This window comes from Eptesicus fuscus, chromosome 2 (genome assembly GCF_027574615.1).
Source record: "Eptesicus fuscus isolate TK198812 chromosome 2, DD_ASM_mEF_20220401, whole genome shotgun sequence".
Classification (NCBI taxonomy): Eukaryota; Metazoa; Chordata; class Mammalia; order Chiroptera; family Vespertilionidae; genus Eptesicus; species Eptesicus fuscus.
The window spans coordinates 12175184-12319362 of NC_072474.1; positions in this window are offsets into that span (position 1 = coordinate 12175184).

The window sequence follows — 144179 nt, forward strand, 5'->3', positions numbered from 1 at the left end:
ATATAGATTATCTTTGATATTTAATCTGAAGAGATTATAGTAGAGATGTGTAGTTATTTTAGAAAATAGCATATTTCCCAAGCTTGTGAGATAGGCCGTAATGCAATAATAAATTCAGAGCATATCCCATAAGTGGAGGGCAGGTTTCTCAGAAGTAAAAGAAAAAATGACAATTACCTAAGTTTCTAGAACTCCAAACTATGGAAACACAAATGTGATCAAATCTTTCCTGGAGTTTGGGATGAACACACAGCAATAGCTTCCAAATACACTTAGAATAAATGAGGACTTCCACATAGGAGCCATCTGGTCATTGTCTCAATGACAGCACCCCCTGTTGTGAGCTGTGTATACCAAGCATGTCAAACTCAAAGGCTAACATGGGCCAAATAAACAAGGTTTAAGTTTATGTGGGCTGCAAAAAACAAAAGCTTCAATTTTCATAGAAACATAGGTTTATTTAGATAGAGACATACTGAATACAAAGGGCTGAAATAAATGAGTCATCGTTATAAAATAATAGAACATTTTAATAACAATTAATATTTTTTCTTGAACATTAACTCACCAGACCCTGAATAACTGCACAAATTAATAAGTGTAACATAAATAAACCTATTTTTCTTCTTCTCTGAAAGCGAAATATTTCCTGTTGTGCACACCAAACAAGTCAGTCCAAGACTAATGACATGGCAATCGGTGCTAAAATATTCGCTGCTAGTATTAGTGGAGAGAAATGGTGCGCCTGTGTGTAAGGCGGGTAAGGGAAATGAATGCAACAGGATTATAGTAATCAGTCATTAGCGAACGTTGTAGTTTGTCACTAATAATGATATATAACAGGATATTGTAAAAATTAAGCTATGAAATTTTTATTAAAATGTTTCTTACATACCGTTATATTGGCTGGGCTGCAAAAATATTCGTTGTGGGCCGCATGCGGCTTGTGGGCCTTGAGTTTGACATGCTTGGTGTATACCAAACTCAGTTTGATAACATTAAACTTAAATATTTTCCTATTTTTCTTCTTTCTAAGCCCACACTCTCCAAGAAACTGAGCTAGATCTAGATATTTTTTCTCAAACTTATTTCACCACACTTTCAATTGTTAAAACACTGTAAATATGTTAAATTCTGAGTTTTGTTAGTACACAAATCAACATCCATAACATGGCAGTCTCATTTCACACTATGCTTTCTTAGCTCAGTGCACTCCAGCAACCACAGCCTTTTTTAGTTCCTCTAACTCCCTTGTGCCACAAAACTAGGCACCTATTTTCCTTTTGCCTAAAATAATTTCCCTCCCAACCTCTTTCTCTCCAGGTAGCTAACTAGATTCTCTTTGCATCTTAACTTTATCTTCACATCCTACTGAATGCCTTCTTTGGTTCCCCAGTTACTTTAATTTATTCAATTTTAAAACTTTTAATTGCCTACATTTATTATAGAGGTAATTTTATTTGTGTGTGTGTTTAAAATTAATATTTGTCTTCTTCACTTAAATATAAGCATCATGTAGATAGAGTTTGTCTTTGTTTCCTTGCCTCCTTAATGTGTCTCCTAGCACAGTACCTGATGCATGGCAATGCTAATATATACGTATTTGTTGGGAACATAAATGAAAAAGATGACATAATAATATTTGGGTTCCCATGCAGTTCAACCATAGAGAGAGAAAGTGCTCTTTCAGTTTCTGAGATTATCTAGTCTACTTGAGAATTGTTTTGGAAATGTTAGCTCTACTTCCAGTCAAAACTAAATTTCCTTTCTAACTCTGACTTTCCTATACAGAATCACTGTCAGTGAAGCACAAATCTGTTTCTGCTTGCAGAAGAGTAAGGGCAGCCATAAACAGGCAGGCTGGTTAGTGTTCCAGGAAGTGACCAATTATGCAGGACTATGTTTACTAGAGATGTTGGGGTGTTGCTCTTTCAGTAAGACAGTCAGGTTCTCTACCTCCTATATTTAAAATGCAAAAGACAGGAAGGAGGAAGAAATTATATGCTTAAAATTAATAGGTTAGACATTCCAAGAGAAAAGAGGATCAGTGGGAAGGACAATGTGCAATACATGATAATGCATATGGCTACCAATAAAAACAAAAATAACAGTTACTAAAAAAATATTGAGCATTCCTGAAGTACCACACACTGTGCCAAAGAAAGTAGCTAATCTCCAAATTTGAATAGAATCCTAGCAGATTTCCAGCTCCAACTTCAATTCATTCAGTCTGTTTAAGCACACTAGCGTCTATAAACCAAGCATGCAAATTTATAGATTTATAGACAGGATGAAAAATGAGGAAGCAATTATTTTTCTTCTAAGGAAGAGAGATTCATTTAGCATTTAACAATAAACTTACAGTTTATGTAAGGGGCTTGAATGGGTCTATTTCCTTTAGAAATAAAGGGTATTATTCTTATACTAGAGGCCCAGTGCATGATTGAATCATGCACGTGTAGGGCCCCTACACACTTTCGCTTTCCGTCACAGGGAGCTGGGTGCTTGTCCGCTGGTGCAGCAGGCCTTTCAGAAGCCTCCGGCGCGGCGAAGGCTTCTGAAGGGCCTGGTGCCTGAGCGGACAGGCACCCAGCTCCCACGCTTTTGCTTTTGATCGGTGCACCAGGCCTTTCAGAAGCCTCCAGCATGGCGGAGGCTTCTGAAAGGCCTGGTGCCTGAGCGGACAGGCACCCAGTTCCCACGCTTTTGATGGTCCGCAGTGAGACGTGAGCTCGCTGCCCCAGAGGCCCCTTCTGTGCCTCAGAACAGCCATGGCGCAGATGCTGAGCTCGAGCCGCCGCTGGCGACGCAAGCTCAGCATCCCGCCAGCCCAATCGGCCACCCCGGCCACCCCGAATCCCGCCCCCCCGCGCCTCCTGGCCAATCGTGGGCATAGCGAAGGTATGGTCAATTTGCATATCTGTCTATTATTAGGTAGGATAAATTTAAAAATGAGCTCTTTGTGAATCCAATTTCTTATGAAACTAGCTGAAACATAATTTAAATTAGATCAAATGTTATTAGGTTTCTAGACTATAGCCTCAAGTGAATTGTCAGCATTTAAGTATTTTTGGTAGCCAATAGTCTACCTTTATAATTCAACAAATGTTTATTGAGTGTCTTCCACTTTGTGTTGAAGTGCTTACAATAAACACTTATGAATTTCACATTTTTGATGCATTGGAACCTTAATATTCGCAGAATTTTTACTCATATTTTCCATATTAATTTAAAAAAAGACAATTGCTTAATTTTTCAAAGTGTGAATACTTGCACAACCAGCACGTACATAAAGGACTGGAACTTTACCAGCACCAAAAATAACCTTGTCACACCCCTCCCAAATAAGACACTTGCTTATTCCCAAAGTAATCACTATTCTGACTTCAAATCTCAGCAGGGTTTTGACAATTTTCAATATCATTGCATGTATCATAGGGTATATATGATTGTGCATTGTTTGCTGATCAATATTGTGTTTCAGTGATCCATCTACATCATTGCATATAGCTGTAGTTAATTTATTATTACTACTGTATAATATTCTATTGAGTGCATATTACACAATTTATAAATATATAAAAATAAAATATATTTTATTTTTGATGGATATTTGGGATGTTTACAAGTGTTTGACTATTAAGTAATACTGCTATAAATATGTTTGTAGATGATAAATCCATTCATTGAGTTTAGTTAGTTAAGCAAATATTATTTCTTCCCCATTCTCTTTACCCTCTGAGATGATAACTTTACATATGTTATTTTGACCATATTATGTCAGATAATACCATTATCGACTATAACTATTTCTATTGCCCTTTTCTTTTTATTTTTTTTAAGGTGAAGACATCATTTTTTATACTTTATTTTTATGGTTGACCCTATTACAGATGTCCCCATTTACCCCTCCTTTGTCCACCTTCACCTACCCCTCATCCCTGAAGTCATCATTTTTGTGGTGGGTCTTTTTTTTAATTTTAATTTCTTTATTGATTAAGGTGTCACATATTTGTCCTCATCCCCCCATTCCCATCCCACACCCCTCCCCACGGATGCCCCACTCCCCTGTTGAACTTAACCATTGTTTAGGCTCATATGCATGCACAAAAGTCCTTTGGTTGATCTCTCCCCTCTCCCCTCACCCTCCCCTATCCTCCCTCTGAGGCCCGATAGTCCGATCGATGCCTCCTTGTTTCTGGTTCTGTTCTTGTTCATCAGTCTATGTTGTTTATCATTTCCCCTAGATGAGCGAGATCATGTGTCACTAGAGATATACTTATAAGAACCGAATGTGAGACGAGCAATAATAGTTATGCTGACAGGCAAATGAATCAGTCTGTAGTGAGTTTCTTTCTGGACCAACAGTTCTTTTGAGACCCAATTTCAATGTCCACCAGTTCCTTATGTGTACATGTCAGCACTGATCCCTCAGCTCTGGGGTCAGTGCTGACATGTACACATATGGACAAATGGTGGTAATGCAGGTCCAACTCCCTCTGGTTTGGTCTCGGCCAGACCCAGGGGCACGGCTTCACCCAGACTCAGGGGCACGTGGCCTCACCCAGACCCAGAGGGCGCGCGGCCTCACCCGGACCCGGGACCCAGCCTCACCCGGATCCAGGGGCACACGGCCTCACCTGGACCCGGATCCAGCTTCACCCGGACCCAGGGGCGCGAGGCCTCACCCGGACCCAGGACCCAGCCTCACCCGGATCCAGGGGCACACGGCCTCACCCGGACATGGGATCCAGCTTCACCTGGACCCAGGGGCACACGGCCTCACCCGGAACCAGGTGTGCGTGGCCTCACCCGGACCCAGACCCAGCCTCACCCAGATCCAGGGGCACACGGCCTCACCCGGACCCGGGATCCAGCTTCACCCGGACCCAGGGGCGCGAGGCCTCACCCGGACCCAGGGGTTCGTGGCCTCACCCGGACCCAGGTGCGTGCGGCCTCACCCGGACCCAGGACCCAGCCTCACCCGGATCCAGGGGCACACGGCCTCACCCGGACACGGGATCCAGCTTCACCCGGACCCAGGGGCGCATGGCCTCACCCGGACCCAGGTGCGCGCGGCCTCACCCGGACCCAGACCCAGCCTCACCCGGATCCAGGGGCACACAGCCTCACCCGGACCCGGGATCCAGCTTCACCCAGACCCAGGGACGCGAGGCCTCACCCGGACCCGGGGTGCGTGGCCTCTCCCAGATCCAGGGGCGCGTCGCCTCACCCGGACCCAGGTGCGCACGGCCTCACCCGGACCCAGGGGTGCATGGCCTCTCCCAGATCCAGGGGCACGTGGCCTCACCTGGACCCAGGTGCGCGTGGCCTCACCCGGACCTGGGACCCAGCCTCACCTGGATCCAGCGGCACACGGCCTCACCCGGACCCGGAATCCAGCTTCACCCGGATCCAGGGGCGTGTGACCTCACCCAGACCCAGGGGCGCGTGGCCTCACCCGGGCCCGGGACCCTCTATTGCCCTTTTCTTTTTTTTTTTTTTTTCATGTTCTTATCTACTCATATACCTGGTTATTATTTTTAAAATACATTTATATTTATTTTAGAAAGAGAAGAAGGAAGAGGGAGAGAGAAACAGTGATGAGAGAGAAACATCAATAGGCTGCCTTCTGTATGCCCGCTACTGGGGATCAAGCCAGCAACCCCCAGCATGTGGGGGGTTCCTGTGCTGTGACCAGGAATTGAACCGGCAACTTCTTGATGCATGGGATGACAATGAACCAATTGAGTCACACCAGCCAGGCTACCTGATGTATTTTTAAAATTATTATTTATTTCATTGTATTGTATTGTTCACAGTATTACAAATGTCTCCCATTTTCTCCCTTTTTGCACTCCTACACCCAATCCCCACTCCAGCCCAGGCCTTCCCCATGCTATTGTCTGTGTCCATGGGTTATGCATACATGCATATATGTTCTTTGGTTAATCTCTTCCTGCTTTCCTCATTCTCCCCACTGAGATCTGTTGTTCTGTTTCATCCATACTGATGGATCTATTTTGTTAGTCAGTTTTTTTGTTGTTGTTCTTTAGATTTCACATACAAGTGAGGTAATATGATATTTGTCTTTCTCTAACTAGCTTAACATAATAGTCTCCAGGTCCATCCATGCAGTCTCAAAAGATAAGAGAGCCTTCTTTTTTATAGCTGCAAAGTGTTCCATTGTGTTCTGTACCTTTTTTATCCACTCATCTGATGGGCACTTGGGCTGTTTTCAAATCTTAGCTATTGTAAATATCACTGCTATTAGCTTAGGGGTGCATATCATCTTTCTGATTGGTTTCAGGTTTCTTAGGATATATTCTCAGAAGTGGGATTTCTGGGTAAAATGGCAGATCCATTTTTAATTTTTGAGGAACCTCCATATTATTCTCCACAGTGGCTGTACCAGTCTGCATTCCCACCAGCAGTGTATTAGGGTTCTCCTTATTTTTTATTTGGTGCCAGATTGGATTTATTTCTGCTCATGTCAGGCATTTAGACTATAAGCAAAAACAATAATACAAAACTTTAATTGTACAGGAGATATAAGGGAAGGTGGCATTTATGTTTTATCAATTCTGGCAATGTTTTTAATTAACGTATTTAATTTAGATTTACTAGAAATATAGATATATGAATTATTTAAGTCTATCATTTTACTTGTTATCAATGTGTTCATTCTTTTATATTACTTTATTTCCTCGATTTGCCTTTTTTTAGATTAATAAAGTACTTTGTACTATTATTTATTTTATCCCCTCTTTTAACTTGTGAGGTATAGACCTAATTTTAGTAATTGTACCAGAAATTATAGCTTGAATTCTTTATTTATTACATTAAATTAATAAATTTCCAATAAAGTATTTTGTACTATTATTTATTTTATCTCCTATGTACTAAATTTCCAATAAAGTACTTTGTACTATTAATAAATTTCCAATAATAGTACTTTGTACTATTATTTATTTTATCCCCTCTATTAATTTGTGAGGTATAGACCTAATTTTAGTAATTGTACCAGAAATTATAGCTTGAATTCTTTATTTATTACATTAAATTAATAAATTTCCAAGATAATAAAGGACCTTCAAATGTTCTAATTTAACTTATTCTTCATTTTTAATGTTGTTTAGATAATTCTATTTCTTCATTTATTTTAAACCACAAAACATATTATCATAACTATACTGTATGGTGAATATTTATTTTGATTTACCTAAAAATGAATGTTTTTGTGCTACATATCCTTTTAATATATTTTATTGATTTCTTACAACAGAGAGGAAGGGAGAGGGATAGAGAGTTAGAAGCATCTATCAGCTGCCTCCTGCACACCCCCTACTGGGGATGTGCCCGCAACCAAGGTACATGCCCTTGACCAGAATCGAACCTGGGAGCTTTCAGTCCGCAGGCCGACGCTCTATCCACTGAGCCAAACCAGTTAGGGCATGCTATGTATTTTTTGAAATTTTCTTTTCTATACATGATCATAATTCACATGCCTGAAAAACTACTTTTAGAATTATTTTAGTACCAGTCTGATAGCATTGAATTAACTCAAATTTTGTTCTGGAAGTCTCCTACTTCTCATATCAATTTGAAAGATAATTTTTTCGGTGGTATAAAGTTATATGTTCATGTTGCTATTCCTTTTTCACTTTAAAGACGGCATTCAATTGTTCTCAAGTATCCATAGTTTCCAATAGAAAAAATAGCTTAAAGTCTTAAGGCTATACCTTTGAAAGTTATTCTTTTTTTCCTGAAGTATCTTAAGATTGTCTAGTTGTCTTGTTTTCAACCTACAAATCAGGAGGTGAGTACCAAGTTTTACTCTGTTATGCCTAGGTGAGCTTTCTATTGTTGCTAGGTATTGATAGTTGTATGAGTTGTTTTTAGGCCTGCTTGAATTTAACTTTGTATTCTAAACCTGTAATTTTATGGCTGATCAGTTTTAGAAAGTTCTTAAGAATTATATCCTCAAGTATTATTTCTGGAAAATTGCCATTTTTTCCTATTAATGGACCCTATACTATATTTATAATAGAATTTTTCATTCTCATTTTACACAAACATTTTATTAGTCATCTTTGGTCCTGTCAAATATACTGTCAAACCCACATATTGAGCATATACTTTCAGTATTTTTAATCAGTTTTGGAAGTTTTGCTTGTATGTTCATATATGTTCTATGATAAATTGTATTTCACATTTTTTCTTAGTTATATTATCTATATGTAAAAGCCTAAGCAACCTTACACAGAACGACCAGAACAGCCAGTTGCTATGATGTGCACTGACCAGCAGGGGCAGACGCTCAACACAGGAGCTGCCCCTTGGTGATCATTGTGCTCCCACACGGGGAGCGCAGCTCAGCCAGAAGCTGGCTCCCAGCTATGAGCACAGTGGCGTTGGTGGGAGTCTCTCCCGCCTTCGTGGCAGTGCTAAAGAATAGCAAGTAGGCTGGCGGTAAGGAGCAAGGGGTCCTGAACTGCAGGAGGGTGCAGACCAGGTTGAGGGACCTCCCCCGACCCAGTGCATGAATTTCGTGCACCAGGCCTCTAGTTATCTTATAAAATCCAATATGTTGGTCAGTTTCCATTTAATTCTTTTCCCACTTATTCTTATTCATTCATTAATTATATAGATTGCCTTATTGTTCCAAACACTTCTACCCTGTCAACATCAAGACACTTTGCCATGTGACTTAGAAGTTTTTCCAGTAGAAATTGAGTATATTTAATCATTCTATTGATTTAGGGGTTACCATGTGTTTTACTTTGGCAAACAGAATGTCAACAGAGTGACAATGTGCATTCTGAGCCTAGGCCTTGAGACATTACACATATTCGCTTGCTCCTCTGGAAATTTTTGAACTCCATTATGCAAAAAACAAGCCCTATTCTAAGAGCATGAAGGACACATGAAGCTGTCACCCAATCTCCAGCTTAAAACCAAGCAGAGATCAATCTAGCCAAGATGATCTAAAACAGAGCTGAGGAATGAGGGAAATAAATGTTGTTTTAAACTACTTAAATCTTTAGATTGTTGGTTAAGCAGTGTTACTGTAATAACATTTACTGAGACAGAAATTAATACCTAGAAGTATAGTGTAACTGGAAAAATAAAAAAAATAAACTTAGACTATACGGCAGTGACTTTAGGACTAGAAGACAACAGTAAGGAAACTATTCTTAGAATTTGGAAAAGTGTACGTTATAAGGTAATTGTTACAGATGGTTGGAATATATGATTACCTCCATAATGTACTGTCAAATATTTGGTACAACTGCCACCTGTCAGAACCTGGAAGGCAGAAAATATACCTAATTAACTTGTCATATAGGTTGAGAAGATTTTGAGGTAGAATGTTGAATGTATGAGTTTGCTGTTGCTAGCTGCATTTTACAAGGAAACTACAAGAGACGAATGAGATAAGGGGAAAAAACTATCCAGTTTGCAAACAAAATTTAGAAGGAATAAATGGCACCCAGAAGAAGCATGGGGAAATTAATATGTTTCTCACCATATCAATGTACTGACAGCTTCAGTGTGTGTGTGTGTGTGTGTGTGTGTGTGTGTGTGTGTATGTGTGTGTGTGTGAGTGTGTGTGTGTGTGTGTGTGTGTGCGCGCACCCGCGTGCGTGCACTAGTATAGCAGGAGGGGGTTGTTTATAGGGCTCCCTCATTCAAAGATGTTCTCAGGTTAAATAGGTGAGTACCAAGTAAAGTGTATTTCTATAAACTTCTTTATTAATACCTTTAAGAGATTGAAAATTGTGCTTAGAACATTTAAGTAAACTTTCTAGAAATATAAAGATATGACCACATTCAAGTATTATTTACACAAAATATCCACAAATATATCTAGAGAGAAAGGCAGCTTGACAATAATTTTGCATGTGGCTTTGACACATCAATGTAACTGGAATCTCAAGAATTAAAAAAAAAATTTATATGGGTACTACATAACCTTTCAAAAAAAGAATATGACTGAAATATAAGGAAACCTTTAGGAGCCTTATTCAGATCTGATAACTAACAGTATTCTGGAATTGAAGCATGACATAATGATTGAATGAAATTTTTGAAGACTTGGGGATGGTTTTGGGTAAATTTTAATTGTGTAGGTATGGGAACAATTATAACTAGAACGATAGACTGTGGTAGATGGTATTGCTTTCCCAATTCTTTACCTTCCCTGACTCCATATCCTTAGTCACTAGACTTCACACTTCCCCACCCTTTAATAGTAGATTTGCTCTGTGGCTCTTTTTAACTAATACACTGTATTTTTGAGTAGAAGTGACAGTTTACAGTATTTCAGCCTAGATTTTAAAAGGCATCCTGGGTATCTGCTTGATCCTCTGGTAACGTTCTACCTCTGCCATGAGTAGATAATACTCCTTTACGTGGGACCCAGGATATCCTTCTATCCAAACTTCAGAATGAAGCACTTTAACCTGGCCGATATGGCTCAGTGGTTGAATCAGGAGGTCATGATTTGATTCCCAGTAGGGGCATATACCAGGGTTGCAGGCTTGATTCCCAGTGTGGAGCATGCAGGAGGTAGTCAATCGATGATTTTCTCTCATCATTGATGCTTCTATCTCTCTCTCCCTCTCCCTTTCTCTCTGAAATAACATTATATATATATATATATATATATATATATATATATATATGTATGTATATAGTCTTAAATTTTAAAAAAAGAATTAAGCCCTTTGCACCAGTTGAGCCACAGATCAATGAACAAGGGGTAAATTATTATTGTGGAATGCTACAGAGTTTGGGGTGGTTTATAATCTAGTATTTTGTGGGTTTATTATTGAATACTAGAAATTATATACAACAAATTGTAAGACCTCTGAATGATATTACCTTCTTCCAGAGTAAGATTACTAGTCCATTGGTAGGTTATAAAAGGGATGCCAGCCATCTTAATCTAATTAATAATAAGCTGCCTGATGATGGTTTGCAGTATTTGTAAGATTCCACGTGTCTTTGGTTTGCTCCCACTCCTCCAGGGAAACATACACAGAGTTTGGAGTGTATCATAGGGCCTTTCTGAGTTTCTAATTTCTGTTATTGTTTCTCTAAACCCATTTTTCTTCTCTAAAATAAAATAATACTTTACAAAATTCTACTCTGCTTTTCAGCCCTTTGTGTTTTTGTTTGGCTTTTTTTACACTGATATACGCTGCCTATGAATTCAGAAAATGCTTGAGGGAAAATTGAGTTCCATGCTCATTTCTTAGTATCTGCCTTTTTCTATAGGATCAAGGAACCCCAAGTCCTGGCAGCACTGTCAGTCACAAATTTCAATTTTTGTCTCCCTAGTGTCATATAATTGTTAAAATCTCTGTTGCTTTTTCTCTTCTTCAGCAGTGGTCCTCTTGCTCAGTACCAAGAATTAGCAGATTCTTCCCATGAAATGACACAAAGAGGAAAGTGACAAATCAGAATGTCGGCTTACTTTTCACAAGTTCCCTTCTCTCCATGGGGTCTGCCCATGAAGTTCTGCCTAACTTGGCAAGTCTCTGGTGCCCTGAAGCAAATATCTTTGATATTTCACCTAGCTTTTATAGTTGTTCTCAGAGCACTGGTCTAATACATGCAATTCTACTAAAGCCAGAGGTGATATCCCAAATATTGCTCATTTTTATAAGTTTGTTAGTTATAATTTTCTCAGAGTTTTCATAGGAAAATTGTACCTTTGATTTGAAACATATGAAATAATCATTTACATCTGATGGGGGAAATATTGTTTTTATTAAAATTAATGCTTTAAGAAATTTGGTTATACCATATTTGCATATTCAAGAGTAGGTACAAGATTTGTTTAGCTTTTTTTTAGCTCCTATATCTAAAAGCTGGCTTGTCACTAAACATAACCAAAGTTTGTAATATAAACTGAATTCTAGTCTTGCCAGATAGAAAGTGTTCCCACTCATTTAAAAACATATCTGCATATGTGTAATACTATCAACAATAAAAAATACATTAATAAAATAAAAATATCTACATCCATGGATTTTTTCCAACCTAAAGTACACTAACATCTCAAAAAGCTTCTATAATACAGTCCATTAATCTACTAAAAACTAAATTCCTTTTTTTGTATAATGTTAAAAATTTAGAAATGTTTTCATGTTATCTTAATATTTAAAGGAAGTGAAAATATGATGAGAGAGTATTACATAGCAACAGAGGTCTTAAGTCTTTCTTTGCCTGTTTCAGTGGCAAGGAAAATGGCACAACAGACAATAATTTTTATTTTTGCCCCAGAAAAATATGAATTGCTCATCTTATAAAGAATACTGATGGGTGTATGTACTATACGTGGTTCTACATGCTACTATTTATCAGAAAGAAGTTTTTTTCACTGTGTACTTTAGCATTATGTGCACAATAAGATTTCATTACAGAAATCTCTGTACCCATATTGCAAAGTATTATATTATCATAATGTTCATTTTCAATTTAATTTAAGGAGAAAATGCTTTCCTTATTTAACCTCATTTTCAAATGAAATTCATTTTTTTCTCAAATAAGATAAATTCAGAATTTGTTTTTATTATAAATGGTGACATAATTTTTGTTATTCATTATCTTTGATTTCTTTTTCAAATTCTATTCAAAAGACCTGAGAATAAAATTTTTATAACCTCAGTTTGAGATATCACTTAGTTACCTAATTTTATGTTTTACTCACAAACCAATGTAAAAAATATGCTTTTAGTCTAATACATATTTAGTTAAAATTGAAAGTGCAAGCTGTATTCATATGTAATGACTAAAATGTCATAATGGTTATTTCTTGGTTATTCAAATTATACACATAAAGAGGACATCGCCAGCTGACTTTATATGCAATTTTGTCTTTTTCATTAAAATAAATGTTAAGCATCCACAGGTATAAGAGTATTTGTAGATCCAAGAATAATGGATGTAAAGAGAAATCATGTTTTCATTGAGTTTATAATCTACCGGAGGCTCAGTGCACGACATTCCTGCACTTGGCGGGGAGGGGGGGGGGTCCCCTCAGCCCGGCCTGCACCCTCTCACAGTCCAGGACCCCTCAGGGGATGTACTCCTCCAGCTTAGGCCTGCTCCCCGCAGTCGGACATCCCCCTAGGGGTCCTTAGTGCTGCTGCAGAAACGGGAGAGGCTCTTGCCACCACTGCTGGACTGTGAGCCTGCTTCTGGCTGAGCGGTGCTCCCTCTGTGGGAGCGCACTGACCACCAGGGGGCAGCTCCTGTGTTGAGCGTCTGCCCCTTGGTGGTCAGTGTGCATCACAGCGACCAGTCGTTCTGTTGTTCGGTGAATTTGCATATTAGGGTTTTATTATATAAGATTATTTCTAACTGAGCATTTAAAATAAGTTTTCTCTTTTATAAGTACTGAAGTTACTGATAATCATTATTCATTAATACTTACCATCCACATTATTCTATTTAGCTGATTTTTACTTCTATTTTAAGTCTAGAGAAAACATGGAAAGATCTCTGAGCTTCCATAATCAATCTAAAATGTATGCATTTTACCCTAGCAAACCAACAGGAAATAGCCTACCCCGATGTGCTACATACATTGCAGTTCTATTACCACCTTTCTTTGTTCAGTTGTAACTAAAGAGATAGAATAGGATTATAATCCCATTAAAGTCTGATTTGTGAGAGATAAGACGGATATAATACCTGCTCCCAAATCTTCACAAGGTATTAGTAATTTTTAAAGTTAAGCATGTCTACTTAAAAGTTTCAGTTTTGGGGGAGTGATATCAGCAAGATGTCAAAATAGGAGGCCTAGATTCTTTCTCCTTACAGACACATCTATTCAACAATGTCTGGACAAGTTTCCTAAATTCCCTTTGTGAGTAATCCAGAACTCGTTGAGAGGACCCTGAATCCTGGGCAACCATGAAATCAGCCACATCAAAGCTAGTAGAAAAATTCAAAACACCTCTCTCCATAATTCCTTTCCCTCCACAGTGTCAAACAATTAGGAACAAATTGCTAGTTTTCATCTTCTCCTGGGATATGGAAACAATTAGACTACAGGTCAAATATTCCAATTGTTCTGAGGGCTGGCCAAGGGAATTGCTTCTATGTTTTCTATTTTGCTGTGCTGATGGGCCCCAACATAGCCTAGATGCCTAAGGATCACTGAGAACAAAGATGGCTGTTTCAACTGGCATTCAAGCAGTCACTATAGCTCCTTCACCACTTAGTGCAGAGTCAGTGGGTGTAAAACCACAGATCACAGCTCTGCTCTGGGAAGGGAAAGAGTTAGAGCACATGTTTAAAATTCCACTTTCCCAGGAGCTGGCCAAGAGACTGGCTTCTATCTTGCCTGACCCTGAGCATTGATGGGACATGGCATTCTCAAGATTCCTGATGAATGTTAGAAATAAAAACAATGATTTAGACTAGCATAAATGTTTGAGAGGCCTTTGCAATCTCTAAATAGGCTGATAAATGAGTGAAAGTATTCTCTATGGGGTCAGTTTGTAAAGACTAAGAGGAAACTGCTTTTTTTTTTTTTTAATGTGCAGATACCAAAACAAAGAATCCAGAAAAATAGAGACAAAGAAACATATTCTGAAAGAAAGGGACAAAATAAATCTTCAGAAATCAATAATAATAAAGTATAAATTTAAGATTTTACCTGACAGAGAAAAATAACTGCCATAAAGATGTTCAGTGAAATCAAGGGAACAATGCATGAACCAAGAGAGATTTTTCAGCAAAAAATATAATAAAATAAAATAATAAAGAGTATAAAAATCAAACAGAAGTCCTGAAGCTATAGAATACAACATTAAACTGAAAAATTCATTAGCAGGTTCCAAAAGCAGACTAGATCAAGCAATCAGAAGTATGGATCAGTGAACTTGAAGACAGATCAATGAAAACTGTCTAATCAATAAAGAAAAAATAAAGAGAGTAAAAAAGAGTGAAGAAAATTTAAGGAGTTATGGGACACCATCAAGTGAATAACATACACATACAGTCCCAGAAAGAGAAGACAGAGAAAAGGGCAGAAAGATTATTCAGAATAATAATTGCCAAAAGTTTTACAAATAATAGTAAGGAAATGGACATTCACATTCAGGAAGCCAAACAGATTTAAAAAAATAAAAAGATAAATCTACATCAAGGCATGTTATAATTAATATAACTAAAGTGTCAGAATCTGAAGGCAAACAAAGAATTTTGAAAGCAGCAAATTGACTTGGCTTGACAAAGCAATTTCTTTTTTTTTTTAATATTTTATTGATTTTTTACAAAGAGGAAGGGAGAGGATTAGAGAGCTAGAAACATCGATGAGAGAGAAACATCGATCAGCTGCCTCCTGCACACCCCCCTACTGGGGATGTGCCTGCAACCAAGGTACATGCCCTTGACTGGAATTGAACCTGGGACCCTTCAGTCTGCAGGTTGACCCTCTATCCACTGAGCCAAACCTGTCAGGGCAACAAAGCAATTTCTGTAAGACTATCAGCAGATTTCTCATCAGAAAGCTGAAAGGCTGATATATTCAAAGTAACAAAAGCAAAAATGGACAGGTGAGACTGCATCAAACTAAAAAGCTCCTGCACGGAAAAGGAAACAACAGAGTGAAAAAGAAACCTATGGAGCATGAGAAAATATTTACAAACCATATGTTTGATAAGGAGTTAATATCTAAAATATATAAGTAACTCTTACAAATCAGTAGGAAAAAGAGAAACAGTCTAATTAAAATAAAAATAAGACTTGAATAGACACCAAAGAAGATACAGTCAAGGCAAAAAGAGAGATGTTCAACATCACTCATCTCATGCAAATGCAAGTCAAAGCCACAATGATAATGATATATCCCCTCACACTTGTTAGGATGGCTATTATTTTAAAAAAGCAAAAGATAACAAGTGTTGACAAAAACTGAAACCCTTGTAGACAGTTGGTAGGAACGCAAAGTGGTTCAGCTGTTATAGAAAGTAGTATGGAAGTTCTTTAAGAAATTAACAATAAAAATTTATTTAAGTAAACAAAACAGATCCAGAGACAGAGAAGCATTGATCAGACCATCAAACCTCAGAGGGAGGGTAGGGAAGAGTGGGTGTAAAGGGGGGAGATCAACCAAAAGACTTGTATGCATGCATATAAGCCTAACCAATGGACACAGACACCATGGGGGTGAGGGCATGAGTTCAGGGGGGGGGGGGCAATGGGGGTATAAGGACACATATGTAAGACCTTAATCAATAAAGAAAAAAAAAGAAAATAAACCAAAATGTGGGGTATTGAGTCCGAATTCATTCATTGTCTCACGAAATTGAAGAATGAAGTCGCAGACAAAAATGGTTAGAGGAACCAAAGTTTATTGAGAGAAGCCAGTCCTGGGAAAGGTGCAGCTGGGGTTCCAGGAACAGCCAGTGTCCAGAGCTTCCTTTCCATGTCACAGTCAGGAGCAGTTCAGCATCCAAGCTGATTGAAGCTCATTAGTCCATGTGTGGAGGCCCACATGGCCATAAGCACATGGGCACAGGGGAGTGCAGCTCCTGCCATCAACTCGAGAATCTAGTGTGTGTGGAGGGGAGGGAAGCATGCATGGTTTTTTGTATATTTGCTTGTTAATTCCTGACTTGGTCCTTTCAAAGAATTTTGCCTTAGCAACATTCTTGGGATTGGTTTATACGCCTTATTACCTTGGGATTGGTTCTATGCAAGCTGCCTGTCTTAGCAACATTCATACATTTTAAAGCGCGTGCCTCTTGTGTGCGCCATTCTTTCCCCACCCAGTTGGGGTGCCTTAGTAACTCCACCTAGTTGTGTTCCCCAGTTTTATCCCCCCCATAGTCCCAGTCCCTATCTATCTAGCTTCCCTCTGTTTCCTCACTACCATGTAACTTAATGATTCCACTTCTAAGTATTTATCCCAAAGAACTGACATTGGCATCTTGAAGAGATATTTTGTATTTCCATAGCCATGCAGCATTATTCAAAATAGCCGTTTTAGAAACAACCTAAATGTTTATGGATGGGTAAATGGGTAAAGAAAATGTGGTATACACATAAAAAGAATGTTATTTAGCTTTAGAAAAGATGGTTATTATATCATATACAATCACATAATGTCCTCAAGTTTCATCCATGTTGAGTGAAATAAACCAAAGAAAGACAAATACTGTGTGATTCAACTTAACTAAAAGGAATTCCATGTAATAATTCCTTTGACAGATAAAACAATCAAGGAGTCCAAATTACAGCTTAAAAGATTTCTGTCAAAAAAGTCGTTGTATGTTTGTCATTTAATTTTCAGCAGCTACTGGTTTCAAATATTCTTTTTTATTGTCAATAATGGGTTGCACCACATATCTATATTTAGAGCACATAAAATATCATTAGTTAGCTGTGCAGAACTCTTATCTATATATATATATATAAAAAGCCTAAGCGACCGAACAACCAAATGACCAAACGACCAGTCGACTGGTCGCTATGATGCTCACTGACCACCAGGGAGCAGATGCCCAATGCAGGAGCTGCCCCTTGGTGGTCAGTGCGCTCCTACAGCCAAACTCCCTTGGCCATCCAACCTCCCACGGTCCCTCCCCCTGGCTGGCCCAATTGGCCCAGATCGCCGGCCAGGCCAAGGGACCCCACCCGTGGATGAATTCATGCACCGGGCTTCTAGTATCCTTATAATTCAACACAGATTTTAGTTCAGTACCATTAAATGAGTAAAAAAATGTATTTTGATAGGCAAAGAATAACTTGGAGTTTTTAATTTCTATATTTTCTATTTGGATTTGTTTTCTAATGCACTTGACATTATGAACATTATTTTATTTTTTAAACAATAATTATCTACAAAAATTCTAAGACAATATTATAAGAAAATCCAAATTAATTTCTGTAGGCTAAAATACTATGAAAAATTCAAAGTCAGGTATCTATAACTGATTCATGTTAACCCTACATAAAAAAGAACACACTTGGTTTCAAGCTATAACTGATATTTTTATCAAACATATGAAATAAAATGATGTTTATGGAAGACTGAGTTCATAAAAATTTACATTAAATTTGATATTAGTGGCTTTCTACAGTGAAATGATTATTTTTTTGAAATAGCAGTAATTTGCATCTCTCTGATGATTAGTGACATTGAGCATTTTTTCATATGTCTTGTGGCCATTTGTTTGTTCTCTTTGGAGAAGTGTCTATTCAGGTCCCAATTTACATTTTTTACTTGGATTGTTTGTCTTCCTTTTGTTGAGTTGTATGAGTTACTTACATGTTTTGGAAATTAACCCCTTATCAAATATATCATTGGTAAATATGTTCTCCCATACAGTGGGTTTCATTTTTTTTAATATGTATTTATTGATTTCAGAGACAGAAATGGAGAGGGAGAGAGAAACAGAAATACCAGTGAGAGAGAAATATTGATCCACTGCCTCCTGCATGCTCCCTACTGGGGATCAAGCCCACAACCTGGGCATGTGCCTCCTGGTTCATGGGATGATGTTAAAAAAAATTGAGCCACACTGGCTGGGCTCCCTTTACATTTTGACACTGGTTTATTTTGCTGTGCAGAAGCTTTTTATTTTGATGTAGTTCCATCTGTTTATTTTTGCCTTTGTTCTATGTACCTCGCTGATGTATCATTGAAAATTCTGTTATGAGAGTGAGATGTATGAGATTTTGCTGCTTAAGTTTTCTTCTAAGATTTTAGGGTTTCATGACTTATATTTAAGTCTTTTATCCATTTTTAGTTTATTCTTGTATATGTTTTAAGTTGGTAGTCTAGTTTCATTTGAGTTTCCTCAAAATATTAAAATGGAACTGCCATTTGATCCATTGAAAAATGCTGTGGTTTACATAATGGTATACCATGCAGTTGTAAAAAAGAAGTGTCTACAGGGTATCCCAAAAAATGTATACACTTTTAATGATTATAAAGTCAGTATTTATTAACATATAGTTCATTTTCAAAATTTAAAAGAATCCACAGAAATGAATAGTTTTTTTTTTTTTTGTCACTGCCTGTTTTCAAACTGATGACCATCTGGTCCAGGCAATGCTGATAATTTGAAACAATGGAATCACAAATATCAAGAAACATTTTGTTCAGTATTTGTGTGCCCTCAATTCATTGACTATTGGTTTTGTACCATAAACTTTATATTTTATATATCCCTATAAAGAATGTCTAATGGCACTTTAGGATAAATTTTCTTTGTTCAAAGCTTAGTCTGGCTTCACCGTTATCTCAGACAGGTTAAACCAGAAAAGGAGTGAAAATTAAATGAGTTGTCAGTTGTTATACATTTTTGGGACAGCCTATTTACTTTTTGAGACAGCATATAGGGACCTGGATACTATTATACTAAGCGAAATAGCCAATCAAAGAAAGACAAATATTACTTGATCTCAATTATATGTGGAATCAAGTGAACAAAATAAACTAATGAGTAAAATAAAATCAGAGGCATGGAAACATGGAACAGACTGACAAATCTCAGAGGGAAAGGAGGAGGGGGAATGGGAAAAGATTAACCAAAGAATATATATTGCCCATGGACAAAGACAATAGGGCGGTGAAGACCTGGGGTGGGGTGGGAACCAAATGGAGGGGGACAATGGGGTGAAAAATAGGAGGGGGGCATAGTAATATGCTCGACAATAAAGATTTAAAAAAAGAAATAGCAGTAACTCATTTCTGGGTCTTGGCCTTTTATTAAATACTAGTCGCCCGGTGCACAAAATTTGTGCACGGGGGTGGGGGGGGTTCCCCTCAGCCCAGCCTGCACCATCTCCAATCGGGACCCCTTGGGGAATGTCCAACTAAACCGGCAGTTGACATCCCTCTCACAATTTGGGACCACTGGCTCCTAACCACTCACCTGCCTCCCTGCCTGACCACCCCTAACTGTCTCTGCTTGCCTGCCTGATAGCCCCTAACTGCCCTCCCCTGCTGACCTGATCTTCCCCTCAACTACTCTCCCCTGCTGGCCTGATCTCACCCCCAACTGCCTCTGCCTGCCTGATCACCCCTAACTGCCCTCCCCTGCTGGCCTGATCACCCCTAACTGCCTCTGCTTCGGCCCCCACCACCATGGCTTTGTCCAGAAGGAAGTCAGACATCGGAAGATGGCCAGTTGACCCGGTCTAATTAGCATATTACCCTTTTATTATTATAGATGATATCACATGAAAAATCCACAACCTAATTATTTTATGGTTAAAAATTAGTATTAACACTGAGAACATTCACATAGTTGAAATACATTTACCTGAAATTAATCACTACTCCTTTAATAACATAGAACTGTATTTCATGGAGATAGAGCAAGAAGAAATATTTCCTCCATCATTATAGTATGGGGTGAAGCTGTCATGGTGGGAGTGATTATTCAACATATACATTTGTTGGTAAGTGGTCTTAGAAAAAATGAGAATTTGACTGAATGCCTAGCTATACTAACGATATTTTATAAATACTTCTAGTTCCATTATGAGTAAGATTCCTAATTTTGGTTAACTGTACTATCATGTACATAAATTGCATAAGCCATAAATCTAGATTTCAACTATAATTTTCCATACTTGGTTCAACCAATCACTTACCAAATCCACCAGAACCATGCCACTTGTCCTGGTGGGTTTTTGGTTTGTTTGTTTTTTTGCTGGTGTTTCGGTAGGTAAATGGGTATGTTTGTAGTGAGATATTCAGAGAGGGTTCCTTATAAATGAAGATGGACAATGTGGTAGGCCAAATAACAGCCCCTCCCAAATATCCGGGTGCTAATTGCCATAATTAGTGGGTATTACCTTAAATGGCAAACAGAATATTGAAAACTTTATTAATTTAAGAATTTTTTAAAAATGTTTATTGTTTAAAGTATTACATATAGTATTACATATGTCTCCTTTTTTCCCCATTGACCTCTCCTCAGCCACCTCCACTCTCCAACATATGCCCTCACCCCCTAGTGTCTGTGTCCATTGGTTATGTTTCTATGCATGCATAAAAGTCCTTTGGTTGATCTGTTATCCCCACTCTCCACCTTCCCTCTGATGTTTAATGGTCTGTTCAATGCTTCTCTATTTCTGGGTCTATTTTTGTACATCAATTTTGTTCATTATATTCCACAAATGAGTAAGATCATGTGATATTTACTGTTCTCCAACTGGCTTATTTTGCTTAGCATAATGCTCTCCATGTCCATCTATGATGTTGCAAATGGTAAGAGTTCTTTATTTTTACATCAGCATAGTGTTCCATTGTGTAGATGTACCACAGTTTTCTAATCCACTCATCTGCTGATGGGCACTTTGGCTGTTTCCAAATCTCAGCTATTGTAAATTGTGCTGCTATGAACATAGGGGTGTATATGTCCTTTCTGATTGGCGTTTCTGATTTCTTGGGATATATTCCTAGAAGTGGGATTACTGAGTCAAATGAGAGTTCCATTTTCAATTTTTTGAGGAAACTCCATACTGTTTTTCCACAGTGGCTACACCAGTCTGCATTCCCACCAGCAGTGCAGGAGGGTTCCTTTTCTCTGCATCCTCACCAGCATTTGTCGTTTGTTGATTTGTTGATGATAGCCATTCTGACAGGTGTGAGATGGTATCTCATTGTTTTGATTTGCATCTCTTGGATGATTAGTGACTTTGAGCATGTTTTCATATGTCTCTTGGCCTTCTGTATGTCCACTTTCAAAAAGTGTCTATATAAGTCCTTTGCTCATTTTTTGATTGGATTGTTTATCTTCCATTTGTTAATTTGTATGAGTTCCCTATAAATTTTGGAGATTAGGCCCTTATTGGGTATTACATAGGCAAATATGTTATCCCATGCAGTGGGCTTTTTTTTTGTTGTTTTGTTGATGGTTTCTTTTGCTGGGCAAAAGCTTTTTATTTTACATAATAATATTAATTGATGAAGAAAAATAATTTGATAAAATCCAACATCCTTTCTTGATAAAAACTCTCAGCAAAATGGAAATAGAGGGATCATATCACAACATAATAAAAGCCATATCTGACAAACCTACAGCCAACATAATACTCAATGGGCAAAAATTAAAACCATTTCCCTAAGAACAGGAACAAACAAGGATGCCCTCTTTCACCACTCCTGTTCAACATAGTACTGGAAGTGCTAGGCATAGCAACCAGACAAGAAGAAGAAATAAAAGGCATCCAAATAAGAAAAGGAGAAGTAAATCTGTCATTATTCACAGATGACATGATATTTTACATAGAAAACCCTAAAGACTCCATAAAAAAAGTACTAGATTTATTAAATGAACTCAGCAATATCACAGGATACAAAATTAACACCCAGAAATATGTGGCTTTTTTATACACCAACTAGTGGCCCAGTCCACAAATTTCATGCACATAAAAAGGGAATTAACTAGAGAAAATATTTTTAATATTGCTATTTGCCCTTTCTGTATAATAGAAGTGTCCAAGTAGAAAGAAAATTAGTAAAATGTATATGAAAATCTCCCTCCTATCAGAGTCTGGGGCGCACCACAGAACCCAGAGTCAAGTCCCCGCCCACTTGCATGCGCCTTGAAATCACTCGAGATCCAGACCCAGCACCACCTCTGTCAAGCCCTGCAGGGTGGGGGGGTGCAGCCTCAGGTCCCCTGTCAAACCCTGCCAGGTGGGGGGGCGTAACCTCAGGTCCCCCTTCAAGCAGCCTCAGGTCCTCCGTCAAGCCCTGCCAGGTGGGGGGATGCAGCCTCAGGTCCCCCAGCACAATGCCAGGGTGGGAGGCGCGGCCTCAGATTCCCTGGCCCCCATGCCGGGGCGAAGGGTGTGGCCTCAGGTCCCCTGGCCCAGCCTCAGATCCCCTAGCCCCAGAACCAGGGCGGGGGGTGCAGCCTCAGGTCCCCCATCAAGCCCCGCCAGGTGGGGGGCACGGTCTCAGGTCTCCCAGCCTGGCCTCAGGTGCCCCGCCCCGGGGTGAGGGTGTGAGGGTGCAAGGGCACGAGGGTGTGATGACCATTTGCATGTTAGCTCTTTATTATATAGGATAATGAACTCACACAGAGAGAAACAAAACAAAAACAATCCCATTTACCATTGCTACAAAAAAATTAAGATACCTAGGAATAAACTTTAAACTAAGGAGGTAAAAGACTGCTACTCAGAAAACTGAGTACACAGAACATTGAAAAAAGAGAGGAAGACATAAACAAATGGAAGAACATATCGTGTTTATGGATTGGTAGAATCAACATTATTAAAATGTCCATACTACCCAAAGCAATTTATAGATTCAATGTAATCCCCAGTAAAATACCAGTGGCATATTTCATAGTTATTTACTTTCAATTGGCCTTTTCCTCTAAAACTATAAACTCATTGAGGTTTCCCACATACCTAGCTAAATGCCTGACTCAGTCAAAGCTATATAATGTTTCCCAAATAAATGAATACAAAATCCATACTTTTTCTCACTAAATATCCAGTATATAGGTTTTATTTAATAATTTATTTTAATGTATTAATGATAAACTATATTTAAAAAACAATGAACACATCTCAACTATCCCAAGAATTCACCAGCAGATGTACACACATAAAACACATTTTAGCTCCTTGGATTTGCAAGACCTCAGCTCATTCTTCCATGGCCTCCTCACTTCAAATGTTGCAGATTCCCCAACCAGCACTAATAGTAAGTTTTCACTGCTCTCATCAGGGCCCTTCGTAGCTGTTGTCTTTGCTAAGCTATCATTTCTCAATATTCACAGTGTACTGAATTGTTGGCAGTCATCTTTGAAGTGTGAAAAGGTCCATACCTCCTCAGAAGATCCCACAGAGAGCCGCTTACACTGTAAAACACAAAGGGCATTTTCAGTGTCCATATAGCCTTTATGCCGAGAACACAGCCTCTATATGGTGGGTCATTTGGGACTGCTTAGGTTTGGTGACAACCACCAATCTTCAACCAGCTCCTAAACCCTAATACTCAACCCATCTCATCACTCTTTAGTCTGCTGCTTATTTATTCAAACCTTCATTCATATGATATTATCTCCGTTTAAATGATTTTATGTAACACACAAAGAAATAAACAGTTGTTTTTTTAAAAAAAATTAAGCTTATCAATATTAATAACAATATTTCATATAAAATATTAAAATACTCTTATAAAAAGTAACTTTTTAAACACTTTCTCAAAAACTTTATATTTTCATTAAAGGAGCCTTTTCATGATTCCACAGGAAATGCCATTTTTAAAGATGATTTCGCTGAAAATACCTTTCCTTGACACATTTTCTAAATAGCTAAAATATTTCTCAGACATATTATTAATCCTTTTTTTCTGTGACATAGGAGGGGATTATTACCCTCATTTCACAGATGGAAGAAGAGCCATAACACATTAAGAGGTTTGACACAGAGACTCAGCAAAAAAATCATTAATAAAAATAAGATCACTGTACATATTTTAAATGAATATGGATTTTTTGTTTGTTTTTCTTATACATATGAAAATCATATAAAAGTTTGAAGACTCCTTAAAATGAAGCTCATGAAACATATGTCTTTTTCTGTTTGTGATTTCATCAGTCCAAAATATGTTCAATAACTTAATCAAAAGGCTGATGATTTTTATTTACCATGAGACTGAGGTAACACCTTAGCATGATATCGATTCTTTTTCTTTAATTAAAAAGGAAGGTAATTGATTGCTATTAAAACAATGACAATTATTTTTAACCTTGATTTCTCCTGAATATTGTCTCTCTCTCTTTTAAATCTTTATTGTTGAAAGTATTTCAGATGTTCCCCTGTTTTTTCCCCCATTGCTCCCCTCTACCAAGTTCCTGCCCTGCCCCAGGTTATCACCACCCTACTATGTATGTCCATATATAATGCATATATGCATATAAGTTTTTTGGTTAATCTCTTCCTTCCTCTCTCCCCCTTCCCTCTGAGATTCATCAGTCTGTTTCATGTTTCCATGCCCATAGTTCTATTTTATTTATCAGTTTACTTTATTCATTAGATTCCTTATTCTTTTATTTTGATTTTTAGATTTAATTGTTGATATATATGCATTTATTGCCATTGTATTCTTCTTCTTCTTCTTCTTCTTCTTCTTCTTCTTCTTCTTCTTCTTCTTCTTCTTCTCTTCTTCTTCTTCTTCTTCTTCTTCTTCTTCTCCTTCTTCTTCTTCTCCTTCAAGACTCTTCAGCATTTCATGTAATATTGGTTTTGTGGTGATGAACTCCTTTAGCTTTTTCTTGTTTGTGAAGCTCTTTATCTGCCCTTCAATTCTGAATGATAGCTTTGCTGGGTAGAGTAATCTTGGTTATAGGTCCTTGCTTTTCATCACTTTGAATATTTCTTGCCACTCCCGTCTGGCCTGCAAAGTTTCTGTTGAGAAATCAGCTGACAGTCATATGGGCACTCCCTTGAAGATAACTAGCTGTGTTTCTCTTGTTGCTTTTAATATTATCTCTTTGTCATTAACCTTTGCCATTTTTATTATGATGTGTCTTTATGTGAGCCTCTTTGGGTTCATCTTGTTTGGGACTCTCTGGGCTTTCAGAACTTAAAAATCTATTTATTTCATCAAGTAGGAGGTTTCTGACACTATTTCATCAAATAGGTTTTCAATATCTTGCTTTCTCTCTTCTCTTTCTGGCACCCCCATGATGTGAAGGTTGGTATACTTGAAGTTGTCCCAGAGGTTCCTTACACTATCTTCATATTTTTGTATTATATTCTCGTTTTGCTCTTCTGATTGGGTGTTTCTTGCATCCTCATATTCTAAATTGCTGACTTGCTTCTTGGTGTTCTCTACTGTTGAATCCCTATAAATTATTCTACATTTCATTTAGTGTTTTCTTCATTTCTGACTGGTCCTGTTGCATATCTTTGATGTTCTCAGTAAGTTCTTTGAAGCTCTCATTAAGTCCCTTAAGCATCCTTATAAACATTGTTTTGAACTCTGTATCTAGTAGTTTGCTTACTTCCATTTCATTTAGTTCTTCTTCTTGAGATTTCTTCTGTTCTTTCATTTGTGGTATGTTTCTTTGTTTCCACATTTTTCCAGCTTCCCTGTGTTTATTTCTATGTATTAGGTAGAGCTGTTATATCTCCTGAAAATGGTAGAGGGGCCTTGTGTAGTAGGTGTCCTATAGGTCCCAATGGCTTAGCCTCCCAAGTCACCTAAGCTTGGAACTCCAGGTGCACCCCGGGGTGGGCTGTGTGCACTCTCTTATTGTAGTTGAGCTTTGATTGCTATTGGTGTCACTGGAGGCAATTGACCCCCAGGCCTGTGACTACAGTGGAAGAACTTCTGTGTAGGAGACACCCCCATGGAAGAGGACTTGCTTCAGTGGGGGTTCGGTGCTCAATGAGTCTTCCCTTTGAGTGTGTCCCTCCTGGATGTCATCTGGTGTGGTATGAAGCTGTTCATCTCATGCACTGGCAACAAGATGTGCAAAATGAACCACTGCCCGTGTCCTGCCTGGGGCCACCTGGCACAAACTAGAGTGATCTGCAGATGGCTGCTACTTGTGTTGGGCTTGAACGTGCCCAGGAGAGGTCAAACTGTGAACTAAAGCAGCCTGCTGGTAGTGCCAGACATGGGACTGCTTATCAAGAGGCATAGGGCATGCTGAGTCCAGCTGTTATTTGTTTGAGAGATTTTAGGAAAGTATGAAGCCTGAGCCAGACCAGGCCATTTATATGGAAAAGCCACGGCAAACATCTTGGGTAAGGTTACAAATTGAGTGAGGTAGAGTCTCAGGGAATCAACCAGGCAGGACAAACAGTGTGAGCCAGGTTGATGGAGACTGACAATTATTTGATTTCTGTTACTTAATCTGGATTAAAATTTAATTGTAAATTAGTTTAATATGATCATGGAATTGAACACATAAAAAATATTCCTGTAGGAACAGAAACCAAGATGGCAGCATAGGTAAACACCTAAACTGCTGACTCGCACAACAATTTCAAAACTACAACTAAAAGACAAAACGGACATCATCCAGAACCACAGGAAGGCTGGCTGAGTGGAAATTCTACAACTAGAAGGAAAGAGAAAAGCACATTGAGACTCAGAGGAGCTGCAGGAGGCAGAGGTACTGAGATGCATGTGAGCAGAGAGGACTGGCAACTGAGTGCGCAACTGGCTTTCTCAAGCGGGAGGGAGACAAAAGCTCTCAACTGCGCTGAACTCCAGTTCCGGGTGAGATTCTGGAAATCCAGACTCACACGGGGTAAAACTGGACTATCAGGAAAGAGAAAAGCATACTGAGACTCAGAGGAAAAGCTGAAGGCAGAGGTACTGAGGCACGTGCGGAGATGCAGGGCGGGCAACTGAGTATGAGGCTAACTTTCTCAAGCGGGAGGAAGACAAAAGCTCCCAACTGCATTGAACTCCAGTTCCGGGCGAGACTCTGGGGACCCAGACTCATTCGGGGAGAAACTGGACTGTCTGGCAGCGGGCAGAACTCGAGGGCAGCTTTCTTTCAGAGGTGCTTGCAGCGATTACCATGGGACACTGAGACACAGGGGCCTATTAGGGCAGGGCTGACAGGAAACCAATGCTGTCTGCTCCACCCTGAGACTCTGCCCCATCCAAGCTGAGCACAGAGGCTTTTGCAAGGCTTGTCTCATAAGGGTGTCTCCAGCATAGAAGTTCTCCCAGCGCAGACACAGCTGATCCTCACAGCCAATTGGCCTGGAGGTCAATTCCTCCCAGTGATACCAACAACAATAAAGGCTTAACTACAACAAGACTGTGCACACAGACCACAAAGGGGTGCACCAAGAATGTCCACCTCAAGTAACTGGGGAGGCTGAGCCACTGGGCCCTATAGGACACCTAGCACACAAAGCCACTCTATCAACTCAGGAAAGCAGCCAAAATGCGGAGACAAAGAAATAGATCACAAATGAAAGAAATGGAGGAAAGCAAATGACTAGATATAGAGTTGAAAACCACGGTTATAAGGTTTTTCAAGAATTTTCTAGAAAAGGCCAATAAATTTAGCAAGACCCTCGAGGATATGAAAAAGGACCAACTAGAAATTAAGCATACACTGATTGAAATAAAAAAAATATTATACAGAGATCTAACAGCAGACTAGAGGATCGCAAGAATCAAGTCAAAGATTTGAAATACAAAGAAGCAAAAAACACTCAACCAGAAAAGCAAAAAGAAAAAATAATCCAAAAATATGAAGATAGTGTAAGGAGCCTCTGGGACAACTTCAAGCATACCAACATCAGAATTATGGGGGTGCCAGAAGAAGAGAGAGAACAAGATACTGAAAACCTAGTTGAAGAAATAATGAGAGAAAACTTCCCCCACCTGGTGAAAGAAATAGACTTACTAGTCCAGGAAGTGCACAGAACCCCAAACAAAAGGAATCCAAATAGGACCACACCAAGACACATCATAATTAAAGTGCCAAGAGCAAAAGACAAAGAGAGAATATTAAAAACAGCAAGAGAAAAACAGTTAGTTACCTACAAGGGAGCACCCATACTACTGTCAGTTGATTTCTCAACAGAAACTATGCAGGCCAGAAGGGAGTGGCAAGAAATATTCAAAGTGATGAACAGCAAGAACCTACAACCAAGAATACTCTACCCAGCAAAGCTATCATTCAGAATTGAAGGTCAGATACAGAGCTCCACAGATAAGAAAAAGCTAAAGGAGTTCATCACCACCAAACTAGTATTACATGAAATGTGGAAAGGTATTCTTTAAGAAGATGAAGAAGAAGAAAAAGGTAAAGATAAAAAATATGAACAACAAATATATATCTCAACAAGTGAATCTAAAAATCAAGTGAATAAATAAATCTGATGAACAGAATAAACTGGTGAATATAATAGAATCAGGGGCATATAAAGGGAGTGGACTGACAATTCTCAGGGGGAAGGGGTGTGGGTAGTGTGGAAGAGACTAGACAAAAATCATACAAGTATGGATGAGGACAGTGGGGGGGCATAAGGGCAGAGGGTGGGGTGGGAACTGGGTGGAGGGGAGCTATGGGGGAAAAAAGGGGAACAATTGTAATAATCTGAACAATAAAGATTTATTAAATTTTTAAAAATAAAAAATAATTAAAAAATAAAATAAAAAGAAGTTTTAAGATGCAAAATGAGTGGAAAGAGGGCTCATACGTATACTGTTTTTAAACATTGAGATGTTTACAATGGGAGAACTTTCTATAATTGAAATAATTTGAAATAGTACCTGTTAAACTCCTTTGCCTTAATATTTATGCTTAACAAATAATAGACATTCAAAAAAAAATTCCTGTAGGTTAGACATATACGTTAAGGTAGGTAGAATATAGGTGTTTGAAGGGTCTGACTACTGAGATCCCTTCTATCTCCTGTGTGGTGGGGTCAGGCTTTCAATGCCAGAATCCCAAGAACCTATAATGCTCATTCAATAACTGCATTAATGGTAAGAGCAGTACAGCAAAAACAGTTTAGAAGGAATAAGAAATTTAAGGATTCAGAGAGTTTTGAGATAGTTTATACATTCTAAATCAACAACATTTTTAGGCCTCTCTTTTGCTCTATATCTTATAATGTATTATAATTACTTGCATGATCTTTATATATTCATAGTGTATTGAATGAAAAAGGTGATTAATAAATGTGTTCTAGTTTAACTACTGGAATTGGGGTAAGACTGGGGGGTTTGGTCTTAAGAAATGAGTTCTTACTCTAACCACTAAGGTGAGGATCATATTTGAAAGCAAACCAGAAGAAATCACTGAGCCTGAATCCAAAAGCCTCTTTAATTTCCTCTGAATAAGAGAAACATTAATCCCCGAAATTCGGTTGGCATTAAGTCTTTCAGAAGGAGGATCTGTTTTGTTCCCAGTGTTCAATAATGGAAAGTGAATGCCAGACACAGCTATATTTTTTGTAGCAGAAAATAAATTGGACTAAGAATAGGATTCCTGGGTTACAATCTGTCATTGAAATGCTTTTTTCCTTAAAAAAATTACTTGATTGCTGTAAATGTCAGTTTGCTCCTCTGCAAAAGAGGAATTATACTGACTTTTTTTTTATTAAATAAAAGAGGAAATGCTTAAAAATTACACCGTTGATATGTTGCTATGAAAGGGAAATTTAATGCTAAGAAATGGAATTGGCACAATAAAACAAGCAATCTGATTCCAACTCAGATTCCAAATAAGAAATTATTTGACCCCTCATGGGCAGGTTTAAATGCCATTCTCATTGTCCTTTTTGCACAGAACCTTAATTGTAGCAGAGAATAAAATTGGCAGAATGATACTTGGTAGGGCAAGAAATAGGTTAGAAGGAGAGAAACCAATCCCCAAAGTTAAAAAGTAAATCATAATACCAGAAATTAAATTTTCCTTTACTTTTATTATCTATTAAAGTCCCAATGCATGAAATTCATGCAAGAGTAGGCCTTCCTTCCTCCAGCTGCCAGCACTGGCTTCCCTCTAGCACCCAGGATCTGGGCTTCCCTCTGGAACCCAGGATCTGGGCTTACCTCATAGCCCCAGCTTCGTCCAGAAGGCCAGAAGGTCACCTGGAAGGTCTTTCAGATGGACATCCAGTCTAATTAGCATATTATGTTTTTACTAGAGGCCCGGAGCATGAAATTCATGCATGGGGTGGGGGGGGTCCCTCAGCCCAGCCTGTACCCTCTCCAATCTGAGACTCCTCGAGGGATGTCCGACTGCCTGTTTAGGCCCAATCCTACTGGAATCGGGCCTAAACGGGCAGTCCGACATCCCTCTCACAATCCAGGACTGCTGGCTCCCAACTGCTCGCCTGCCTGCTTTCCTGATTGCCCCTAACTGCTTCTGCCTGCCAGCCTGATCACCCCCTAACCACTGCCCTGCTAGCCTGATTGATGCCTAACTGCTCCCCTGCCAGCTTGTTTGCCCCTAACTGCCCCCCCCCCTCTGAAGGCCATCTTATGGTGGCCATCTTGTGTCCACATGGGGGAAGGATCTCTGACCACATGGGGGCAACCATCTTGTGTATTGGAGTGATGGTCAATCTGCATATTACTCTTTTATTAGATAGGATAGAGGCCTGGTGCATGGGTGGGGGCCAGCTGGTTTGCCCTGAAGGGTTTCCCAGATCAGGGTGGGGGTTCCCTTTGGGCATGGGCAGCCTTGGCAAGGGACTTGTGGTGGTTTGCAGGCAGGCCATGCCCTCTGGCGACCCAAGCGGAGGCCCTGCTATCTGGGATTTATTTCTCTTCTACAATTGAAACTTTGTAGCCTTGAGCGGAGCCAAGCCTTATGCTTGCTCTGTTGCAGCAGCCATTTCTGTTGGGATTTATTTATCTTCTATAATTGAAACTTTGTAGCTTGGAGTGGAGGCCTAGGCCTGCCAGGGCTGCAGAAGCTTGGCTTCCTCCATGGCCGGGGGCAACTCTAGCCTCCTGTTCTCTCCAGGTCCGTGGCTGCTGCCATTTCTGTTGGGATTTATTTATCTTCTATCATTGAAACTTTGTAGCATTGAGTGGAGGCCTAGGCCAGCAAGGGCAGGTGGAAAGCTTGGCTTCCTCCATTGCTGGGGAAACCCAAGCCTCCCTCCTGCTTTCTGTGGCCGCAGCCATCTTGGTTGGGTTTATTTGCATATCCGCTCCTGATTGGCTTGTGGGCTTGGTGTGTGGGCGTGGCTTGTGGGTGTAGCAGAGGTGCGGTCAATTTGCATATTACTCTTTTATTAGATAGGATTATTATAGATGTTTGAAAGACTTGAATTTTACCTGTATACATTAGAATTCGACCAATTCAACTTTTACTACATGCCAAGACATTGTTCCATAAATGTAAACATTCCAGATTATATTGGATGAAGGCAGAGCCTACATAGTATGTGTATTTTAACCATTTCCAGATGTAAAGATCAAGAGTTCAGTAAAAAAGGGACACTAGAAAATGGGCATCCAAATACCCATTTTGTAGATAACAAAAAAGGGTTTGGAAATGTAGAAAATAAGGAACTGGATACTTAGATCTGAACTCAGAGTATATCAATATGTACAACATTTAGTATGCATGGAATAGTTCTTATTTTAGAATATGGCTGCAAAAGGTCTAAAAGTATTCTTGCTTTAATCACATAAAATTCCAGTGTAAAAAAAGTCTTGATTTTACTATAAGGAAGTTATTGGAAAGAATCAACTCTTCATAGATTTTTTGAGGATTAAAGTAAACTAAGTACACAGTAAAGTGAAATTGAGTTATAAATAAGGAAATGTAAACTGTCCTGTTTGTGATTATTTAATAGCAAGATATCAAGTCTGAATTACATTTAGTAGGCAATGGGAAACTACTGAAAACTTTGACTGTACCATGTTAATTTTGGAATGGAGGGTGGGGAAAAAGTGAGAGTTGACAATCAGTTGGTTATGATGTGACTATAGGTAACTGTTTTCATCATACTCATTAAATACAGGGTGGCCCATAAGTGGCTTTAGCATTTAAAAATTAAATACATTTTGTTTCTTAATTTTTTCTATTTATTATTTTATAATACAATACATGGAAAATAGGATTTTTTAAAAACTTCAGGGTGGCCTGTAAGTCACTTCACCATTCACTTTGTATAAAAATTACTTCACGTAAAGGATTTCCAGTTTTTCTCTTTGTAAGCACATGCTCTGTGCATTTTCCATGCCATCTCCATTTTCCATGCCGGCTCCATTTTCCATGCCGGCTCCAGCACTTGGGTGTCTTCCCTAATGTGGTCCTTATGCTGCTGGATAGTCCAAGGCATAAATTCGCGCACCACCATCACCTCCTATGGGTACATGTGTACATTTGCATGCGCTGCAACGAAGTCCCAGAGATTTCAAGCTCCTGAGACTCTTGGAGTGGTAGTTCCTGGCTCCTCTTGAATGCTCTGCTGTGCACACTCAGTATTTTCCTGGGCACCTACTGACCGAGATCACCAGCTTGTGGCAAATCACTAACAGATGTCTGTTGGGGAAACATTGAACCAAGTGACGTATTGCTGGTTTTGTGGGTGGATTCCTGACATGGAAATAGCACCTGTATGTTCCCTGTGTTAGAACAATGGAGGGTTGATTTTCCAAATAATATTCAAAGATCGTTGTCATGAATTTTTCCATAATAAATTTCCAGGGAACACATTTTCAAAATCTGAAACAATCTTTTTTAAATTAGTGACAAAAAAGTTATTACATTTTTAAATGGTGAAGTGACTGACAGGCCACCCTGTAAAAACCCATTTAGTCAATAAAATGAGTTTGTAGATTAATATTTACTGTCATAGAAATATGTTTATGATATACCACTAAAATAATTATAAAATGGAATGAAAAATATGACCCTTATTAAAGATATATGTATATGTTTGTGTATGCATGTATATTGTGCATATTTAACATATGCTTATAATACATGCATTAATTTTATTGCAATAGTCTTAAAAGATAAATCAAGTATAATTTGGGCTTATCTGATTTTTATGATTATAATACTTTTTAAATTTTTCCCATTTTTTCGCCAAAACCGGTTTGGCTCAGTGGATAGAGCGTCAGTCTGTGGACTGGAAGGTCCCAGGTTCGATTCTGGTCAAAGGCATGTACATTGGTTGCGGGCACATCCCCCGGTCGGGGGTGTGCAAGAGGCAGCTGGTCGATGTCTCTCTTTCATCGATGTTTCTAACTCTCTATCCCGCCTCTTCCTCTCTGTGAAAATCAATAAAAAATAATTTAAAAAAATAAAAATTAAATTTTTCCCATTTTTTAAAATTTCATTTTGTAAATCTTTATGTTGAAAGTGTTATAGATGTCCCCCCCTTCTTATTTCATTGCCCCGCCCCCAACATGTTCCCACCCCACCCCATGCCTTCACCCTCCTATGGGCAATGCATATATGCATACAAATTATTTGATTATCTCTTCTCACTACTACCCTCCCCCTTTCCTTCTGATATTCACCAGACTGTTCCATGTTTAATGCCTCTGGTTCTATTTTATTCATTAGTTTATTTTGTTCACTAGATTCCACATATAAGTGAGATAATGTGATATTTGTCTTTCTCTGACTGGCTAATTTCACATAGCATAATAATCTCTAGGTCCCTCCATGTTGTCTCAAAGAGTAAGAGATCCTTCTTTTTTACAGCCCCAAAGTATTCCATTGTGTAAATGTGCCACAGCTTTTTTATCCATTCATCTATGATGGATATATGATACTTTTTTAATGAAAAATATTTTTCTAAAAGTTATCAGAAGCTGTAAATGAAACATGCAATCCAATTTGATATTGACATATTTGGACACTCACATCCTACTCTCAAATGTCTTGAAAACTCTATTAGAACAAGATATTCAGCATCATTCAATAGTTAACTTACTTTTGTCTACTATATGATGATACTAAACTTATAAATATTTTTCTGGGTATTTATGACTGCTTGAACTTAAGAATAAGCAGTAGCAATCGTACATTCAAGTAAATCAAAATTAAACATTTTCCTATATATTATTATAAATGGCATTTTCTAGTTTTAGTTACCGTACTTTCCGGCGTATAAGACAACTGGGCGTATAAGATTTTCCTGGGTTAAAAAGTCGTTTTATATGCCGGAAAATACGGTATATTGGACTATATTGATGGGATTAGATATATTGGACTACCATATTTTCCGGCATATAAAATGACTTTTTAACCCAGGAAAATCTTATACACCCAGTCATCTTATACGCCGGAAAATACGATACATTAAATTTTCATTACTGTTTGTAAATATCAAATAACTATGTTTATTTATTTATTTATTATTTTTTTTAATCCTCACCTAAGGATATTTTTCCATTGATTTTTAGAGAGAGTTGGAGGGGGAGAGACAGAGAGAAATATTGATGTGAGAGAAACACATAGATTGGTTACCTCCTGCCTGTGCCCTGACTAGGGCATGGGCCAGGGAGGAGCCTGCAACTGAGGTATGAGACCTTGACTAGAATTGAACCTGGGACCTTTGGTCCACAGGCAGAAGCTCTATCCACTTAGCCAAATCAGCTAGGGCAATTTATATCAAATAATATCAGTGACACTTTAAAGCATATTTAGTATGCTGTGCTATGTCATTCAAAAATCTAAAATAAAAAGCTGAAATAAATATATGTATATTTATGTATATATGTGCATGTATGTGTATGTGTGTGTGATTTATGTGTGTGTCTGTGATTTCTGTGCATGTTAAAAGTACAAGTATATGTAGCTATACACCATTGTACAAGACCATGTTAAAAATCCAAAAGACCTATAAAATAAAAATTCTTATTCCAATAATAGAAAATCATTACATACATGTTCTGAACTATTACAAAAATGACTACCTATAAAATTATATTGTTTACTTTTAACTAAATTAGTTTCAAAATTTTAATCTTAACAGAAATGTTTGAATAAAAATATTAGTAATAGTGATCAGTATTTAATTGTTTCAGAGAAGCGGAAATGATTTTTGTAGAATCATTCTCACTTAATGGGGGGAGGGAGGGTTTAAGAGATCAACCAAAGGACTTATATGCATGCATATGAGCATAACCAATGGACACAGACAGTAGGGTGTCATGGGAGAGGCTGTGGAGAGGTCAATGGGGGGAAAGGAGACTCATGTAATACTTTAAACAATAAATAATTTAAATTCAAAAAATATACAGGGTGTCCAAAAATTGTATACACACTTAAAAGCTGATATTTCTTTATTTTAAGATTTAATGCATTGGGATTAATAATTATTCAAAGTGTGTATATACTTTTTTGGGGGACACCCTATATATTGTACCTGATTTCCCTCATTTACAGAACAGGAATAGGGTCCTGATCTTTATAAACTTGTTGGAAATTAAGAACTCTCTATCCTATCTATTTTTTTTTATGATAAAGTAAAGTCAAACATGTAAGGACAATGTGATATTTGATAGGAAGCTATCAATAAAATTAAATATTTGATTAAATGAATTAAAATTTTGGAAAACAGTCAGTGATCCATAACTGCATTAAATTTCACTTCATTGACGTTTGGTTAAAGTCCAAGCTCCTTCACTTAATAAATGGTTAATCCCTTTACTTTATCTCCAGCCCCATCTCTTGCTATTTTTTTCTACCTTCTACTCTAGACTCCAGAAGCACTGAGCCCTCATAGTTTATCAGATGTTCAGATGCTCTATAGACATACAAGTCTGCGTGAGCCATTTCCTTAGTGTGGGATTTTGGCATATGTTACAGTCCCAATTCTTCTTTATCTTCTCACTAGTGGACCAGTGCACAAAATTCATGCATGGGGGGGGGGGGCGGGAAGGGTGTCCCCCAGCCCAGCCCGCACCCTCTCCAATCAGGGGACCTCTCAGGGGATAACCGGCAGTTGGGCATCCCTCTCACAATCCAGAACTGCTGGTTCCTAACTGCTCACCTTCCTGCCTGATTGCCCCTAACTTCTTCTGCCTGCCAGCCTGATTGTCCCTAACTGCTCCCCTGCTGGCTTGATTGCCCCTAACCACCTGTGCCTCGTCCCCACATCCAGGACCCAGGATTTCCTCCTCCAGCCGACCACAGGCACCCGGGATCCGGGCTTCCCTCCCTCTGGTCATCCATAGGCGCCCAGGCTGGCTGTAGCCGCAGGGGATGGTGGGAAGGTGGCTTCACCTGGGCTGCAGCTAAAAGTGCTGGCACCCAGAACCGCAAGATGGGCGGCTTCTCCGTCTACCAGGCTGTAGCCAGCCGCAGGTGCTGGCACCTGGACCACAGGCAGGCGGCTTCTCTGTCTTCCCTGGGATGCAGTGTGGGCGACTTCTCCAGGTGGCTGCGGCCTGGGATCATGGGGCAGGTGGCTTCTTCGTCTCCCTGGCCTCACCCAGCCTCAGGCACTGGGGCCCGGTTTCTCTGTCTCCCCCAGGACGTGGGGCAGGCGGACCTGAGGCTTCTGCTGCTGTCTGTGGGGCAGGCGGCTTCTTAGTTTCCTGGGCTGCAGCCAGCCTCAGGCGCTGGCACCCGACTTCTCGGATCCCCACAGGCCCGGAGCACCCGGGGAGGCGGGGCTGCCGCCATGTTTTCAGGTTAATTTGCATACTCACTCTGATTGGCTTGTAACATAGCACAGTGACAATAATTTGCATGTTTTTCTTATTAGTGTAGATTTCTTATTAGTTTGGTTCAGTTTAGAGATGTCACTTTCTTTGTGGAATTTGCTTTAACACTAGACACTGAAGTAGGCACTTCCTCTCTCTGTCCTCCACCTGTTCTCAAATTTAATGAGCATTTAATGAGTATGACTAAGAGATCCTGGGTTGCCTGGTCTGTGACTGGCATCCCAGTGTCTAGTGTAGTACTTTATGTTAAACATGCAAATAAATCCTTGATAAATGAATGAATGGTGGATATTAATTCTAGTGCACGGCTTAAAATGATTTATTGTCAATCAAATCCATGAATTAAGTTTTCCATTTATATTCCTGTTATGAGTTTGTTATGATAGCATAAATTAAGCTACATGGATTGCTTATACCTATAAATATATGAAAGTATTAATTAAACCAAACTTGCAAGACCAGCCTTGCAAGTGGCATATGTCACTTCTGTTCATGTTTTATTCCCCAGTTCAGTCATTATGGTCCCACCCAACTGCAAAGGGGGATGGGAAATTTAGTTTCATGTGTGTGTAGAATCTACAGTAGCTTTTCTACAGTGAAAGGCTGGTCTCTAAAACCTCCCTTCTGATCTTCCTCAACCTCTCAGTGTTTGTCTCCTTGCTGTATGGAAGGAAAGTATCTACATATAGCCCTAACCGGTTTGGCTCAGTGACTAGAGCGTTGGCCTGTGGACTGAAAGGTCCCAGGTTCGATTCCAGTCAAGGGCATGTACCTTGGTTTCAGGCACATCCCCAGTAGGAGGTGTGCGGGAGGCAGCTGATCGATGTTTCTCTCTCATCGGTTTTTCTAACTCTCTATTCCTCTCTGTAAAAAAGGAATAAAATATATATATTTTTTAAAAAGATTCTAGATATATTCATAACTGGGTTAAGTCCCCCATATCCAACACAACTTGCATTGAATGATGATTCAAGGGATAAAACTTTGTGTGTTTAGCTACTGAGATCTTTGCATGGCTTGTTTTAGGAATTAGCCTGCCTGGTTAAAAGTCATCAGCAGTTTGCAAAGTTTTCAAAAGACAACAGATGTGCTTACAATACGTGCAATGGAAATTTCATATCTATATATCTATATATATAAAAACCTAATATGCAAATAGACCAAATGGCAGAACAACTGAACAACCGGTCGCTATGACGTGCGCTGACCACCAGGGGCCACGCGCAGAACATGGTGGTGTTGGCAGCAGGTGGCAGAGCACAGAACATGGCAGGTATCAGCAGCAGCGGGATGATGGAGCAGGTGAGCCGAGGTGCCAGACCAAGGCGGGACGTCAGTCGCTGTCTTCAGGGTGAGCTTCTGGTGGTTATTGAAAATTCTTTGCTCCTGCACGCCATGGTCCTGCTGGGCACTCATACCTGCTGCCAGTGCCAGTGCTAGTGCTGGCCCTGCTCGCACCTGCTGCCGGCACCAGAGCTTTTGCTTGCACCCACTGCTGGCGCCTGATGCTGGCCCCAATAGCTCGGCACTGTAGGTGGGTGTGAGCGGCAGCTGTCAGCCCTGATTGCCCCTGAGGGCTTCACCTCTCCCTGCTCCTGAGGGGCGATCAGGCCCGGCAGCTGCCACTCACACCCACTGATGGTGCCGGCCCCGCTCACACTCACTGCTAGTGCCAGCCCCAATTGATCCACACTGTTAGTGGGTGCGAGCAGGGCCAGTGCCATCAGCGTGTGGGAGCAACAGCAGTGGTGGGAGTGAGGCTGCTGGCAGACAGGGGACCAGGGGCTGCAGCGTGGAGGGCCAGGTGGGGGCATGGAGGATGGGCCAAGACCTGCCCCTGTGCCCACTACAGCCTGAAGGCCCACAGTTTCTTTCAAAGTGCATGAATTTTTGCTCTGGGCCCCTAATCCTATATAATAAAGGTGTAATATGCAACAACCAGATCATGGATCAGCAGGAGGGTGGGGCAGCAAGCTACAAGCGGGTGGTGGAGAGCTACAGGAGGGTGGCAGCGAGCTACTGGCTACAAGCAGGCAGCAGAGAGCTATAGGAGGGGGCAGGGCAGCAAGCTATGAGGGGGGGAGAAGGGGAGGAGGGGTGGGGGAGCTACAGGAGGACAGGGAAGGAGGTGGAGAGCTACTGGAGGGTGGCACTGAGCTACTGGTAAGCTACTGGCGCGTGGATTTGTGTGCAGGGCTACTAGTTTATAATAATAAGATGCTATCAGGAGGGTTTAAACTACATAGGCACTTTTGAATCATAGCTTCAATAAAAGTTAGAGATGATATAAAATGAATTGAAATTTTATAGTAAAAATGTTATACTGACTTCCCCCTTATGATCAACTGCTACTACTGAACCAAATTAAGCCTGGACAGATGAAGAACTGATAGAAGAATGCTGTCAGGAAAGGAAGGAAACAGGAAAAAGCTATCCCTTCCTCCTCCGGCCTTCCAGTCTCTATAATGCACCCCTAACCAAGCCAAGAGGGAGCCAAGCAGAGGAGATACATAATTTGAAGGGAAATAGCCAAGCAGTGAAAGATAATAGGTTAATAAAAAATGTAGTAAAACTTTTTCTAAAACTTCTTATAATATCTAAAATGAAAGTAATTGATAAATGCATTGTATCTAGATATATCATTTCAAGACAAAACATAAAATCTAATTATAATGTGAATTAGAAATAAGTTAATTTTAATGATCATTTATATAAAAATAAATGTATTTATTTTAAACGTACAGTTTGATGACTTTAATAAATATGTACTGTCATGTAACCAACACCACATTCCAGATATAGACTATATTCTTCGCTCCCAAAGTTCCCTCCTGCTTTTTGTAGCCAATTCTATCCCCTCACATACACACAAAAAAGGTCTTTCTAATTACTTATTTGCTACTAGAGGCCCAGTGCACAAATTTGTGCATGGGGTTTGGGGGGGGGCTGTTGGCTGGCTGTGGGGAGGGACCATAGGAGTTTGGCCACCAGCCCTGAGGAGGGAGCCAGCCCTTGGACCCCTGGGAAAGGGACTGCATCTGCCACCACCCACTCCTGGTTCCCCGTCCCAGCTCTGGGCCCAAAGGCCCCAGTGGGGTAGGGAGAGGAGGCGATGGTCACCGGGCCAGGTGCAGAAGGAACAGACACCAGATGGTGGTGGGCAGGTGGCCCCCAGGGAAGGAAGAGGAAAAGAGTGAGACAAACCCTTGTGTCAAGGGCTTACTTTCAATAGATTGCAGTGAGGGAGTTGCTCTGCTATGTACGAAACTTTGACCCAGAAGCAGGTCTTTAGGAATGGTTTAACACCAGGGGCCAATGGGGGCTGGCCGGCCAGGGGGAGAGACCATGGGAGGTTGGCTGTGGGAGCACACTGACCACCAGGGGGCAGCTCCTGCATTGAGCATCTGCCCCCTGGTGATCAGTGCATGTCATAGCGACTGGTTGTTTTGGTCGTTTCAGTCATTCAGGTCATTCTGGTTGTTTGGTCATAATGGTCACTTAGGCTTTTATATATATATAGACTAGAGGCCCAGTGCACAAAATTCGTGCATGGGGGGTCCCCTGAGTCCAGCCTACACCCTCTCTAATCTGGGACTTCTTAGGGGATGTCCGACTGTCAGACATCTCTCTCACAATCCTGGACCGCTGGCTCCTAATTGCTCACTTGCCTGCCTGCCTGGTTGCCCCTAACTGCCACCCCCACTGGCCTATCGACCCTCACTGCCTCCCCTAGCAGCCTAATTGCCCTCAACTGCCCTCCTGCTGTGCTGGTCACCCCCAACTGTACCCCCCCCAGCCTATTTGCCCCTAACTGACCCCCCACCAGCCTGGTCGCCCCCAGCTGCCCCCCTCTGCTGGCCTGGTCACCTCAAACTGCTCCCCCTGCTGGCCTGGTTGCCCCCAACTGCCCCCCCTGCTGGCCTGGTCACCCCTCACGCCTCTTGCCCCATGCATCCTGCTATTCAGTTATTTGGTCATCCTTCACTAACCCCCCTGCTGGACTGGTCATAGGAAGCCATCTTGTGAGGGTGTGAGGGTTAATTTACATATTACCTCTTTATTATATAGGATTACTATGATGCCTTTTCTAGAATTTTATGTAATTAAAGTAATAAAGTTGATTCCTTGCTCATGGGGTTGATATCCTTGCTTATGTTCTGTCTACTTGTTTTATAGATACCAATAGAGAACTCTTAAGGTCTTCAAATGTGAATGTGAAGTTTTCTATTTCTCCTTTTAATTTTATCAGTTTTCACTTTATGTATTTTCAAGCTCTATCGTTAAGTGCATACCTAGTTAGCACTGTTATATATGTTGGGGACATAGATTCTTGTACTATCCTCCTTCTTCCTGGGAATTTTCCTTACTCTGAAATGTACTTTGACATAATAAAGACTAGAGTCCTGGTGCACCAATATATGCACAGGTTGGGTCCCTCAGCCTACCGTGCAGGAATTGGGCCAAAAGTGGCTCTCTGAAATCCCCCGAGTGGTCCCAAGGGCTGTTCTTGGGTGACACACCCCAGAATCGGCTCCCTCCTCTCTCGTTCTGGGTGCATCACCTGAGAACCGCAGCTGCCAAGTTACCACAGCTTGGCAGCTCCTGCGTTAAGCATCTGCCCCCTGGTGGCCAGTGTGTGTCATAACTACCGGCCAATTGGCCGGTTGCTTAGGCTTTTATATATATAGATATTTGAGCTTTCTTTTGATCGTTGTTTTCGTAGTATAGTTTCTTCAATTGTATACTTTTAACCTCTCTAGTTATTTATAGTTAAAAATGAGTTTATTCTGCCCTGGTAGGGTGGCTCAGTTGTTTAGATCATCGACCCACACCAAAAGATTGTGTGTTTGATTCCTGGTCAAGGCACATACCTCGGTTGAGGGTTTGATCCCTAGTAGGGGTGTGTATAAGAGGCAACTGATCAAGATTGATGTTTCTCACATAGATGTTTCTGTTTCTCTTTCTAAAATTAATACAAACATATCCTCAGGTGAGGATTTTTTTTAAAAAAAGTCTTTTACACTGTTTTTATTTTTTTATCCCCCTTTTAATCTCTGTCAATTATTTTTTTGTATATTTAAATATATTTATTTCAGAGGGGAAAAGAGAGGGAGAGAGAAATAGAAACATCAACGATGACAGAGAATCATTGATTAGCTGCCTTCTGCACACCCCACACTGGGAATGGAGCCCACAACCCTGGCATGTGCCCTGACCTGGAATTGAACCCTAACCTGTGACCTCCTGGTTCATAAGTCAGTGGATGCTCAACCACTGAGCAATACCAGTATGGCTAATCTCTGTCATTTAATTGGAGTGTTTAAGTAATTTATATTGAATGTGACTAATATAGTTGGGCAATTAGTTTTTCTATTATTTCATCTGTTCTTTGTTCCTTCTTTTTTTATATTTTGGATATCACATTACTTCAAATGAAATACATAAAACTTAAAATACTTACATTTATCTTTTCCTAGACTGTGTACTATCCTAGTCATACATTTTACTGCTACGTAAATGTTATAAAACACAAAATATACTACTATTATATTGCTTTTTGCCATTTTTTAATAAATAAAAATTCTAACAAAAATTATGTATGTATACCTATAAAAACCACTTCCTGTGCTTTTCTTTCCTTTGGAGAGATGTGACATTCATTGTATCTGGTATTTTCCTTTTGTTTGAGAACTTTTAAAAAACATTTATTGTTGTACCTATTATTTTGACATAAATATCTTCTGTATGTCTAGAAAAAGTCTGTTAGCCTTCATTTATGAAGTTGTTTTCTGGTTATATAAATCTAGGCTGACAATTTTTATAGTTCAGCTCACTAAAGATGTTGCTCCTGTCCTCTGGTTTTGCTCTGCTTTTGAAGAGTCTGTTCATCTTTTCACATATGAACATAACACATCTGTTTCCTTCACATTGCTTTTAATTTTTTTCTCTTTATGTATTTTTCCAATAATTTGATTATGATATTCCTTGGTATGATATTCATGTTTCTTTTGCTCATTCACTGAGCATCTTGGATCTATGCATTTATAGTTTACCCAAATTTAGGAAAGTTTTGTCCATTATTTCTTCAAATATTTCCCCCCAGATTTTTCACCTCTCCTCTCTCTTTATAAATGCTAATAGGTTGCTTCATATTGTCTCACACCTAACTGATGTGGTATTTAATATTTTCCATCTTTTTTCTTCTCTGGACTTATTTTTGACAGTTTCTATAGCTATATAATCATGTTCATTTTCTCTAGTATCTAATCTGCTGTTAGCCCTTCACCATTTATTTTTTTCCTTTAGGATACTGACATTTTCATTGATAGATGTCCTACTTGATGATTTTATATCTCCCATGACTCATCTCATCATATGTATTGTATTTATAATAGCTATTTTAATATTTTCCCCTAATTCTCTTATATCTTTGTCTATTTTTCTTTTTAATTTATCTTTATTATTTAAAGTATTACAGATGTCTCCCATTTTTTCCCTATCGCCCCCCTCCAGCCACTCCCACCCCCTTCCTAGTCCTTCACCACACTATTGTCTCTCCATATTTGACTTTTTTCTGGTTATGGTTTTACTCTTCTTGTTTTCTATTTTATTTTCATCTTTAAGAAGGTTTTATTAGATTACACACCCATAAATGTTATGCTGTTCAGATAGTGTCTTTAAAGAGGTCATTAAGTTAAAATAGATAATTAGGGTTGGCCTTAAATACAGTAGGACTGGTGTCCTTAGAAGATGGGAAATTGGGACAGAGATGAAAGACCATGTGAAGAAAAAGGAGAAGAAAGCCATCTACCAGCCAAGGAGAGAGGCTGAAGAATGCAACCAGACCTGCTAACACCTTGATCTTGGATTTTAGTTTCCAGAACTATGAAGAAACCACTATTGTTTAAACCAACCAGTCTGTATTTGCTATGACAGTGGCATGGAGAATTCTCAGAGGTGGTATGGAGAATTTTCAGAATTAATTATTCAAGTCATCATGATCATATCTTTGCTTTCCTATTCATTCACTACCTCCATAAACAGATCCATTTTAAACAGAATGACCTATTTCTTTCTTTCTCTCTCTCTCTCTATATATATATGTATTTGCTATAATGTATTTATTAATATATTCTAATTCATTAATCCATTACTTTTCTGCTTTCCTCACTAGATTTTTAGTTTTAGGATAGCAATAATTATTTCTCATTGTTATATCATTATTGTTTCCTGAAATCAAGTTTTAGAAACTGTACTAATAAAGACACTAAAATTAACACATTTCTGCTTTCTATTGCACTTACTAGATATCTGACATACTCACTTGTTCAGTGAATGAAGATAATGCCCATGGAAAGACCTTAAAAAATAAGTTTCCATCCTGAAATATTTTCTGTGTGTTTCAGTGGAGTCATTTTTCTTGTCTTTTGGAGCTGCTGTCTCCACTGAGGCTAACTGGATTTTAGAGAGGAGTGTGCTGCTATCAATCCTGGGAGCAAGATGATAGAGAAGGATGGCGTTTACCACAGGTAACTGAAAACCTCACTGATAAGATGGTCCTACAAAAGACAAAATATGAAAATAATGATTCTCAAACAATTACAAATTCACACTGAAATGCCAGGGCATAACTCTCCTGGGCCAACTGACAGAATAAAAGAATAATTTACTAAGGCATTTTTTATCTATTGTATCTCACCCCTAAAAACACATTGACGCTATGTTGAAAACTACATTACAAGTTATTGCTGCCCTGAGCTTCAATAACTTGTAAAATGCCAGCAATGCACCTACTATAAACACATTGAAAAAGCATCTTAGTACATTACTGCCTCCAGGAGTGGAGACCATGTTTATGGAATTGGGAAGTTATGACCCCATCTGTTATATATGTCGAACAGCTTACCCACTGTAAAAAGACTGCCATTCAACTCCACACATATCAGGCAGGGATAGTGGTAGTTGGCAGGGGTAATAAAACAACAACAACATTTGTTTCTCAGCTTGTTTCTCTTACTCAACATCTGGCTAACATACTGCTGTTAAAATAATATCTCACATAAAATATTAAGCATACTATTTCATTAGAGATACTTCCTATGTATATTCAAAGATAGTATTATGATTTAGTCAAACGTAAAGCACTAACTAATGAAAAATAAAGGAGGAAAAGTTTCTTTTACAAATTTAAAATGTCATTTTTTCTAATTCCTCCTTCCTGCACTTCCAGTGATTAAAACAACTCTGTTCTATGTGAATTGTATCCTATTCTTGCTGGTAGAAGCTATTCCCAGACAGACTAACATACTTGAGAGCTAATTAGAAATGCAGAATCCCAGGCTACACTCCAAACCTGCTGAATCAGAATTGGCAACTCAGCAAGATCCCTACGTGATCAATATGCAGATTAAAAATTGATGATCCCTGCTCTAGGGTCAAGATAAAATAAAAGAATTAACCTAAAGTGGGTTATCACAATCTATGCAGAGATATGTGCTGATATTGGTTATTAAAAAGTGATATGTTCAAATAAATTTGCGAAATGCTAGACTAAATAAAATAAACAGCTGTCTCTACTTCCAGGCTGACAGTGTATAGAAGTTGATGTGCACTGTCATTCTCTCAGAGGGGCATATAATATGCAGGATTTTCCCCCACAGATGCAGAAACATCCAGTCATTCAAGTCAAATGAAATGCTCCATGCCACCTATATACTAGGCCTAAATTAGTAAATAATTTATTTTGAACTTATTTTCATAATACATTTTTAAAAATATATAATGATAAAACTTTATGTATTTATGCTATTGTTTCAGTAATGTAGTCTCCTGTATATCTAGTTCATTAAAATAAACTATATATTTATGTTCTAATATGGAAAGATGTTCATGTCATATAAAGTGAATAAAAAAGAAAGAAATTGTAAAAATTATACATATACCTATGTTGTTATAAAGTATATATTCCACATATATTTTATAATATATGACACATATATGGTTCACATACATATAGACACAAATATGAGGATAGAAAATATATACAAACAATCCTAATGGTTATTCTGAGGGGTACAATGAGATACTTGGAATGGGGACTTTCCCTCCTTAAAATTTCTTAGCAATAGTTTTAGAGGTAATGTCTACTTTGTGGAGGTCTCAGAAGTTTTCGAGTAAAAATAAAAATGCTTTCTTTGCCCAAGTGCCACTATTTCTATTGTTAAGAAGCTAATTTTACTATTTGCCTCTTATCTGTTTAGCCGGCCTTTTTGCCTTTCTCTTAGGAACCATTTCCATTACAAAAGATAAATAGTAAGCAAAAAAAAAAAAAAATTATCTCTTGATAACATCTCAGGTATATTTGGTAGGAGAACTATTATAAATAGATAGAGTTTCTGAATTTTCTGTATATATAAATTATCTTATCCTCCCTTAAAAATTAAAATTAACACCAGGGGCTCTTATAAAGACTTGGTTTGTCGGGGATTGTGCTAAGAGGTGTCACCACCTTCTCTCCATGGATGAGTCATATTCCTCAGAAAATGAGGCCTTCTTCCTTAGAAATTGCAGTGTTGTTGTTGTTGCTCTGGTTCCCCCTGGTGGAGGAAAATCACACAGACTAGGGGAATTGAGGAGTAACCCACCAGGAGTCTGTTGTCTGGAAGATAAATGTGTTGCATCTTTCAGGTAACTTCTAAGATTGGAGCACTTTGGGATGAAAGTACATTTCGGTTACATTGATTGAGTGCTATAGCCTTCTGATAAAAGCATTGTGGAGCCCTCTGTGGTTCAAGCTTTTCTGTGCTTCCTGTGGGTTTTTAATATTTAGTAAGGCAGCTGTGCACAGTCAAGTTCAATAACCAGAGATGTGCCAGATAAGGTCACAGAAAATCTGAAATGCCAGACTCTTAGGATTAGACATGCGTGTGCATGTGTGTGTGTGTTTGCTTCAAATTTGAACACGTTGCCCTATAATTTGTGCAGTAATCTCCAGAAGAGGTTAAAGAAGGCAGAATTGTTGAGTTAGTACAAGCATAGGCTTTGGAGTCAGTTGAATCTAGACTGTGTATACTATCATAGTTAGTATGCATATCTTGATATGCTCATTTATGAAGTGCACAACTGAGTCAACACATATTTCAGAGAACTATGAAGTTTGAAAGAAAATGCATGTAGAGAATAATGGTTAATATAAATTAAGCAGTTGATAAGTTGTGATACACAAATTCCTTAGAATGCAAGTAAAATACTTGCTTCATTTTCTTTAGTTTTAATACCTGAAAACTGCAGATGTCTGTCTGCTATTACATACAAAATCAAACTGTACTAATATTAAAGCATATGAAGAGATGTTTCTGTCAAACATATGATGACCATCCAGCAGGTTTTCAGTTACCCAAGTTGACAGCCTAGAAAAGACTGTTCTGATGATTAAATAGGGATAATCTTCTAGATGTTCCCCCCCCCCCACACCATTATTTCAATTTGTCCTACTTGGGGATGGGGTGGAAATTCTTTTAAAACCTCACTTAGCTTGAGAAATCTTTCCTGACTATGTTTCTGGGTTGTCATTCAAGTAGGTCAGGGAAGTGAACAGCCCCTATCCCAAGAGTCAGGCATGTGGTTTGTCGCTGAAGAGCTCTGGTAATTGGAGTCACAAAAGTACTGAATCAGCCAGAATGGCAGACAGGGAGTCTGGGGCACAGCTCTCCAAGCGCCAGCATGGATGGCCATCTGTTGCGATTATATTAACAGCTGCAACCTCTTCACTGAAGAAGAACACCTGAAAAGTCGCTCCTAAGTACACCAGCTGCATCCGGTTTTGCTGCAGAATGTTCTGAGAGGATCTGTGTTTATTCAGGTTTCAAAAAATGCAGTGTTTATTTCCCTTGCACAAGTCAAGGCCTTTTGCTGTTCAAGCAGCTCTGTGTATGCTAATAATTTTTGGGTTTTCTCTGGAACTGAATCAGGTGTTTCTGAACTGAAGTCATGTCCTCTGAACTGAAGCACTGTTTTAGGGAAGACCTTTTTTTCTAAGCATTAACCCATTCAGAAGTGAGCAGTATTTTCCAAGGATGTGGCAAAGCCCTCAGCAGCTTTCCATTATATTATTATTAGTATATACTAGAGGCTCGATACATGAAATTCATGCAAGAGTAGGTCTTCCTTACCCCGGCTGCCGGCCCTGGCTTCTCTCTGGCACCCTGGACCCAGGCTTCCCTCACAGCCCCGGATTTGTCCAGAAGGTTGTCCAGAAGGACGTCTGGTCTAATTAGCATATTACACTTTCATATTATAGATAATGGTATATATGAATAATGTCATTTATATAATATATATGTATATATATATATTAATGTGTTTGTATAATGTCCTCTATACATAAGGCATATTACATATGAAGAATAGAAACAGTTCTCTTTACATATATTTTCTCTCTACATGTGAAGTATTAGTAGGAGGCACTCCATACTTCTCATTACTTATTTCCTTATGTATATACTTACATATTTTACAAAAGCATATACAGTGCTTACATACAAAAGCATATAAGCAAGATATTCTTTGAATTGCTTGATAATTAACTTTCAAAATTCCCCTACAAGCCCTACTATGTCTTATTGCTGCTGCAAGCAACTATCATAAACTTGGTGGCTTAAAAGAATACAAACTTATTATTTCACGAATCCGTGCACCTTGAAAGGAACTCTGGGCCCTGAGGCTGGGGTGGGCACAAGGACAGGTCTCGGCCCATTCTCCATGCCCCCACCCAGCCTTTCCTTCCATGGTCCCTGGTCCCCTGTCTGCTGGCAGCCGGCTCCCACCGCTGCCACTCCCATGTACTGACAGCGTTGGCCCCACTCACACCCACCGACAGCACAGAGTGATTGGGGATGGCGCCATCAGTGGGTGCGAGTGGGACTAGCGCCATCAGTGCGTATAAGTGGTGGCTGCTGCCCCAATCGCCCCTCAGGAGCAAGGGGAGGTGGAGAAGCCCTCAGAGGCAATCAGGGCCAGCAGCCGCCCACTCGCACCCGCTGCTGGTGCCGAGCGATTGGGACCGGCACTGTGTGCCAGCAGCAGGTGCAAGCAGCTGTTCTGGCACTGGCTGTGGGTGTGAGCAGGGCTGGCGCTGGCAGTGAGTGTGATCAGTGGCTCTGGTTCTGGCAGTGGGTGCGAGGGGGGTGTCATAGGCAGCAGGTGCAAACGGCGGCTGCTGCCCCAATCACCCCTCAGGAGCAGGGGGAGGTGGAGAAACCCTCAGGGGTGATCGAGGCCAGCAGCCACCGCTTGCACCCGCTGATGGTGCCAAGCGATCGGGGCTGGCTTGGGGCATTGACAGCAGGTGCGAGCAGCAGCTCCCATGCCGGCAGCGGGTGTGAGTGCCAGGCGGGACCGTGGTGTGCGGAAGCAAAGAATTTTCAGTAACCACCAGAGGCTCACCCCAATGACAGCGACTGGCGCCCCACCTTGGTCTGATGCCCCCCGCTCACCTCCACCATCCCACCACGGCCGACGCCCGCTATGTTCCGCACTCTGCCGCCTGCTGCTGATGCCTACCATATTCCCAGCGCACCTCCTGGTGGTCAGTGCACGTCATAGCGACTGGTTGTTTGGTTGTTTGGTTGTTTCACCATTCAGTCTATTTGCATATTAGCCTTTTATTATATACTAGAGGCCCGGTGCACAAAATTCGTGCACTGGGGGAGGGTGTCCCTCAGCCCAACCTGCACCCTCTCCAATCTGGGACCCCTCGGGGGATGTCTGACTGCCTCTTTAGGCAGTCAGACATCCTTTTCACAGTCCGGGACTGCTGGCTCCCAACTGCTTGCCTGCCTGCCTGATTGCCCCTAACCACTTCTGCCTGCCAGCCTGATCACCCCCTAACCACTCCCCTGCCAGCCTGATCGATGCCTAACTGCTCCCCTGCCAGCAGATCATTTCCAACTGTTCTCCCCTGACAGCCCGATCACCCCCAAATGTCCTCCCCTGCATATTCCCTCTTTATTAGATAGGTTTTTTTCTTTAACATATTGGACAGCTCTAACTGGTTTGGCTCAGTGGATGGAGTGTCGGCCTGCAGACTCAAGGGTCCCAGGTTCGATTCCGGTCAAGGGCATGTACCTTGGTTGGGGGCACATACTGCAGGAGGCAGCTGATCAATGTTTCTCTCTCATAGATGTTTCTAGCTCTCTATCCTATTCCCTTCCTCTCTGCAAAAAATCAATAAAATGTATTTTAAAAAAACATATTGGACAGTGTACCTGCTGTGGTCTTGACAAAACAGTAAAAATGTAAACCTAAACTAAAAGTGTCATAAAATAAACTCCTTAAACAGGAATTTCATGAGACTTGGAAAGGTGATATCATGTGGTTGTTTATTCCTTTTTTTCTTCTCTTTCTTTTTCTTGATGTTTCATCTTTTGTCCTTTCTTTCTTTTCTCCTTGTATTCCTTTTCTGTCCTCTCTTTCTCTAAACTTTTCCTTTGGTAGAATCATCAGTACGTGAATTGCTCCCTGGGGGCACCGAGGGCTGCCACTGGGAGGGGTTGGCGGCATGGGGTCACGGATGCCTCCCATCCAGACACCTGGGGCTGCCTCTGGGAGGAGATGGCGGCGTGGGGTCACAGATGCCTCCCATCCAGACACCTGGGGCTGCCTCTGGGAGGGGATGGTGGCGTGGGGGCGTGGACGCCTCCCAGCTGGACACCCTGTGCTGACTCTGGGAGGGGATGGCGGCATGGGGTCAAGGGCGCCTCCCATCCAGACACCCGGGGCTGCCTCTGGGAGCGGATGGCGGCGTGGGGTCGTTGGCACCTTCCATCCAGACACCCTGGGACTGCCTTTGGGAGGGGATGGCGGTGTGGGGGCGCAGACGCCTCCCAGCCAGACACACTGGGCTGCCTCTGGGAGGGGATGGCGGTGTGGGGGCACGGACGCCTCCCATCCAGACACCCTGGGACTGCCTCTGGGAGGGGATGGCGGCGTGGGGGCGTGGATGCCTGCCATCCAGACACCCCGGGACTGCCTCTGGGAGAGGATGGCGGCGTGGGGTCATGGGCACCTCCCATCCAGACACCCTGGGACTGCCTTTGGGAGGGGATGGCGGTGTGGGGGACAGACACCTCCCAGCCAGACACCCCGGGCTGTCTCTGGGAGGGGATGGCGGTGTGGGGGCATGGACGCCTCCCAGCCGGACACCCCGGGCTGCATTTTGGAGGGGTTGGCAGCATGGGGTCGCCAATACCTCCCATCCAGACACCCGGGGCTGCCTCTGGGAGGGGATGGCAGCATGGGGTCGAGGGCGCCTCCCATCCAGACACCCCAGGCTGCCTCTGGGAGCGGATGGCGGCGTGGGGGACAGATGCCTCCCAGCCAGACACCCTGGGCTGCCCGGCTCTCAGCGGCAGCCCTCCCTGGGACTGGGGGACTCCGGCAGGGCTGAGTGGACTGGGTGCCGCCATCTTGTGGTTATGGGGCCCGCCATTTTGTCACGGAGGTACGGTTAATTTGCATATTACTCTATTATTAGATAGGATGACATATTACATATATTATATAGGATTTATTATATAAGATAGTTCTGGAGGTCAGATTCTAAAATGGGTCTCACTGGGCTACATCAGCATCAACATGACCATGTTCCCTCTGGAGCCCTGAGTAGAAAACCCATTTGCTTGCCTTTTCCAGCTGCGAGAAGCCACCTACTCTCTTGGTTCCTCAATTTCTCCACCTTCAAATCCATCAGTGGCCAATCCTGTCTGCATCTCGCTGCATCTCACCCCAATTCTCTGCCTTCATCACATCTCCTACTCCACCCCCTGCCTTTCTGTTTCACTTTAAGGATTATCTCTCCACCTCAAGATACTTAATCACACCTGCAAAATCCCATTTGTAAGGTAACATATTCATGGATGTGAATATCTTTAAGGGGCCATTATTCTACTTCCATATCGCTATAATCATTCTCATTTCACATCTGAGGAAACAGATTCAGAGAAGTTAAGGAATCTGTTCAAGGTCACACAGTTAACTAGTGGCAGAGTTCGTATTTAAACACAGGTAGTTAGGTATAGAGTCTGGGCCTCTAACTACTGCACCATTTAATATTTGTGAACCAAAAGAGAGAAAGGAAAGATGAAGAAAGGATCCAGAGACATTTTTTGTGTTTACAATTATCCTCTCTAATAAAATGGTAATATGCAAATTAACCATCACTCTGCTACATAAGCCATGCCCACCAGCCAAGCCATGCCCACCAGCCAATCAGGGTGAGTATGCAAATTAACCCCAATCCAAAATGGCTACAGCCACAGAGAGCAAGGTTTCCCAGGTAACAGAGGAAGCCAAGCTTTCCATAGCCGTTGCAGGCCTAAGCCTCCACTCAAGCTACAAAGTTTCAATTATAGAAGGTAAACAAATTCAAACAAATGGTGGCAGAATGGAGCTTGAGAGAGCAGGCCAGGGTTGCCAGTGGCAACAGGGGAAGCAAAGCTTTCCACACACCCTGGCCGGGCCCACCAGCTTAAGGCAACAAAGTTTCAATTATAACCCCAACAGAAATGGCTGCCGACCTCGGAGGGAGCCCCAGGCTTGGCTCTGCTCCAGGCTACAAAGTTTCAATTGTAGAAGGAAAATAAATTCCAGATACCAGGGCCTCCACTTGGGTTGCCAGGGGGTGTGACCAGCCTGCAAACCACCACAGGCCCCTCGCTCAGGCCGCCCCACGCCACAAGGGAACCCCACCCTGATCAGGAACACCCTTCAGGGCAAACCAGCTGGCCCCCACCCCTGTACCATGCTTTTATCCTATCTAATAAAAGAGTAATATGCAGATTGATCATCACTGCAACACACAGTATAGCTGCCCCCATGTGGTCAAAGATCCTGCCCCCATGTGGACACAAGATGGCCACCACAAGATGGCCAGCAGGAGAGGGCAGTTGGGAGGCACCCGGCCTGCAAGGGAGGGCAGTTGTGAAGGACCAGGCCTGCAAGGGAGGGCAGTTGGAGGTGATCAACCCTGCAGGAGAGGGCAGTTAGGGGTGACCAGGCTGGCAGAGGAGGGAAGTTGGGGGCAAACAGGCTGGCAGTGGAGTGGTTAGGGGGTGATCAGGCTGGCAGGCAGAAGTGGTTAGGGGCAATCAGGAAGGCAGGCAGGCAAGCAGTTGGGAGCCAGCAGTTCTGGATTGTGAGAGGGATGTCCGACTGCCCGTTTAGGCCCTATCCCACTGGGATCGGGCCTAAAAGGGCAGTTGGACATCCCTCCAGGAGTCCCAGATTGGAGAGGGTACAGGTTGGGCTGAGGGACAACCCTCCGCCGTGCACGAATTTCGTGTACCGGGCTTCTAGTATATAATAATGCCAGCTGGAATTTAATAAATTAAACTCTGTTACTTTCAGTTAAATGATGACATAACAACAAAACATCATAGAAAATAGAAAATGAACAAGGTCCCAAAACCATGAGTAAGGGCCACTGAGATTGATCATATTTATTCACCAACTGCTGAGAAAGACTGAAGGATACTAAGACTCACAAGAGATGGATTGTATGTAATAACTTTAAAAAGCCAAAGAAAGTGAGTGGGCTTTGAGGGGAGATCAAAGATGCATAATGAAGTAGAAACTGTATAATTAGAATATTTTAATTGGCAATCCAGGGATACATAGAAAATGGGAATCTCTTAACCTACAGTTTCTATTGTCAAACTACACAAAATAATCAAATTTATTTGATGTGTAAGACTTCTCTGTGTTTGTGTTATAACATTTTTGGAACTCCAAGTTGAAATTGAAAACAGGAGATCAAGTGAGTGACTAAATCACAGAGCATACCCAGTGACATTAATAAGTTTGCAATGAACCTTACTCTAGTCAAGATACAAGTTCATCCTCTCCAGTTAAATAAAAGTAAAGCCATGCTGTATATACCCAGCATTCCCGGTGGATGATGTGTGTCACATTCTCCAATTATATGCCTCTTTCCAGAACAAATAATTTCTTTACCAAGTGGGTTTCCATTTATTCAACAAATATTTAGGAAATCTCTTACATAGTAAGAATTGTGTTAGGATGCATAGATAAAGAATGTCATTTTGCCAATTATATGCATGTATTTTAGATGTAAGAGAACTATTTTAAATAATACAAACATTTATAATATTGGTTTATTTCAAAGAAATATGTATTCAATGTAGACAACTTAGAAAATATGTATTCAATGTAGACAACTTAGAAAATATACATGAGTAAAAATATATATGTTAATAATCTATTATTATTCTACCAATCAATAAAACATATTATTAATAAATGTGAATATTTCAAATTATTTCTACAGAGGTTTTCTAGATAAATTCATCTACATTGTTAAGAAAAAAATTACTTACATTTTAGAAACTGTTTTCAACCTTTTTTATAAACAAGATATTTTTAACAAAATGCTTATGGACATTTTACCATATCATTAAATACCATATTGTCTAACAGCTACATACTATTATTCCATTATAAATGCACACTATAATGCATTTAGCTAAGCCAATTTTGTTTGCTCTTTAGTGAAGCATTTAGTCATGGAACTGTAAATTTCTCTAAAATGTTTGCTTCACAATGACACAGTCACATGATATTTATCACTTATTTCTGCCAAACTGTATTGCAGTATTTTCAGTGTCTTAAAATTTCATTGCAATTGCCCTGGTCAGAGCTTTACTCAATGGTTAGAGCTTTGGCCCAAGGACCAAAGGATTGCAGATTCAATTCCCAATCAAGGGCAAGTACCTCAGTTGCAGGTTTGATCCTCAGCTCCACTGGAGGCACATGTGGGAGGCAACCAATTGATATGGCTCTTTCATATCGGTGTTTCTCTCTCTCCACTTCCCTCTCTCCCCTCCACTCTCTCTAAAATCTATGAAAAAAAAAAAATAACCTCAGGTGAGGAGTTACCAAAAAATAAAACAAAATGTCATTGCAATGGATAATACATTTACTTTAAATATAGAACTTCCTGAGTTCTATATTCAAAGTCCCATTTTTAACAGGTTGTGCCTAGAAATCTAATAATGATTATTTCAGAAAAGAGGTTATTTTTCCATGTTTCTCCTCATTGCATTTGCATTATTTCTATAAAATTATTGACCATAAAATATACATCAACATCTTTCCCTTCACTCAAACTAATGAAAGATATCATGAAAGTGTGTTCTGTAATCAATAAAACAGCTAATTTTCCATGAAAATATCTTTAGAGTATTAAATTGTAGAATTATTCTAAGCAGTAGTCAGAAATGAAATACATCAATGATAAAAGTTTTAAATAATTAAATATTGATACTATTGTTATTGTTTAATGTTGGATAGTATGGGAAAATTATCTTAAAATCCAGAAAAGAAAAGCAACAAATGAAAATATTTTTTAAAGGAATTCCATTTTTTTACTGCTTGCTTATAATCAATAGGCAATTAGGATCCATAAGTGAACATTGCCTTGACTCTAATGTCTCTTGTTTTTACAGCAGAAATAACCCTTACACACAAAAACCCGAGAACATGTGGTATGTGTGTATGTGTGTAATTTAAATTTGTATGATTAAATCTAAGACAATTGGTACATATTAGACTTATCTTTTTTTCCTTAAAAATACATGCATTTGGTATACTTATTTAGGCTGCGTTAATTTTTTTAAACCAACACACAATAAAAAGACCTAAGTGCTCAAATTTAAGGTTGGATTCAATAATAGAAACTTTTAAAAATGCAAAGAGTAAAATTAAAATCAGTTTACTTTTACAGATCAATTATATACATACATAAAAGATCTTAAAATATATGGTTCTAAAATATCTTAGGGGAAATGATAAAAATTCTTCAGCTCACAAAAATGATACTTCAAATATAAAAGTACTTCATAGTAAAATTAAAGTACATATCAATGCCAATAAAATGCAATTTAAAATAGTACTGATTTAATTACTGGTAAAACCTGCAGATAGTAGTTCACTATTAAAGAGTGAAGACCAGGGATACTGGCTATTATTTTCAGCTACTTCTACTTGCTCATCATAATCATAGGGTAGGCCCAAGCTATACATTTGTTTCATGTAAATGGATAGAACAGGTGTTTCCTAAGAGTCCCTGTCCGCTAATGAATACATACTTCACAAAAGACCAGAGAAGAATTTGTCCCGTGCTATATCAGAGTTTTCAGGTTTTTGTTTTGTTTTGTTTTGTTTTGTTTATTTTTGCTCCAAGAATTACTAAAGGGATTTTGATTCCTGAAAAAAACAAAACTGTTTCTTCTTCTAATAGGCAGTGCCTAAACCTTTAGTTAGCCAGTCAGTCTCTGGTCCCAAAACTGTCTCCTTTCACTAAAGCTAGAACTCCAAGTTCAAATATTTCAGCCTCTGTGACGTTGTTTTAAAACAATAGGTCTGGGCAGCTTAAGTAGAAGGCGTCATTTACCTGTTCACTAATCACTAGAAGACAGGCCTCATCTACGTGTGGGTGGGAGTGAGGGTGGTGGCAGATTAGACACTGCCATAGCGATGGGTCACAATGGACTTTAAAATCAGGGCCTGGGTGTACAAAGTGCAGAGCAGGAGGCTCATTGTTTGCCCTTTACCACTAAATTAAGCACACTCTCTACTGCAGAGAAATAGCCATTGTCATCCTTTAACACTCCAAGCTACTGGAAAAAAATCTTTTTGAATGCGTTGAGTTTATCTTTTCTTGTAGTATCAGGCAGGCATAGAATGATGACATGGTTTGGCTAATGAGTTCCAAGGGACCACATAAAATCTCTCTTCCAACGCAGCCACCACTACTGCTTCCACTAATAGTCAGGCTGCTGTAAATAACCCTCACTTCTCAGGTGCCTCTCATGTGACAGATACTGTGCTGCGTGCTTAATACGCATTGTCTCTATGTACCTTGCAACATCAACGAGAATTTTAACCCTTTGCACTCGCTTGCTTTTTTCTCGATTCCTTTATTCTACTAGGGATTTAATTTTTTTAAATACCCCAGATTTTACAAAGCGTGGCAGTAGAATAAAAAACTGGAGTTTCTTTTCATACAAACTTATTTATTTGGATTTTTTTATATTTCAAATTATTGTTGTTGCTACCGATGCTAACCGTGTCGAGTCACACTCGACATCCGAGTGCAAAAGGTTAAGTATGTTCAGAACAAAGGCTTATAAAGGTGTTTGGTATTTCCAGGGCGTCTTTCCCTTCACTAAGCCACACCATTTCTGTCCATTTTTACAAAGCATGTATTGTGATCATTAATGCAATGTGCCCCTTTTTTTTAATAAACGGAAATCGTCTGGCTTTGGGAACCTGGCGGAGGCCCCATCAAGGCCTCAGCTCCAACCATCATTCGCACGAAGTAACATGAGAGTCCAGATTCACATGCTACTCTGCAAAGCTTCCTCACACAGCCTTACATCCAAAATTTCTCAATTTAGTAGAAGCTTATCCAATCTTTCATTATAGCTATTCAGCTTTCACATTGTAGTCATTCATGTTCCTGTCTTTATGTTAAAATGCAAGGCTCTTGAAGATATGATCCATGACTGTCATCCCTGAGCTCCCAGTTCTTGATACATTGACGGGGAAAGAACGGGTATTAAATAAATAATTGTTGAATGAGTTACTGTGTCTCCTCAGGGAAGATGATTTACTGTGGAGGGAAGCAGGCTGCCCCCTGGCAGGTCTAGTCTAGAAAGGATGTCTGACATTGCAAATTGTTGCTTAGAGCAGTCTCTTAATCCTGTATAATTGGTTCAGTATTTTCCACTTAATCATACATATATTACCTCATTCAATCTAGCCATCTCACATTTTACTTCCCTGATATAATTCTCCTTGAAAATATCACATTTGCAATTTGATGCAGATTACAGAGATGGGGATTTGATCCCTGTAGGTCAGGGTCTACGATAGTCAGAATTAATTGGTAAGAGTCCAGGAGAACAAGAAAGGATGAAATTGAATCGTCTAAGGTTTTATGGTTTATTCAAATACAGTGCTAAACTATGTCTGTGTGTGTGTGTCTTAGAAAAGGAGACCAGAAGGAGAGAGAGAGAGAGAGTAGGAGGGAGAGGGGGAAGGAGGAAAGAGACAGCAATAAAGCAGTAATGGGTTTTGGGAAGTCAGTGGTAAAACTTTCCCTAAGTTGCCCTAAGAATTGCAAAGTCTTGTAATGGTGCGGAGACACAGAAAAGATAAAGTCCCCAGTAAAGGACAGTATCTGAAAACATGTGTGATCAATTTACGAAGTTTAGGCCGAACTAAATTTCTAGAGTGATTAGTAACTATAAGAGAAGTATATTTAATGATGTTTTTATAATAAAAGGTGGACTTCACCACTCCCTACATGATGAAGTATATCAAGAATATTATATTTCTAAGTTTTTTCTATTTTTGCAATGACATCTATTTAATAGTGTATTTAGATATTCTCAACTGAAAAAAAAATATGGCAGACTATTTTTAATTGTTTGAATTGCTTTAGGGATTTGGGAAGGCATAGAAGTAGAAAGAAATCCAGCCAGTTAGGTTATATAAAGTTATGTCCCCTAAGCAACTCTACTGGAGCCTCTACTTTTATTTGTTTCATCTACTAGACTTCTTGGTAAGCCCTTGTTTGGAGAAAAACAGATACTGTTGCTGAAACAAACAAATGAAAAATAAGATCTAAAAAGTGTATCTGTCAGTGTTCAAACAGGAAAATAGTGGGGTGGAGGGGAGAGGGGAGAAAAAGCTTTGAGTATTTAAAATAGAGAAAATTGGTGTTACTCAAAGGGTGGACGAGCTAAGATATCAACCAGTTTCAGGGAAGCAACCGGAGAAGAGCCGCTGCAGGTCTCTCCCCGGCCGGGCCGGGCTGGGAGGACCAGGGGGAGAGAGGTGCTGAAAGAACCAAGGCCTGGGCACCTGATCCCTTCTTTCATTTCTCGCTTCACCTTGACCACAAATCACATTTTCAGACTGGCCTTCTTTACAGGATCTTGATGACCCTGTAAAAAAACCTCGTGCAGACTCTGATAAAATCAAATACGTTTCCTCACTTGTCCCAGAAATTATCACTGTGGCAGGGTGGGACTCCCTAGTAATTAAGGTTTGGGTCCTGTGCGGTGTGCTTACCTGGGCTCACAGACTACAGGTGGATTATGTATAAAGATAAGGATTTGCAATCAGCTCTAACAAAACTGTGGAGTCTGAGATTTCCATGGACTCAGGGTGGGAGGATGGTAGTAGTTCTCCAAAGAAAGGATTCATTACCTTCAGGAATATTCATATTCACTGCCCAAAGCTTAGATTACTTGAGTATTATATTCTGTGCATAGCACACAAACTCCACCCACCCACAAAGCATATTGGAAAAGAAGTGAGGGACATACTGAATTAACAATGATCTTGAGCCTCTCAGATATGTATGTGAAGATCATTATAAGCCTTTGCTATTACTAGTAAAGCTTTGTGACACTGGTATAGGACACATACCTGTATATGGAGACTGCACCTGAAACTTGATATTCTGGAGAGGTACAGAAGCAACTCCACGTCTTTTTCCAGCATTATCACCATCATGCAATGTTTTAATTTCACGGTCATCAAAGAGTCCAGAACTTAAACACGGAAGGAATAGGTAGAGAAAGGGGTAGAAGTGAACTCCCTGGCTTATTGCTGGTCTTCAGCAAGCAGCCGCAGCATTTGCTAAATCAGAAATAGAGAAGGAGGAGTGAAAAGCTGAATGAAGGCAGGGAGAGGCACTCCTAATGTCAGCAGTTGTTTTGAAGGGGCCCTACAGGTACCAGTGAAAACTGGGTTTTCACCTATTGGCCAGTTGTATAGTATTTACGTGGAAGATGTTTATAATTCAAGTAATACATGCTGTAAAATAATAGCTGAAATAAAGCTTTACCTCTGAAAATATGCACTATATCCAGAGTTATGAAATAATAGCTTATTTTCTTATATTGCAAAGTTCATAATATTTAACAGTATTAGGGTAAAAAATTGAAAAGAAGTTTCAAAAAGTGATTAGAAATCAACGCTGTAACAGGAAAATTAGGAAAAAAAATTGTTAACAGCTTTTCATCACCTACATTAGACATAAACACCACAGTAATAATACACATGGCAAAGAGTATCCGGTTAATTATCACAATGCTGCAATTCTTAGAAGTTTTTCATTCTAGATTTCATTTCAGAGGAATATAAAAACAATACAGCAGTAAAATTCAATAGCAATGCAAAATAATGAGAGGAGAAAGGCATTAGTTCTGTGAGTTGGAATACATTGAGAATCCACAAGGCAAATAGAGAAAAGCAGCCAAGACATAGATTTCAATAGTGCATGAACCTTTTGTAGATGGACAGAGTAAAATCTATAATTAAAAGAGATAGGAAAAGAAAGATTATGTTGGAAATCCCATGTTGATTGCATTTACTAGGATTTCAAAAATAAAAGCTATCTCCAAAAATGAAATTGAATTCACCATCATTAATTACCTATAGTGTAAAGTATTTTCAAATTAACAATTATTTAACTACTAGAGGCCCAATGCACAAAATTTGTGCAAGGGGCTCAGCTCTCACAGCCCTGGGTTTGTCCGGAAGGTCATCCAGAAGGACATCTGGAAGGTCGTTCAGCTGTCAGGTCTAATTAACATATTACACTTTTATTATCTAATCTAATAAGAGACAAAGATGCAAATTGACTGCACCTTCGCTACACATAAGCCACGCCCACCAGCCAATCAGGACGAGTATGCAAATTACCCCCAACAAAGATGGCGGCTAATTTGCATATCAAGACAGCGTCGAAAGAAGCCAAGAGCTGCAGAAGGGAGTAAAGCTTCGAAGAAGCAAGAAAGCCGGGGGCGGGGGGAGGAGAAGGGAGGAGCGAAGTCAGGGCCGGGGGCGAAGGGAAAAGCAGGCGGGCTGGCTGAGAAGGCGGGGCGGGCAACAAGGGCAGGGCGGAGGCGGGGCCGGGGGCGAAGGGAAACTCAGGCGGGCTGGAGGAGAAGGCGGGGCAGGCGACAAGGGCGGAGCTGAGGCGGGGCCGGGGGCGAAGGGAAACGCAGGCAGGCTGGAGGAGAAGGCGGGGCAGGCGACAAGGGAGAAACAGAGGCGGGAGGCGGGGTAGAGTGCAGCAGGAAATCCTATTGCAGGATTTTTCCTGCAATGGGAATGCTAGTTATAAATAAAGTCTAAGCCACTGCCTACAAGCATTTAAACTAGAATCATGTTGTAGAGAAATATGTCTGAATTCATAATCAGTCATCAACTTTCACAATGTACTATTCTGACACTGTCCATAAACATTGAGAGACTGAATTATTATCAATACTTATTTGAACTGATACTGTTTGCTGCACATTGAATTACTCCAGAGAAAGAGAATTTCATTCATACATAGGGGAGTAAGGAACTGATATTAAAACAAAAAGACATTGGTCACTGAAAACCATATGCATAAATTTTGATGCCTGACTTTGGCAAATAAAATGTGCAGACCATAGTATACCACACTTTGAATTACATTTGAATTTGCTCTCTAAACTTACCTGATAATAAACTGTAGGAATAATACAGATTTTTAGAATAAAGCTCCAAACATGAGGAACAGCTATACTATTCCTATTTGCTTCAAGATATAGTGCTGGTCTTTCTTACTTTTATCTTGTCCATATATTCATATCAATATTTATACATCATAGGCTAGAATTCAAATTTCCAACCAAATAAGAAAACAATATTTGACAATTTCTGTCACCTAAAATTTTACTTTGTATGTCAGGCAGAAATCACCATTGGTCCTTACTTGGTATAAAATATTGCCCAAGTTGGAAATAACCATCTGTTATTGCTTTTTTGCTTGCATTTGTTTTGCACCACTACATTCACAAATGAGGTTCTAGGCTCCTTGATAAAATATTTAGACTTCAGATTTAATCCCTCAAAACAAAACTTTTCCAAGATGTACCTGAGTTGTGGAAATGTTTGATTTTGTTTATACATATAGAATTAAAAATAAAACTGTATTTCAGTCCCTTATTTCCAAAGAAATGACTGCCTTCCTTCCAAAAGTAAATTATTTTGATCTGAAATTTTCTTGTCAGTGCAAGAATACAAAAAGCAAATATAAAATATAAAATATACAAAAGTAAAAAAATATAAAAAATAAAAAGCATATTTGATATAGATATACTTCAGAGAAAAAATTGGTAGAACACAGGAAAAGTGTAATATTTGCTAAAAAGTAAAATGCAAGAAGGTAAAGTTTTCACTAAACTTTATCTATGTTCCTTTGATGTTGGAATTACTATAATGGAAAATTCCATATAGAATATTAACATTTCTAATGGTCCACAGTTGATTTTTCAAGGGATCTAATAACACTAGCTCCTAAACAAGAGTGAACTACTGAAGACAATAGTGTGCTAGAAATGACTTTTGTAGCATGCACATACTTTCCTTAATAAAATAAACAAGTATATGGATAATACTAACTTGGATTTGATGGAGAATAAAAAATCTGAACAAATAAAAATATCAAGTGGAGATTGATTTGTAATTAACACAACTTATTAGTTTGAAAGAGAAATAATATTATTATTCACTAGAGGCCCAGTGCACAAAATTCATGCACAGGGGGAGGGGTGTCCCTCAGTGCAGCGTGCACCCTCTGCAATCTGGGGCCCCTTGAGGGATGTCCGACTGCCCATTGAGACCAATCCCTCTCACAATCCAGGACTGCTGGCTCCCAACCACTCGCCTGACTGCCTGCCTAATTGCCCCTAACCGCTTCTGCCTGCCAGCTTGATCACCCCCTAACCACTCCCCTGCCAGCCTGATCGATGTCTAACTGCTCCCCTGCTGGCCTGATTGCCCTAACTGCCCTCCCCTATTAGCCTGGTCACCACTAACTGCCTTCCCTTGCCGGCCTGGTCACCCCTAATTGTCCTCCCCTGCAGGCCTGGTCCCCCCCAACTGCCCTCCCCTGCAGGCCTGGTCCCCCCCCAACTGCCCTCCCCTTCAGGCCTTGTCCCTCCCAAATGCCTCCCCTGCAGGCCTGGTCCCCCCGCAACTGCCCTCCCCTGCTGGCCTGGTTGCCCCTAACTGCCCTCCCCTGCTGACCTGGTTGCCCCCAACTGCCCCCTCCTGCAGGCCTGATCCCCCAACTGCCCTCCCTTGCTGGCCTGGTCCCTCCCAACTGCCCTCCCCTGCAGGCCTGGTCATCCCCAACCGCCCTCCCCTGCTGGCCTGATCACCCACAACTGCTCTCCCCTGCAGGCCTGGTCACCCACAACTGCCCTCCCCTGCTGGCCTGATCATCCCCAACTGCCCTCCCCTGCTGGCCTGATTGCCCACAACTGCCCTCCCCTGCCAGCCATCTTGTGGTGATCATCTTGTGTCCATATGGGGGCGGCCATCTTGTGTGTTGGAGTGATGGTCAATTTGCATACTACTCTTTTATTAGATAGGATTGCCCCTAGAGTTAACCAATTTACTAGTTAACCAGTAGATACCTCTCTATATAGCCCTGTCAATTTTTAATTACCAGGTAATTGATCCTTAATTGTCTATAAAGGGCAGTTAATGACATATTACCTAACTAAAGTCTGGAGAATGAAATGGATAATTATTGGTCTTGTAATTCTATAAGTAGAAGTCATTTTAAGAACTGTTTAGTGGATTAACACAAATAATTTGAGTCATGTTAAGTAGGAAAAGACACATGGAGAGAAATATCTATATATATAAAAGCCTAAGCAACTGAACTACCGAACAACAGAATGACTGGTCAACCAGTAGCTATGACACGCACTGACCACCAGGGGGCAGATGTTCAATGCAGGAGCTGCCCCCTGGTGGGCAGTGAGCTCCCACAACAGGAGCTCCGCTCAGCTAACTGACCTGTCCTGGCAGCCCAGCAACCCAGCAGCAGCCACTCACTCCCTTAGTAGTCCTGCAGGTCCAATCTCCAGAGAACAGGCCAGGCACCAACGGACCAGCGCTGCTGGCATGATCCTGACAGCACTGCTGGCCTCCTGGAAGCAGCCACCAGGTGGTTCCTGACAACTGGCGTGAACATTGGCAGGAAGAATCTGGATCCCAGTCCAGTAAGTGCATCCCACCGCCTGCCTGGAGGGCCAATCACATCCTGGCGCCTCCCCCCCCAACCTCCTTTGGGTGGGCACCAGATGCAGGGCAAATAGCTGGCAAGCACTGCTGTGGGCAGCACGAGCCTCTTCTGATCAGGACTGACTGGGCGAGAGACTGCGGCAAGTGCAATGGGGCCGGGATGAGCAGGAGCAGCAGGCAGGAGCGGCAGGTGGCCTTGGACTGTGGGTTTCAGCCCAATCCCCGCAGGCTACCCTGAGAGACCCCACCCACCCGTGCACCAATTTGTGCACTGGGCCTCTAGTAGATACATAAAATAAAGAGTATTATCAATAATAGCAAGCCTGTACTATCGAATATTGATTTGTTTTTTAGAAATGGCCAATTTGAACCGGAGCCAAATCTAGTTTGATAGCACTGCTTTGGTCAAAATGAAAAATGACAAGAGCAGAAATGAGGTTCCTCAGGTAGTTTGTAAATGGGTAAAAATACGTTCTCTAATCGTAATTTTTTTGGTTTGTTTCCATTACCTGGATAGAATGGTCATGATGGGGAAAGATGCCACACGAGTCAAGAAAACCAAAAAACAAAAAGTGGTAAGGGTAAAATTATGGTAGAATAAATACAGAACTAACCACAACTATGAGTAAAAGATATGTACTAAGGTTTCTTTAATAACAAAAGGCATAATAGTTAAGGGATTTATACTCAAATTTATGTTTACTTACTTCTCACTTCAAATGAATGTATGTATCTCTTTTCATGCTTTCCAGATATTCTATTTGTCAAAATAATTAACAGGAGTCATAGGATTTTTTAGAAAAAAAGCAAACTGTACCCAGAGTTTGGTTTTGACAAAGATATCCAGTTTTGATAAAGATTAAGATATCCTAAAAACAGTACCCTTCTCCCATAACACAGCTGGTGCATGTATGGACATTCATCTGAGACCATTTGCATCAACCCATGGGACTTGGGGAAAGGGAACCGTTGCAAATAAGCTGATGACCATACTGTTTTCTGTGGTATGAGTAACAAAGTCCTTAGTCTCTGACCCAGGTATATGTTATATATTTTGCCAGTATCCATGAAACGTGGAGGCTAATTTGTTAACTTGCAGGTAAAGTAAAACATCAGAGCCTTCAGAGTTCTTGACATGAAGTTGAGAGGAGACATGGATGGGTTCACTAGAGCTACCTGATACACCACTCCAGACCCTGAATAGACTCCGGGCATAAAGCCTGGAAATCTGAGATATTATCAAGCTTCTAGGTGATTTGTACAAATCTGCTCCTACAGAAGCATCATTTTAGTACATTATTTCACTCTATCAGCTATTCAAAAAAGCTTACTGTCTTTTTCTTTTCAAAGAATACAAAATTGGTGGATACAGACTGCACTGCGTTGGCATGTTACAGAAGGCAGCATTACAAAGTGAGTTCTGCTTTGTCCCAGAGTTTAAGAATTTGGTTAGATTTTTCTCTGAACTGAAATGTTCCCTGAGATCCTTGTCTTCTGCAAGGGAGCAAATGCCTTCGTCTGGTTTATGGATAGATGTCGAAAATGCTCACTTGACAGTTCTTATATATGACAAGCTGATTGCTCTCATTTGCTTTGACCCAGTGGCCAGATGACATGAATCTGAAAGACTCAACATTTTTCTGACTTCATTTACTCCTTTTTTACATATTTCCTTCTCTCTCCATTACCTTCTTTCACATACTCCTGCTTCTCTGGTCTGGAGTTAAATCATCCTTCTATTTTCCTATTTCCTCCTAGAAACTGCAGCCCTGTCACATTCAGTACTTTTTACATCTCCTTTTATCCATTATGTGTATTTTGCTCTTGTTTACAGAAGAAGGGCAACGAGTAAAGATAATCTGTGCCTGAGAAGGCCTGGAATCTCGGCAGGAGGAAGAATTCCTCTTACCTATCAGAAACGTATTTGGAGAAGTTACAATTGATATTGTGGAGTCGTGTGTGAAGTTATTGTTCCCAAAGGAATGCCTGGGAGAGAAATACTGCCTATTGCTGTAATAGAAAACCAATCTATTTAGTGCCCTGGATATTTAAATTGCTTATTCCAGCAACCTGGTTGTCACCCCCAAAGCCATCCTTTTATAGTTCTTTTAGGCTCCAGTGCCTTTGAAATTAATAGACTGTTAACAAAGAATACATTTGCAGTTAGTTTGTTGTGGATAAAAAGGGATCATTTAAACAGGATATTTTGGATAAGAACATGCCTTATATAATATAGTAGAGTAAAGCAGCACTAATGCCATGTCTCAGTGCTTCTTGCCAATTAAATTGATAGTAAGGGTCACAGTGGTCATTTTAGATATCCAAAGAATTTTTAAATCAAGGAGGGCATTATCCAGTATGATCAGCCTTCACAAAAACACTACAAATGAATCAAAATAAAAAATATCCTGGAATGAATATAAAATACTTTGAAGGCACAATTTTTCTGAGAAGCTCAATTATGTATTTTTTTTCCACCACCAACCAAGTTCTGAAGTTCAATACCATTTTTTTTACCAAATAAATGCTTCATGTGGCTATAAATAAGAGTAAAAAGAATCGTATATTTTGCTATTCTATAGTCTTTCAAAAGATTGATGGATCTTCTTTAATAATTTATGAACCATTCAGTAGTATTTATCAGCTTCACAGAGAAAGCACAATGGTTTGCATTTAAAATTAACTTATTGGAAAGAAATGATACTTAGGCATTTTTACATTCTACCTAGATAGGTAAAAGGATATAGAGCGCATGGTTATTAATATGTGATCTGATCACACTTAAAGCTTTCTAACCTAGTTATAGAGCAGAATGGAAGAGACCATGGGATATTTTAATTACATTGTGGAGTTCTTATAATAAATTAATCAAATAGTCTCAATTCAGAAAGTGAGGAAATGGAATAGAACTTACGCCAAAGGCCAGAGAAAGTGGAATTTTGTTATCGACGGTATTTTATATTTTTTAAAAATTAAAAATACAATGTATCCCAACTACCACCATTTAGGAAATCTTTCCCATTTACTCTATATGATACTAGAGGCCCAGTGCATGAAATTCGTGCAGGGGGTGGGGGGTGTCCCTCAGCCCAGCCTGCACCCTCTCCAATCTGGGACCCCTCGAGGGATGTCCAACTGCCTGTCGGACATCCCTCTCACAATCCAGGACTGCTGGCTCCCAACTGCTTGCCTGCCTGCCAGCCTGATCACCCCTAACCACTCCCCTGCCAGCCTGATCAACACCTAACTGCTCCCCTGCTGCCCCAATGCCCCTAACTAACTTGCCCTGCTGGCCTGGTCCCCCCTAACTGCCCTTCCTTGCCAGCCTGGTAGCCCCCAACTCAAACTCAAGCTGTTTCCAGTGGCTTTTCTGTACAAAAGGCCTGTCTAGGCTCATGCTTCAGACTTTCCTAAAAACTCTCAAGTAAGCAGGATCTAGACCCAGCATGCCCTGTATCTCTAGCTAGGTGGTCCTGGGCCTGGCACTAGCAGCAGCCAGCCTTGCTTTGAAGCTTGGCCTCTCCTGGGCACCTCAAAGCTTAGCACAAGTAGCAACCATCTGCAGATTGCTTTGTAGCTCTTTCTGGGTGGCCCTGGGCAGAACACAGGTGGTGACTAACCTTGGTCTGCACCTCCTAGGAGGCCCCAGAGCAAGTACATCCTGGGGACAGTTTCAGATCATGTTGAAGTACCACCAACCACCTCCACAAGAAACACACTCAAGCGGTAGACTCAGTGGGCACCAGAGCCCTGATGAAGTAACTTCTGCTACTTGGGGTCAGCCCCTGCACATCTGATCCTCCACGGTGGTCACAGCCAGTCTCTGAAGCAAATTGTGCTGGTGATAAATTGATCCCATTGACATGACAACAGAAACCAAGGCTCAACTACAACAGAAGGATGTACACAACCCACATTGGGGGGTGGAGGGATGCAGCAACAGCTCAGGTGATTGTGGACGTTGTGCCATGCAACCCTGTAGAACACCAGCTAATAAGACCACTACCTAATATATAGAAACAAACACAGGGAAGCAACCAAAATGAGGAGACAAAGAATCATGTCCCAAATGAAAGAACAGAACAAAACTCCAGAAAAAGAACTAAATAAAATGGAGACAGACAATCTACTAGATGCAAAGTTCAAAACACTGATATAAGGATGCTTAATGAACTTAGGAAAAGAGTAAACTTAATGAGAGTTTCAACAGAGATAGGAAACATAGAAACAGAACTAGAAAACATAAGAAAGAGCAAGTCAGAAATGAAGAATTCAATAACTGAAACTAAAAACACATTATAAGGAATCAACAGTGGATGAGATGGAGCAGATGATTAAATCACAGATTTGGAAGATAAGGAAGCATAAAACCCCTAATCATAACAGCAAAAAGAAAAAGGAATCTAAAAAAATATATAAGGATAGTATAAGGAACATCTGGGACAACTTTAAGCATACCATCATTCACATTATGGGGTTAATGGAAGGAGCATAGAGAGAGTAATGAATTGAAAACCTATGTGAAAAAAAAATAATGATGAAAAACTTCCCTTACCTGGTGAAGGAAATAGACATACAAGTACAGGAAGCACAGAGAATCTCAAAGAAGATGAATCCAAAGAGGCTCACACCAAGACACATCATAATTAAAATGTCAAAGGTTAAAGAAAAAAAGAAAATCTTAAAAGCCACAAGAAAAAAGCAGTTAGTTCCCCAGAAGAGAGCTCCCATATCAGCTGATTTCTCAAAAGAAACTGAATTCCAGAAAGGATAGGCAAGAAACATTCAAAGTGATGAAAAGCAAGGACCTACAACCAAGATTACTCTACCCAGTAAAGCTATAATTTAGATGGAAGGGCATGTGAAGAGCTTCCCAGATAAGAAACAGCAAAGGAGTTCATAACCACCTAATCAATATTACATGAAATGTTAAAGTCTCTTCTAAAGAAGATGTAGAATAAAAAACTAAAAATATGAACAATAAAATGGCAATGAATACATGTATATCAACAATTGAATTTTAAAAACAAAATAAACATACAAGCAGAATAAAGGCTGACTCATCGATACAGAGAGCATTTTGATGGTTGCCAAATGGGAGGGGGTTTTGGGAAGATAAAAGAGGTAAATGGACTGGGAGGTGCAGATTGGTGGTTACAGAAGAGTAACAGGGATGTGGCATGCAGCATAGGGAGTATAGTCAATATGATGGTTATATATGGTGTCAGATGGTTGCTGGATTTATCAGATAATCACTTGGTGAGTTGTGTGATATCAGATCACTGGAATGTGCATCTGAAACTAATATAATGTTGTATGTCAATTATAACTGAAAAATAAAAATATATATATATATTTAAAGTTAAAAAAAAGCTCTGTGGTTGAGTTTTGACTTATGAACCAGGAGGCCATGATTCATTTCCTGGATGGGCACATGCTCAGGTTGGGGGCTCAATCCCCAGTAGAGGGCATGTAGGAGGCAGCCGATTGGTGATTCTCTCTCATCATTGACGTTTCTATCTCTCTCTCCCTTCCTCTCTGAAATAAATAAAAAATATATTTTAAAAAATAAAGTTAAAACAGAGAAAATGCTCCAATTTTTATTCTGTAATTCTTATTTGATTTAATTATCCATAATCTCATTATACTTTTATTATTAAGATGCTTTAATTATACTAGAATGAATTTGAACAGGTATGTAAATCTATACTAATAAAAGGGTAATATGCTAATTAGACTAGGAGACCATCCAGGAGACCTTCTGGACAAAGCCATGGTGGCGGGGCCAAGGCAGACAGTTAGGGGCAATCAGGCTGGCAGGGGAGGGCAGTTGGAGGCAATCAGGCTGGCAGGGGGGGCAGTTGGGAGTGAGCAGACCGGCAAAGGGTCAGTTGGGGGTGAGCAGGCTGCCAGGCAGAGTGGTTAGGGGCAATCAGGCAGACAGGCAGGTGAGTGGTTAGGAGCTTAACCCGCAGTTAGTGGGATCGGACCTTAACCCGCAGTCGGACATCCCCCGAGGGGTCCCAGATTGGAGCGGGTGCAGGCTGAGCTGAGGGACAACCCCCCCCACCCCCCGTGCAAAAATTTCATGCACTGGGCCACTAGTATTATTATAATATTGTTAAACCTTAGGTTTTAACCTATTAGCATTTAGATGTCAATTGATTTTCCCATTTAATATAATTTGATTATGTTAAAAAATCAGTTTAGGTGATATGAGTTGTTTATTTTTAAGAGGCATTCATAAAAATACATAGCTTCTATTAATATACATTTATTTATTCTTAATTCTATAAAGTCTTTATATTTTCTGAAGTATGGTAAACTCAGAGTTAAGAATCTGTGTTGTGATGTCAGAGGTTGTTTCAAATAGCCACTCTATTTAATAGTAGGGACACCTTAGACATTTTACTTAAACTCTTTCAGTCACCTTATCCATAGAAATGGTATACAGTAGTCCTCCCTTATTCATGGGGGATACATTCCAAGACCCCCCAGTTGATGTCTGAAACTGAATAGTACCAAACCTATGGTTCTGATGATATTTAATTTATAAATTAGGCACAGTAAGAGATTAACAATAACTAATAATAGAAAAATTATAAAAATATACTATTATAAATGTTATGTGAATATGGTGTCTCTCTCTCTTTCGCTCTCTCTCTCTCTAGCTACAAACTGGCAAAAATTTATTTTTCTTCTTCACAGTTTGATGGGTAAAAGATTAGTTATTACTGTAGGTCTTAGGAACCTCAGCATATGATTTTTTTCTTTCCTATTAAGTCAGGAAGTTTAACTTTTTCACTTAAAGAAAATATTTTACAAATTCTCTTTTTTACTTTATGGCATGTTTGAATTGCCAGCATCCCTACTCTTGTGCTTTGGGGCCATTATTAAGTAAAATAAGGGTTACTTCAGCAAGCACTATATGATAGCGAGATAGATCTGATTCCTGAGATGGCTGCTAAGAGACTGATGGGCCAATAGAGTATGCTGCGTGGATATCCTGGACAAAGGGATGATTCACATCCTGAGTGGAACATGGTGAGATTTCATCACGGTATTTAGAATGGCATACAATTTAAAATGTATATATTAAATTATTTATTTCTGGAATTTTCCATTTAATATTTGCGGACCATGATTGACCAAGTGTAAGTATAATCACACACACACACAAACAAACTGCAGATAAAGGACCTACTTTAAGGGAAACTGTTTACTCAAATTGTTGTTTAAAGGATGAGGCCTGTGTTCCGTTGAGGGTTCTGTCACAGTGCATGGCATTTCCTGATTAAAAATGATCAGTTGGTATTTCTAATCTCTTAAGGTATATATAAGTTTTGTGTTTACTGGTATATTTTTTAAATGTTTTCCTTTTTTGTTTCCAAATATATTTTATTGATTTTTTACAGAGAGGAAGAGAGAGTTAGAAACATCGATCAGCTGCCTCCTGCACACTTCCTGTTGGGGATGTGCCCGCAACCAAGGTACATGCCCTTGATCGGAATCGAACCTGGGTCCTTTCAGTCCACAGGCCAATGCTCTATCCACTGAGCCAAATCAGTTTCGGCAGTTATTACCCTTATATTTAAATGTGTATTTTTTACCATTACTCTATGAAGTTTAGTAAGTTGCATTTTTTGCTTATTAATAAATTAAATAGGTTTTTAATATTTCATTGAAATTAAAATCACAACTAGAACTTAAATTTACAAGATTAATTTTGTAGTTTGTAAGGATTATTTTTTAAATGTAGCATTATCTTTGAGTGTAATAATACAGCTGAGTTTTGAAATAAAATTTTTAAATGTGTTGTGGATGTTTCTTCAACTCTCCTAGGCAGAATAAGTACACCCTTCCTTTTGTTTCCATTATGCATTTCGCACAGCTTTATCACATGCTTAAGCACAAGCTTTGCCACTTTATAAGTACAGTTTTCAGTATATCTATTTTATCATATTGTGAATAATCTGAGGAAAGATATCTTATTCATTTATGTTAGCCCACATATACCACTACCTTGAATGGTATAGATAGGCAATAAGAGTTGTGGAGTAAACTATATGATCTGGATTTACGATATTAAAAATTGAAAATATGCAATAGTTGTCATCTTACTGCTTTATTCCTATGGTCACCATTAATGCCATTAGCTAACACTTTATGGTGTACACAGGTTTGTATTTGTGGTCTCTCTGGTGACTGCATGTGAACCTTATATCTAGTGTCAGTCAATAAGAAGACATGATATGTGTCTATGCTGACCATTTAATTGTCAATTCAAGACCTTCCTGAGTCCTTGCGTCTTTCGTCAGGGCACTGGGCAGTGTTGTTTGTGGTACTTCTCAGTCTGCGTGGGGTCCTGAGGGCCTAAAGTAAATAGCGCTCCTGCTAACACTGCCTCTTTCCATGTAATCTTAGAGAAAAACAAATACTTTTGTAGTAAACTGAAATATTTGAGATTTTCCCCTGACTTTAATTTAGCCTATGCTATATTCTAATTGGTACAGTGTTCCGCCATAATAAATGGAATTATTAAAAAAAATATAAATATGATTTCAGTTAAAGTTGTTCTAAAGTATAAGTACATATAAGGTAGAAGAGAAACATAGATTTAGAAAAAAGGTTGCAAATACAGACTCCAAATACTTAATTGCTTTCTAAAAAGGCCTGTGTTTACTTCACTCTAGGAAGCCAGTAGATCTTCTTCGTGTTCTTAGGATGTTACTTTGAATAGTAGTGCAAACAGATAAAATGTAAATTTACATTTCCAAATATAATTATGTGTTTTCTAAAATAGAAATTGAATAGTAATACTTTAATTAAAAATTCACATTTGCCTATTAGAAGATAATCTATAAAAATTAAAATTGATATGTAAAGGTGACAATGTTAAGAATGATTTGGCAAAATTGCTGTAATGAAATGTATGTGATTGCTTTTCTTAAATAATTTTTATAAAGGATTTCAGAGGCCCTAATCTTTATAAAATGCCTTTTAAATCTTAGGAACTTTAAAATAATATGTTCAATCTGTGGAAAGGATGAGTCCAAGTATTAATAAGGCCCTATTCTTTTAACATCACTGAGAGTTGAGAGTTTCAGCTACATTAAAAAAACTTTTATTAAAGCCCATGCATATTAACATTTTTTTTCCTAATAAAATGAATGAATGTCTTAGTTTAGTTCACATGCAACAAGGGAGAGAAAAATTAGCAAAACACCTGCCAAATTGCATTTTATCTGTTTTCTATTCATGAGATTAAGGATATTTTATATCATAATTTATGTTTCTTCCTAGGCATTTTCAATTAAATTATTCAATTTGGGCTTAACATAGCACTATATGAAATTATATAAAAAAAGAAGTGGATTTAGAGAACTCATGTAAGGAAATATGTACAATATGGCAGAACCTCTTATTAAATAGGAGTAAGTTAAATGTATTTAGGCAACTATGTATTTTTAGCCCATAAGTCTACTAAAGTGTATGACGAAGCATTCCCACTTATCTATGTAGGGGAGCTCAGAGGTGCAAGATGTCTCCAGCAGTAAAGGCAGCTGAGAAATGTTGGACTCTGTTTAACCTTCTGTGACTGTTTAACTCTCTGCAGCCTCAGGTTTGGCTGACTACCCAGAACGCCACCCAAAGATAAACGTCAGGCCCCAGGAAGGAGATCGATGAATGTAGAGAGTGAGGAAAACTGCCTGATGTTATCTGTTAACGTAGACATGCGTTGTTTTCTCTGGTGGTCTCTGTGACTACCCACCATATGGTTTTACTATTAATCCCATTTGAAAAAGGGACCCTGTCCTGGGAGGGTGTGGATTCATTCCTGGCCGGCCACCACTGGGAGCAAGCAGCTGATTTGCCCATGTATGTAAGTTTCTCCTATTAAAGCTCGTATGAATTAGAATAAGGCTCCGTGTCAGTTCTTCGGAATCAATCCTGAATTTAGACTTTTGGAGTTTTCCCCCAACATCGATTGCTGCATAAAAAAAAAATGCTCCAAATCAATGGCCTAAAAACAATTGCAATCATTTATTTTGTTCATGATTCTGGGGATTCACTGGGCTCAGCTAGGCAGACCGGGCTCATTCTGGAGACTCACGCAATTGCAATCTGAAGGTGGCTGGAGTTGGGGGCATCTTTAAACTTTCCCACTCCCATTTCTGGCACCTGAACTGGGAAGACCAAATACTGGTAGCTAGCTGTGCACTTCCTACACAGGAGCAAAAGGATCCCAGAGCAAGAGTCCCAAGAGGGACCAGCGGAAGCTTTGCACAGGACCTTATCTAACCTGCTCTTGGCAGTTACACAGCATCGTTTCCACTGTGTCCTATTCGCTGAGGCTGTCAGAAAGGCTCACCCAGTTTCAAGAAGAGACAATGTTTCTGCCTTTTGATGAAAGGAATGTCCAAGGTTTTGCAGCATGTTTTTAAACTACCTCTGAGATACAAATCAGGATTATGGGATTATACCGTCAGTGCAATGAAACTGTGTTTGTGAAATCACAGTCCATAGTCTTTTCGGAATTCTGTTTCACCTGAAATGAGTCACCTAATGGCATTGGTCAGTCCCCTGAAGCAGGACTTTCAGAGCAGATTCCCGGTGTTGAGCTCCTCAGCGTGCAGCCATTTTACTGAGCAAGCACCTCTGCATCACCTGATGCTCCCTCTGCCTCCTCAGCAGCTGAGGCGTCAGTTGTCTTGAATTTTACTTCCATTCAAAGCAATAATGTTATTGACGGCTGAGATATGCATGCTTGGTGTTTAGAAATCCTGCAAGGCAGCTGTTGTGTTTCTTTTAAACATTAAACTGATTGCGGAAAATTAAGTATAATATTTGTTTGAGACCGAACAACACAGGACTTGCAGATTGTACTAGTACAATCAGAGTTTTGAAAAAAAAAAAGTGGCTAAAAGAATATTTTCCTCTCCAAATGGCAAAGTGATCTACAAAGTGGATTTTTAACAATTCAACCAACATCTGAGCAAAGCAACTATTGAGTTCTTTTAAGTTGGCTACCATTTAAACTGGGCGAAGTTAAAGACCAAGAATAAGCAAATTCTTGTAATGCTACTGCTGTTGGTGCACTGTGACTAATTTAAACTTTTAAAAACACACAGATTCTAAATCTCTGGAGAGAAAGCTCAGAGAAAAGTTATAGGAGAAAACAAGCCCCCCCCAGATCTGCCTTTTAAGGCTAATAGCATTCTAATTATAGAGAGCCACTGCCAGCTGAAAGCATTTTGTGGATTTAAAAAGCAAATTGAACCGAAGAAACACAGCTAATGTAACTGTAGCATCTGTGGTTCTCATAGGTCTACTCAGCCAAAACCAATGTATCCATCAAGGTGACCCAAACTATGAGGGGGTTATGTTTTCCTAGGTATGATTAATAAATCATCACTTCACAAAACAACTCTGAAAATGATTTATTTTTCCCCTAGCCAGTTTGGCTTAGTGGATAGAGCACTGGCCTGTGGATTGAAGGATCTCAGGTTCAATTCCAGTCAAGGGCACACACCTTGGTTGTAGGCTTGATCCCCAGCCCTGGTCAGGGTGCTTGTGGGAGGCAACCAGTCTATGTCTCTCTCACATCAATGTTTCTCTTTCTCTGTCTCTCCCCATCCCTTCCACTCTCTCTCTAAAAAAAAAAAAAAAAAAAAAAAAAAAAAGTCAATGGAAAAAAAAATACCCTTGGGTGAGGCTTAACAACAACAACAACAAGATTTCTTCTTCATGTCCAGGAAAATATCCAAAATTACTTCAAAGAATTTTGTAATAATACTGAGGCATTACTAAGTGCTCCCAACAAACTTAAAATTTGGTAGTATTGCCTCCTTTTCTACATTTGTTATATTTGACAAATTTATATAATTACTTGACCTCGTGGGCTATGAAGTCATTTTTAAGATGGGGTTTTCATGACTAGAAACCTTGCTCTGCTCAAGAGCTCTGTATCTTAAATTATCTTTATCTTGCTCTGAGTCTTTAATTATCACGTTTGACCTTCTAAATTTGTTTTCTTTATAGTTTGTATGAAAAGGGGATTACAAAGTTCATAGTTGGCTTACATTTTCATCATTTTGAAATAAAAAAACAATTGTGTATTTATTAATAAAATAGATAAAACATATTCTAAAGTCTTCTTCTGTCTAAATATGACATTATAACCTAAAGATCTAGATGACATGGGCCAAGAAGAAAAGATTTGGAAACCGATGTGTAGTTTTTCAAACAACAATTTATATTGTTTTTATTTTGTAAAATCACATTTGGGAGGATTCGAAAAAGAGTGGACAAAGGAGAAATGAGGACATAGTATCCTTCCTATGGAAGCTGGAAGCTAGAAGTTTCTAGTAAAAGTTGTGATTCTTTTCGTTTTTTCTGTTGTGAGTTTAACATTCAAAGGACAAATATATGATCTTATAGATTTTCTCTGACAACTTTCAGAATTCTCTACAATTTGGTCATCACGATTTTTAAGAAAGCTTAGAGGATATATACAGGTTATTGGGGAAATACAATTAAATATCAAAATTTTACAAATCTGAAAAACTCTCCATGAAGGTAGAAGAGAAAGATGACAGTTTTATTATTGAGCAAGCATTAATATCACAAGCAATGCACTAAAAGATTGTAAAGACGCACATCTCCCCTTTTTATGTAGCCAGGGCAACACCACTCATCTACATATGTAAAACCCTATTATGCAAATAGACTGAATGGAGGAACAACCGAAAAACTGAACAATTGAACAACCGGTTGCTATGATGTGCACTGACCACCAGGGGGCACAGGCAGAACATGGTGGGCATTGGCAGCAGGCAGCAGAGCTCAGAACATGGCATCGGCCGCAGTGGGATGGTGGAGCAGGTGAGCAGGGGTGCCAGACCAAGTCAGGGCGCCGGTCGCTGTCATCGGGGCGAGCCTCTGGTGGATACTGAAAATTCTTTGCTTCCGTGTGCTGTGGTCCTCTCAGGCCCTCACACCTGCTGCCAGCGCCGGAGCTGCTGCTCCCACCCGCTGCTGGCGCCTGGCGCTGCCCCGATTTCTCGGTGCCATCAGTGGGTGCCAGCAGCAGCTGCTGGCCCCGATCGCCCCTGAGGCCTTCTCCACCTCCCCCTGCTCCTAAGGCACAGTCAGTGCTGGCTGCCCCCTCTCATACCCGCTGCCAGCAATGGCCCCGCTCGCACCCGCTGCTGGTGCTCAGTGCAGGTCCCAATCGCTTGGCGCCCTTTGCAGGTTCAAGCAGTGGCTGCCATCTCCGATCACCCCTGAGGGCTTCTCCACCTTCCCCTGCTCCTGAGGGGTGATCAGGACAGCAGCCGCCACTGGCACCTGCTGATGGTGCTGGCCCCAATTGCTCTGCGCTGGCAGCGGGTGCAAGCAGGGCGACGCTGTCAGTGCATGGGAGTGGAGGCAGAGGGAGCTAGGCTGCTGGCAGACAGGGGACCTGGGGCTGCGGCAGGAGGGACCGGGAGGGGGCACAGAAGATGGGCCGAGACCCGCCCCTGTGCCCACTGCAGCCTCGCGGTCCACAGTTCCTTTCATAAGATAACCAACCTACATATATGTACTAAAGATAACCAACCAGTAGGAGAACTTCACAGCCCCATTTCTCACACACAGTTCATCCCAAATACACTTGGCTGTTGAGGGGACCATCTATGTTAGCAAATTGGCTTTACCCAAAGCAGGGAAAACAGCAACAACATGTCTCATATTCTTATGAGAAGAAGTAGTTTTACAATTTGGAACAAGAACCCCAGCAAAGTTAGGCTCCTACACTCCCATAGAGCATGCCAGATAGAGACACTATAATGCAGATGATTATATTTCAAAATATTGGTTCCCAAGCTCTTGAGAAAGATATTTCTGAGTCCTATAGCTAGCCAGAGACTTATTTAGCTTTTGGAAAGATTTGCATCCACTTCAAAAGACTTGGGAAGAACTTAGAAGTTTTCTAAAGTAAATTCTATAAGAAAACATATTCTATATTTTAAACAGTGAGAATTAAGCCTCTTAATATGTATTTGCCCTTACAAGGGAAAGTGGTTATTAGAGCTGAGAGAGAAATGACCAATTATATGGTACATATTCATCATTTATGAATGAACCAGAGTCTGAAGATTATTTCTTTCCTCTGGGAGGATAGAACCTGATTCCCACCCCAGAATGCTCATGTCTAGAAACAGGATCCTCAAGCACAGGAATACGTGATACACTTTGAGTAAACTGTTCCCTCCTATCTCGTTAATTTTCTTCTTTCTTTATGCCTCTGCTTAATACATGAGCTCCCCAATCTCCAATGCTCACAGTAACAGTAACTGATGGAAGGATTGACATACTTAGGCCAAGTTTGTTCTTCCTTGGATTATGGCAGTAAAATTTCACATACTAATAACTTTACAGTGAACTTTACCATGTGGAAAAGTACTGGAAATGGAAAGTCATACAAGGTTTTCTAATGAACATAGACTTCTCCTACTTATTCCCACAAAATAATTAGCACAAAGTATCCAATTTTATCCTAACCAAAAGTAGAAAAGTTGGTGTTCTCTCCTATTGTGTTGCTGTCACACCACCAGCTTTGAGTTGCCATCCTCAGAGAGAAATTCTAGTCTTGCTAGAGTAGTAGAAACGAATGTAGGTAATCTGGACAACAACAGTTGTAAAATTCCTTACATGTCCTTTCCACTTGGTAAATAAGAGGTAGAAGTCATAAATTTAGAGAATTACTTCTGAATTTTCAAAGCCCTATTTTACCTTGGCCAAATATATTTAAAAACCATAATTTTCTTTTGCTTTAAAAGGTTGCAGAGTATTTTATAACTCTCTGCCCAGCCACTGGGCTATTTGACATATAATGCCAACAAAGCCACTAACATGGAACAAATTTACCTTAATTTCTCAAGTGTATATCAAGTCATTTGAGCCATCTGCCAAAAGACTGATAGCTCAGGCAAGGGCAGTATAAACTCAATGATTTTATTTAAAGTGAAAAACTGGTTCTATTGCCAAATAGCAATAAAAATGAGAGCCAAAGTAATACTGGATGACAAGCATAACAGGTTAAAATAATAATGATCCTCATAGTGATAGAATTCTCCTTTTTTTTTCTTTAATAAACTGAGTTCCATTTATAAACCCTGAGATAAAAATTTAAAGAGGTTGGAATGATTGTTAAAGAAAGGCTTGAGCCAGTTTATAGAAACTAGAAAAGGCAAAGTGATAGATTTTTCCCTAGAGCCTCTATAAGGAATGCAGCCCTCCTAACACCTTGGTTTTAGCCCTGTGATATCCATTTCAGACTGCAGATCTCCAGAACTATAAGATAATAAAATTAGTGCTGTGTTAAGCCACTATGTTTGTGATAATTTGTTATATCAGCAATAGGAACCTAATATAGTAATGTATTCCATATTGGGAGCCTTAATATCACAAAACTAGTTGCCACTATGGACAACTGGTTCTCAATTATACTGAGAATTTTAGAAACAAGATGGAACATTTATGTCAGCATTTCCCCACCCAAGGAGGAACAATGAGTGCTAATATATCTATCTATAAACTTCTGGAAGTCTTTGGTTGAGGGTTACTCCTGGGTCAGGGGAGAAAGTATGGTAAATACCCCCTTGTAAGTTGACCTCTGGTTTACAGATTATGTTCCAGGGGTTAGAAAAAGCCCAGAGGCAAAGCAAGACAGGAGCTGACATTTTAGAAAATGGGCCAGTACATCTATATCTATCTATATCTATATCTATATCTATATCTATATCTATATCTATATCTATATCTATATCTATATCTATATCTGTATCTATATCTATATCTATATCTATATCTATATATATATAAAAGCCTAAGCGACCGTCTGACCGTTCAGCTGTCTGATCAGTAGCTATGATGTGCACTGATCACCGGGGGCAGACACTCAACATAGGAGCTGCCGAGCTGCGGTGACTAGGCAGCTGCAGTTCTTGGGTGACACACACGGAACCAGAGAGGAGGGAGCCCGATTCCAGGGTGTGTCACCCAAGAACCACCCTCTCCCAATCCGAGACCCCTTGGGGGATGTCGGTGAGTCGGTTTTGGCCCGATCCCTGCAGGCCAGGCCGAGGGACCCCACTGGGGCACAAATCCATGCATTGGGCCTTTAGTATGAAAATAATAAAGGCCCATATGGCATTTAGATCCAACATTAACTTTACTCTATCCTGTCATTGATTATTCAGTGTAGTGGCTAACCACAATTTCTTTTAAAAAAATGGACTTTGACCAGAGAGTTTATGTGACAAGCTATAGTCACAGTGCTACAGTTTTTACCAAGGTCACAAATATTAATCATCTGTCTCCTCTACAGTCCATTCTCTATTCTTCCCACCCTCGATCAGCACTTTTGGTACTTTAGTAGAGTAACCAAGGTTTACATGCCTGAGAAATATGAAATTCTGTTTATTCTACCATTGTCTGGCCATGACTGATATAATTTTCCATTTACAGTTATCACCAGGCATGAAAACAGCCAAAGTACTTGTGGTGAATCCCCTGCTTTCCAAATATACCTATTCCAAATTCCATTAGGTGTCAATGATTTTATCTCCTTACGAAAATCAGGGTTATTTTTTAGGTAGTGTCTGATAATGTACTGCCATAAGGTGTCCAAAATGACCAGGCAGAAGAGATAACTAGGAATAGTGAGATCCTTGCTGTGCTCCATGATAGCGGCAACTCTTCTTTGCTCCAGCAAGCAGACCTCTAGGTTCAGCAGGGACGAAAAGCACGATCTCCTTAAGTAAGTAACTGGTTGTCACTTACCTCTGTCTTCTGCTGCAAGGAAAGGAAGTTTCTTTAAACACTAGTGGCCCGGTGCACAAAATTAATGCATGGGGGAGGGGTGTCCCTCAGCCCAGCCTGCACCCTTTCCGATCTGGGACCCCTCAAAGGATGTCCTACTGCCCGTTTACAGGGATTGGGCCTAAACCGGCAGTTGAAAATCCTTCTCGCAATCTGGGACTGTTGGCTCCTAACTGCTCACCTGCCTGCCTGCCTGATTGCCCCTAACTACTCTGCCTGCTTGCCCCCAACTGTCCCCCCCACACCAGCCTGATCACCCCCAACTTCCTCCCCTGCCAGTCTGCTTACCCCCAACTTCCCCCCCTACCGGCCTGCTTGCCCCCAATTGCCCCCCACTGGCCTGATCACTCACAACTGCCCTTCTGCCAGCCTGATCACCCCCACCTACCCTCCCCACCAGTCTTCTTGCCCCCAACTGCCCTCCTGCTGGCCTGCTCACTCCCACTGCCCCCCCCCCCCCGCACTGGCCTGATTGCCCTCAACTGACCCTCCACCAGCCTGATGACTCATAACTGCCATCCCATCCTTCCCTGATCACCCACAACTGCCCTCCCCTCTTGGCCCCTAACCTCCTCTACCTCAGCCCTGCCACCATAGCTTTGTCCAGAAGAACATCCGGAAGGTCTCCTGGAAGGTCTCCCAGTCTAATTAGCATATTACCCTTTTATTAGTATACATCAGTGGTCGGCAAACTCATTAGTCAACAGAGCCAAATATCAACAGTACAACGATTGAAATTTCTTTTAAGAGCCGAAAACCGACTTCTGCGCCTGGGCCATGAAGTTTCAATCGCACTGTACGTGTGCGCCTGCACGTGGTATTTTGTGGAAGAGCCACACTCAAGGGGCCAAAGAGCTGCATGTGGCTCACGAGCTGCAGTTTGCCGACCACTGGTATAGATGGTCATGAAACCAGCCCATCAGTGGGTCTGTGCTGCCTGTCACTACTTGAGCCAAGCAAGCAGAGACAAGGTTGAATCATCTATGAGTGTTTATTCTAACACTGCCAGCAGTGTGGGAGAGCAGCAGGTCATCCACGAAAATCTGCTCTGCAACCTCCAAAGGCCAGCTGCTTATAGTGGGTAAGACAAAGATTACATGGGAAATATGAAAAAACTAGTAGCCCGTTTGCACGAAGATTCGTGCAATAGACCTTCATTCACCTGGCTGCCTGCACCAGTTTTCTGCCGGCACCGGGGACCCAGGCCTTGGCTGTGGCCACCGCCTTCTGCCTTCTTTCAGGGTCCGGGCTTGGCCCTGGGCGGTGGCCTTGGGCTCGGCCGCACCCAGCGTCCCTGCGACCGATCGCAGGAGCCAACCCCCAGTGGTCTCCTGTGATCGGCGCAGGCTCCCCGCTGGCGCCCAAGGCCGGGAAAGCCTCCGGCGGCTTTCCCAGCCTTGGGCTCCGCCACACCCCAACGTCCCTGCAAAGGTTTCCTGGTGGGCGTGGTTGATGGGCGTGGCTTGGTTGGTGGGTGTGGCTTGGGCGTAGCGAACGTGCGGTCAATTTGCATATTTGTCTATTATAAGGTAAGATGGGTACTACAGGCACGGGAAGTAGGCAATGCAGGCTAGGGTGGGACTCCATTGTTTGGGCAACAAGGTTGTATTAGGCAGTTCTTGAATGAGAATAGACCTCATTCCAAGGTTGACTGCCATGCCCAAGTTTGACTGCCATGTCCAAGGTTGGCTCCCAGGTCCCGGGGGCATACAACTCCCAGCCAGGTTAGAATGTCCTTTCTTTAATCAGAACAAGGCAATCATGGCTAACAGAACATGATTAATATTTCTTATAACTATAGCTAGTTATATTCCCAATATTCTATTTTTGCCCCTAACAGTCATCAAGAACTTGGGGATTTTACATCAGGACCTACATAGTCAATTCCTTCTGTCCATGCTTCACTGACATTAACAATCAGCAAACCTCAGTCTTTATATTCACCACTAGGGGCCCGATGCACAAAATTCGTGCACGGGGTGGGGGGGTCTCCTCAGCCCAGCCTGCCCCCCTCTCACATACTGGGAGCCCTCAGGGGATGTCCTACTGACGGCTTAGGCCCGCTTTCCATAGGGAGCGGGCCTAAGCTGCAGTCTGGCCTCCCTTTGTGAGAGACAACTGGACTGATCAGGGGAAGGCACCAGCCCCATCACCCTGCTGCTGGAGCCACTGCCAGTCACCGCAGCCACCAAGTTGTTTTCATCAACACGGACTCCAGTCCCTTCACCAAGAAAAATGACAACTTTCTTTAGGCATTTTCAAGATGTGTCTTTCATAGAATATGGCATTTCTTTCTTTTTTCTTTCTTTTTTTTTTTTTTATCCTTACCTGAGTATATGTCTCCATTGACTTTTAGAGAATGTGCAAGAGAAAGGGAAAGACAGAGAGAAACATCAAAGTGAGAGGAATACTTTGATTGGTTGCCTCCTGCATGAGCCCTGACCTGGGCCCCAGCCAGGGAGGAGCCTGCAACTTAGGTACATGCCCTTGATCAGAATCTAACCTGGACTCTGCGGTTGGCAAACCTAGGCATTATCCACTGAGCCAAACCGTGTAGGGCAGGTTATGACATTTCTTAGCCTTCCAGCAGCGGACCTTCGTTTTTCCCCCCAGGAGTGTGGTGGAAAAGCCCTAGATCACCTTTTTGGATTCTTATACCCAAGTTACTAAGAATATTACCAGTGGCATACAGGGAGCTTAGCCAATGAGCAGTCAGAAAAGGTGTTTCCTCTGTAGTTCACACCTATCTCCTCAGATCTCGGGCTCCGCCCCTGCCAAGGCCTAAAGCCTCCAGCCCTTGGCAGGGGACCCCCAGCTGGCTCCACCCCTGGCCAAGGTCTCAAGCCTCTGTTTGAGGCTCGGGCCCTAGGCAGGGACCCCCAGCTGGCTCCCATCCCCTGCTCCACCCCCAGACAAGGCCGCAAGCCTCTGTTTGAGGCTCAGGCCCTGGGCAGGGACCCCCAGCTGGCTTCATGGCCCTGCTCCACCCCCAGCCAAGGCTGCAAGCCTCTGGCTGAGGCTTGGGCTCTGGGCAGGGACCCCCAGCTGGCTCCAATCGCCTGCAGGGGACCCCAGCTGGCTCTATCACCTGGCTCCATCCATGGCCGAGGCTTGGGCTCTGGGCAGGGATCCCCAGCTGGCTCTGATCGCCCAGCTCCGCCCCCAGCCAAGGCCTCAAGCCTCTGGCCAAGGCTCGGGCTCTGGGCAGGGACCCCCAGCTGTCTCTGATCACCGGGCTCCACCCCCAGCCAAGGCTGCAAGCTGGGCCCTCATCACCGGGGTCTGCCCCCAGCCAAGGCCGCAAGCCTCTGTTTGAGGCTCAGGCCCTGGGCAGGGACCCCCAGCTGGCTTCATGGCCCTGCTCCACCCCCAGCCAAGGCTGCAAGCCTCTGGCTGAGGCTTGGGCTCTGGGCAGGGACCCCCAGCTGGCTCCAATCGCCTGCAGGGGACCCCAGCTGGCTCTATCACCTGGCTCCATCCATGGCCGAGGCTTGGGCTCTGGGCAGGGATCCCCAGCTGGCTCTGATCACCCAGCTCCGCCCCCAGCCAAGGCCTCAAGCCTCTGGCCAAGGCTTGGGCTCTGGGCAGGGACCCCCAGCTGTCTCTGATCACCGGGCTCCACTCCCAGCCAAGGCTGCAAGCTGGGCTATGGTCACTGGGCTCTGCCCCCAGCCAAGGCCTCAAGCCTCTGGCTGAGGCTTGGGCCCTGGGCAGGGACCCCCAGCTGGCTCCGATCACCGCAGGGGACCCCAGCTGGTTCCAATGGCCCAGCTCCACCCCCAGCCAATGCTGCAAGCCTCTGTTTGAGGCTTGGGCCCAGGGCAGGGACCCCCAGCTGGCTCCGATAGCCTGTGGGGGACCCCAGCTGGCTCCGATCGTCCCCTCTGAACTTCGGCTCCAATCGTGCAGTTCTGACCATGGCCGCTCTCCGAGGCTGCCAGCCATCTTGGTTGGGTGTATTTGCATATTCACTTTCTGATTGGCTGGTGGGCGTGGCTTGTGAGTGTAGCGGAGTGATGATTTACATATTACTCTATTATTAGATAGGATTGCCCTCATATCTCTCAAGTGCTAGACATGTTGCAGAAGCCAATATACCTCATTTGCTAGTATCCACAAGTATGAGTCATTTTAACTCGGGTATAAAAGCATGCCAGTGATTATCACAGAATGGTGTTCTTCCAGCCTTCTGGCCAGTAATGATCCAATTCCAGAATTCCATTTATTTTTTTTATGGAAATAAATATTTTATTAATTTATTAATACATGTGTAAGAAACATTCAAACCTGTAAAGAATTTTTGTGAATTTATTTAATCCAAACTATCTATAATTGCTGGGAAGCAGAATCTCAGCTAATTAAGATAATGCTTCAGAGAATGGCAGTTTTTCACCTGGCACAATCAAAGGAGGAGATGCTAGTGGCTTACATGAAATCCCTGGTGTTAGATTAGGGAGGCAGGAAGAAGTGAAGCAGGAAACCTCTGGGATTGCAAAAAAAATAAAATGATAGACACATGCTTCTTTTACATAGGTGGGCACAGGATAGTTAACAGTCAACAATTAACACAATAACAATGAGGGAATTGGTGGTCTCCACCCTGGTGCATTGGTTGTGCCCTGAAGGTCCAGAAAAAGGAAGTTACAAGTTACCCTCACATCCCAAAGTATATTATCATAGACTAGTAGCCCATTTGCACGAAGATTCGTGCAATAGACCTTTATTCACCTGGCTGCCTGCACCAGTTTTCTGCTGGCACCGGGGACCCAGGCCTTGGCTGTGGCCACCGCCTTCTGCCTTCTTTCAGGGTCGGGGCTTGGCCCCGGGCGGTGGCCTTGGGCTCGGCCGCACCCAACCTCCATGCTAAGGATCGCAGGAGCCGACCCCCAGTGGTTTCCTGCGATCCGTGCAGGCTCCCCGCTGGTGCCCAAGGCCGGGAAAGCCTCGGGAGGCTTTCCCAGCCTTGGGCTCGGCCACACCCAGCGTCCCTGCTACGGAACGCAGGAGCCGACCCCCAGTGGTTTCCTTAGATCTGTGCAGGCTCCCCGCTGGTGCCCAAGGCCGGGAAAGCCTCCACCCGAGGCTTTCCCGGCCTTGGGCTCCGCCACACCCCAACGTCCCTGCAACGGTTTCCTGGTGGGCATGGTTGGTGGGCGTGGCTTGGTTGGTGGGCATGGCTTGGGTGTAGCGAAGGTGCGGTCAATTTGCATATTTGTCTATTATATTATCATAGATGCAAAAGGACAATAGGCTCAGTTAAGATCAAAGTTGATCTTTGTCAGGTAATATACCAGCCTAGGACTTGACTGTACACTATAAACTGCTTTTTAATTTAAAAGGTTTTCATTTCAGACCATTCTTTGTAGTTACTTTAGGTCTCTGATTTTACAAGGCCGCCATGCAGGCCTTTCCTGAGCCAGGCAGATTAACATACAGCCCCGTTTTGTCCACACATGTGAATGTATGATAAGAGTAAAGTGATGTCTGGCTTTTTAGAAATCATGATACCTACTCCACAGAGGTATTTTTGAGTCTGACATATTCTAAATGCATCAAACATTTTAACAAGAAAACTTATTTTTCTTTAATAAAATAAATGGCTTTTTGTACTCACTGATTTACTCTGCCTTGTCACTCCTTCCCTTCTTTTCTTCCTCCACTGTCATTGCTAACAGCTTTTTTAAAAAAAAATCTATCTTTATTATTGAAAGAATTAGAGATGTCCTTTTTTATCCCCTATTGATTCCTTCTACCCTACCCCATACCCACCTTTCCCCCACCCCGAGGCCTTTACCACTCCATGGACTTTGTCCATGGGTCATGGATATATAGCTAATATGCAAAGTGTCCCTTCAGGAGTTTGACCAGGAGACTGGGAGTTGGATCGCTCGATATTACATGTGCTGACCACCAGGGGGCGGTGCAGAACGAACAAAGGCCCCAGCTGGCAGCCCGAAGGCACCGATTGGCCCTGATTGCTGGCCAGGCCTAGGGACCCTACCCATGCACGAATTTCATGCACCAGGCCTCTAGTATGCATATAAATCTTTGGTTAATCTCTCTCCATCCCTCCTCCAACCCCCCACCCCCACCTTCCCTCTGAGTATTCCATCTGAGAATCTGCTTCCTACAATCAGTTCCAACAGTAATTATTTTAGTTTTGGTTCTTCCAGAAGCTGACCCCATGACAAATATTCAAAGGCAAATAATTTATTTGGGAAATGATCCCTGCAAACAACCAGTGGAGCCAGGAAATGAGACAGAAAAGAGAAAAGAAGGCAGCTAATAAAGAATGCATTAACAAACAAGTCACCCCTGTGGGCATGGAGCTTAATCCAATTGAGAAACTCTAGGAGCCCATAGAACACATGATTTAAGTTATCTCACTGAGTGGCAATTGCTTGAAGGCTGCTGCAGGCATCATTAATTCTCTAGCACTCTAGGCTACCTAAGCTTGAGGACAGACCTCTAGAGTCCAGAGAAAAGCCTCAGGAAAATGCAATTTGGGTTGGAAGTTTGAAGTTGGGCCAGTGGGCAAGGGAATTGTTAGAAATGAGGAAGGGCACTGACCGAACCTGTTGGATCAATAATATTGCTTCCTAAAACCTACCAGTATAACCACGTCCCTTGTGGATGTTCTGTTCTCCAATGCAAAGATAATATATTGGTAAAAACGTTGCAGAAGACCAAAGAAATACCAAGCACGCTTCCTAGAGAAAGGGAGGGACCCGTTTATTAACACTAGTGGACTCCGGGAATAATTTCCAAATCAGAGTGAAGAAACACGCAGAGGGCTTCACTTTTTATAACCTTCTGGGGTCTTTGTCTTGCAGATATGGTTCCGCCCCCTTTCCTGGGCTTACAGGAAGGCCCCCAGGTGTTGGGGGTCCCCAGGCCATATCCAATGATCTGTCCTGGGGCCAGCGATAACAACCCCCCCCACCCCCAGGGCAGTGCATTGTTCACAGTTTTTATGGCCTGACACACCTTGCAAGACTAGTTTCCTCCTCAAAAATATCTGCTGTGCAATTTCCTGTACATATAAATGCAGATGCATTTTTGGCTTTAATTTTGTTGAAATTCCAGATTTCACACCAAATGTCCTGAGTCCATCTAGATTTAAGAGACACCCCCCCAGGTCATTTCTTTATTAGATGATCTGGTTAGCTGTAATACCCCAAATGGCAAGCTTGGACTCTTCTCACAGGTTCTTGTCTCCTGAAGTTTGAAGAATAAATTTGTGGACTAAAAGATTTTAAGCAAAAGTGTGGACAAAAGGGGCCACATGCTAACTTGACAAGCTCAGGGGAGGCCTGCATGACAGTCTTGCAAACTCAGAGACCTAAAGTAACCACAAAGGATTGTCTGAAATTAAACTTTAACTAAAAGCAGTTATGGTGGGTAGTTACATCCTAGGCTGGTATCTTCACTGACAAGGTCAACCTTTACCGTAATTGAGCCTATCTGTCTTTTTGTATCTATAATAACTTCCTTGAAATATCTGGGTAACTTGCAACTTCCCTTTTTCCAGACCCCTTGGGGCACAACCTAATATGCCTGGGTGCCAGGACAGATACCCCAAATTCCTTCATTGTTATTGTTATCATGTTAATTGTTGACTGTTACTATCCTGCACCCACCTAAGTATGTGTCTGTCATTTTACTTTTTATCCAATCCCAGGAGTTCCTCCCCCTCCCACTGCTTTCCTTTCTCCTGCCTCTCTAATCTATCACCAATGGATTTCTTGTAACCCACCTACATCCCTTCCTTTGATTGCAATGTATAAAAATAAAAATAGATGAGAAACCGCCATTCTCTGGAGCATTATCCCAATCCGTGGAGATACTGCTTCCTGGCAATTGTGGACAGTTTGGCTCAAAAAAAAAAAAAAAACTCACAAGAATTCTTTATAGGTTTGAAAGTTTTTACATTAACAGTATACAAACTCCCCCTTGGGGAAAGTTCCCCAAATGGGAAAAACCTCCCTCTCTCTCTAAAAGGGGGAAAAATACTAGTCCAGTGGAACTCTTTGTCTATGGGCTTATAAATGGTGACAGTTATTTGTCTGTAAATGCCACCTTCTAATTGGACCCTTCCTTATTTTATGTCCTCCTTTCTTTCCTACTTAGCCACTTTCCCCCTTTTCCCTGGATGGTATTAGTTTCCAAGTTTCAAAGCTCACCCAGTGCCACCCTCTTCTTCTTTCCTTATCTTGTAACATTCCTGCATCCTCTGTGTGTGTAAGGTAAGGTAAACAATCTGGTGGTTTGGAGCTGTCTCTGTCCATCCCATATGCATTTCTCTCCCATGGACCCCCTTCCCTAAAACTGTCTCTGCTGTCTCCAAAATCCTTTCAGCTGTATTAGTAGAGAAGTGTTGAATCTAACCCTAAGCATACCTGGTGAAATGGAAATCACAAATGGCCTATGTTTACTTTGCAATCCCAGGTTAAATCAGCATCTAAATTTACCTTTACCTGTTTGTTTGTTTGTTTGTTTGTTTGTTTGGCTTCCTTTGCCAACAGTTGTGTCCAGATCAAGCAGAATAGGGAAACTAAGACAGTTAAACAGCACTTTGCAGCCACCTAGTAAATCCTATCTTCCTTGAACCAAAGTCACTTAAGAGTAAATGGTTTGCAATTTTCCTCCTCAGCCAAAGGGTAAATAGCTTAACTCACCCTACTCAGGGAGATAGATAACAGAAATCTAAGTGCCATTTGCAACCCCACCCAGGGACAGACAAATTAAGAGAATAAATCTCATTTTGTTACATCAGCATAAAGCTAATGAATATTCTATTGATCTGCCTTTAAGACTCTCCTGAACACTCAGCCTTGAAAATCTTGAAAATGAAGGTCCCAGGGTGCTCTCCCTTCAGGGATCATGCCCCTGACATTCCCCTCCCTTTTTCCTTCCCCCACAGCCATGTATCCCCTGACCTCTAAGGGACCCCATGATACTTGCAACTAGGGGAGCAATGGGCAGCAGTAGCTCGTCCCTGGCTAACCCCCTGAACCTGTCTCCAAGACTCTCTGTTCTCCGACTTCCCACTGAGCCAAAGCAGCTCAACTTAAGTATATTTCTGCTGCGGTCAATAAATTCTTGCTTGCTTTTCTACACTTTGTTTCTTGGTTGAAATCTTTCCTTCAAGAAAAGAGCAGTTCTCCTCCTCTAATTGGTAACATCTGCAGTCTTCTTACCTTAAACAATTTCCTTCTATCTACTTTCCCAAGAGATTTATGGTTGTAGAGTTTATACTGGAACCTATTTTGGTTGCTGGGTCCAAAGCTTAGCATAAGTAGCTGTTCCCCGGGAGAACTAGATGTTATCACTATTTTTCAGTTTAGCTTAGTTTAACATTTGATACAATAGAAACAAACTTCCTGCAGTGTCATTCATGGTGGCGACTGATCTCAGTCCTTTATCAAAAGCTATATTCACTGGTTGTCAATTTTTTTTCCTTTTCAAGTATTATCCTAACCTTTTGAAACCTCAAAGCAAATATCAATAACCTACAAATGCACAGAGGTGACATTTGGAGAGCTCAAAACTTAAATGTTTCTTTATTTTTCATGACGTTTTCTCAACCAGTTTTATAAGGTTGTTATTCTGAAAAAGGATATATATATCTTGTTTTCATTAATTCATATGTAGACTATTTTTCTGCATTTACATTTTGGGTATATTTCCATATACAAATGCCAAAAATACTTGAAAATATCTAGATTTTTAAAAAATCTGGACATAATCAGATTATACCTTTTGTCTTTACCAGCTTAAATTTTGACTTAGCAGAGTTTTCATCTTTCCTCCTGAAACCTTTCTCTTTCATGTACTAAAAAAATGTAAACATAAGAAAACTTACATGTGTATTTGTGATATTTGCATATGAATGTATGGTAATGTTTCCAGTTACAGTAATATTCAATCAAATAATAACACTTGGGTGGTAATATCTCTAGCTAACACCTAATAAACATTTACTAAATGTAGTTATTATTAAAATATAATTTTTAAAAGCATACTTACTAATAGCACATGTAGTAGGCTGAATAATGGTCCCCAAAGACATTGAGGTCCTATTCCCTGGAATCTCTGAATGTTCCTTATATGGCAAACAAGGACTTTACAGACTTTGCTTACATTTAGGATCTGGAGATAATGAGATTCATTATCTTGTATTATCTAAGTGGGCCCTAAATGTAGTCACAAGTGTCATTACAAGAGGGAGGACGAGAGATTAACCACAAAGAGAAAGAAGCAATGTTAAACAAGGAAGGGGTCAAGAGCAAAAGAAATGTAGGCAGTTCCTGAAGCCACAAAAGCCAATAAAACAGACTTTCCTGCTCACACCTTGTTTAGCACTGGGACTTCTGGCCTCCAGAAATGTAAAATAATAAGTGTTTTGTTCTAAGCCATTAAGTTTGCTAATTTGTTACTGGAACCATAAAAAATTAACATGGCACAGAAACTCATTCTGAAAACACACACACACACACACACACACACACACAGGATTTAATTGCAGAAATTTTCTTTCAAAGATAAGAGATGGAATTCCCAGAGTATTTATGTGAGTAAAAATGACAATCTCTGAAGAAACCTTCAGATAAGGAAAGCCTTCATATCTAACACATCTCTTTAATGCCTTTTATGAATGAAACCCTATTACCATCCTATGTGTTAACAAAGCATTGCTGATTTTATGCAAAATGGAAAAATTGATTACATGTGTCTTCTACAACTTTCTTTTTCAGCAATCTTTTCTATAAAGCCTATGTGATCTCCAGTCACTCTTTACTATTCTCCTGTTCAGAAAGAATGTGATAAATTTTTAAAATATATTTTTATTGATTTCAGAGAGGAAGAGAGAGAGATAGAAACATCAATGATGAGAGAATCATTGATCAGCTGCCTCCTGTACACCCCCTACTGAGGATCAAGCTCCAACCCATGCATGTGCCCTGACTGGGAATCAAACCATGACTTCCTGGTTCATGGGTCAATGCTCAACCACTGAGCCACACTAGCCTGGCAAGAATGTGGTAAATTTATTTTCAGTAATATTAAAGTTAATGGCTGGTTTTCATTTTAATATAGGTTATACCTATATTAAGGGATACATGGTTTTGTTTGTTTTATTGAGAAGGCCAGATTTCTCTGACTAAAGACATTTTCAAGGGTCTCTAAAATCACATCCTATCTAATAAAAGAGAAACATGCAAATTGACCGTACCTCCACTACGCCCACAAGCCACGCCCACCTGCCAATCAGGAGTGACTATGCATATTAACCCAACCAAGATGGTGGTTAATTTGCATATCCAGGAGCAGAGTGAAAACTGAAGACAACGTAGAAGGAAGCCAAGCACTGCAGAAGGGAGCGAAGCAGGCAAGGCTGTGGAGAAAGGAAGGAAGCAGGCAGGGCAGCGGAGAAGGCTGCAGGAAGCCCTATTCTTGCAAGAATCTTCCTGCAATGGGCCTCTAGTCCTACCTAATAAAAGAGAAATATTCAAATTAATCATCACTCTGCTACACCCACCAGCCATGCCCACCAGCCAATCAGAGCGAGTATGCAAATAAATCCAACCAAGATGGCTACAGCCACAGAGAGCATGAGGGAGGCTTGGGTTTTCCAGGCAATGGAGGAAGCCAAGCTTTCCGCCTGCCCTTGCTGGCCTAAGCCTCCACTCAAGGCTACAAAGTTTCAATTATAGAAGGTAAACAAATCCAAACAGAAATGGTGGCAGCCACGGAGCTGGAAAGAGCGGGAGGCTAGGGTTGCCCCCAGCAATGGAAGAAGCAAAGCTTTCCGCACACCCTGGCCGGCCCAGGCCTCCGCTTAAGGCTACAAAGTTTCAACTATAGAAGATAAATAAATCCCAACGTAGATGGCTGCCGCCACGGAACAAGCAAAAGGCTTGGCTACACTCCAGGCTACAAAGTTTCAATTGTAGAAGGTAAATAAATTTCAGATACCAGGGCCTCTGCTTGGGTTGCCAGGGGGCGTGGCTGGCCTGCAAACAACCACAGGCCCCTCGCTCAGGCCACCCCATGCCCCAAGGGAACCCCCACCCTGATCAGGGACACCCTTCAGGGCAAACCAGCTGGCCCCCACCCATGCACCAGGCCTCTATTCTATCTAATAAAAGAGTAATATGCAGATTGACCATCACTCCAACACACAATATGGCTGCCCCCATGTGGTCAAAGATCCTGCCCCCATGTGGACACAAGATGGCCACCACATGATGGCCAGCAGGGGAGGGCAGTTGGGAGGCACCAGGCCTGCAAGGAAAGGCAGTTGAGAGGGACCAGGCCTGCAAGGGAGGGCAGTTGGAGGTGATCAACCCTGCAGGAGAGGGCAGTTAGGGGTGACCAGGCCGGCAAAGGAGGGAAGTTGGGGGCAAACAGGCTGGCAGGGGAGCAGTTAGACATCAATCAGGCTGGCATGGGAGTGGTTAGGGGGTGATCAGGCTGGCAGGCAGAAGCGGTTAGGGGCAATCAGGAAGGCAGGCAGGTGAGCAGTTGAGAGCCAGCAGTCCTGGATTGTGAGAGGGATCCCAGATTGGAGAGGGTGCAGGCTGGGCTGAGGGACACCCCGCCCCCACCTGCATGCATGAATTTCATGCACCAGGCCTCTAGTTTAAAAATAAACAGCCAAATCTGCATCAATTCAAGTTCACCTATGGCCAAATGCAGCAGGATCAGCCCACAGGACCCTGGGTGATCAAGAATATAAGAGATGTGTTGCAGAAACAAAGTACTTGTAAAACCTGAAGTTATAGATTTCTTTCTGCCCAATAAGTTAGACAGCCCTGACATATTTCTTTCTTTATTCCAAATGTGTGCCCCAAGAATTCTGTATTAGTTTTGATGTAATAAATAGAAATGAAGTCAGATACAATGTGTAGAGTAGGGATGGGAGCAATTGCTTCCCAAGGCTAAACTTGAGACAATACTCATCCCAGCCAATGAGGCACAAAAACAAGTGTTTATGGTAGACCAAACCTCAAGTTCCACTTCCTTCTGGGTCCACAGTGGGTTTCTTTGAAATGTAACATGGGAATTGAGGAGTTTATTATGAGGAGGGCAAGAAAGAGGAAAATCAACACCCAGTGTATCATTTATAATCATGCTGAACCTGAAGAAATAAGGTTTATCTGGCATTATGTAGGTTCTATAGAGGTATATTTTACTTCATGTACATGGATAGAAGGAATAAGAAGTTGGAATCAATAATATGAGTGAATTGGGAATATTACAGGTTGAACTATAGAAAATTGTTATAAATGTGTGGATTTGAGCATAGAGATTCAGGAGTTTTCCGAGAGATGGTGTTCTAAGGGAAAATGTGCTTGCATTTGGAGGGTGGAAACTAAAGAATTTCAGAAACTAGAGACCAATTGGGGATTTTGTAATTAAGAATCCACATGGTTTTCAGGCCATTTCAGGCCCCACTTCTCAGTTTCACTCTAGTTTGCTTCACTTTTTCTCTGGTTTTGGGTGATTAATTTATTTCTTTTTTTCTATTCTACCTCTTGGTCAAATCCAGACAATGAAGAATCATCAAATAGTAGGGAAGAAATAACATCAAGGTGAAGCCTTGGTTCTCAATTCTTAGTGAAATGAAACAACTACTTAGTTACTCATTGACCTTTGCTACTTAGGGGTTCCACACCTGCATGAGAGGCTTGTGCCCCTATAGAAACCACAGGGGTCTTATGAACTTAAAACTTGAATGTGTATTAATAGATGCTTCCATAAGCATAGAATATAAACTCATTCCCAGCATTAAGATTACAAGTATTTTTCTCTAGTCATAAATGGGGCATTGTATTTTTCAGAGAAGAGAGCTCTATGAAGCTTCAAATGAAAAGCAGGTCAAATTACAAAGTAATATAAATCAGGATGGAGAACAATAATTAAATCAAAAATGATTAAAGTGGCAGCAAAAAGTCTATTTGGAATTCATACAGTTGGTAGAGCATCTCTGACCATTTTCCAAAGTTCTACAAAATTTTGTATGAAGACAAAAATAACATTTGAAATAACACTAAAAGCAAAACCTTTTACTTACAATCAACCTATGTCTGGACTTTAACAGAGCTCGTGAATATAACTTTTGTTATATTTATGCTTCATTTTACACTAAGAAGGTAAACATACATTTAGTCTTCCTATTCCTATTTCCTCCCGGCCACTGACTACCCTTAAGCTTTGTGATTAACAATAAAGAAGTAAATATCAGAAGTACTGAAAAGTGAGGTTCAGAGAGCAAATCTCCTTGCAGGTTCTTGTCTCACAAAGTCTGAAGAATAAAACTCACGGACTAAAAGGACTTGTTAGTAAAAGGGTGGAAATGTATTGGAGGTAAATGCACACCCCCATGTAGGGAGACGTTCCCAAGGGGATAACCCACTAAGCCCCTAATTCTAAGGTTTACAAATGCTGTCGTTCAAACGTGTGAAACTCGAGGCCCGCAAGCTGCATGCAGCCCACAGTGAATATTTGTGCAGCCCAGACAATATAACAGTATGTAAGAAACGTTTTAATGAAAATTTCATAACTTAATTTTTACAATATTCTGTTATACATAATCCTAATATATAAAGAGCCAGGGCCCATCAAGACCTAAACAACCGGATGGATGACTGAACACCAGGTTATGTGAGCAGCAGGCTGGGTGGGAGGGGACTTGTGGCAGCAGGACGGGGGCGGGGGAGGCGGCCCGGTGAAGGGCAGCCTATACTCCCTACATGGCGGGGGCGGTGGCGGCTGTGAGCGCTCCTGATGGCCCACAGGCGCTGCTTCAGCTCGGCCCGCAGGCTTCGCTTGGCGCCGCTCACAGCCGCTGCCACGTGCTGCGGTATAAAACACATGGTATACGTGAACAGAAGCACAGGCACCACCTCCATGCCACACCCCCACTTCCGTCAGTCCCACCGGCCCAGAGGCGCCCTCCCCGAGCTGTTTCCGGGGAGGCCTGTAGGAAGATCCTGCCCTCAGAGTGTGCCTGGCTCCAGAGGAGACAGGCGGCACTGCGGGCCTTGTGGGGGGCAGCCCAGCTCCCTATGTGCCCAGGGCCTGGGAGGACCCCAGTGACAGAGGTAGCACAGAGCCTGGCAATGAGGCGGCTGCAGTGGCGGCTGCCCCTGCGACTGAGGGCATGCTGGTTGTCTGAGAAGGCCTCTCCGCCGGCCGCCCTCGCGCTTGCCCTCGCCCTTACTGCTGGCTGATTCCGGTGCAGCCTCCTGGTGCGTGATTGCAGGGACAGCCACCATGGCAGGCCAGATTGACGTCCTCCTGGCCGCACGGCGCGGGTTTACGGATCGGCACAGGCACAGGTCTCTGGTGCGCACATCCTCTCCACTACCCCTCGTGCGTGAATGTCCCCCAGTGCTCTGTCACCCATGCATGCCCGCAACAGTCCCGGGCCACAGCACAGGCATGCCCCCCCCCCCCTCAGCCCCTCCGCTGCACTTCCCTCAACCCTGGCATGCCTATGTCCCCCACAAGACATGCGCATGTCCCCTCTGGCACGCTCATGGCCTTTGGAGCATGTCTGGGCGCCTGTGATATGACAGTGAAAGGGCAGAGTGGTGATGCCCTGTTCCCGCGGAGGCCAGTGCAGCGACAAGATCACCTCCGTGCGGCTAATGCAGGTGCTGACGTGGGAGCAGGTGCAGACAGACACACCTGGTGGGCGCGGGCGGCCCTCGCTGAGGTGCCTTCAGTCAGCATTAGAAATCAGGAACCCAGAGGAGGCGAGGAGGTCCATCCTCTCAGTGAAATGGTGGGATAGTCGGGGTGACTGCAGAGGAGGAATGTGCACTTTGGGTGCCGGCACCCATGAGCGAAGGCTGCCCTGACTGAGCCTTGCTCACTTGGGGCCTAGTGCACTCCTGCTGGGCAGCGGCTGACAGGACGTGCTTTTCCAAGTTAATGAGAGAAAACATTGATTCTCCCGCTGCCCGCAAAGGTGGAAAGCAGAGTGGGGAGACATGCGGGGAGTGAGCGAGGTTCACTGTCTGGGGGTTCTAACCCACCGTTGGTTCCTTTCACCACTGACTAGAGATATACAGGGTGTCCCCCTAAAATGTATACACACTTTGAATACCTACTAATTCCAATGGGTGTAAGCATGAAAAGAAAGAAACAACGATGGAGCTGTCATCTGTTAAAAGTGCAGGCACAAACCGGAAGTGGGACATTTCCCGAGGGGTCCCGGATTGGAGAGCGTGCAGGCCAGGCTGATGGACACCCCGCCCCCCCGCCCCGCTCCCATGCACGAATTTCATGCACCGGTCCTCTAGTTATTAACAACAAACTACAACGTTTGATAGTGATTGATTACTATAATCATATTGCATTCATTTCCCTTAAGTGCCTTATGCACAGGCACACCATTTCTCTCCACTAATACTAGCAGTGAATATTTTAGCAGTCAATTGCTATGTCATTAGTCTTGGACTGACTTGTTTGGTGTGTGCAACAGGAAATATTTTGCTTTAGGATAACAAGAAAAATAGGTTTATTTACATTACGTTTATTAATTTGTGCAATTACTCAGTGTCTGGTAAGTTAATGTTCAAGAAAAAATATTAATTTTTATTAAAATGTTCTATTATTTTATGTTAACGATTACTCATTTATTTCAGCCCTTTGTATTCACCATGTCTCTATCGAAATAAACCTACATTTCTATGAAAATTTAAGCTTTTGTTTTTTTGTGGCCCACATAAACTTAAACCTTGTTTATTTGGCCTGTGTTAGCCTTTGAGTTTGACATGCTTGCTGTAGTTCTTTGTCTCTTCATTCTCCCTTCTAATTGGACTCCTTTCCCATTTTATGACCGTGTGTTTTTCTAATTGGTCACTCTTTTGCAGAATGTCAGCTTCAAAGTCCAAAACCCACGTGGTGCTCCCCCCTCTCTCTCTCCCTCTTATCTTGCAACTTTCCCCTTTCTCCTGTGAAAATGTTTCCCTCTTTCCAGCATCGGTTCCCATTTCTCTATGGTCTGTGAAAGTATGTTTCCTTCTCCCAATACTCTGTGACTTTTCTTTATCCTCTTTGAATATATGCTTCCTCCCCCTTATTCTGTGGCATTTCTCTATCCTCTGTAGAAGTAAGATAAGCATTTTGGATCTCCAAGCCCCCATGTATGCATTTTTCTCCCATGGACCCTCTTTATTTCTAAGACTCCCTAAATCTGCCTATTTGTCTCTAAAATCCTTTTAGTATCTATACTATGCACTTAGTTTATTGTGAGATTAGATATATACTGTTCTCATCCCCTCTTACCTAACTTCCTCCAAAAGTCCCATGTCTAATATTAATAAGTCTTCAGAAGCAAAACTTGGGTGGAACAAGCTAGTAGCTAACAGAGATAGTTTTATTGCACCTTGGAAAGGAAATCCTTGCACAGAGAAAAATCTATACATTCATCCTTGGTAGATTTCAATAAATGTTTGGAAATTGGAACTGGGGATGTGCATATCAATTTGTACTTCAAATATACATGAGTGGCCAGCAATGAGAACCAATATCAACAAAAGCAACATACACACACACACACACACACACACACACACACACTGATAAGATTGAAAAAAATATTATCTCTGGTGACAAAAAATAAATCAGCATTGTAAGAAAGAGGCAGGCACAGATGATTTCCAAGAGGCTAAGTTTGTTGTGTAAATCTAAGGATTATTAAGAGCAAAGATAATTTCATCAAATCAGCACACCCTGCCCTTGAGACAACTTAGTGATGCATATCAAGCTTCATAAGCCACCAGTAAAATTGCTCAGTATAGTTTTGACAGTCACATAAGAGGAGTGACTAGTCTATTTACTCGGCTTTCATATTGAACAAAGAAAAAAAATGCAATTGAAATGGTTTGGTTCTACTCATAAGAATTATCTATATGGTCACAGTTTGAAGCAGTTGTCAAGAATACTAAGATAGTGTTTTGGGGCTATCCAGATTGCTGAATATCGTAACTTTTAAACAGCCTCCTACTATTTAAACTAGTTTCCTCATGGAAAGAGGAAGGAGGAACACCCATGCAAACACATGCTCTTTCTTACTAAGATGTCTTTGTCCTAAGCTCCACCCAAGTTTACTATTGAGTCAGTTGTACTCCAGGGACTTTAAGGACCCCTCACACATCTAAAGCACTGCATAGATTAAGATTAAGTCATTTATTTGCTTACATTAGGACTCTATCAAAACTTTAGCTCTGCCTACCTTAGTATTTTCATACCAAAGAAAAGTGAATTCAAACAAAAGCAAAGCTGACATCTCTGTTCCAGGCATTCTCAGCCATTCTAGCTCTTTCTTGATGTTCTGAGGAAGTAGAGCGAGGGTCAGAGAAGTGCTGCAGAGAGCATCCTCTCACTGCTCCCCTCTCCCTGCCACACTCACACTTGGTTATTACCATTGTATTCCCAAACTGTTGAAAGGAATTCTAAGGGGAAAATAGGCAAGTTTAGGGAATAAAGAGGGTCCATGGGGGAGGAATGCATGTGTGAAGAACAGAGGTATCTCTGGCTTGAGCAATTAAAGCAATTTCAAAAGCAGCCCTGACTTGAACAGCTTGGAGACGCCAAAATGCTTATCTTACTTGTACAAAGGATAAAAAAAAAAAAAGGCTCGGGATAAGCGGGAAGAGGACATACATTCACAGAGGATAAAGAAAAGTCACAGGATAATGGAAAGATGGAAACATTTTCACAGAGAATAGAGGATGTTGCAAGATAAGGGGAGAGAAAAAGAGGGGCACCACGTGAGCTTTGGCCTTTGAACTTGATGCTATATAACAAAATAACCAATGAGGAAAGCACAGGGGTCCTAAATTAATGAAAGGTCCAATTAGAAAGGGTCGGGTTCAAACAAAGAACTGCAGCATATATAAACCGGAGACAAAGGGATGAGAGGAGGATTTTTTTTTTTTTCCCATTAGAGAGAGAGAGAGAACAGACTTTTCCCAGATGAAGTTTGTATATTCTTCCAATAAACTTATACATTTTTATTAAAGAAATTGGTTAGTCCACTAATTTATTCTTTATCTTCATCAGACAAGAACCCATGAGAAGAAGTCTATACTCCGAACCCCACACTTCACTATCAAATGCAAAGGAGACATTATCTTCTAGTTCAGTAACTGTTGCTGCATTTTACTTACCCTTTCTGATAGAGTGGAGTTAAAAAAGCATGGGAAGTTTGAACTAGAATGGGTCCCAAACATGTCTGGGCTGTTGCTGTACTATATGCAGAGTGGCAGATGGGCACTGGTGAGGACAGAGCGCTCAAGAGAAAATTGGAAACACCTTGACTGAACTTTCCTAAGGCCACTTCCTGAGTCTTTGTATCCAGCTGATGCTAATGAGGTAAATCACAGCCCCTCAAGATATTTTGACAATTCGTAATGTGTTTTTTTTTCCCAGAGATCTTTAAAATGCATCAGAGCAGGATTCTATTTTTTTCATTTAGTTTACCCCAAGGCCACACTGTACATTCAGTTTAGTTACACACCATTATTTTATTTCCAATTACATCAACAAAGTAGTAAAACAAGCTCACAAGACAGGATAATACAATGAGCACTGGGTTGCCACATAATTAAAACATGCATACTTTCTCCTCTACCACACACATACTATCTCTCTACCAACCTACTTTCTGTTTTCTATGAAATGTCTCACTTACTAAAATTTTATAAAAAATGTAATAGAAACATTTTCACTTCTTGATCTGCTGCAAATCATTTTCTTAGTGATTTTCATGTACTCAATATGCCCAAACTCTAAAATTTACATCTCCAAACCAGACTACACTATTAAAATTTCAACTCATATATCCACTATTTCCTTGACATTTATACTTGGATGCCTAATAGACATCTCAAATCTAATGTGCTTGTGTTATTTAATCTCCAAAGTGGGCCCTAGTGGATCACATGTTCCTTATTCATGTCTTTGGAGACCCCTGCCACATTGAGTCTGGGTTGCTTACTACAATAAGTGCAGCAGAAATAGGTGGTGCTAGGTTAAGTTCTAAGTGTTAAGAAAGCCTGGCAAGTTCTGCTTTTGTGTTTATGGAGCCCTAACCCATCACCTCGTGCTACAGTGTTGGAGACCCTAAATAAAGAGACCACATGCAAAAGCCCCATAAAGAAGAGAGAACCCCATTTGGTCTGTGTCCCAGATATTCAGCCATCCATACCAAAATACAAATCTATACATATAAAACCCTAAAATGCAAATAGACTGAATGGCAGAATAACCGAACAACCAGTAGCTATGACATGTGCTGACCACCAGGGGGTGCATGCGGAACATGGCGGGTGTCAGCAGCAGGTGGCAGAGCATGGAACATGGCGGGCATCGACCATGGCTAAATGGTGGAGCAGGTGAGCGGGGACATCAGACCAAGGCGGGGCACTAGTCGCTGTCATCGGGGTAAGCCTCTGGTGGTTACTGAAAATTCATTGCTCCCATGCACCACAGTCCCGCCCAGCGCTTGCACCTGCTGCCAGTGTCAGCCCCGCTCACACCTGCTGCTGGCGCTGGTCCCGATTGCTCAGCACCGTCAGCGGGTGTGAGCGGGGCCAGCACAGTCAGCGCATGGAGCAGCGGTGGCAGGAGTGAGGCTGCCAACAGAGAGGGGACCGGAGACACAGCAAGAGGGGCTGAGTAGGGGTGCAGAGGATGGGCCGAGACCAGCCCCTGTGCCCACCACAGCCTCGCAGCCCACAGTTCCTTTCAAGGTGCATGAATTCATGCACTGGGCCCATAGTATTTAAATAAAGCCATATTGGACATTTCAGCCCCAGTCATCAACTGCCTATCCTATATAATAAAAGCCTAATATGCGAAGTGTCCAACCGTTTGACCATTCGACCAGTATCTATGATGCGCACTGACCACCAGGGAGTAGACGCTCCAACCGGTAAGTTAGCTTGCTGCTGGGGTCTGGCCGATGGGGACCGGACACACCTTGAAAGCCTCCCTCAGTCCCTCCCCAGCCCTGATTGTGCACTGGTGGGGTCCCTCAGCCTGGCCTGCACCCTCTTGCAATCCAGGACCCTCAGGGGATGTCAGATGTCGGAGAGCCAGTTTTAACCCAATCCCCGCAGGCCAGGCTGAGGGACTCTACTGGTGCATGAATCCGTGCACTGTGCCTGTAGTATCCATACAAGAGACTCCCAACAAACAAGTCCAAAAACTATACAGTTGAACATCAGTCATTCCTCAGCATTATGAAAAACAATCAAATGGCTGCTGTTTCAAGCCAGTATGATTTGGGGTGTTATTTGTGTAATAATTGATAAACTCATCTGGATGTTTAAGGTACATTTTCATTTAGATGCTTAAGAGACATCATAACATGGAATGCTCAAGGCTAAATTTTCCAACTAAAACTTATTCCACGCCCAGGCTTTTTCATCTCAATTGATGGCAACCCTAGAAATTTTTTTCTGTTTTTTTTTTTTTTTTTATTTCTCACATTAAATCTAACCTGTCAAATTATTTTGTTTCTATTTTCAAATGTATCCAAATTCCAACCACTGTTCATGCGCACCCTGCCCTAAAGCATCATTATCTGTACATTGGATTACTGTAATAGCATTCTAACTCATTCCTGCTTCTACCATTGCCACCTGCAGTCTATTCTCAACACAGCAGTCAGAGTAATCCTTTTGGTAAATAAGTTATAATGTCATTTTTCTTTTCCCAAAAGTGTCTATAATGGCTTACAAAGCTCACATAACCTGTCTCCCAACCCAAACTTTTTTATTGCATTTCTCACATTTTTCGCTGTGTTCATTCTCTGCTCTTATTGAACCCCCTGATGTTCTTCAAACTTCTCTGGCACATTCCCAACTCTGGGACTTTTCATCAGCTCTTCTCTCTGCCTGGAATGCTCTTTCCCAAGTTAATGCAACACAAGTTCATTCTTATCTTTCAAGTAATGGCTCCATGGCACGAACTATCTCTTTGTTCTACTTCTGATGGGCATCGGATAAATTTCAGTTTGAATATTGTTATTAGTCTGACAGGGCTGCCATAACAAAGTAGACGCTGGGCAGCTGGAATGACAGAAATGTATTTTCTCAGGCTGGAAGAGACCTTTCCTTGGCTTGCAGATTGCCATTTTCTAGCTGTGTTCTTACATGGCTTTTTCTTTGCACACATCTCTTGTATCTCTTTCTTTTCTTGTATGTAAACCAATCATATTGAATTATAGCACTACCCTTATGACCCCACTTAACCTTAATTACCTCTTTAAAGGTCCTATTTCCAAACATTCACTTTAGAGGTTAAGGACTGCAACATAGAAATTTTGGGGGAACACAATTCAGTCCCCCAAATTGCTTTGTGATGAGCATTCTCTTACATATGTTGGTGAAAATATATACTTACATTTGATCTGTTCCCAAAACAGGAATTGCTAGATGTTATTATAAATAAATGCTCAGCTTTCATTGATCTTGCCAGACAGTGTTTCGAAGTGTCTGTAGCAATATTCTCTCCCACCAGAAGTAGCTCAAGAGAGTTTTGGTTCCTCTGAAGCATCCATCTTATATAAAAAGTGATGTTTGAAATTTTAACCCTGCTATTTTGACTTCTGTAAATGTTTGCTTGCTTAAATAATAAGGAAAATAAGACTACTCCCATTCCAGAGAGGCCACAAACTATGCTTCAGACAGAGTTGTCAGTGCTGGCGCCAGGCCAGGCCTTGAGATATGGTCTCATGGCCCCTTCCCAGCACACAGGCCTTCTTTCTCAGGAAGTCTCATTCCAAATTTGGAAGACAAAGAGCTGAAAAAAGTATAAATAGGGAAAGTTTCCTCCATGTTGGGGGGCCCAGAATTTGAAAGACACATTTTTCTCTGGGCCTGGCATAATTACAATAAAATGTAACTCCCCTTTCTCTAAGCGTTGCTTGTTTTTTCTCCGGTCTTCTGTAACATCTCCTCTGCATCTTCAATCTACATTCTTGCTATGTGGTCTCTCCTATTCAAATTCCAATTACATGTGTTTTAGACTTCCATGTTATATTCCTTTGGTAAACAGGATCCTGAGGTGACTCTAGATTCTCACCTCCTTTCTTCATGTGATTTCTTCCTCTTGAACAAGAATGAAAACTATCTTCTTTTTAGCTACTAGAACATGGGAAAAGTAATGAAATGGTTACTTTTGTGATTATGTTGCATTACACAGCTCTCCACCTGAGCAGACAAACCAAGAGATTCTCCTACTGGCCTTGAAGAATTAAACTGCCTTACTGTGAGGGAGAGGACCACTGGGAGGTTGAGGGGGTTGGGGAACATATGGTGAAGAACTGCAAATCTCTAGAACCTAGCCAATATTCAGTGAGAAAATAGAAACCTCAGCTCTAGCACCACTAGGAAGTCGATTTTGCCAGCAACTGCATGAGCTTGGAGGAGGACCCAGAGCTTCATAAAAGAGCACAGCTTGACCAATGTCTTGACTGCAACTTTCTGAAATCCTTAGCAAAGGACCCAGTGAGGAGATGTTCATACTGCTGACCTACGGAACTTGAAAAGTAATGCCGGCCGGGCTCCATTGATTCTTTTAAGTCATTAGTCCGTCCTTAATTTTGTACCTTCAGAATAAATGCATCACTTTGTTTGCCTGCTTTTAAGATTTACTTTTATTTGATTTTCATAAGTTTCACTGTGTGCCCTTATGTAGTTTTATTTTTATTTTCTTCTAGTAGTCTTATTTTCTTCTACTAAGGATCTGTGGTATTTATTTAATTATTTGTATTGATATTTGATAGCTTGAGATTTTTCCTTGTAATTGTCTCTTTGGATACTACTGCTGTATTGTCTTTCTCATCTCCTTCTAAGAATTCAAGTACATACATTAGACTTTTTCACCATGCCCCATAGGTCTTTTGCACAATTTTATATATATTGTTTGCCCTTTTTCTGGATAGTTTCTTCTTATATGTCTTACTATATATTTGCTTTCAGTTATGGTTAATATTCTATTAGATAAGCTATTCATTGAGTTAAAATTGTTTTAATTATTGTAGATTTCAGTTATATAATTTCCATTTGTGTGTTTTGTTTTGTTTTCAATAGTCTTTAGTGTTTGACTTAAATGCTCAATTTTGTTTATTTTCTTGATCATCACACACATTTTTATCCTAAAGTTTATATCTGGATTCCTAGTGAGATTTTTTTTTTTTTTACTGTCTATAATTTCTCTTGATTTTCCAACTGAAATTCATGTTTCTACATATACCTGATTATTATTTTTTTTAATATCTGCAGTTGTATATTTGAAAAATATAAAGATAATTTGAGGTTTTTCTGGTTACCTCATATTTGGGGGCAAGCTGCAAGAGTAGATGTTAACAGTAACACAATACATTAAGCCTAGTGGCTAACTATGGTCACTCTTCCTTCATATGTCTTGAATTCCAAAATGTCCCCCCATGCTTGAGTCTTCAAAAATACTACTCATTTTCTAAAGTTCTCAGTCATGATTTTGCAATTGGAAAAAGCATTGAACTTAAAGTAACACCAGATGCTGGAATTCTTTCCCCTTTTCTCTCACCTGTCTCCATAATTTCTCACTGCTTTGATAGCTTCTCAATAAGTTCAAAAAAATTAAAAAACAATTTATTTCAATTTCTCTATTGGTTCTCAAAGGAAGAGTTGTTTTAAACCAAAGGTTACCATTGCTCAATAAGAACTTTAAAACAAAATAAGCCTTTTAAATAAGTAAATGACCTAATAATTTTTGGAAAAGCTATGTGTTCCAAGATAGGTAAAATAATTTAATTGGTCTAGGACTGTTTATCTAGATTCTAGGTAAACAGGTAGCTAAAGCACAAAGTCAAGAAAAAAAACAAAAACAAAGAAATTATAAGTTTTGGGAAACTTTGATAAGGAAGGTGAACTTTATGAAGTAGGAAATTTGAATCTGTTGAAGCAATAGAATAATATAAAATATTTTATAAAGGAAAAACATTTATATGGAATATAAGCCAACTTTTGCCTTCAGAGGTTCTACAGATTTAGTCTGGGCTAATTTATAAACACTGCTAAGAAAGGAAGGTCTTGACTATATTCCCTATGCTGTACTTTCTATCTCTATGACTTTTTTGTAACTACCAATATTCAGAACAATATTTATGAATAATTAGAATTTCTTTATATTGAACTTTAACACCTATAGATTATAACTAGCATCAGACCCTGTCATAATGTGGAAAACACATTCAAACTTTTACTTTTTTTTCCTTTTAACACTGTATACTTATCAAAGCTATGAGACAAATAGAAAGAGAAACAAATAAATTATTGATAATTTTAGGGCTTGAAGGATTCTAGAGTGGATGGTACAACATTTGATTGAATAATTCCTTAGGCTATGACAAAAAATAAGTGAAGTGACTGCAGGATTTAGCTGTGTCTTTTTTGATAAGTGGTCTATTCTTTGGTAATAGTAGCATTTTGAACTGTTTTCAGAGCAATGTAATAGCTAGTATCTCTTTTTTTTTTCATCCTCGAGGTAGGAAGAACAGGTATTATTCCTAAAGAGGTTAGGTGAATGGCAAAGAAAACAGAGCAAATTAGTGCAGAGCAAAAACTAGAAACAGCTTTTTCTGGTTTTCTGTTTTTCCACTATACCACATTTCCTCCTTGTGATGTTATATGATGTGTTACGCAAATATATACAAATAATGGTGAGAAAACCATTTAACTTTCCCTTATACACAAACTACTTATAACACTTCAATGCTCATAAAAAATCTTAAGAGATGCACTCAATTAAAACCGCAATAAGTGTTGCTCTCAACATAAACAGCTGTTCAGATAGTATTCCAAAGGTACAGGTGATATTACAAAGAGACACTCAATAGTAACATAGTAACATGAAAGGACAAATGAGGAAGGCAACAGAAAAAGCAGCTGAAGCATATCAAAAAAGCAAGAACATTTCTGCAGCCAATAGCATGGCTAGAAAGTCAATGTATCAAGTTGACAATATGCAGCCCTTCTCCAACAAGGCTAACTTTAAGCTGTTGAGATTCTTGCAATAAAGCCCTTGTATATTAGTACTAGTAGCCCTGTGCACAAATCTGTGCACCAGTAGCTCTCTGCGGGGCCTGGCCACTCTGCACCCGCTGCCCAGAGGCTCTCCACGGCCCAGAGGCCCACCCGGGGCCGGGCGCGGAACACTTGCCTCATCGCCGGGGTGATGATGCAAGCATTCCCTCTAACTCCCCCTGGACACTCCGTGCCCGCTGCCCAGAGGCCCTCCGCGGCCCGGGTGGAACGCTTGCCTCATTGCTGCGGCGATGAAGCAAGCGTTCCGCCAGGCTGGTCATGCTGCCCGCTCTCAGTGGCCGCCCCCATGGGACTGGGGGACTCCGGCGGGGCTGAGAGAACTGGGCGCCACCATTTTGTGGCTATGGGCACCTCCATCTTTGTGACGAAGTGATGGCTAATTAGCATATTACCTTTTTATTAGATAGTGCTAGAGGCCCAGTGCACCAAAATTCACGCATGGTGGGGGGCGTCCCTCAGTCCAACCTGTGCCCTCTCACAGTCTGGGAGCCCTCAGGGGATGTCCTACTGACAGCTTAAGCCACAGTCTGGCCTCCCTCTGCAGGAGGTGACCAGGCAGGCGGATCAGGGGACAACACAGCCCTCATTACCCCGTCGCTGCTGCTGCTGCCACCAGCCTCCCTCTGCGGGAGGCGACTGGGCAGCTGATCAGGGAATGGCGCCAGCCAGCATGGCCCCGGCCCCCCGCATCATCCCTCTGCGGCGCCCCCATTGCCACCCCCCCATAGCCGTCCCCTCCCTCTGCCCACTGGCATGCGCCTTGGCTGGCCTGGCGCCTCCTGCTCGCCGGCCCTGCCCCCTGCCAAATGGTCATTCCACTGTTTGGTCAATTTGCATATTACCCTTTTATTATATAAGATGTTAACATTATTCAATATGTTTATCATTCTCCTGAACCATTCAAACACATTAGAATGATTTGTTTTGTATAATGACCCCTTTAATGCTTTCAATAATGGGAGTCATTGGCGTGGGCATGGGGAACATAAGCTAATATCATCAAATATTCTAGTTCTATCTTTTTTACAAACCAATAAATTAGACATCATACATTATTACTGTGATAATATGAAGTCAATATTTATTTGCATTTGCCATGCAATTATTAAAATTTTGATTGCCATTTTTTTCTTGCATCTTAGAATTTCCATATGCAATAATATTTAGAAAATACTGTATTGAGAATTTATTTGGTTGAACTAAAAATATTTATATTTTGACTACAATAGTAAAATAATTTTCTTGGTTTATAATTCTAACTTTACAATTTATTTTCATTTAGTTGAATGGTGGATATATGACTTTCCTATTTCTATTGTTGCTATTTAGAAAATAACTGTCAGTTTAGTTTTTACTCTTTGTAGGCAATTGGTCAGTTTTCTTTGATTTTAAGATCTTTTTCTTACCTTTGATGTTGTGCAGTTCAACTAGCTATCATAATCTATTATAGAAGTTATTTTTCTTATTTTACTTTATAGTTTTGAAATACGATTCACATTTATTATTATTTTGTATTATTTTCTGGTGTACAGTATAGTGGTTAGAATGTCATATCCTTTATAAAGTAATCCCCCCGATATTTCAAGTATCTACTTAGCACCATATACAGACAGTCCTCGGGTTACGTCGGACTTGACATATGTCATTTCGTGGTTATGTCGCCATATCCCATCCTATCTAATAAAAGAGTAATATGCAAATTAACCATCACTCCACTACACCCACCAGCCACGCCCACCAGCCAATCAGAGTGAGTATGCAAATTAACCCTAACCAAGATGGCTGCAGCCACAGAGAGCAGGAGGGAGGCTTGGGTTTCCCTGGCAATGGAGGAAGCCAAGCTTTCCAAACACCCTGGCAGGCCCAGGCCTCCACTCAAGGGTACAAAGTTTCAATTATAGAAGGTAAATAAATTCCAACAGAAATGGCGGCAGCCACTGAGCTGGAAGAGCAGGAGGCTAGGGTTGCCCCGGGCGATGGAGGAAGCCAAGCTTCCACAGCCCTGGCCGGTTCAGGCCTTCACTCCAGGCTACAGAGTTTCATTTATAGAAGATACATAAATTCCAACAGAAATGGCTGCTGCCACAGAGCAAGCAGGAGGCTTGGCTCTGCTCCAGGCTACAAAGTTTCAATTGTAGAAGATAAATAAATTCCAGATACCAGGGCCTCCACTTGGGTTGCCCGGGGGTGTGGCTGGCCTGCAAACCACTACAGGCCCCTCGCCCAGGCCACCCCATGCCCCAAGGGAACCCCCACCCTGATCTGGGACACCTTTCAGGGCAAACCAGCTGGCCCCCACCCATGCACCAGGCCTCTATCTTATCTAATAAAAGGGTAATATGCAGATTGACCATCACTCCGACACACAAGATGGCTGCCCCCATGTGGTCAAAGATCCTGCCCTCATGTGGACACAAGATGGCCTACCACAAGATGGCCAGCAGGAGAGGACAGTTGGGAGGGACCAGGCCTGCAAGGGAGGGCAGTTGAGAGGGACCAGGCCTGCAAGGGAGGGCAGTTAGGGGTGACCAGGCCGGCAGAGGAGGGAAGTTGGGGGCAAACAGGCTGGCAGGGGAGCAGTTGGGCATCAATCAGGCTGGCAGGGGAGTGGTTAGGGGTGATCTGGCTGGCAGGCAGAAGGAGTTAGGGGCAATCAGGAAGGCAGGCAGGCGAGCAGTTGGGAGCCAGCAGTCCTGGTTTGTGAGAGGGATGTCTGACTGCCCTTTTGGGATCGGGTCTAAACGGGCAGTTGGACATCCCTCCAGGGGTCCCAGATTGGAGAGGGTGCAGGCTGGGCTGAGGGACACCCCCCACACCCCATGCACGAATTTCATGCACCGGGCCTCTAGTTTATTTATAAAAAAAAAAAAAAGTTCTGTCATTTCGATGTATGTACATATGTGCTTTATATTTTTTATTATTTATTTACCACAAGTAAAGGTCAGGAATTTTTATCTTTCTTTTAATTTTTTTTCTTTTTTTTTTACTGTTTCACTTCATTACTGCTGTGTATGTGCTCCATGTGAGTGACATAGGTGCTTATGTAGGCAGATTCTGACTTATGGCGAAAATCGCTTTATGTCGCACCATAGGAACCGATCTCTGACATAACCCAAGGACCTACTGTATAGTTATTACAATATTATTGACTACACCAGACACCCAGTGTGCAAAATTCTTGCACTGGTAGAATCCCTAGCAGCTTCTGGCTGCTGGCTGCCGGCCACTGGCTGCCAGGCGGGTACTCTCTCCCTTCCCCTGGCTGGCCCCACTCCCTGGCCGAACTCCCCATGGAGAGGACAATTTGCATACTACACTTTCATTATATAGGATTCCCTGTGCTGTACTTCCTAGCCCTGTGACTTTTTGTAACTACAAATTGTTACTACTTAATCTCTTCACCTTTTTTACCTAACCCCTCATCCCTCTGGCAATCATTTGTCTGCTCTCTGTATCTATGATACTATTTCTATTTTTTTGTTCATTTTGTTCCTTACATTACACATATAAGTGAAAACATATGGTATTTGTCTTTGTCTGATGTATTTCACTTAGCATAAGACCCTCTAAGTCTAAGTAAAATAAGGTCCATCTATATTGTCACAAATGGCAAAATTTCATTCTTTTTTATGGCCAAGGTTATTTTCTAATTATTATATTTTTAGTTTAAGACATTGATCCTTTTTCAAATATGCTTGGCTATTTATAAGTTGATACTTACATTTTAAACCTTTTGATTTTATTAACATATAACATACATTTCTATAAGTGAATGATATAGTATGTATACAATAATGGATATGACATCTCTTGTGCATGATTGTGCGATTGGTTATTGAAAGGGTCAAAGAGAATAAAATGGGGCAGAGGAAACTTATTGTACTTAGCAGATTTCTTGCAGAAAGCTTGCATACTTGAGCTCCACGTAGCCACTGGACATCTGGCGCCGGGAGGAACCAAGGACCAGACGCGCCAGTCAAGCTCTGTGCGGCAGGAGAGACTGCCTGCAGCCAGCAGACGCTGATGAAAGCCTGCCTCCCCCTTCAGTCGGTGCTGACTCCTTTTTGCGAACACAGCCCGCCTGCACCCAGGTGCTTGGAATAGAAGTTCTTTTGATACATTATGACCTCATGTCATAGGTGCGCGACCCTGGCCCACTCAGAACCTTTCAGTTATTTCTCTGGACTCAGTCTTGATGGTTGGTTTTCCCACGTGTTTTTTGTTTGTCTGTTTTACTGTGAACTTACCTTCCATAAATTTCTATCTGTGGGGTTCTTTAAATCCTGAACATGAAAGAACCCCATTGAGGATTTGCTTCTGTTTGGGAGGTGAAGGCATTTTAAACTAAATTTTTGGCAGGGCAGTTTAGGACACAGGGAAAATATAAATTCCAGAGGATTCTAGGTCAAGATGGTGATATAGACCTTGAACTTACCTCCTCTCATGGACACACTGAGTCTACAAGTACATGTGGAACAATTTCTCCCCCCCAAAAGAAACAACAACAGCCCTAGCCAGTTTGGCTCAGTGGATAGAGCATCAACCTGTGGACTAAAGAGTCCCAGGTTTGATTCTGGTCTAGAGCACATGCCCAGATTGTGGGCTTGATCCCAGTCGGGAGCGTGCAGGAGGCAGCCAATCAATGATTCTCTCTCATCATTGATGTTTCTATTTCTCTCTCCCTCTTCCTTCCTCTCTGAAATTAATAAAAATGTATAAAACAACAAAACAAAACAAACAAAAAAACCCCACCTAAAACCTGGTGACAACTACACATCAAAAAAGTGAGAAGAAAACCACATTGAAGCAGGTTAGAGGCCAGGACAGGGTCTTGCCATAAACCTCATCCCCAGCATGCATCCCCCAACTGGGAGACAACTCAAAACCCAGGGCTTCTCCATGAGGAGCAAAGGGTTCAAACTCCACATTGGACATTCCAATTAAAAAAAAAAAAATTATTAGAGAGAGAGATTGATGTGAGGGAGAAACTATGATTGGTTGTCTCCTGTATGTTCCCAACCAGGGATCCAACTGCAACCTAGGAATGTGTCCTGATGGCAATTGAACTGGAAACCCTTTTGTTGTATGGGAAGACGCTCCAACCAGCCAAGCCACCAGGCTGGGGCAGACATTTCAACTTTTAAGACACACTTGAGAGAGGATCCCCCAAAACATCTAACTTTGAAAACCAAAGGGGCAGGCTACAAAGACCCACAATACGGGAACATATGGGAAATCGCTCTTCAAGGGCTCCCAGGCTCCAACTGGCACACCTGGGCCCAGATCAGAGGCAACTGTCTCACCCAGACTTAACGTGAAGGCGACATGCCTGCTTATATTAAACCGTCGGCCTGAGGGACAGGCATCCAATTTAAACACACATCGAGGAGCCCGCTGAAACATTCTCCGGGACCGACTGGCATGAGACATCTCTGCACTCCCCCTTTGCCTGGCTCCAGAGCACCTGTCTCCAGGAAGGGAGCTTTTACAGGCATCTGGCACCTTGATTCTTAGGGAACAGATGTGCCCCATTGGACTGTAATTATTGGTGTGAGCCAGAAATAAGCTCATACCACTGTCTCACACCTCGATTTTTACGAGTGCTGCCAGGGGACACCTCTGCATCCCCTGGCTCTGGTTGCCCGAGACTGGGACATAATCCTGGATTTACCCTCCCTGAACACTGCTCCCCAGGATGTAGTAACTTAAAGTAAATGTGCAATGTTATCTGTGTAGTTGATACCTGGTTATCAGAATGATTTATTGAAATTCCTGAAAGACAAGTTGCCTCTGTACTAGCAATGATCAGAATTGGCAGCCCCGAAGAGCTGCGTGCCAAGCAGAGTATAAAAGACACATTAGGAACGTAGAGGAACTGTCCACTTCAACTTCACTTTTGACAGCTAAGGCATCCCGTGATAGGGCAGAAATGCCTTGAAAGTACACTCAAAATGTAAGAGTTGGCAGATAGAAAGATATGAGCTGGGGGAGGCTGGAAGAGGCAGCTGGGGTTTGGAGGAAACAAGTGTGAAACACGACTAACTGAAAATAGACAACGCAGTTGGCAGCCCCCTGTGTGAGCAGGAAAGATTCCGAGCCTTCCAGGATGTGGTCTAATTGGTGGCCTCACACCTAGGTGAAGGAGCCTTGGAGCTTAAATATACATTTTTTTAAGACATAAGGGAGGGGGTGATGAGCTCCTTGTCTAGGGGCATTCCAGCCAAGGGGTATAAAACCTCTAAACGCCTACATATCTGGGCACTCCGTCTGTCTCAGCCAGCTGAGTTGCCCACTCATGTCTTATCTGAGTATATTTCTTTCCTACAAATAAATCCTGCCCTGCATTGGCTGTAATTTTTGTCTCTTGTTTGAATTTTTTCCTACAAGCAAATATGAAATATTTGAGACAAGAACTGGAGGCGCAGAGTACTGTCTCTGGCCAGAGGTTATCTCCGGTTGGAGACCCCCTGGGCCATCGCTGACAGAGATGCTGCAAGACCTCTTGATGCAACTGCTGACTGGGTAGGTGCTGTATTGCCATTCTGTGGCCTTCAAAGCTAATAAAACTGGTATTATGCTAAGTGAAATAAGCCAGTCAGAGAAAGACAAGTATCACATGATCTCACTCATATGTGGAATCTAATGAACAAAATAAACTGATGAACAAAATGGATCCAGAGACATAGAAACATGGAACAGACTATCCAATCTCAGAGGAAAGGTGGGTGTGGGTTGGAAGAGACTAACCAAAGAAGTTATATGCATATATGTATAATCCAAGCATGTCAAACTCATGGCCCACAGGACACATGAGGCCCACAATGAATATTTTTGTGGCCCAGCCAATATAACGGTATGTAAGAAACGTTTTAATAAAAATTTCATAACTTAATTTTTATAATATCCTGCTATACATAATTATTAATAACGAACTACAACGTTCGCTAATGACTGATTACTATAATCGTGTTACATTCATTTCCCTTACCCGCCTTACGCCCAGGCGCACCATTTCTCTCCACTAATACTAGCAGCGAATACTTTAGCAGCCGATTGCCACGTCATTAGTCTTGGACTGACTTGTTTGGTGTGCACAACAGGAAATATTTTGCTTTCGGAGAACAAGAAAAATAGGTTTATTTGCATTACGCTTATTAATTTGTGCAGTTATTCAGTGTCTGGTAAGTTAATGTTCAAGAAAAAATATTAATTTTTATTAAAATCTTCTATTATTTTATGTTAACGATTATTCATTTATTTCAGCCCTTTGTATTCAGCATGTCTCTATCGAAATAAATCTACATTTCTATGAAAATTTGAAGCTTTTGTTTTTTTTGTGGCCCACATAAACTTAAACCTTGTTTATTTGGCCTGTGTTAGCCTTTGAGTTTGACATGCTTGGTGTCACCCAATGACACAGACAATAGTGTGGTGAAGGCCTGGGAGAGGTGGGTGGAGGCTAAAAGGGGTCAGTGTGGAAAAAAGCGAACATCTGTAATACTTTCAACAATAAAGATAAATTGAAAAACACCTAATAAAACCAGTATTTGATTCGTAATGAGTATATTTCTATCATTTACAAACCTAAGACAAAATTACATTCAGTCAATGGCCATGGGGCAACAGCTAGCAATCAGAGATGAATGTATTAAAGTAATGGAATACTTTTTCTTTACCGTGTTGTGTTTTTTTTTGTTGTTGTTGTTGTTTATTTGTTTTTTGTTGATCCTCACCCAAGGATATTTTTCCATTGACTTTTTTAGAGAGGGTGGAAGGGAGGGGGAGAGACAGAGAGAGAAAAACATAGATGTGACAGAGACACATGAATTGGTTGCTTCCCACATTCACCCTGACCAGGGTCTTGGATCAATCCTACAGCTCAGATACGTGCCCTTGACTCAAATCGAACGTGGTTAACCTCTCATATTAATAGTAAGCATTTTCAAGAGAAATATCTAATATAGTTAAACACCACAAAATTCTACTTCCAGACATATATTTGATAACAGTAGTTTTCAATGTTCACTGTACAATGGAAATCTTGATAGTTATAAAGAGATACATACACACAGAATCTGCCACTTAGAGATGAATCTGGGAGCCAGTCAAGGCAGTGAATATATGTGTACACACACACACACACACACACACACACACACACACACTTTAGGTTATTCTTATGGCTGTAGTTGAAAAAAACTTCTCTATAATGATTGCCCAACCTCTATATAACAAGTTCCCAAGGAGAAATTTATAAAGCTATTCACTAAATAATGTTTTTAAAGACCCTGAAATGGAAAATAACTGACCTATTAGTAATTGAAGGAAAAATTGTTATATTCAAAACATAAAACACCTTACAGCAGCCAAATTAATAAACTAATCTATTGGTATCAGTATCAATATAGATGAATCTCAAAATAAGATAGATTAAAGGAAAGCTTTTTAAAAGTATAAATTTATGTGTGAAAAATTTAAATACACAAAACAAAATCATTTTGTTACCAAACTCAAGATGTGGTTGTCACAAGATAGTTTTATTTACTTGTAGCAAGTCAAGGACACAAGAGATTCACACCCTAAGCTCTGTCTCTCTGAACAGAAACTTAGCCATTGTTTATATGCACTATTTGGTCAATTACATGATAATTTCTTCTTTGCAGGTGGCCACACTTATTAGGTGGAGTTCCTGTTAAGCTTACCCTGTTTACAGCTGGTCTGCAAAAGACTGTTACATTTTAACATATAGCAAGAATAGCATTTTGTAAAATCTGCTCAGATCTTGAGACCCCTGTTCTATCTATAAATATCTTTTATGACTACAATAGAGAGTAAAATAAAATCACAGAATATTGCATATATGGAAAATCCTTGATAGTGGTGAATTCAAAGATAGTAGGAAGAAGAATGTGTAAAAAGATAAGCTTTGGAAATTCAACCTTATCTGTATTGTTTTATACTTTGAAAAGAGTTATAATGTGAATATGAAAGATATATTGATATTCACTATTTGTAATACATGGGTCCTTGAGGATGGGCTAGGCTATATTTCAAAGACTAGAGATAGGAAACATTGTCACTTTTTAGTGAAAAAACCTGGCAATCACTATATGATCCAAGTGATGAAAGATTAATATCACCAATCACATTATGTTGATATCATGTAATCTCATATAAAGCAAGGAGAAGGGCATTTCAATTCAGGTGATAACTTTTTGGAAAAAATGTCACAGACTGTAATCATGAGAAAAATATCACACAAGTCTAGATTGGAGGATATTCTACAGAATATCTGGCCATGACTCTTCAAAGCTACAGAGGGTCATGCAAACTAAGGAAAGGACCCAATAAATAACTGGAGGCCTGCTTTTCCTGTCATCATCAGTGAGGCCTGGCTGAGTGGACCCGGCTGTCGGCCCTGAGCAGTGGTGGCCCTAAAGGGGAAGCTTTGGCTGGTGTTTTCCCAGCCAATGCACCAAATGTTACAGCAAAGTAACTAAGAGATGGGAGAGACAGACCATCAAGCACTGGAAAGATGTAGAAATTCCAAAGCAGTGATGCTGGCTCAGGGTAGTCAGTTCCCCAAAGCTGAGCACCTCTATCCTGCTGAACCCAGTCTTATATAGCCCCAGATTCTGTTTCTGGCTTCTGGGTCTCTGTGTGGGTTTTTATAAAAGCTATTTTGCTGAGGAGTAGGTTATAACAGACCCCTAGCTGACACCAGCTGCTAACACCTGGGTACTTGGTTTCGGTTCAAAGCCTCTGGAATTTACTGTTCCAGGATGTGGGTCTGCACAGTACAGCAAGCAGGGTCTAGGCTGATTATAGATAAGCAAACATCCTGTTACTGCTGGGGTTGGGTTAAGTTGTCCTTAGACATCAATAAATAGTAGAAAGCCTGGACAACAGAGAGCTGAGCACATACTTGATTATTTTCAGTGTAGAGCAACAGTCAAACTATTTTTCCTTTTAGGTTTAATATTGCTATTTACAAGTTAATGATATTTCTTTTGGAACCCCCCTAACTGCTCAAATTAATCAAATGCTATATCCAAATGTTAATCTAATCAATATAAATATAAAAAGTCTTTCCTGATGTTCAAGGAGTACAGAAGCTTGCATATTACCCTCTGTCCCTGAGGCAAATAAATTAGTTTGTATAGGTTTGGGATACATTCACTACAGTTTGGAGAATTGATACTATTGACCTCTTCCTTTCCTCACATTTCAGCTCTGTTGTCCCACAAGAGGTATCTTTGTAAATTTCTTCATAAAGGATGAAAACTTAAAGTGGTATACTAATTAAAATTACTATTTGTTGCCCTAGCCAGTTTGGCTCAGTGGATAGAGCGTCAGCCTGCAGACTGAAAGGTCCTGGATTTGATTCCAGTCAAGGGCACATGCCTGGGGTTGCAAGCTCAATTTCCAATAGGGGGCATGCAGGAGGCAGCCAATCAATGATTCTCATCATTTATGTTTCTATCTCTCTCTCCCTCTGCCTTCCTCTCTGAAATCAATAATATATATACATACATATATATATATATATATATATATATATATACACACACACACACACATATATATGTATATATATGTGTGTGTGTGTGTGTGTATATATATTTATATATATATATTTAATTACTATTTGTTTAAGCATAAACAGCTTAGCAATTTATTTCAAAACTTCTGACAAATGTGTTAATATCAGTTAAATAATTTACCATTCAGTTGGTATTTAGAAACAAAAACTACACTTTTTATGTCAGAAGATTTGATTCTTTTGTATGGGTGTGCTCCAAAGACCTTAAACAACCTTACCCTTTTGTTGAAATCATGAAAACATTTTTGTGGTTCAGTACATCTTAAAAGTTCTGGCAGTGAGAAGTCTTTGAAATTATTGGAAAGTATTGATTTTAATACAATTTTATGATTTACCACTTACATGTATGTACTATTGTATTGTCAATCATCAAATGAGAAACAAGATGCCTTAATGAGTCAATTAATTAAGAGTCATTTATTGTGCTCAGCCCAGAGGGAGGTGTCTCTTTCCAAATCTCTGAGCCCCGACATTGTATTTATACTTTTCAAGCCTCTTTGTTTGCAGATATTTACAAAGGGCTCTGTGTGAGTTATTGTTACAGACAGTTGTAACCTTGAATACATAATGATTTTGTACTTGGCATAATTATTATCAGTATAAGTCTATTTTCATCTATTACATTGGATGGCTAGCTTGCAAGGTCAGACAGTTAAGTTTATCTTTTTCTATTATTTGAACTAAAAAAAAAAAGTCATTTTACAGAATAACAGACTGTCTTAAAGTGACAGAGTTTATAATGACAGCGTTTACAGGACTAGGGACTATCTAACAATAGCAGAGAGTTTCAAATAGCAGTTTTTTTGTTTTTGTTTTTGTTTGCGTTTTTTTTTAATATAAGATGGAGTTTACTATGCTTCATTCCCCACTGGTTTTATGTAAATGAGTCAAATCATTGACTCTTGGGGGTTGTTAACATTGTTAACCTACTCAGCTTTGATGTTTCCTTTTAAGTCCTATAAAGAGAATTAATAATATTGTGCATGTGAAAGTTTTATCTTTAGAGAATCCTTCTGCCTGTGCTGTCTTAAGCCACGTTGGGATCCTGTTGACCTTGAATGCCATGGGGGTTGTCAGGATGACAGTATGTGATCGGTCCCCTCTAGGTAGGAGTCAGTCCTTGGGTGGTAAATTTCTTTACCCAAACAGAGTCACCAGGGCAAAAGGGATGGACCGGATCAGAAGTTGGCACAGGCAGAGCGTCTCAGATGTGCTTCTGGATTGCTTTCCGGGTAGACTGTAAAGCCTGTAAGAACTTGAGCAAAGATTGGTTATGGATTTCAGCTTTTCTAGATTGGGTTTCCATGTAAGCTGGTGAGGTGGGTAGGTCAGGGTCTGGAAGAGTCACTAGAATCTGTAGAGGCCCCACTGGTTTTAGTGCAGCCTCCGGGCTGTTTCATCTGCAGCCTAGTTCCCTTTTGCTTCTAGGGAGTCCCCTTGTCTCACATACGTAGAGGTGGAAAGACTTAGTTACATTTGGTAACGCTAGTTGGCCCATCGTCCTTGCTCTGCTCATGTCTGTCTAACTGCCTAATATATTACCTCAAGGATCCTGGCTCTGAATTCTTTCAGGGAAAATGGACGTTGGATTTCTTCTGTAGCTGCTTCGTGCTGAGGAGGGATGGAGTTTTCTTTTCAGAGCCAAGAGATCCTTGCTGTCTGTAAGAGGGATTATGAGGCCTGGGCACAGAAGGAGGTGGGCTTGTGACCTGGCAGAGACAAACTGTATTATAAAATTTAGTATTATTGAGCAATTAGAATAGCAAAAGTTACAACAAATGGTCTGTTGGAGGGAAAGAAAATATTTCAGTTTTAATAACTTCCATTGAAATTAGAATTTTTCTCTTCAAAATTACCCCCATGTTTATCAAAAGAGTCAAATCAAGACTAATTTATCTATTGTATTTAATTTGGCCTGATTGTTTGCATAAACATAACAAGAATGGTAACCGACTACCTTTGCTGGAATTTCATGATTGAATCTTAATGTGCCCTGTAGGGCCAGGAAGCCAAGCCATCCAGCTGCCATCAGGCCTGCCTGCAGTACCTGCTGAGTTGGGTGAATTCCTCACCTGCAGTGACTTCACTTGGGCCTGCACCCTAGGTTTTAAGGCCCATTTCAGCAGCCCTCCTACTCGTTGTGGCCTAGAGTGCATGGGGGTTCCGCAGGGATGCAGAGGTGCCCTTATTGCTCCCCTTCTACTCTGACCAACCACCAGTGATGGTAGGGTATGGGTCTGACGCTCTAGAGCCAGCCATTTTCAGGGCTCCCGAGCAGGATACCAGGCTTTCTTCGTGGCACTCTTATTGGCTTCAAGTCTTCAGAGTTCAGACAGGGTTCTTTAAAACATGACACTCCAGTCAAAGTTTTTGGTCAATAAAACCACTATTGGAAACCGGTCTATTAAATTTATGCAAAGAAATGTATTGCCATGATTTATTAAGCATTGCCAAATTTCAGAGGAATTATATAAGGATAAAAATATACTGACCTGCTTTAAGATCTGATTTTCCTTGACAGTCCTTTTCATGGATTCTTCAGAGTAATATTTTTCTAAATGTATTATAAAAAAACCCACAGTAACTGTCTTTAAATAGCAAGAAGAAATTCAAAATAAGTCTATATTCAAATAGACAGTTACTGCTGTCCCTGTAGTAGGGTTCCCCCTACTTGACTTGTAGTTAAACTACATATGGTCTCTGGGAGGCTGACATGCCATCTCAAAATGGACTAAGGGAGCTTTATACCTTCACAGGGTCTCACATGTCACAGGACCTCACGTGGTCTGTAATTCCTGTAACAGAGGGTTAGCACTCACCACTTCACTGCTTCCCTCTGATCTAAACAGGCCTCCCCCAGTTTCCTAAAGTTGAGGTTTGTGCCACCCCTGACATGGGCATGGTCACACAGGCCTGCAAGGCAGTATACAGGCTGCCAACTGTCTCCCAATAGAGACCAAAACCTGATGGGTATTTTTTTTTTTTTTGCACCCAGTATAGTAGCACCTAAATACATTAAAAAAAAAAAAAAAAAGCCTGGAAAATATCAAAAGAGAGATTGACAGCAATACAATCATAGTAGTGGACTTTAATACCCCACTGACACCACTGGATAAACCCTCTAATTAAAAAATTAGCAAAGAAACATCAATCCTAAACGACTCACTAGATCAGATGGACTTAATTGACATCTTCAAAACATTTCACCCCAAAGCTACAGAATATACATTCTTCTCAAGTGCACACTGGACATTTTCAAAGATAGACCACATATTAGGACACAGGCAAAGTCCCTTCAAATTCAAGAAGATAGAAATCATAACAAGCATCTTCTCAGATTACAATGGCATACAATTAGAAATAAACTACAATAAAAACAATGAAAAAAAATCAAACACTTGGAGGCTAAATAGCATGCTATTAAAAATGATTGGGTTACCAAAGAGATCAAAGTAGAAATAAAAAGCATCCTGGAAACAAATGACAAATTAAAACACAATAATCCAAAATCTATGGGACAAAATGAAAGCACTCCGGAGAGGGAAGTTCATAACTCTACAGGCCTACCTCAAAAAACAAGAAAAAATGGTAACCTTGCAACTTAAAGAATTAGACAGAGAGCAACAAGAAAAGCCATAAGTAACTAGAAGGAAGGAAATAAAGATCAGTGCAGAAATAAATGACATAGAGACACACACACACACACAAAAAAAAAACAATACAAAAGATCAATAAAACCAAGAGCTGGTACTTTGAGAGGATAAAAAGATTGATGAACCTCTAGCCAGGCTCACCAAGAATCAAAGAGAGAGGACCCAAATAAACAAAATCAGAAATGAAAGAGGCGAAATAACAACAGACCCCACAGAAATACAAAGGATTGTAAAAAGATAATATGAACAACTCTACTCCAATAAACTGGAAAACCTCAATGAAATGGATATTTTCCTAGAAAAATACAAGCTTCCAAAACTCAATCAGGAAGAATAAAAAAACCTGAATAGGCTAAATAACTACTAATGAAATTGAAACAGTAATCAAAAAGCTTCCAGCAAATAAAAGCCCTGGTCCAGATGGCTTCACAGGGGAGTTTTACCAAACATTCAAAGAAGAACTAAAACCAATCCTTCTCAGACTATTACAAAAAATTCAAGAGGAAGGCACACTTCCAACCTCTTTCTATGAAGCCAGCATTACCCTAACCCCAAAACCAGATAAAGACACTACAAAGAAAACGAATTACAGGCCAATATCCCTAATGAACATAGATGCTGAAATCCTCAACAAAATTCAAGCAAACCAGATCCAGCATTACATTAAAAAGATCATATACCATGACCAAGTGGGATTTATTCCAGGGATGCAAGGCTGGTACAATATCTGCAAAAAATAAATGTGATACATCACATAAACAAATTGAGAGACAAAAATCACATAATCATATCAATTGATGCAGAAAAAGCATTTGACAACATCCAACACCCTTTTCTGATAAGAATGCTCAGCAAAGTGGGAATAGAGGGATCATACCTCAACATAATAAAAGCCTTATATGACAAACGTACAGCCAACATCAGTCAATGGGCAAAAACTAAAACAATTTCCCCTAACAACAGGAATAAGACAGGGATGCCCTCTTTCACCACTCCTATTTGACATAGTACTGGAAGTGCTAGCCATAGTGATCAGACAAGAAGAAGAAATAAAAGGCATCCAAATTGGAAAAGAAGAAGTAAAATTGTCAATATTCACAGAGGACATAATATTATACATAGAAAACCCTAAAGACTCCATCAAAAAACTACTAGACTTAATAAATGAATTGGGCATTGTAGCAGCATACAAAATTAACACCCAGAAATCTATGGCTTTTTTAAATACACCAGTAATGAACTCACAGAATGAGAAATTAAAAAATAAAACCCATTTACCATTACAATAAAAAATTAAGATACCTAGGAATAAATTTAACCAAGGAGGTAAAGGACCTGTACTCAGAAAATTACAGGACACTGTAAAAAGAGATAGAGGAAGACATAAACAAGTGGAAGAATATACTGTGTTCATGGATTGATAGAATCAACATCATCAAAATGTCTATACTATCAAAAGCAATCTATAGATTCAATGCAATCCCCATTAAAATACCAACGGCATATTTTAAAGACCTAGAACAAACTCTCCAAAAATTTATCTGGAATAAAAATGACCCTGATTAGCTGCAGCAATATTGAGAAAGAGGAACAATGTTGGAGGGATCACAATACCAGATTTCAAGCTATATTACAAAGCCACGGTTCTCAAAACTGCCTGGTACTGGCACAAGAACAGACACATAGACCAATGGAACAGAACAGAGAATCCAGAGATTGACCCAAGCCATTATGCTCAATTAATATTTGACAAAGGAGGCAAAAGCATACAATGGAGTCAAGACAGTCTCTTCAATAAATGGTGTTGGGAAAATTGGACAGATACTTGCAAAAAAAAAAAAAAAAGAAAGAAAGAAAGAAAGAAAGAAACTAGAAGACCAACTTACACCACACAAAAATAAATTCAAAATGGGTAAAGGACTTAAACATAAGACGGGAAACCATAAAAATCTTAGAAGACTTCATAGGCAGCAAAATATTAGATATATGTCATAGCAATATCTTTACCAATACAGCTCCTAGGATAATGAAAACTAAGGATAAAATAAGCAAATGGGACTACATCAAAATAAAAAGCTTCTGCACAGCAAAAGAAACCATCACCAAACAACAAGAAAGCCCACTGCATGGGAGAACATATTTGACAATGTTTTCTCTGATAAGGGTTTAATCTCCAAAATTTATAGGGAACTCATACAGCTTAATAAAAGGAAGATAAGTGATCCAATAAAAAAATGGGCAAAGTACCTAAATAGACACTTTTTGAAAGAGGACATACAGAAGACCAAGAGACATGAATACTTGTTCAAAGTCACTAATCATCATAGAGATGCAAATCAAAACAACAATGCGGTACCATCTCACACCTGTCAGAATGGCTATCATCAACAAATCAACAAAGGACAAGTGCTGGTGAGGATGCGGAGAAAAAGGAACCCTCGTGCACTGCTGGTGGGAATGCAGACTGGTGCAGCCATTGTGGAGAACAGTATGGCATTTCCTCAAAAAATTAAAAATGGAACTGCCATTTGACCCAGGAATCCCACTTCTGGGAATATATCCCAAGAAAACAGAAACACCAATCAGAGATAATATATGCACCCCTATGTCCATAACAGCACAATTTACAATAGCTAAGATTTGGAAACAGCCTAAGTGCCCATCAGCAGATGAGTGGATTAGAAATCTGTGGTACATCTACACAATGGAATTCTATGCTGCTGAAAAAAGGAGGAATTTTTACCATTTGCAACAGCATGGATGGAATTAGAGAGCATTATGGTAAGTGGAATAAGCCAGTCAGAGAAAGATAAACATCACATGATCTCACTCATTTATGGAATATAATGAACAACATAAACTGATGAACAAAAATAGAACCAGAGACAGAGAAGCATCAAACAGACTGTACAGCCTATGAGGGAAGTTAGGGGTGTGGGGGAAAGAGAGTAAACAAAGAACTTGTATGCATATGAGCATAACCAATGGACACAGACAGTAGGGGAGATGAGGGCTTGTGCTTATCAAAGCACAATAAAACATGGTCAGAAGTGTGCAGCCAAGAAAGTAAGCGTTAATTTTTAGAAAATGACCTACGCTGGAAACAGATGAGCTAATTCACAAAGACATGGCTTCCCTGTGACTTCCAGGGGATGGGTTAATACAGGGGGGGAAATCATTAATGCTGGTGATTAAGGGAGTTAGAGTGATGGTCAGAGTTTTGGTGTCTACCGATGGGTTGGTTCTAGGGTAGGGAGTAGTTGATCAGTGTGTCTGGCCCTGAAGTCAGTCTTGGTGTCACTTCATCTGGTTTCACCACTTTTCTGGGCCTGGAGTTGACACAAAACTGAGGTCTAGATGTTATCTCTAGTTTGACCTAAACTCTGTCTTTGTGATGAACAGACCCGAGGCTTTGTCCCAAGATTATTTGATGATGGTCGGAACCTTGTTGTCTTGAGGTTTAATGCTTAATGGAGTATGTGCAAGGGAGAAGGAGGCAGGTGAGTGGGGGTGCTATAGAAAGCCATTTTGTATCACAATGAAAGAAAGGAGAAAAGGCCATATTAAAGAAGTTTCTACATGATCACAGATGTGGTTAAGAAAAATATTAATATTGTGTATGAGAGTTACACACCTCTTTATGCAGTAAATTCTTTTTTGCCAAATATAAAGTGCAAATGCATATACTAGTAATTTAAATAAAGTTCACTAAATGTCATATTAGTACACTTGGATGACTGTAGTGTATGAATTTCTTCATATTGTACAGAGTACTAGGCTTCATAGATGACCACTACTACTCTTACAGATGAGTTTGGGTTCTTGTCTCCTGATATAAAATAATTTAGACCTGGGACACTGATAAAAGCAAAGGCAGATTCATTGAGGCTCTGCAGAGGGTGAGAACACAGAGAGAGTCTCAGGTTCTGTGCACCGAATATGGCACTTAGGGGTTTTTATTGCTTGGGAACACAGAATTTGGTGGGGTTAACCAATCAGAGTGTATGTTAGCAGGCTTTTTCCTTTTATGGAAACTTATGACTGGGTATATGTCAGCAAAGCGCTTGTTCTGAGATTGTGCAGCACGTATTATGGGATGCAGGAAGGGACTTTCCCAATCAGGTACTGAGCTTTTCTCTGTGGTTTGTGACTTCAGATGTGGAAAACAAACTTCACAGTAGTCAGGTTAGTTCCTGGACCATTGCTTTATATCTACTTATTGATAACTGCCATAGTTCTGCAGGGCTTGACTCAGTACAGCAATTTGGGGGAACATTTTATTCTACCTGTTTCAATACTTGTCTAAGCAAGCAATTGCTTTATTGTCTATTGAAATATAATTTGGAAAGAACATTAAATTTTAATATAATAATATATAATTTGAATTTTGCACTTCATGACCATAAATAAATAGGCAAAGTCCTACCTCAGTTATTATTATTATTATTATTATTATTATTATTATTATTATTTTGGTTTGGTTTGTTTTGAGAAAGAGAAAAGGCATACATAAATTAATTTTTAAATGATATGAGCAATTTTTTAAAGCATATAATATACCATTGACATGAAGAGAAGGGATAGTAACTGGATACTTTTATATTTATACATTAATGAAATTCACTGGGAAATTACTCAAATTTGTGTCATTTTTGTCTATAAAAGTATAGTTTAAATACTTGTTTGGCAGAGTCCTCGATGGAATTGACCTAATCATTTTGTTTGGCATAATAAATTTGCATTGCTTTTCATCTCCTTTTTGTCAAAATCTTGAACCAACTTTAATTCACCACAGATTTCAGAGGAAAATATAAACCTTTGGAAATAAGATTCTTTATTCATTCAACTTGAATAGGTATACAAGTGACTTATCACTTCATAATTGCTCTTTATATTAAATGAAAAACATAACTTTGAAGACATGAACAGCTAATACAGAAATATTAGTAAAATGAAAGTGGACCTTGCACAGAACCATGAGGATAATGTGTCATGAAAGGAAAAGAAATTAACTTAATTGTCTGCATCTGAGGTCTACAAAAAACACAAAAGATAAAAAGAATGATCTCAGCAAATGAAATAGATAGTAGGACACTGATTTTGGCATTGCGCATTTCTAAATTACTTGGTAGGAAGGAAAATATGGTTTACTAGTGAGTGTAATAAAAAGACTAATGATATTGTTCTCAACTTTTGTTGAGTGTAGCACATGCCTACTACATTAGCAGTTTCAGATTGTTTTAGTATCTAAGAAAAAGAAAGATTTGAAGGAAAACAAAACATGCAAAACTGAAAACATACAAAAAGTTGGAAAAAATGTCCAGTATTTTGACAGTCGTATGCTTATTAAAATAGTTATTCTTAATGTATTTAGATTTTCTTACTTCCAAGTATAGATCATTCTTCTTCATATCTAGCCTATGTAACTTAGTGTAACAAAATGCAAATATTGAATAAGAAATGCAAAGGGGATTCCCTTGTTCTCTCAAAGGAATTGATCAATGAAATACCCCCCCAAAAAAAAATTATATATAGAAAAACCTGGTTCTATGAAGTAAATAATGTAATTATAAAGTTTCTCTCTGACTTCATCTTTTATTACTTTCCTGTCTATTCATTCCATTCTTTCAAACAAACTTCTTTACTTTTCTCAAATATTCCCGACATTTGCATTGGCTCTTCCTTATGCCAGAATATTGCATGTCTAGTTTTATCATCTACTTCCAATTTTGCTCTAATATTTCCCCTCATAGGATCTACTTTGACTTGCATATTTAAAATGTAAACTTCTTCCAATGCCACATTTTAAATTTCCCCATGCCAGTACTCTTCACATTTTAAGTTACCATGTGATTTATTTTTTTATATGCTCATTGTTAATTGTCTGTTTCTAACTAATAGAATATGAGCTCACCTAGGACAATGACCTTTCTATTTTATTTACTGATGTATCCTGAGAACTTAAAATGATGTCTGGGATACTGGTAAGGACTAAGTAATTATTTGTTGAATGAATTAATAAAAAAATGTTAGATTTATTAGCAATAAATCAAATTCATTCATTTGAAATATATTCCTATAATTTTAATAGATTTTCTTCATATAAATTTGTTTTAAAATTTGTATTTTGCTTTCCGGAAGCATTAAATTATAGATATTACTTAAAAGAATTAGGGAATAAAAGTCAAGGATATAGCCTATTGTGTTTTTCAGCACAGATATGCACAATAACATTACACAGTCCATATGATTTATTCTGTTTGAATATTCAGTCCTGAATCTGAAATGCATATTTTTTACTTTATCCCTAAAATAAGAAATGTAAACATTGAATAATGACATAATAATTAACTCAGCAGCATAATTTCTTATTGCATGAAAAACTTTTTTTTTTTTAACCAATTACTAGAGGAAAGTTTCTTACCAGTCTTCAATCTGACCTCACAAAAGAGGGGTTGCTATTTCTACAAAGTATTCAGGGCCCTCAACAACAACAACAAAAACTACCATCATTGTATTGGGGTTCTTTTATCACATCTCGTCGAGTTATCAGATCTGAAGCTATGGAATTAGATACAGGGTGGATACAATAAATTACCCTGAAGGGGTAGTGTTATGGATTGACTGTATCTCCCCCAAAACTAATAGGTTGAAGCCTTGATGCCCAATGTCACTATCTTTGGAGATGGGGCCCTTAATGTGGTACCATAATTAAGGTTACATGAGGTCATAAGGGTGGGTCCTAATTCAATGTGACAACTGTCTTCCTACGAAGAGACACTCAGAGAGCATGTGCACATGGAAAAGGTAATCTGAAGATACAGTAAGAAGGCTGACATCTACAAAGAAAGAAGAGAGGTTTCTGGAGAAACCAAACTGCTGGCACCTTGATCTTGAACTTACAGAACCATGAGGAAGTTAATTTATATTGTTTAGCTCACCCAGTCTGGAGTATTCTATGATGGCAGCCCTAGAAGACTAATACAGGGAGTATGAAAAGGGTTATATTATCCAACATTTATTCTATATAAACAGTTATAATGTTCACACCCTTATGATTGAAGTCTGTACTCTTGTCAGTTATTTAGAAATTGGAAGGATTTTTCACACTTTCGGGGAAATCCATATGGTTCTGTCTCAAGCAACTTTGAATAAAGGAATAAATTAATTTTCTGCCTTCCTATGTTAGATATTTTCTGACATTGAATGGTCTAGAATCATGAGTAATAGATTAAGATATATTACTTAAATGTCTGATTATAATTCTAATGACTAGATATTTGAATTTTAAATATTTAGAGAACTCCCTTTTGTACAGAATGGCATCATCTGTATAAAGTTTTTTTTTCACAAAAAGAGATATAGCAGAAAATTTGTGCATTCACAAGCTTTTCTTCCTCTTGAACACACACAAGCATACACACCAAATTTATATACCACCACTGACATAAATGATTTGTACAGTGGAGCAAATAATGTAATACTGACATTCTGTGGAACATGGAAAATTGACACCAAAGAAAACTGTGCTAATCCATCAGAAATTTGTACAATACCCAGAATGTTTTCACGTGGAGATTTTACTAATAATATTTATTGGGTAACTATTTACTCATGTTTGTATATTTATTTTAAAATGGGAAATATTATAGCAAATTTATTGGCCAGATAAAATAATCTGGTTGACGGAAGGTATTTACAATGAAGAAAATAATAATAATAAAAAAGAATCGAAGGCAAAGTAAAGACTAATAGTCAATAAAATATATTGGAAACTATATATTAAATGTTAAGAAAATAATAATTATACTGTGTTAACTATCATGTTGGATTACCGAAAGAACACTGTTGAAAGCAAGTCCTTTTTCAACTACCTGAGCAAAGACATTTTACTGACATTTTCAGGGCAGTGAGATCACCTTTTATGCTGAAAACAGTACTTGCTGCGGAGTACAGTATTTGCTCACCTTTCCCTGAGGCTGTAATTGAATAAATTTATTTTGATAGTGTCTTCATTTTTTTCTTCATTTAAACTTCACCTGACTACTGAAGTACGAGTGAACTTTTGCAAAGAGACTTGTCAAATATTCAGAAACCCAATTACTCTTGTTATTAGTGCACTCAGACCACATGAGCTTGAATGTGCCTATCCAAGTTGCAACAAAGAGAAAGAAACTGGAAGAAATATACCCTAAATGAAACCTTTAGTCAATGAACAGCAGAGAAATTAAACTATTACTGCAGGAAAGTGAAATTCAGAGCCCAGCGTTTTTCCAAAATATTATTTTTGTAAGTACTGTGACACAAAGCATATCCTCACTCCCAGAATGATGGAAAGCAGAAGTATACACAAATGAGATGTAAAAAAACAGAATATAATTAATATCTTATAAAGGCATTACAAAGAGCCAAAGAAAAAGAATTCATCCTAATCTAGTAAATTAATTGTAAATTTAGAGAAAAATATATATGGAAGAAATTTCTTTAGGTAGTACTTAAAGGAAGTATTGGATTCTGACAAGTAGTAGTGGATTTGGGGGTAAGAAAATGATAGTAGCTAAGGGAAAAAGCAGAAAATTTCTTGATGTGTATAGCACAGTTTTGTTACATTTTGCTGCCCAAGATTGGTGATAAGTAGGGTGAGGCCACACCTCCTATTTCAGAACTCACAGGAGGTCAGATATTAGTCCTCCCCCCACCCTTTCAGTAATTCCTGAATTTGTGTCCTAAACTTGGGAAACTGAGAGCTTCATCTGGAGATTTTGAATGAAGAACAAAGCCATGCAAAGAATCAAGAAACAGTTTAAAATCCATATCCTTGAGTTGCATTCTTCTCTGTTCTCCTTAGTTAGTCATTAAACTTCTACTTCTTTTCAGTCTTCCATTTACTGACATTTTCATGCACTCATCAATGCTATTAGTCTCTTTTTAGTAATAGGTTAATATATTTGTATTGCATTTTCCTGGCGTACCAGTAGAAAAGGTGATAAATATGTATGGGAAATCAATTATGATTACAAAATCTCTAATCCATGAAACTTCTATCCTAATTATATCACTTAAATAATATTATCAATACAAACTTATTGCAAGATAATTTTAATAACTGTAATATACACTGAGTGGCCAGATTATGATCTCTGAACACATAATGATCTGGCCACTCAGTGTGTATATTAGAGGCCCAGTGCATGAATTCATGCATGGGTGGTGTCTGGCCAGCCTGGCCAGGGGGAGGGGACATGGGCGGTTGGCTGGCCTGCCTGCTGGTCAAACTCCTGGTCGAGGGGATAATTTGCATATTAGCCTTTTATTATATAGGATTATATAGGATATACACTAAGTGGCCAGATTATTATGTATTCAGAGATCATAATAATCTGGCCACTCAGTGTATATCCAATGAATGTAAAATATTTTACTTAAGCTACTGGTGTTGGTAATTTTAGACTGTTTCTAAACTCCTCAATTTAATATGACATTAGGATGCCTATCATTGTACACAAAAGGTTTCTTATAAAATTAAGTACACTATATGTTTAAAAATAAAATACAAAGTGAAGTTAACAGTAGGGCACAGATAACTGAAGGATCTTGATATATATTGCCAAATTTTCTTCCTGAAGAATTTTGTAATTTCCACTGCTAACCTAAAAATGTACTGTGGTCAGTTGTGAAAGTCAGTCGTGTACTACAAAACTCTAAGCCTTAGAGTCTAAGGGATCCATTCCCACCATAGTCTATATCAATGAAATCCTTGGGAAATAAAGATATCCATGTGAGATTTTTCTATCTGATAATAATTTGTGAGGTGAGCCCCTAACTGGATGATTTCTCTCCAGATAGATAGCCAAATAGCACAGAATCATTTATTGAATAATATTTTTCTTGCATAGTAATAATTGTCTTCTTTATATTTAACATATACAAATTGAATCTATTTTTCCTGGGTAGGAATGACCTCCAAGATGCCCATGTCTTAATTCTTAGAACCTAAGCATATGTTGCTTTATATGTCAAAATAAACTTTACTTATCCTATATAATAAAGATGTAATATGCAAATGGTCGTTACACCATGAAGCGTAATGACTGACCACGTAACGACCAGATCACGGATCAGCAGGAGGGTGGGGCAGCGAGCTACTGGCTATAAGCGGGTGGCAGAAAGCTACAGGAGAGGGCAGGGCAGCAAGCTATGAGGGGGGTGGGGGGGTGGAGGGAACTACAGGAGGGTGGGGCAGCAGGCGGAGAGCTACTGGAGGGCGGCAGTGAGCTAATGGCGAGCTACTGGAGCATGGATTCATGCGCAGGGCTACTAGTAAAAAATAAAATCTTAAATGGGGAAATTATCTTAGATTGTCCAGGCGAGCCCAATGAAATAAAAAAGTCCTAATAAGAAAGAGGCAGGATGATTAAAATTAGAGAAAGGAGTAACTACGAAATCGGAGAAAGAGAAAGATTTGAAGATGTCATACCACTGGCTTTGAAAATGAAGGAAGAACCAATTGACATTAAATGAGGATCTACTGCACAGGCAGCCTCTAGAAGCTACAACAGGAAAAGTACAGATCCTTCCCTTAGTATCCAGAAGGAACGCAGCCCTGCCAACCCATTCTAGACTTCTCAACTCCAGAGCTGTAAGAAAGTAAATTTGTGTTGTTTTAGCCACAAAATCTGTGACAGTTTGTTACAGCTGTAACAGAAAACTGTGTTATTAATTCCATTCCATTAAGTGGTACTGCCTAAATGCTCTGAAGGCACACTAAACTACTTCCATCATCGCAATTAACATCTGTTATAATAATTGCCTACTTCCTTTTCAATGCACCCAATTTGCAACACAAAGCAAAATGGTAAGCTCTTCAAGCAAAATTTTCTCCATTCAGTAGTTTATTGTCAATGCTTAGTAAAATATACACTGTGGGCAATAAATAGTTACTCGATGAATCATTTAGTAGGGCTTTTATGATATAGTACAAAAAGTCTTTTTCCTTAACTTTATTTCAAATTTTTATTATTCATCTTGAAATATAACCAGTATCATTTCAAAGGTTTTATGAAAAGGAAATTTAGAGAAATTTCTCTCACTGTAGAGAAAATTTATAGAGAAATGTTTGAAAGGTTTTGTTTATACACTAAAATTTATCATTGAATCAAAAAGGTTCAGAAATCTTTAATATTACAAGGTAGATTTGTGGCCTTTAAATTTTTTTCACGTATTTGATTTTTGTCATTTATTTATTTTTTCAATGAAGACTATAAGAAATAGTAAATTTTCTTTTCATGTGCTAAGTGGAATGATTTGTCTCACTCTCTCATTGTTAAGAAAGTTTTGCTTTTCTTTGGAACTGCTGGACTGGTGTGTGTTGTGTTTTGATTGAGATTTATTTTGTCTTCTCTTAAACAGGTAAAATCTCCAAGTGACCATATTTCCATTTTCATTTCATCCACCATGAAAGGTTATATCCAGTCTGCAACTTATCTACACTAACTATATAGGACCTAATCATTTGTATTTTTATAAATGTAGGGTAACAATTTTCTGAACATATATTGCATATGAAACTACATATATTATAGTTAAGCAAGTGAAATAATTTATTGTCCTAAATAAGGACTATAAAACAAACTTCAAATTGATTACCGGTATAAAACAAAGCTTTTGATGTCTACAGTTAGGCTTACAGTAGGTCCTTGGGTTACATCAGAGATCCGTTCCTATGGCACGACATAATGCGATTTTCACCATAAGTCAGAACCCACCTACATAAGCACCTACATCACTCACATGGAGCACATACACAGCAGTAATGAAGTGAAACAGTAAAACAAATTTAAAAGAAAGATAACAATTCCTGACCTTTACGTGTGGTAAATAAATAATAGAAAACATAAAGCACATATGTACATACATACGTCGAAATGATGGAACTTTTTTTTTTTATAAATAAATGGGAGATGGCAACTTAACCACTAAATGACGTACGACGAGTCTGACGTAACCCAAGAACTGTCTGTATATCTAGCCACTTTACCAGATGCCTTAACTTTGACAGTTTCACATTTTATTTATTTATTTGTAGATATCACCTTTACTTGCAAAATGTGATAATTGCCTAAATGCAGTAGAATTTTATATACCTTACTAGAGGCCTTGTGCATGAAATTCGTGCACAGGGGGGGTGTCCCTCAGCCCAGCCTGAACCCTCTCTAATCTGGGACCCCTCGAGGGATGTCCGACTGCCTGTTTAGGCCTGATCTCACACTGGGATCAGGCCTAAACGGGCAGTTGGACATCCCTCTCACAATCCAGGACTACTGACTCCCAACTGCTTGCCTGCCTGCCTTCCTGATTGCCCCTAACTGCTTCTGCCTGCCAGCCTGATCACCCCCTAACCACTCCTCTGCCAGCCTGATTGATGCCTAACTGTTCCCTTGCCAATCTGTTTTCCCCTAACTGCCTTCCCCTGCAGGCCTGGTCCCCCCAACTGCTCTCCCCTGCAGGCCTGGGTCCCCCCCAACTGCCCTTCCCAGCAGGCCCAGTCACCCCCAACTTCCCTCCTCTGCCAGCCTGGTCACCCCTAACTGCCCTCCCCTGCAGGCTTGATCGCCCCCAACTGCCCTCCCTTGCAGGCCTGGTCACTCCCAACTGCCCTCCCCTGCTGGCCATCTTGTGTCCACATGGGGGCAGCCATCTTGTATGTTGGAGTGATGGTCAATCTGCATATTACTCTTTCATTAGATAGGATAGAGGCCTGGTGCACTGGTGGGGGCAGCTGGTTTGGCCTGAAGGGTGTCCCAGATCAGGGTAGGGGTTCCCTTGGGGCATGGGGCGGCCTGGGTGAGGGGCCTGTGGTGGTTTGCAGGCCGGCCATGCCCCCTGGCGACCCAAGCGGAGGCCCTAGTATCTGGGATTTATTTATCTTCTATAATTGAAACTTTGTAGCCTGGAGTGGAGGCCTAAGCCAGCCAGGGCTGCAGAAGCTTGGCTTCCTCCATCGCCGGGGGCAATCCTAGCCTCCTGCTCTCTCCAGCTCCATTGCTGCCACCATTTTTGTTGGGATTTATTTATCTTCTATCATTGAAACTTTGTAGCATTGAGTGGAGGCATAGGCCGGCAAGGGCAGGCGGAAAGCTTGGCTTCCTCCATTGCCGGGGAAACCCAAGCCTCTCTCCTGCTCTCTGTGGCCACAGCCATCTTGGTTGGGTTTATTTGCATATTCACTCCTGATTGGCTGGTGGGCATGGCTGGTGAGTGTGGCTTGTGGGTGTAGCAGAGGTACGGTCAATTTGCATATTACTCTTTTATTAGATAGGATTGCTGTGGCTTCTCCTTTTCACCATTGTATGTTATGCCTGATGCAAAGGTCATGACTCTGGTGGTCAGCCTGGGCCGAGCTTCTGTGTTTCTGAGGGAACAGAGTCTCCCTTATTGCAGTTTCCTCCTCTCCCTCTCAGCACCCTGCCTGCCACCCCTCTTGCGACCCCGTCACCCTTCCTACCCATCTCAAGGTGTTTTCTCTCCTTCCTTGCTGTAAGTCATCTCCTCAGCTGAGCCTCATCTGCCCATTTCAGGTGGATGTTCTCCAATTTAGTTGTATTTCTAGTCTGGCCCTGGGACCAAGATGCATGACAGGTCTGCTTATTTGGCTCCCATTTTCCCCTTCTCTCTATATAATAGTTTTAGATATAATTTTTAGAGTTTTAAAAAGGATTTTTAAAAGATTTGTAGAGAAACTCTGTTACAGAGATCAATTCCTACTATAAAACATTTATATTTTATATTAGATCTTCATTTTTATTTTAAATGTCATATTTAAATGTGAAATCAAAGGGTTAAAGAATGATGGCTCCATTATTTTATTCAGCAGGCTTTACTAAATTCAGATTATATGCCAATGGCTACCCCCAAACTATTCAGATAAAAATATCTGTCACTCTCCTCAGGATATTCATAGGCTACTTGACAATTACAATATAGAAATTGCTATGATCAATGTCACTGATAATGACAGAATATAACTCTAACTCTGGACCAGCAGGAGGGCAAGAAAGGTATGGGAAAATTTTCCTTGTCTCTATCCTGTTCTCTTTTGTATGTGTAATACCTGTACTGTCATCTACAGTAAAAAGGTTCATTAAGTGACCATAAAATTATATTGTAATTCTCTTTTCTGAAATAAAACTTAATATTCTAAATAATTATCTTGAGTGTTTTTAATAGCAATAAATTGAATGTTATTTATTTCATTCTATTTTCTTTTTTAATCCTCACTCAGGGATATTTTTCCATTGATTTTTAGAGAGAGTAGAAGAGAGAGGGAAAGATAAAAATATCGATGTGAGAGAAACACATTGATTGGTTGCCTCCTGAATACACCCCATCCAGGGCCCGGGCCAGGGAGGAGCCTGCAACCGAGTTACGTGTCCTTGACCAGAATCGTACCTGGAACCCTTCAGGCCAACTCTCTATCCACTGAGCCAAACCGGTTAGGGCTATTTTATTCTATTTTCAATTCCCTTTTATATCACATGGATGTTTCTTTCTCTCCTCTCTTCCTCTCTCTCTAAAATCAATAAAAACATATCTCCCGGGTGAGAATTTAAAAAAGAAGTATTTTCCAATATTTTTAACATTCTCATTTTTGAAATTGAACCAAAGAATAGATATTATCATAGCAGCTTTACAACTGAGATAATTGAGGATTAAGGACCTTGAATACCATGATCAACTTTGAATAAAAAAATTAGAGTAGCCCTAGCTTGCTTGGCTCAGTGGATAGAGCGTTGGCCTGAGGACTGAAGGGTCCTGGGTTTGATTCCAGTTAAGGGCATGTGCCCGGGTTGCAGGCTCGATCCCCAGTAGGGGGTGTGCAGGAGGCAGCCGATCAATGGTTCTCTCTCATCATTGATGTTTCTCTTTCCCTCTCCCTTCCTCTCTGAAATCAATAAGAATACTTAATTAAAAATTAGACTAATTTATAGAATTTATATTGAATTATGACTACCTTTCCTGATATTAGTTATTATTTATTTGTACTATATTTTGCTTACAATTCGCAATATATATTTGTACCTAAGTAGTTGTTATTCGAAGAAAAAATGTGTTAAATATACATCTAATATATTAATATATATTATATGTACATACCAGGTATAATACATGTACTACATATACATGTAATATGATGATACAAATATAAGTAGATACAGTTATATAAACACCTGCAGTTGAAAATAATAAAAGATAAAAAACTTATATAAACCTGAATTTCTCATTTTTTCTCCCAGATCTAAACCACCTTTCTCATATCAGTTATTGGCAAATTAATGTTTCAGGGCTCAGAAATTTTGGAGTTGACATTGATGTCTCTCTTAATATCATACCTCACATCCTTTCTATCAGAAAAGGGGACTCTGCATTCAAAATCTGTCTGGTAACGCAAACACTTCTCACAACCCTGGTCCCCCATGTAGTCTATCCTCAGTACAATAGCCACAGTGTTCCCTTTAAACATGTACATCAGATTAGGATACTCCCCTGAATACAACTCATCCTGATCTTTAATTTAATCTGAATTCGTTTCAAGGCCCCGATCTTTCCCCCTAACTACCTGTGATAGCATTTCCTAGTATTCTCTCGATATTTACTCTGTTCCTGCCATAATGGTTTCCTTACACTTCTTAAAACCTGCCACTCCCACCATAGGGCTTTTGCTCTCACTCTAGCTCTGCTTGTACCACTGTTCTCTCTAATAACCAGATGCTAATTTCCTTCAAGTCTTTGCTCAAATATCAACATTTCAATCATTCTACCTAACAATGCATCTACTCTCACATTCTATCTCCCTGATCTTTCTAACATTTAGTTTTGTAACATACTATACATGTATAATTTTTTTAAAATATATTTTTATTGATTTTTTTTACAGAGAGGAAGGGAGAAGGATAGAGAGCTAGAAACATCGATGAGAGAGAAACATCGACCAGCTGCCTCCTGCACACCCCACACCGGGGATGTGCCCACAACCAATGTACATGCTCCTGACCGGAATCGAACCTGGGACTCTTCAGTCCGCAGGCCAACGCTCTATCCACTGAGCCAAACCGGTTTCGGCTACATGTATAATTTACTTACTATGTTTAGGTCTCCTAAATTGAAATGTAAGCTTCGTAAGGACAATAATTTTTATTTGGTTCCTTGACATTGTCCAACCATCTGGATGGTACCTGGCATAATTAGGTATTCCATCTGTATTAAGTGATGAGTAAATTTTAAAAAGTGGGATATTGCAATGTGGTATTGTCATACTGGTACCATTTCTGAAAGAGTAAATGTTTTTTGTTTTTTTTGATTATTTCTTTTTTATTTTTTATTTTTAAATATTTTTATTGAGGTATTATATGTGTACATATCTTACTATTACCCCCCCACCCCACACCCACACATGCCCTCCAGTTTATACCATGCTGTTCTGAGAAGGTGCCTTTTCAAATGCTCAGTGATACAGTCCTAAGCAGCAACAGCAGGAGGTAGAATTGGTTTTCTATCTTCAGTGTGGCAGACATGGCTATTGAAACCACATGAAACTGCAGGGCCAAGGATCATATGACCCAAAGGACCAAGTGGTGTCTTTTTGTTGTCTTTATTATTATTATTTTTTTTTTTTTGTCCAAGGTAGAATCTAGTGATTTTCTTCAGTTAGAAATTTGGATTCAAAAGTTAGAAAAGACTTTGTCATGGAAAAAACCAATAAAACAAATATATTTATCCTTTATATAAACTGTGTCAAAATGATGCAATTGTAAGGTTGTACTATTTAAAAAAAAGTTATAAAGTATGGGCAAAGTACATTTGCTAGACCTATAGAAAGGTAGAGTTAGATAATTTTTTAAATTGTCAGATAAATCTAATTGGTATATATTTGATTTAATATTAAAAGAATGACCTATGCTTTGTTGTTTTAAATAAAATTTTGTTCATATTGAAAGTAGCTTCAAACAGAATTTTTAATATTTTATTAAAACATTTACTCTTTCAGAAATGGTACCAGTATGTACCTTTCAAAGAGTAAATGTTTTAATAAAATATTAAAAATTCTGTTTGAAGCTACTTTCAATATGAACAAAATTTTATTTAAAACAACAAAGCATAGGTCATTCTTTTAATATTAAATCAAATATATACCAATTAGATTTATCTGACAATTTAAAAATTATCTAACTCTACCTTTCTATAGGTCTAGCAAATGTACTTTGCCCATACTTTATAACTTTTTTTTAAATAGTACAACCTTACAATTGCATCATTTTGACACAGTTTATATAAAGGATAAATATATTTGTTTTATTGGTTTTTTCCATGACAAAGTCTTTTCTAACTTTTGAATCCAAATTTCTAACTGAAGAAAATCACTAGATTCTACCTTGGACAAAAAAAAAAAAATAATAATAATAAAGGCAACAAAAAGACACCACTTGGTCCTTTGGGTCATATGATCCTTGGCCCTGAAGTTTCATGTGGTTTCAATAGCCATGTCTGCCACACTGAAGATAGAAAACCAATTCTACCTCCTGCTGTTGCTGCTTAGGACTGTATCACTGAGCATTTGAAAAGGCACCTTCTCAGAACAGCATGGTATAAACTGCTTTCTAATATGAGCAAAACAACCTTGACTCTGAACATCACTTGGGGGTGAATCTTATTCTTTGGACTCTTTGGTTCATTTTGAATGAGTTTTTCAGACAGAACTATAGATATAATCTCTCTGTGTTTCTCTCTCTCTCTCTCTCTCTCTCTCTCTCTCTCTCTCTCTCTCTCTCCCCCACACGCGCGCGCGCGCGCGCGCACACACACACACACACACACACACACACACACACACATTTCCCAAATATATAATTTTAGGTGACATTACCCATAATTTTGCATTTTTAAATTCAAGTACGGGATGCTTAAAAATTGGGCACAAATTATCTCTCCTTTTTATCTTTTTGTAACCATAAATAACAGGATTTAAATAGGTTAAATTTATTCATGACTGCAACATCTGATTTGCCCTTCAAAGTTTGTATTTGTCATGATTGCCAACAAAGCTGAAATATTGACTCTGTACTTGTTTGTTGTGTTTTTTCCCCCCTCACCAAACCCATCATAATTATGCAGCTGTGTGTGTCTTCCATCCCAACACACTGGTTTTCAACTGAGTCATTTTATAAGGAATTATTTGCTGCTATTTAGATGTTTGACTGCTTGACTGATAGCTCTATTTGTCAAATCTTCAAAGGCAGTACTGTCCATCTGTTAAAGTTTAGCTTATTTTAGAAAGAATATTTTTGCCATATTCAATCTCGATAGATGATAAAAAGCAACTAGGTAAAGCTCAAGATCCATATTAAGAAAAAAAACAAATAGAAATACACTAAATTTAATAATAAAAGTGACTGTTTTAAATTATGAAACACCCTGGTAACTTTAAAATTAATGAGAAACGTTGCCCAGCCAGCATTGGTTGAGCATCAACTTATGAACAGGATGTCATGGTTCAATTCCTAGTCAGGGCAGTGTGAGGCGTACAGGAGCAGGTGATCAATGATTCTCTCTCATGAATGATGTTTCTACCTCTCCCTCAACCTTCCTCTCTGAAATAAATAAAAATATTTTTTAAATATTTATGAGGAAATTCGATGAAGTTTCTGGCTCCAAGATAAATGTATTTTTTTAAATTATACTTTATACCATTATAGCAAACACACACACACACACACACACACACACACACACACACACACACCATTTAAAATACCAACCAAAACTTAAAATACTCAAGTATTAACTTAACAAAGAAGATATACGGCCTATATAAAGACTGCTATTAAGAGACAACATAATATCTGAATAAACTGAAAGGCATATCATTCTTGGATTAACCAAAAAACTTATATACATACTAGAGGCCCAGTGCACAAATTCGTACACCAGTGGGGTCCCTTAGCCTGGCCTGTGAAATCGGGCCAAAACCAGCTCTCCAACATCCCACAAGGGGTCCTGGATTGTGAGAGGGCACAGGCCAAGATGAGGGACCCCCACTGGTGCACGATCAGGGCCGGGGAGGGACACAGGAGGTTGGCCAGACAGGGAGGGACCGAGGGAGGGCTCCAGGGCATGTCCAACCCATCTCGCTCAGTCCCAATTGGCCAGACCCCAGCAGCAAGCTAACCTACTGGTCAGAGCATCTGCCCCCTGGTGGTCAGTACACATCATAGCGAGCTGTTGAGCAGCCTTATCATATCATTAGCATATTACACTTTGATTGGTTGAACAACCAGCTGGACGACCAGACACTTAGCATATTGGGCTTTTATTCTATAGGAATATGCATTGCCTGTGGACACATGGTGGTGAAGGCTTGGGGTGGGGTGGGAACGGGATGGAGTGGGGCAAAAGGGAAAGAAGGGGAAACATCTATAATACTCTCAACAATAAAGGGTTTTTTTTTTTTTAAGTTAGTAATATTTCCACATGAATTTGTTACTGGATGGGGACCTACCCAAATGGGTCTGCTTCAGGTTAGCCTATAGTGTATGGGTTCTTGATTTCCTGCAGGAAAGATTTCAAAATATGAGTCCAGGTGATTTTGAGAGTATATTTATTAATACCAGGGTCAATGAAACAAAGGAAGGACATAGGGTAGAAGAACAAACAAGAGAAACCCCAGCTGGTGCTCTGCTTTTGCTCTCTAGAAATGTTATAGGAAAGAAGTGAGCCAAGGCAGGGCTGCTGTTAGCTCACTGGGAAGTCAGAGAAAATGGGAACTTATAGATAGCTTCAGGGGGTAAATCCAGGAGGAGTTGCCCCTGGTACCCTGGTTTCAAGTCTCTTGGGGACCCTTAGGGTTTAGGAGGAAGTAAAAAGTTCATACCTGAGAAGAGCGAGCCCACACTGGGTCTTTGTCTTAAGGATTTTTATTTTTTTCTGGAGGCAAGAATTTAAGGGGAGGGTTTCAGAGAATATTCACCAGCTTTCCATGTGATTTTTTAATATGCTGGTGCATCAAAATGAGCTAATAGGAGAGTCTGGGATTATTCTTTGGTCTGCTTTACTTTTAGCTTGGGTCTGTCTGGCTTTAGTCATGTTCTTTTTCGTTGTTCCCCTAACTTCATCAGTCGTTGTATTTAGCTGACATAAATGGCATTAATTGTTCTGTATCTCCTAGACCAGGGTGATTTAAGCTATGTTTTCTTTGGTTAGGGTGGAGAGGCATAAACCATTTGCTCTCAAGCATCCTTGGCTAGGGAAGATAAGGTTTTTCATTCAGTAGCTGGCTGTAAGTTTTTCAAATTCTTTGGCCTTGTTTAATTATACTGTCTCAGTTTCCTCATTCCACTTGCACAGGGATTTTTCCTGGTTTCTTATTATCCTACCTCAAATTGAAATATTTTCTTACAATTAGATAAAATGAACTTAAAGTTTAATATTTTAGCCACCAAACAGCTTTAAAAATTACCATAAATATTAAATGAGGGTCAGTTTGTCACCTTATAAAACCACTTTAATATTTTGATGATCACAAAAGCATAGTAACCAGAAAATTAGTAAGAGGATAATATATTACTTAAATAAAGTTAATATTACTAAATAACTACAGGAAGGTTAGTAAAAACTTAATACTTTTATCTTACATGACATAAAAGTACACTACAGTCTGATTATCAAATTAGATGCCAAAAATTGAGCAAATCTTGCATGGAAATCTAAAAGACTAAATTTATAATATAAGAATAAATAATAATTTACTTCAAGACTATAAAATTATAAGCTACAAAGTGAATATATGTAAATGTTTTCTTAGAATGTTTAAACATAACTGTGGGAAATAAATCATAAACAATGTCAATATACAAATATACATGGGGAAAATATTTTTAATGCAAGTGACAAAAAAGGAATAATTCTGTAATAATTTAGTACAAATAATTCTGTAATAACTTAGTACCTTTACTAAATAAACAAAAATTATGAATAGAAGAACAAACACAAATGGTCAAAATGAATGAATATTTTCAATTTAATAGTCAGGGACATGCACATTAAAAGTGAATATTAACTATGGCTATCAAGTTGTCAAAATTTTTAAATGCCTATGCAAACTATTATTTGGAATGTGAATGAATTTTATGCATAGAAAAGTTTTCCTTTAAGACTATATGAAAATATCTACTAAAATTAAAAATTCATAAATGATCATATATAACAATTCTACTCCTGAGCAGTTATGCCTTAGGAATAAAGAAACTGCCAATTCCTAAGAATATATATGTATATATATTGCAATATTAATCTAAGAGGACAGGAACAGGAAACAATTGATAACTGGCTGACTATATTATGATATATTCAACAAATGAATTACTACACCTACACTAATAAAAGAGAAACATGCAAATTGACCATCACTTTGCGATGCCCACCAACCAATCAGGAGTGAGTATGCAAATTAACCCACCAAAGATGGCGGTGGCTCCATCCCCCAGCCGCTCTGGGCCTCTGGGCAGCATGCATGCAGGCACAGAGCAGCCGGGCAAGGTGGGATGCCTGCTATGAGGGGGAGGGCGGGGGGCGGAGGGAGCTACAGGAGCAATGCTCCGGCTGGAGCGAAGACTGAAAGTGGTGGCCAGAGCGAAGGCCTGGTTCCTAAGTGCCAGAGGAAAACCGGTGCAGGCAGCCAGGGGAAGTAAGGCCTATTGCATGAATCTTTGTGCAACGGGCCTCTAGTATTTACATAAAAGGATCAATTGAGCTTATAAGTGAAGTGGTAATATATCAAATATTATCATTTTACTGAGTAAAGAAAGCTACACAAAATATGCTTAAGTTATGCCCCTTCCACCCCATTTTTAGAAGCAAAAATGTGTGTGGTATATCTAAATATGGAATATATAAGAGAGAAACATAAGGTATATATAATAGACTTTATTATGGCATAATGCATAAAAACACACATGTGGTCCTATGTATGAAATACGTGTTCATGTGTGTGTGTTTATGGATAAATGGATGTGTGACAGTATGATCACAAAAATATTTATCATGCTGATGATAAATTATGCTAAGTGAAATAAGCCAGTCAGTGAAAGAAAAATACCACATGATCTCACTCATTTATGGATAATAAAGAACGTTATAACCTGATGAACAAAAATATAGATATGGAGTCAGAGTAGCATCGAACAGACTGTCAAATTACAGCAGGAAGGCTGGGGAGGTGGGGGAGGTAAGAGATCTACTGAAGAACTTGTATGCATACATATAAGCATAAACAATGGATGCAAGACACTAGGGGGGGGCGAGTGAGGGCATGTACCAGGGGGTAGGGGAGGCTGGGGGAAGGTCAATGGGGGAAAAAAAAGGAGACATATGTATTACTATTTGTAATACTTTAAACAATAAATAATAATTATTATAATAAATATTTATCATGCTGTTAGATAGGTCAGGAAGAGGCGGTTAGGGGCAATCAGGCAGGTGAGTGGTTAGGGAAAGGCAGGCAGGCAGGCCAGCAATTAGGAATCCGCAGTCCTGAATTGTGAGAGTGATGTACAACTGCCAGTTTAGACCCAATT